Source organism: Microchirus variegatus (assembly GCF_963457635.1).
Source record: "Microchirus variegatus genome assembly, chromosome: 15".
Lineage (NCBI taxonomy): Eukaryota > Metazoa > Chordata > Actinopteri > Pleuronectiformes > Soleidae > Microchirus > Microchirus variegatus.
In genome coordinates this window covers 27015209-27159387 of record NC_139816.1, presented here as the reverse complement: position 1 = coordinate 27159387, position 144179 = coordinate 27015209, and positions in this window count along the sequence as shown.

Here is a 144179-nt window from a genome sequence, read left to right as displayed (position 1 = left end):
CATCTCGAAGGAACACTGAGACACACACACACAGTCAGTTATGGTCCTCACACACACACACAGTCAGTTATGGTCCTCAAGACATTCCAAGATACTTTTGGGGTCTTTTTTGACGAAAAAGTTAAGTCACTGCCTAAGTGCACAGACTTTCCTCAATTCCTCAATTCCTCAAAGAGATATGCAAATATTTTCAATGGATTCTTGTTCAGGGCGTCGTTGACTATGACTGAGTACAATTTCAAGACATTCCAACATACTTGGAATGTCCAAGTGCATGGATCGCTTTCCTGATTTTCAAAAGTTCATTAAAAATATTCTTCAAGAGATATGCAAATATATTCAACGGATTCTTGTTCAGGGCATGCTTGACTATGACTGTGTACAATTTCAAGACATTCCAAGATACTTTTGGGGTCTTTTTTGAATAAAAAGTTAAGTCACTGCCTAAGTGCATGGATCGCTTTCCTGATTTTCAAAAATTCATTAAAAATATTCCTTAAGCGATATGCAAATATTTTCAACGGATTCTTGTTCAGGGCATGCTTGACTATGACTGTGTACAATTTCAAGACATTCCAAGATACTTTTGGGGTCTTTTTTGACGAAAAAGTTAAGTCACTGCCTAAGTGCATGGATCGCTTTCCTGATTTTCAGAAATTCTTTAAAAATATTCCTTAAGAGATATGCAAATATTTTCAATTGATTCTTGTTCAGGGCATCGTTGACTATGACTGAGTACAATTTCAAGACATTCCAACATACTTGGAATGTCCAAGTGCATGGATCGCTTTTCGGATTTTCAAAAATTCATTAAAAATATTCTTCAAGAGATATGCAAATATATTCAACGGATTCTTGTTCAGGGCATGCTTGACTATGACTGTGTACAATTTCAAGACATTCCAAGATACTTTTGGGGTCTTTTTTGAATAAAAAGTTAAGTCACTGCCTAAGTGCATGGATCGCTTTCCTGATTTTCAAAAATTCATTAAAAATATTCCTTAAGCGATATGCAAATATTTTCAACGGATTCTTGTTCAGGGCATGCTTGACTATGACTGTGTACAATTTCAAGACATTCCAAGATACTTTTGGGGTCTTTTTTGACGAAAAAGTTAAGTCACTGCCTAAGTGCATGGATCGCTTTCCTGATTTTCAGAAATTCTTTAAAAATATTCCTTAAACGATATGCAAATATTTTCAACGGATTCTTGTTCAGGGCGTCGTTGACTATGACTGAGTACAATTTCAAGACATTCCAACATACTTGGAATGTCCAAGTGCATGGATCGCTTTTCGGATTTTCAAAAATTCATTAAAAATATTCTTCAAGAGATATGCAAATATATTCAACGGATTCTTGTTCAGGGCATGCTTGACTATGACTGTGTACAATTTCAAGACATTCCAAGATACTTTTGGGGTCTTTTTTGACAAAAAAGTTAAGTCACTGCCTAAGTGCATGGATCGCTTTCCTGATTTTCAAAAATTCATTAAAAATATTCCTTAAGCGATATGCCAATATTTTCAACGGATTCTTGTTCAGGGCGTCGTTGACTATGACTGAGTACAATTTCAAGACATTCCAACATACTTGGAATGTCCAAGTGCATGGATCGCTTTCCTGATTTTCAAAAGTTCATTACAAATATTCTTCAAGAGATATGCAAATATATTCAACAGATTCTTGTTCAGGGCATGCTTGACTATGACTGTGTACAATTTCAAGACATTCCAAGATACTTTTGGGGTCTCTTTTGAATAAAAAGTTAAGTCACTGCCTAAGTGCACAGACTTTCCTCATTTTCAAAAATTCATTAAAAATATTTCTTAAGAGATATGCAAATATTTTCAATGGATTCTTGTTCAGGGCGTTGTTGACTATGACTGAGTACAATTTCAAGACATTCCAAGATACTTTTGGGGTCTTTTTTGACGAAAAAGTTAAGTCACTGCCTAAGTGCATGGATCGCTTTCCTGATTTTCAAAAATTCATTAAAAATATTCCTTAAGAGATATGCAAATATTTTTAACGGATTCTTGTTCAGGGCGTCGTTGACTATGACTGAGTACAATTTCAAGACATTCCAACATACTTGGAATGTCCAAGTGCATGGATCGCTTTCCTGATTTTCAAAAGTTCATTAAAAATATTCTTCAAGAGATATGCAAATATATTCAACGGATTCTTGTTCAGGGCATGCTTGACTATGACTGTGTACAATTTCAAGACATTCCAAGATACTTTTGGGGTCTTTTTTGACGAAAAAGTTAAGTCATTGCCTAAGTGCATGGATCGCTTTCCTGATTTCAAAAATTCATTAAAAATATTCCTTAAGCGATATGCAAATATTTTCAACGGATTCTTGTTCAGGGCGTCGTTGACTATGACCGAGTACAATTTCAAGACATTCCAACATACTTTGAATGTCCAAGTACATGGATCGCTTTCCTGATTTTCAAAAGTTCATTAAAAATATTCTTCAAGAGATATGCAAATATATTCAACGGATTCTTGTTCAGGGCATGCTTGACTATGACTGTGTACAATTTCAAGACATTCCAAGATACTTTTGGGGTCTTTTTTGACAAAAAAGTTAAGTCACTGCCTAAGTGCACAGACTTTCCTCATTTTCAAAAATTAATTAAAAATATTCCTTAAGAGATATGCAAATATTTTCAATTGATTCTTGTTCGGAGCATCGTTGACTATGACTGAGTACAATATCAAGACATTCCAACATACTTGGAATGTCCAAGTGCATGGATCGCTTTCCTGATTTTCAAAAGTTCATTAAAGATATTCTTCAAGAGATATGCAAATATATTCAACGGATTCTTGTTCAGGGCATATTTGACTATGACTGTGTACAATTTCAAGACATTCCAAGATACTTTTGGGGTCTTTTTTGACGAAAAAGTTAAGTCACTGTCTAAGTGCATGGATCGCTTTCCTGATTTTTTAAAAAATTCATTAAAAATATTCCTTAAGCGATATGCAAATATTTTCAACGGATTCTTGTTCAGGGCATCGTTGACTATGACTGAGTACAATTTCAAGACATTCCAACTTACTTGGAATGTCCAAGTGCATGGATCGCTTTCCTGATTTTCAAAAGTTCATTAAAAATATTCTTCAAGAGATATGCAAATATATTCAACGGATTCTTGTTCAGGGCATGCTTGACTATGACTGTGTACAATTTCAAGACATTCCAAGATACTTTTGGGGTCTTTTTTGAATAAAAAGTTAAGTCACTGCCTTAGTGCATGGATCGCTTTCCTGATTTTCAAAAATTCATTAAAAATATTCCTTAAGCGATATGCAAATATTTTCAACGGATTCTTGTTCAGGGCGTCGTTGACTATGACTGAGTACAATTTCAAGACATTCCAACATACTTGGAATGTCCAAGTGCATGGATCGCTTTCCTGATTTTCAAAAATTCATTAAAAATATTCTTCAAGAGATATGCAAATATATTCAACGGATTCTTGTTCAGGGCATGCTTGACTATGACTGTGTACAATTTCAAGACATTCCAAGATACTTTTGGGGTCTTTTTTGACAAAAAAGTTAAGTCACTGCCTAAGTGCATGGATCGCTTTCCTGATTTTCAAAAATTCATTAAAAATATTCCTTAAGCGATATGCAAATATTTTCAATTGATTCTTGTTCAGGGCGTCGTTGACTATGACTGAGTACAATTTCAAGACATTCCAACATACTTGGAATGTCCAAGTGCATGGATCGCTTTCCTGATTTTCAAAAGTTCATTAAAAATATTCTTCAAGAGATATGCAAATATATTCAACGGATTCTTGTTCAGGGCATGCTTGACTATGACTGTGTACAATTTCAAGACATTCCAAGATACCTTTGGGGTCTTTTTTTACGAAAAAGTTAGGTCACTGCCTAAGTGCATGGATCGCTTTCCTGATTTTCAAAAATTCATTAAAAATATTCCTTAAGCGATATGCAAATATTTTCAACGGATTCTTGTTCAGGGAGTCGTTGACTATGACCGAGTACAATTTCAAGACATTCCAACATACTTTGAATGTCCAAGTACATGGATCCCTTTCCTGATTTTCAAAAGTTCATTAAAAATATTCTTCAAGAGATATGCAAATATATTCAACGGATTCTTGTTCAGGGCATGCTTGACTATGACTGTGTACAATTTCAAGACATTCCAAGATACTTTTGGGGTCTTTTTTGAATAAAAAGTTAAGTCACTGCCTAAGTGCACAGACTTTCCTCATTTTCAAAAATTCATTAAAAATATTCCTTAAGAGATATGCAAATATTTTCAATTGATTCTTGTTCAGAGCGTCGTTGACTATGACTGAGTACAATTTCAAGACATTCCAACATACTTGGAATGTCCAAGTGCATGGATCGCTTTTCGGATTTTCAAAAATTCATTAAAAATATTCTTCAAGAGATATGCAAATATATTCAACGGATTCTTGTTCAGGGCATGCTTGACTATGACTGTGTACAATTTCAAGACATTCCAAGATACTTTTGGGGTCTTTTTTGACGAAAAAGTTAAGTCACTGCCTAAGTGCATGGATCGCTTTCCTGATTTTCAAAAATTCATTACAAATATTCCTTAAGAGATATGCAAATATTTTTAACGGATTCTTGTTCAGGGCGTCGTTGACTATGACTGAGTACAATTTCAAGACATTCCAACATACTTGGAATGTCCAAGTGCATGGATCGCTTTCCTGATTTTCAAAAGTTCATTAAAAATATTCTTCAAGAGATATGCAAATATATTCAACGGATTCTTGTTCAGGGCATGCTTGACTATGACTGTGTACAATTTCAAGACATTCCAAGATACTTTTGGGGTCTTTTTTGACGAAAAAGTTAAGTCATTGCCTAAGTGCATGGATCGCTTTCCTGATTTTCAAAAATTCATTAAAAATATTCCTTAAGCGATATGCAAATATTTTCAACGGATTCTTGTTCAGGGCGTCGTTGACTATGACCGAGTACAATTTCAAGACATTCCAACATACTTTGAATGTCCAAGTACATGGATCGCTTTCCTGATTTTCAAAAGTTCATTAAAAATATTCTTCAAGAGATATGCAAATATATTCAACGGATTCTTGTTCAGGGCATGCTTGACTATGACTGTGTACAATTTCAAGACATTCCAAGATACTTTTGGGGTCTTTTTTGACAAAAAAGTTAAGTCACTGCCTAAGTGCACAGACTTTCCTCATTTTCAAAAATTCATTAAAAATATTCCTTAAGAGATATGCAAATATTTTCAATTGATTCTTGTTCGGAGCATCGTTGACTATGACTGAGTACAATATCAAGACATTCCAACATACTTGGAATGTCCAAGTGCATGGATCGCTTTCCTGATTTTCAAAAGTTCATTAAAGATATTCTTCAAGAGATATGCAAATATATTCAACGGATTCTTGTTCAGGGCATATTTGACTATGACTGTGTACAATTTCAAGACATTCCAAGATACTTTTGGGGTCTTTTTTGACGAAAAAGTTAAGTCACTGTCTAAGTGCATGGATCGCTTTCCTGATTTTTTAAAAAATTCATTAAAAATATTCCTTAAGCGATATGCAAATATTTTCAACGGATTCTTGTTCAGGGCATCGTTGACTATGACTGAGTACAATTTCAAGACATTCCAACTTACTTGGAATGTCCAAGTGCATGGATCGCTTTCCTGATTTTCAAAAGTTCATTAAAAATATTCTTCAAGAGATATGCAAATATATTCAACGGATTCTTGTTCAGGGCATGCTTGACTATGACTGTGTACAATTTCAAGACATTCCAAGATACTTTTGGGGTCTTTTTTGAATTAAAAGTTAAGTCACTGCCTAAGTGCACAGACTTTCCTCATTTTCAAAAATTCATTAAAAATATTCCTTAAGAGATATGCAAATATTTTCAATTGATTCTTGTTCAGGGCATCGTTGACTATGACTGAGTACAATTTCAAGACATTCCAACATACTTGGAATGTCCAAGTGCATGGATCGCTTTTTGGATTTTCAAAAATTCATTAAAAATATTCTTCAAGAGATATGCAAATATATTCAACGGATTCTTGTTCAGGGCATGCTTGACTATGACTGTGTACAATTTCAAGACATTCCAAGATACTTTTGGGGTCTTTTTTGACAAAAAAGTTAAGTCACTGCCTAAGTGCATGGACCGCTTTCCTGATTTTCAAAAATTCATTAAAAATATTCCTTAAGCGATATGCAAATATTTTCAACGGATTCTTGTTCAGGGCGTCGTTGACTATGACTGAGTACAATTTCAAGACATTCCAACATACTTGGAATGTCCAAGTGCATGGATCGCTTTCCGGATTTTCAAAAATTCATTAAAAATATTCTTCAAGAGATATGCAAATATATTCAACGGATTCTTGTTCAGGGCATGCTTGACTATGACTGTGTACAATTTCAAGACATTCCAAGATACTTTTGGGGTCTTTTTTGACAAAAAAGTTAAGTCACTGCCTAAGTGCATGGATCGCTTTCCTGATTTTCAAAAATTCATTAAAAATATTCCTTAAGCGATATGCAAATATTTTCAACGGATTCTTGTTCAGGGCGTCGTTGACTATGACTGAGTACAATTTCAAGACATTCCAACATACTTGGAATGTCCAAGTGCATGGATCGCTTTCCTGATTTTCAAAAGTTCATTAAAAATATTCTTCAAGAGATATGCAAATATATTCAACGGATTCTTGTTCAGGGCATGCTTGACTATGACTGTGTACAATTTCAAGACATTCCAAGATACTTTTGGGGTCTTTTTTGAATAAAAAGTTAAGTCACTGCCTAAGTGCACAGACTTTCCTCATTTTAAAAAATTCATTAAAAATATTCCTTAAGAGATATACAAATATTTTCAATTGATTCTTGTTCAGGGCGTCGTTGACTATGACTGAGTACAATTTCAAGACATTCCAACATACTTGGAATGTCCAAGTGCATGGATCGCTTTTTGGATTTTCAAAAATTCATTAAAAATATTCTTCAAGAGATATGCAAATATATTCAACGGATTCTTGTTCAGGGCATGCTTGACTATGACTGTGTACAATTTCAAGACATTCCAAGATACTTTTGGGGTCTTTTTTGACAAAAAAGTTAAGTCACTGCCTAAGTGCATGGACCGCTTTCCTGATTTTCAAAAATTCATTAAAAATATTCCTTAAGCGATATGCAAATATTTTCAACGGATTCTTGTTCAGGGCGTCGTTGACTATGACTGAGTACAATTTCAAGACATTCCAACATACTTGGAATGTCCAAGTGCATGGATCGCTTTCTGGATTTTCAAAAATTCATTAAAAATATTCTTCAAGAGATATGCAAATATATTCAACGGATTCTTGTTCAGGGCATGCTTGACTATGACTGTGTACAATTTCAAGACATTCCAAGATACTTTTGGGGTCTTTTTTGACAAAAAAGTTAAGTCACTGCCTAAGTGCATGGATCGCTTTCCTGATTTTCAAAAATTCATTAAAAATATTCCTTAAGCGATATGCAAATATTTTCAACGGATTCTTGTTCAGGGCGTCGTTGACTATGACTGAGTACAATTTCAAGACATTCCAACATACTTGGAATGTCCAAGTGCATGGATCGCTTTCCTGATTTTCAAAAGTTCATTAAAAATATTCTTCAAGAGATATGCAAATATATTCAACGGATTCTTGTTCAGGGCATGCTTGACGATGACTGTGTACAATTTCAAGACATTCCAAGATACTTTTGGGGTCTTTTTTGAATAAAAAGTTAAGTCACTGCCTAAGTGCACAGACTTTCCTCATTTTCAAAAATTCATTAAAAATATTCCTTAAGAGATATGCAAATATTTTCAATGGATTCTTGTTCAGGGCGTTGTTGACTATGACTGAGTACAATTTCAAGACATTCCAAGATACTTTTGGGGTCTTTTTTGACAAAAAAGTTAAGTCACTGCCTAAGTGCATGGACCGCTTTCCTGATTTTCAAAAATTCATTAAAAATATTCCTTAAGCGATATGCAAATATTTTCAACGGATTCTTGTTCAGGGCGTCGTTGACTATGACTGAGTACAATTTCAAGACATTCCAACATACTTGGAATGTCCAAGTGCATGGATCGCTTTCCGGATTTTCAAAAATTCATTAAAAATATTCTTCAAGAGATATGCAAATATATTCAACGGATTCTTGTTCAGGGCATGCTTGACTATGACTGTGTACAATTTCAAGACATTCCAAGATACTTTTGGGGTCTTTTTTGACAAAAAAGTTAAGTCACTGCCTAAGTGCATGGATCGCTTTCCTGATTTTCAAAAATTCATTAAAAATATTCCTTAAGCGATATGCAAATATTTTCAACGGATTCTTGTTCAGGGCATGCTTGACTATGACTGTGTACAATTTCAAGACATTCCAAGATACTTTTGGGGTCTTTTTTGACGAAAAAGTTAAGTCACTGCCTAAGTGCATGGATCGCTTTCCTGATTTTCAGAAATTCTTTAAAAATATTCCTTAAACGATATGCAAATATTTTCAACGGATTCTTGTTCAGGGCGTCGTTGACTATGACTGAGTACAATTTCAAGACATTCCAACATACTTGGAATGTCCAAGTGCATGGATCGCTTTCCTGATTTTCAAAAGTTCATTAAAAATATTCTTCAAGAGATATGCAAATATATTCAACGGATTCTTGTTCAGGGCATGCTTGACTATGACTGTGTACAATTTCAAGACATTCCAAGATACTTTTGGGGTCTTTTTTGAATAAAAAGTTAAGTCACTGCCGAAGTGCACAGACTTTTCTCATTTTCAAAAATTCATTAAAAATATTCCTTAAGAGATATGCAAACATTTTCAATTGATTCTTGTTCAGGGCGTCGTTGACTATGACTGAGTACAATTTCAAGACATTCCAACATACTTGGAATGTCCAAGTGCATGGATCGCTTTTCGGATTTTCAAAAATTCATTAAAAATATTCTTCAAGAGATATGCAAATATATTCAACGGTTTCTTGTTCAGGGCATATTTGACTATGACTGTGTACAATTTCAAGACATTCCAAGATACTTTTGGGGTCTTTTTTGACGAAAAAGTTAAGTCACTGTCTAAGTGCATGGATCGCTTTCCTGATTTTTTAAAAAATTCTTTAAAAATATTCCTTAAGCGATATGCCAATATTTTCAACGGATTCTTGTTCAGGGCATCGTTGACTATGACTGAGTACAATTTCAAGACATTCCAACTTACTTGGAATGTCCAAGTGCATGGATCGCTTTCCTGATTTTCAAAAGTTCATTAAAAATATTCTTCAAGAGATATGCAAATATATTCAACGGATTCTTGTTCAGGGCATGCTTGACTATGACTGTGTACAATTTCAAGACATTCCAAGATACTTTTGGGGTCTTTTTTGACAAAAAAGTTAAGTCACTGCCTAAGTGCATGGATCGCTTTCCTGATTTTCAAAAATTCATTAAAAATATTCCTTAAGCGATATGCAAATATTTTCAACGGATTCTTGTTCAGGGCGTCGTTGACTATGACTGAGTACAATTTCAAGACATTCCAACATACTTGGAATGTCCAAGTGCATGGATCGCTTTCCTGATTTTCAAAAGTTCATTAAAAATATTCTTCAAGAGATATGCAAATATATTCAACGGATTCTTGTTTAGGGCATGCTTGACTATGACTGTGTACAATTTCAAGACATTCCAAGATACTTTTGGGGTCTTTTTTGAATAAAAAGTTAAGTCACTGCCGAAGTGCACAGACTTTCCTCATTTTCAAAAATTCATTAAAAATATTCCTTAAGAGATATGCAAATATTTTCAATTGATTCTTGTTCAGGGTGTCGTTGACTATGACTGAGTACAATTTCAAGACATTCCAACATACTTGGAATGTCCAAGTGCATGGATCGCTTTTTGGATTTTCAAAAATTCATTAAAAATATTCTTCAAGAGATATGCAAATATATTCAACGGATTCTTGTTCAGGGCATGCTTGACTATGACTGTGTACAATTTCAAGACATTCCAAGATACTTTTGGGGTCTTTTTTGAATAAAAAGTTAAGTCACTGCCTAAGTGCACAGACTTTCCTCATTTTCAAAAATTCATTAAAAATATTCCTTAAGCGATATGCAAATATTTTCAACGGATTCTTGTTCAGGGCGTCGTTGACTATGACTGAGTACAATTTCAAGACATTCCAAGATACTTTTGGGGTCTTTTTTGACGAAAAAGTTAAGTCACTGCCTAAGTGCATGGATCGCTTTCCTGATTTTCAAAAATTCATTAAAAATATTCCTTAAGCGATATGCAAATATTTTCAACGGATTCTTGTTCAGGGCGTCGTTGACTATGACCGAGTTCAATTTCAAGACATTCCAACATACTTTGAATGTCCAAGTACATGGATCGCTTTCCTGATTTTCAAAAGTTCATTAAAAATATTCTTCAAGAGATATGCAAATATATTCAACGGATTCTTGTTCAGGGCATGCTTGACTATGACTGTGTACAATTTCAAGACATTCCAAGATACTTTTGGGGTCTTTTTTGAATAAAAAGTTAAGTCACTGCCTAAGTGCACAGACTTTCCTCATTTTCAAAAATTCATTAAAAATATTCCTTAAGAGATATGCAAATATTTTCAATTGATTCTTGTTCAGATCGTCGTTGACTATGACTGAGTACAATTTCAAGACATTCCAAGATACTTTTGGGGTCTTTTTTGAATAAAAAGTTAAGTCACTGCCTAAGTGCACAGACTTTCCTCATTTTCAAAAATTCATTAAAAATATTCCTTAAGAGATATGCAAATATTTTCAATGGATTCTTGTTCAGGGCGTCGTTGACTATGACCGAGTTCAATTTCAAGACATTCCAACATACTTTGAATGTCCAAGTACATGGATCGCTTTCCTGATTTTCAAAAGTTCATTAAAAATATTCTTCAAGAGATATGCAAATATTTTCAACGGATTCTTGTTCAGGGCGTCGTTGACTATGACTGAGTACAATTTCAAGACATTCCAACATACTTGGAATGTCCAAGTGCATGGATCGCTTTTCGGATTTTCAAAAATTCATTAAAAATATTCTTCAAGAGATATGCAAATATATTCAACGGATTCTTGTTCAGGGCATGCTTGACTATGACTGTGTACAATTTCAAGACATTCCAAGATACTTTTGGGGTCTTTTTTGAATAAAAAGTTAAGTCACTGCCTAAGTGCATGGATCGCTTTCCTGATTTTCAAAAATTCATTAAAAATATTCCTTAAGCGATATGCAAATATTTTCAACGGATTCTTGTTCAGGGCATCGTTGACTATGACTGAGTACAATTTCAAGACATTCCAACATACTTGGAATGTCCAAGTGCATGGATCGCTTTCCTGATTTTCAAAAGTTCATTAAAAATATTCTTCAAGAGATATGCAAATATATTCAACGGATTCTTGTTCAGGGCATGCTTGACTATGACTGTGTACAATTTCAAGACATTCCAAGATACTTTTGGGGTCTTTTTTGAATAAAAAGTTAAGTCACTGCCTAAGTGCACAGACTTTCCTCATTTTCAAAAATTCATTAAAAATATTCGTTAGGAGATATGCAAATATCTTCAATGGATTCTTGTTCAGGGCGTTGTTGACTATGACTGAGTACAATTTCAAGACATTCCAACATACTTGGAATGTCCAAGTGCATGGATCGCTTTCCGGATTTTCAAAAATTCATTAAAAATATTCTTCCAGAGATATGCAAATATATTCAACGGATTCTTGTTCAGGGCATGCTTGACTATGACTGTGTACAATTTCAAGACATTCAAAGATACTTTTGGGGTCTTTTTTGACGAAAAAGTTAAGTCACTGCCTAAGTGCATGGATCGCTTTCCTGATTTTCAGAAATTCTTTAAAAATATTCCTTAAACGATATGCAAATATTTTCAACGGATTCTTGTTCAGGGCGTCGTTGACTATGACTGAGTACAATTTCAAGACATTCCAACATACTTGGAATGTCCAAGTGCATGGATCGCTTTCCTGATTTTCAAAAGTTCATTAAAAATATTCTTCAAGAGATATGCAAATATATTCAACGGATTCTTGTTCAGGGCATGCTTGACTATGACTGTGTACAATTTCAAGACATTCCAAGATACTTTTGGGGTCTTTTTTGACGAAAAAGTTAAGTCACTGCCTAAGTGCATGGATCGCTTTCCTGATTTTCAGAAATTCTTTAAAAATATTCCTTAAACGATATGCAAATATTTTCAACGGATTCTTGTTCAGGGCGTCGTTGACTATGACTGAGTACAATTTCAAGACATTCCAACATACTTGGAATGTCCAAGTGCATGGATCGCTTTCCTGATTTTCAAAAATTCATTAAAAATATTCCTTAAGCGATATGCAAATATTTTCAACGGATTCTTGTTCAGGGCGTCGTTGACTATGACTGAGTACAATTTCAAGACATTCCAACATACTTGGAATGTCCAAGTGCATGGATCGCTTTCCGGATTTTCAAAAATTCATTAAAAATATTCTTCAAGAGATATGCAAATATATTCAACGGATTCTTGTTCAGGGCATGCTTGACTATGACTGTGTACAATTTCAAGACATTCCAAGATACTTTTGGGGTCTTTTTTGACGAAAAAGTTAAGTCACTGCCTAAGTGCATGGATCGCTTTCCTGATTTTCAAAAATTCATTAAAAATATTCCTTAAGCGATATGCAAATATTTTCAACGGATTCTTGTTCAGGGCGTCGTTGACTATGACTGAGTACAATTTCAAGACATTCCAACATACTTGGAATGTCCAAGTGCATGGATCGCTTTCCTGATTTTCAAAAGTTCATTAAAAATATTCTTCAAGAGATATGCAAATATATTCAATGGATTCTTGTTCAGGGCATGTTTGACTATGACTGTGTACAATTTCAAGACATTCCAAGATACTTTTGGGGTCTTTTTTGAATAAAAAGTTAAGTCACTGCCTAAGTGCACAGACTTTCCTCATTTTCAAAAATTCATTAAAAATATTCCTTAAGAGATATGCAAATATTTTCAATGGATTCTTGTTCAGGGCGTTGTTGACTATGACTGAGTACAATTTCAAGACATTCCAACATACTTGGAATGTCCAAGTGCATGGATCGCTTTCCGGATTTTCAAAAATTCATTAAAAATATTCTTCAAGAGATATGCAAATATATTCAACGGATTCTTGTTCAGGGCATGCTTGACTATGACTGTGTACAATTTCAAGACATTCCAAGATACTTTTGGGGTCTTTTTTGACGAAAAAGTTAAGTCACTGCCTAAGTGCATGGATCGCTTTCCTGATTTTCAGAAATTCTTTAAAAATATTCCTTAAACGATATGCAAATATTTTCAACGGATTCTTGTTCAGGGCGTCGTTGACTATGACTGAGTACAATTTCAAGACATTCCAACATACTTGGAATGTCCAAGTGCATGGATCGCTTTCCTGATTTTCAAAAGTTCATTAAAAATATTCTTCAAGAGATATGCAAATATATTCAACGGATTCTTGTTCAGGGCATGCTTGACTATGACTGTGTACAATTTCAAGACATTCCAAGATACCTTTGGGGTCTTTTTTGAATAAAAAGTTAAGTCACTGCCTAAGTGCACAGACTTTCATCATTTTCAAAAATTCATTAAAAATATTCCTTAAGAGATATGCAAATATTTTCAATGGATTCTTGTTCAGGGCGTCGTTGACTATGACCGAGTACAATTTCAAGACATTCCAACATACTTGGAATGTCCAAGTGCATGGATCGCTTTCCGGATTTTCAAAAATTAATTAAAAATATTCTTCAAGAGATATGCAAATATATTCAACGGATTCTTGTTCAGGGCATTCTTGACTATGACTGTGTACAATTTCAAGACATTCCAAGATACTTTTGGGGTCTTTTTTGACGAAAAAGTTAAGTCACTGCTTAAGTGCATGGATCGCTTTCCTGATTTTCAGAAATTCTTTAAAAATATTCCTTAAACGATATGCAAATATTTTCAACGGATTCTTGTTCAGGGCGTCGTTGACTATGACTGAGTACAATTTCAAGACATTCCAACATACTTGGAATGTCCAAGTGCATGGATCGCTTTCCTGATTTTCAAAAGTTCATTAAAAATATTCTTCAAGAGATATGCAAATATATTCAACGGATTCTTGTTCAGGGCATGCTTGACTATGACTGTGTACAATTTCAAGACATTCCAAGATACTTTTGGGGTCTTTTTTGAATAAAAAGTTAAGTCACTGCCTCAGTGCACAGACTTTCCTCATTTTCAAAAATTCATTAAAAATATTCCTTAAGAGATATGCAAATATTTTCAATTGATTCTTGTTCAGGGCGTCGTTGACTATGACTGAGTACAATTTCAAGACATTCCAACATACTTGGAATGTCCAAGTGCATGGATCGCTTTTCGGATTTTCAAAAATTCATTAAAAATATTCTTCAAGAGATATGCAAATATATTCAACGGATTCTTGTTCAGGGCATGCTTGACTATGACTGTGTACAATTTCAAGACATTCCAAGATACTTTTGGGGTCTTTTTTGACAAAAAAGTTAAGTCACTGCCTAAGTGCATGGATCGCTTTCCTGATTTTCAAAAATTCATTAAAAATATTCCTTAAGCGATATGCAAATATTTTCAACGGATTCTTGTTCAGGGCGTCGTTGAATATGACTGAGTACAATTTCAAAACATTCCAACATACTTGGAATGTCCAAGTGCATGGATCGCTTTCCTGATTTTCAAAAGTTCATTAAAAATATTCTTCAAGAGATATGCAAATATATTCAACGGATTCTTGTTCAGGGCATGCTTGACTATGACTGTGTACAATTTCAAGACATTCCAAGATACATTTGGGGTCTTTTTTGAATAAAAAGTTAAGTCACTGCCTAAGTGCACAGACTTTCCTCATTTTCAAAAATTCATTAAAAATATTCCTTAAGAGATATGCAAATATTTTCAATGGATTCTTGTTCAGGGCGTTGTTGACTATGACTGAGTACAATTTCAAGACATTCCAACATACTTGGAATGTCCAAGTGCATGGATCGCTTTTCGGATTTTCAAAAATTCATTAAAAATATTCTTCAAGAGATATGCAAATATATTCAACGGATTCTTGTTCAGGGCATGCTTGACTATGACTGTGTACAATTTCAAGACATTCCAAGATACTTTTGGGGTCTTTTTTGACAAAAAAGTTAAGTCACTGCCTAAGTGCATGGATCGCTTTCCTGATTTTCAAAAATTCATTAAAAATATTCCTTAAGCGATATGCAAATATTTTCAACGGATTCTTGTTCAGGGCGTCGTTGAATATGACTGAGTACAATTTCAAAACATTCCAACATACTTGGAATGTCCAAGTGCATGGATCGCTTTCCTGATTTTCAAAAGTTCATTAAAAATATTCTTCAAGAGATATGCAAATATATTCAACGGATTCTTGTTCAGGGCATGCTTGACTATGACTGTGTACAATTTCAAGACATTCCAAGATACATTTGGGGTCTTTTTTGAATAAAAAGTTAAGTCACTGCCTAAGTGCACAGACTTTCCTCATTTTCAAAAATTCATTAAAAATATTCCTTAAGAGATATGCAAATATTTTCAATGGATTCTTGTTCAGGGCGTTGTTGACTATGACTGAGTACAATTTCAAGACATTCCAACATACTTGGAATGTCCAAGTGCATGGATCGCTTTCCGGATTTTCAAAAATTCATTAAAAATATTCTTCAAGAGATATGCAAATATATTCAACGGATTCTTGTTCAGGGCATGCTTGACTATGACTGTGTACAATTTCAAGACATTCCAAGATACTTTTGGGGTCTTTTTTGACGAAAAAGTTAAGTCACTGCCTAAGTGCATGGATCGCTTTCCTGATTTTCAGAAATTCTTTAAAAATATTCCTTAAACGATATGCAAATATTTTCAACGGATTCTTGTTCAGGGCGTCGTTGACTATGACTGAGTACAATTTCAAGACATTCCAACATACTTGGAATGTCCAAGTGCATGGATCGCTTTCCTGATTTTCAAAAGTTCATTAAAAATATTCTTCAAGAGATATGCAAATATATTCAACGGATTCTTGTTCAGGGCATGCTTGACTATGACTGTGTACAATTTCAAGACATTCCAAGATACTTTTGGGGTCTTTTTTGAATAAAAAGTTAAGTCACTGCCTAAGTGCACAGACTTTCCTCATTTTCAAAAATTCATTTAAAATATTCCTTAAGAGATATGCAAATATTTTCAATGGATTCTTGTTCAGGGCGTTGTTGACTATAACTGAGTACAATTTCAAGACATTCCAACATACTTGGAATGTCCAAGTGCATGGATCGCTTTCCGGATTTTCAAAAATTCATTAAAAATATTCTTCAAGAGATATGCAAATATATTCAACGGATTCTTGTTCAGGGCATGCTTGACTATGACTGTGTACAATTTCAAGACATTCCAAGATACTTTTGGGGTCTTTTTTGAAGAAAAAGTTAAGTCACTGCCTAAGTGCATGGATCGCTTTCCTGATTTTCAGAAATTCTTTAAAAATATTCCTTAAACGATATGCAAATATTTTCAATGGATTCTTGTTCAGGGCGTTGTTGACTATAACTGAGTACAATTTCAAGACATTCCAACATACTTGGAATGTCCAAGTGCATGGATCGCTTTCCGGATTTTCAAAAATTCATTAAAAATATTCTTCAAGAGATATGCAAATATATTCAACGGATTCTTGTTCAGGACATGCTTGACTATGACTGTGTACAATTTCAAGACATTCCAAGATACTTTTGGGGTCTTTTTTGAAGAAAAAGTTAAGTCACTGCCTAAGTGCATGGATCGCTTTCCTGATTTTCAGAAATTCTTTAAAAATATTCCTTAAACGATATGCAAATATTTTCAACGGATTCTTGTTCAGGGCGTCGTTGACTATGACTGAGTACAATTTCAAGACATTCCAACATACTTGGAATGTCCAAGTGCATGGATCGCTTTCCTGATTTTCAAAAGTTCATTAAAAATATTCTTCAAGAGATATGCAAATATATTCAACGGATTCTTGTTCAGGGCATGCTTGACTATGACTGTGTACAATTTCAAGACATTCCAAGATACTTTTGGGGTCTTTTTTGAATAAAAAGTTAAGTCACTGCCTAAGTGCACAGACTTTCCTCATTTTCAAAAATTCATTAAAAATATTCCTTAAGAGATATGCAAATATTTTCAATTGATTCTTGTTCAGGGCGTCGTTGACTATGACTGAGTACAATTTAAAGACATTCCAACATACTTGGAATGTCCAAGTGCATGGATCGCTTTTTGGATTTTCAAAAATTCATTAAAAATATTCTTCAAGAGATATGCAAATATATTCAACAGATTCTTGTTCAGGGCATGCTTGACTATGACTGTGTACAATTTCAAGACATTCCAAGATACTTTTGGGGTCTTTTTTGACAAAAAAGTTAAGTCACTGCCTAAGTGCATGGATCGCTTTCCTGATTTTCAAAAATTCATTAAAAATATTCCTTAAGCGATATGCAAATATTTTCAACGGATTCTTGTTCAGGGCGTTGTTGACTATAACTGAGTACAATTTCAAGACATTCCAACATACTTGGAATGTCCAAGTGCATGGATCGCTTTCCGGATTTTCAAAAATTCATTAAAAATATTCTTCAAGAGATATGCAAATATATTCAACGGATTCTTGTTCAGGGCATGCTTGACTATGACTGTGTACAATTTCAAGACATTCCAAGATACTTTTGGGGTCTTTTTTGAAGAAAAAGTTAAGTCACTGCCTAAGTGCATGGATCGCTTTCCTGATTTTCAGAAATTCTTTAAAAATATTCCTTAAACGATATGCAAAAATTTTTCAACGGATTCTTGTTCAGGGCGTCGTTGACTATGACTGAGTACAATTTCAAGACATTCCAACATACTTGGAATGTCCAAGTGCATGGATCGCTTTCCTGATTTTCAAAAGTTCATTAAAAATATTCTTCAAGAGATATGCAAATATATTCAACGTATTCTTGTTCAGGGCATGCTTGACTATGACTGTGTACAATTTCAAGACATTCCAAGATACCTTTGGGGTCTTTTTTGAATAAAAAGTTAAGTCACTGCCTCAGTGCACAGACTTTCATCATTTTCAAAAATTCATTAAAAATATTCCTTAAGAGATATGCAAATATTTTCAATGGATTCTTGTTCAGGGCGTCGTTGACTATGACCGAGTACAATTTCAAGACATTCCAACATACTTGGAATGTCCAAGTGCATGGATCGCTTTCCGGATTTTCAAAAATTCATTAAAAATATTCTTCAAGAGATATGCGAATATATTTTCAACGGATTCTTGTTCAGGGCATGCTTGACTATGACTGTGTACAATTTCAAGACATTCCAAGATACTTTTGGGGTCTTTTTTGACGAAAAAGTTAAGTCACTGCCTAAGTGCATGGATCGCTTTCCTGATTTTCAAAAATTCATTAAAAATATTCCTTAAGCGATATGCAAATATTTTCAACGGATTCTTGTTCAGGGCGTCGTTGACTATGACTGAGTACAATTTCAAGACATTCCAACATACTTGGAATGTCCAAGTGCATGGATCGCTTTCCTGATTTTCAAAAGTTCATTAAAAATATTCTTCAAGAGATATGCAAATATATTCAACGGATTCTTGTTCAGGGCATGCTTGACTATGACTGTGTACAATTTCAAGACATTCCAAGATACTTTTGGGGTCTTTTTTGAATAAAAAGTTAAGTCACTGCCGAAGTGCACAGACTTTCCTCATTTTCAAAAATTCTTTAAAAATATTCCTTAAACGATATGCAAATATTTTCAACGGATTCTTGTTCAGGGCGTCGTTGACTATGACTGAGTACAATTTCAAGACATTCCAACATACTTGGAATGTCCAAGTGCATGGATCGCTTTCCTGATTTTCAAAAGTTCATTAAAAATATTCTTCAAGAGATATGCAAATATATTCAACGGATTCTTGTTCAGGGCATGCTTGACTATGACTGTGTACAATTTCAAGACATTCCAAGATACTTTTGGGGTCTTTTTTGAATAAAAAGTTAAGTCACTGCCTAAGTGCACAGACTTTCCTCATTTTCAAAAATTCATTAAAAATATTCCTTAAGAGATATGCAAATATTTTCAATTGATTCTTGTTCATGGCGTCGTTGACTATGACTGAGTACAATTTCAAGACATTCCAACATACTTGGAATGTCCAAGTGCATGGATCGCTTTTCTGATTTTCAAAAATTAATTAAAAATATTCTTCAAGAGATATGCAAATATATTCAACGGATTCTTGTTCAGGGCATGCCTGACTATGACTGTGTACAATTTCAAGACATTCCAAGATACTTTTGGGGTGTTTTTTGACAAAAAAGTTAAGTCACTGCCTAAGTGCATGGATCGCTTTCCTGATTTTCAAAAATTCATTAAAAATATTCCTTAAGCGATATGCAAATATTTTCAACGGATTCTTGTTCAGGGCGTCGTTGACTATGACTGAGTACAATTTCAAGGCATTCCAAAATACTTGGAATGTCCAAGTGCATGGATCGCTTTCCTGATTTTCAAAAGTTCATTAAAAATATTCTTCAAGAGATATGCAAATATATTCAACGGATTCTTGTTCAGGGCATGCTTGACTATGACTGTGTACAATTTCAAGACATTCCAAGATACCTTTGGGGTCTTTTTTGAATAAAAAGTTAAGTCACTGCCTAAGTGCATGGATCGCTTTCCTGATTTTCAGAAATTCTTTAAAAATATTCCTTAAACGATATGCAAAAATTTTTCAACGGATTCTTGTTCAGGGCGTCGTTGACTATGACTGAGTACAATTTCAAGACATTCCAACATACTTGGAATGTCCAAGTGCATGGATCGCTTTCCTGATTTTCAAAAGTTCATTAAAAATATTCTTCAAGAGATATGCAAATATATTCAACGTATTCTTGTTCAGGGCATGCTTGACTATGACTGTGTACAATTTCAAGACATTCCAAGATACCTTTGGGGTCTTTTTTGAATAAAAAGTTAAGTCACTGCCTAAGTGCACAGACTTTCATCATTTTCAAAAATTCATTAAAAATATTCCTTAAGAGATATGCAAATATTTTCAATGGATTCTTGTTCAGGGCGTCGTTGACTATGACCGAGTACAATTTCAAGACATTCCAACATACTTGGAATGTCCAAGTGCATGGATCGCTTTCCGGATTTTCAAAAATTCATTAAAAATATTCTTCAAGAGATATGCAAATATATTCAACGGATTCTTGTTCAGGGCATGCTTGACTATGACTGTGTACAATTTCAAGACATTCCAAGATACTTTTGGGGTCTTTTTTGACGAAAAAGTTAAGTCACTGCCTAAGTGCATGGATCGCTTTCATGATTTTCAAAAATTCATTAAAAATATTCCTTAAGCGATATGCAAATATTTTCAACGGATTCTTGTTCAGGGCGTCGTTGACTATGACTGAGTACAATTTCAAGACATTCCAACATACTTGGAATGTCCAAGTGCATGGATCGCTTTCCTGATTTTCAAAAGTTCATTAAAAATATTCTTCAAGAGATATGCAAATATATTCAACGGATTCTTGTTCAGGGCATGCTTGACTATGACTGTGTACAATTTCAAGACATTCCAAGATACTTTTGGGGTCTTTTTTGAATAAAAAGTTAAGTCACTGCCGAAGTGCACAGACTTTCCTCATTTTCAAAAATTCATTAAAAATATTCCTTAAGAGATATGCAAATATTTTCAATTGATTCTTGTTCAGGGCGTCGTTAACTATGACTGAGTACAATTTCAAGACATTCCAACATACTTGGAATGTCCAAGTGCATGGATCGCTTTTCGGATTTTCAAAAATTCATTAAAAATATTCTTCAAGAGATATGCAAATATATTCAACGGATTCTTGTTCAGGGCATGCTTGACTATGACTGTGTACAATTTCAAGACATTCCAAGATACTTTTGGGGTCTTTACTGAATAAAAAGTTAAGTCACTGCCTAAGTGCACAGACTTTCCTCATTTTCAAAAATTCATTAAAAATATTCCTTAAGAGATATGCAAATATTTTCAATTCATTCTTGTTCAGGGCGTCGTTGACTATGACTGAGTACAATTTCAAGACATTCCAACATACTTGGAATGTCCAAGTGCATGGATCGCTTTTCGGATTTTCAAAAATTCATTAAAAATATTCTTCAAGAGATATGCAAATATATTCAACGGATTCTTGTTCAGGGCATGCTTGACTATGACTGTGTACAATTTCAAGACATTCTTAGATACTTTTGGGGTCTTTTTTGACAAAAAAGTTAAGTCACTGCCTAAGTGCATGGATCGCTTTCCTGATTTTCAGAAATTCTTTAAAAATATTCCTTAAACGATATGCAAATATTTTCAACGGATTCTTGTTCAGGGCGTCGTTGACTATGACTGAGTACAATTTCAAGACATTCCAACATACTTGGAATGTCCAAGTGCATGGATCGCTTTCCTGATTTTCAAAAGTTCATTAAAAATATTCTTCAAGAGATATGCAAATATATTCAACGGATTCTTGTTCAGGGCATGCTTGACTATGACTGTGTACAATTTCAAGACATTCCAAGATACTTTTGGGGTCTTTTTTGAATAAAAAGTTAAGTCACTGCCTAAGTGCACAGACTTTCCTCATTTTCAAAAATTCATTAAAAATATTCCTTAAGAGATATGCAAATATTTTCAATTGATTCTTGTTCATGGCGTCGTTGACTATGACTGAGTACAATTTCAAGACATTCCAACATACTTGGAATGTCCAAGTGCATGGATCGCTTTTCTGATTTTCAAAAATTCATTAAAAATATTCTTCAAGAGATATGCAAATATATTCAACGGATTCTTGTTCAGGGCATGCCTGACTATGACTGTGTACAATTTCAAGACATTCCAAGATACTTTTGGGGTGTTTTTTGACAAAAAAGTTAAGTCACTGCCTAAGTGCATGGATCGCTTTCCTGATTTTCAAAAATTCATTAAAAATATTCCTTAAGCGATATGCAAATATTTTCAACGGATTCTTGTTCAGGGCGTCGTTGACTATGACTGAGTACAATTTCAAGGCATTCCAAAATACTTGGAATGTCCAAGTGCATGGATCGCTTTCCTGATTTTCAAAAGTTCATTAAAAATATTCTTCAAGAGATATGCAAATATATTCAACGGATTCTTGTTCAGGGCATGCTTGACTATGACTGTGTACAATTTCAAGACATTCCAAGATACCTTTGGGGTCTTTTTTGAATAAAAAGTTAAGTCACTGCCTAAGTGCACAGACTTTCATCATTTTCAAAAATTCATTAAAAATATTCCTTAAGAGATATGCAAATATTTTCAATGGATTCTTGTTCAGGGCGTCGTTGACTATGACCGAGTACAATTTCAAGACATTCCAACATACTTGGAATGTCCAAGTGCATGGATCGCTTTCAGGATTTTCAAAAATTCATTAAAAATATTCTTCAAGAGATATGCAAATATATTCAACGGATTCTTGTTCAGGGCATTCTTGACTATGACTGTGTACAATTTCAAGACATTCCAAGATACTTTTGGGGTCTTTTTTGACGAAAAAGTTAAGTCACTGCCTAAGTGCATGGATCGCTTTCCTGATTTTCAGAAATTCTTTAAAAATATTCCTTAAACGATATGCAAATATTTTCAACGGATTCTTGTTCAGGGCGTCGTTGACTATGACTGAGTACAATTTCAAGACATTCCAACATACTTGGAATGTCCAAGTGCATGGATCGCTTTCCTGATTTTCAAAAGTTCATTAAAAATATTCTTCAAGAGATATGCAAATATATTCAACGGATTCTTGTTCAGGGCATGCTTGACTATGACTGTGTACAATTTCAAGACATTCCAAGATACTTTTGGGGTCTTTTTTGACGAAAAAGTTAAGTCACTGCCTAAGTGCATGGATCGCTTTCCTGATTTTCAAAAATTCATTAAAAATATTCCTTAAGCGATATGCAAATATTTTCAACGGATTCTTGTTCAGGGCGTCGTTGACTATGACTGAGTACAATTTCAAGACATTCCAACATACTTGGAATGTCCAAGTGCATGGATCGCTTTCCTGATTTTCAAAAGTTCATTAAAAATATTCTTCAAGAGATATGCAAATATATTCAACGGATTCTTGTTCAGGGCATGCTTGACTATGACTGTGTACAATTTCAAGACATTCCAAGATACCTTTGGGGTCTTTTTTGGATAAAAAGTTAAGTCACTGCCTAAGTGCACAGACTTTCATCATTTTCAAAAATTCATTAAAAATATTCCTTTAGAGATATGCAAATATTTTCAATGGATTCTTGTTCAGGGCGTCGTTGACTATGACCGAGTACAATTTCAAGACATTCCAACATACTTGGAATGTCCAAGTGCATGGATCGCTTTCCTGATTTTCAAAAGTTCATTAAAAATATTCTTCAAGAGATATGCAAATATATTCAACGGATTCTTGTTCAGGGCATGCTTGACTATGACTGTGTACAATTTCAAGACATTCCAAGATACCTTTGGGGTCTTTTTTGAATAAAAAGTTAAGTCACTGCCTAAGTGCACAGACTTTCATCATTTTCAAAAATTCATTAAAAATATTCCTTAAGAGATATGCAAATATTTTCAATGGATTCTTGTTCAGGGCGTCGTTGACTATGACCGAGTACAATTTCAAGACATTCCAACATACTTGGAATGTCCAAGTGCATGGATCGCTTTCCGGATTTTCAAAAATTCATTAAAAATATTCTTCAAGAGATATGCAAATATATTCAACGGATTCTTGTTCAGGGAATGCTTGACTATGACTGTGTACAATTTCAAGACATTCCAAGATACTTTTGGGGTCTTTTTTGAATAAAAAGTTAAGTCACTGCCTAAGTGCACAGACTTTCCTCATTTTCAAAAATTCATTAAAAATATTCCTTAAGAGATATGCAAATATTTTCAATTGATTCTTGTTCAGAGCATCGTTGACTATGACTGAGTACAATTTCAAGACATTCCAACATACTTGGAATGTCCAAGTGCATGGATCGCTTTTCGGATTTTCAAAAATTCATTAAAAATATTCTTCAAGAGATATGCAAATATATTCAACGGATTCTTGTTCAGGGCATGCTTGACTATGACTGTGTACAATTTCAAGACATTCCAAGATACTTTTGGGGTCTTTTTTGACGAAAAAGTTAAGTCACTGCCTAAGTGCATGGATCGCTTTCCTGATTTTCAAAAATTCATTAAAAATATTCCTTAAGCGATATGCAAATATTTTCAACGGATTCTTGTTCAGGGCGTCGTTGACTATGACCGAGTACAATTTCAAGACATTCCAACATACTTTGAATGTCCAAGTACATGGATCGCTTTCCTGATTTTCAAAAGTTCATTAAAAATATTCTTCAAGAGATATGCAAATATATTCAACGGATTCTTGTTCAGGGCATGCTTGACTATGACTGTGTACAATTTCAAGACATTCCAAGATACTTTTGGGGTCTTTTTTGAATAAAAAGTTAAGTCACTGCCTAAGTGCACAGACTTTCCTCATTTTCAAAAATTCATTAAAAATATTCCTTAAGAGATATGCAAATATTTTCAATTGATTCTTGTTCAGAGCATCGTTGACTATGACTGAGTACAATTTCAAGACATTCCAACATACTTGGAATGTCCAAGTGCATGGATCGCTTTTCGGATTTTCAAAAATTCATTAAAAATATTCTTCAAGAGATATGCAAATATATTCAACGGATTCTTGTTCAGGGCATGCTTGACTATGACTGTGTACAATTTCAAGACATTCCAACATACTTTTGGGGTCTTTTTTGACAAAAAAGTTAAGTCACTGCCTAAGTGCATGGATCGCTTTCCTGATTTTCAAAAATTCATTAAAAATATTCCTTAAGCGATATGCAAATATTTTCAACGGATTCTTGTTCAGGGCGTCGTTGACTATGACCGAGTACAATTTCAAGACATTCCAACATACTTTGAATGTCCAAGTACATGGATCGCTTTCCTGATTTTCAAAAGTTCATTAAAAATATTCTTCAAGAGATATGCAAATATATTCAACGGATTCTTGTTCAGGGCATGCTTGACTATGACTGTGTACAATTTCAAGACATTCCAAGATACTTTTGGGGTCTTTTTTGAATAAAAAGTTAAGTCACTGCCTAAGTGCACAGACTTTCCTCATTTTCAAAAATTCATTAAAAATATTCCTTAAGAGATATGCAAATATTTTCAATTGATTCTTGTTCAGAGCATCGTTGACTATGACTGAGTACAATTTCAAGACATTCCAACATACTTGGAATGTCCAAGTGCATGGATCGCTTTTCGGATTTTCAAAAATTCATTAAAAATATTCTTCAAGAGATATGCAAATATATTCAACGGATTCTTGTTCAGGGCATGCTTGACTATGACTGTGTACAATTTCAAGACATTCCAACATACTTTTGGGGTCTTTTTTGACAAAAAAGTTAAGTCACTGCCTAAGTGCATGGATCGCTTTCCTGATTTTCAAAAATTCATTAAAAATATTCCTTAAGCGATATGCAAATATTTTCAACGGATTCTTGTTCAGGGCGTCGTTGACTATGACTGAGTACAATTTCAAAACATTCCAACATACTTGGAATGTCCAAGTGCATGGATCGCTTTCCTGATTTTCAAAAGTTCATTAAAAATATTCTTCAAGAGATATGCAAATATATTCAACGGATTCTTGTTCAGGGCATGCTTGACTATGACTGTGTACAATTTCAAGACATTCCAAGATACTTTTGGGGTCTTTTTTGAATAAAAAGTTAAGTCACTGCCTAAGTGCATGGATCGCTTTCCTGATTTTCAAAAATTCATTAAAAATATTCCTTAAGCGATATGCAAATATTTTCAACGGATTCTTGTTCAGGGCGTCGTTGACTATGACTGAGTACAATTTCAAGGCATTCCAAAATACTTGGAATGTCCAAGTGTATGGATCGCTTTCCTGATTTTCAAAAGTTCATTAAAAATATTCTTCAAGAGATATGCAAATATATTCAACGGATTCTTGTTCAGGGCATGCTTGACTATGACTGTGTACGATTTCAAGACATTCCAAGATACCTTTGGGGTCTTTTTTGAATAAAAAGTTAAGTCACTGCCTAAGTGCACAGACTTTCATCATTTTCAAAAATTCATTAAAAATATTCCTTAAGAGATATGCAAATATTTTCAATGGATTCTTGTTCAGGGCGTCGTTGACTATGACCGAGTACAATTTCAAGACATTCCAACATACTTGGAATGTCCAAGTGCATGGATCGCTTTCCGGATTTTCAAAAATTCATTAAAAATATTCTTCAAGAGATATGCAAATATATTCAACGGATTCTTGTTCAGGGCATTCTTGACTATGACTGTGTACAATTTCAAGACATTCCAAGATACTTTTGGGGTCTTTTTTGACGAAAAAGTTAAGTCACTGCCTAAGTGCATGGATCGCTTTCCTGATTTTCAGAAATTCTTTAAAAATATTCCTTAAACGATATGCAAATATTTTCAACGGATTCTTGTTCAGGGCGTCGTTGACTATGACTGAGTACAATTTCAAGACATTCCAACATACTTGGAATGTCCAAGTGCATGGATCGCTTTCCTGATTTTCAAAAGTTCATTAAAAATATTCTTCAAGAGATATGCAAATATATTCAACGGATTCTTGTTCAGGGCATGCTTGACTATGACTGTGTACAATTTCAAGACATTCCAAGATACTTTTGGGGTCTTTTTTGAATAAAAAGTTAAGTCACTGCCTAAGTGCACAGACTTTCCTCATTTTCAAAAATTCATTAAAAATATTCCTTAAGAGATATGCAAATATTTTCAATTGATTCTTGTTCAGGGCGTCGTTGACTATGACTGAGTACAATTTCAAGACATTCCAACATACTTGGAATGTCCAAGTGCATGGATCGCTTTTCGGATTTTCAAAAATTCATTAAAAATATTCTTCAAGAGATATGCAAATATATTCAACATATTCTTGTTCAGGGCATGCTTGACTATGACTGTGTACAATTTCAAGACATTCCAAGATACTTTTGGGGTCTTTTTTGACAAAAAAGTTTAGTCACTGCCTAAGTGCATGGATCGCTTTCCTGATTTTCAGAAATTCTTTAAAAATATTCCTTAAACGATATGCAAATATTTTCAACGGATTCTTGTTCAGGGCGTCGTTGACTATGACTGAGTACAATTTCAAGACATTCCAACATACCTTTGGGGTCTTTTTTGAATAAAAAGTTAAGTCACTGCCTAAGTGCACAGACTTTCATCATTTTCAAAAATTCATTAAAAATATTCCTTAAGAGATATGCAAATATTTTCAATGGATTCTTGTTCAGGGCGTCGTTGACTATGACCGAGTACAATTTCAAGACATTCCAACATACTTGGAATGTCCAAGTGCATGGATCGCTTTCCGGATTTTCAAAAATTCATTAAAAATATTCTTCAAGAGATATGCAAATATATTCAACGGATTCTTGTTCAGGGCATGCTTGACTATGACTGTGTACAATTTCAAGACATTCCAAGATACTTTTGGGGTCTTTTTTGACGAAAAAGTTAAGTCACTGCCTAAGTGCATGGATCGCTTTCCTGATTTTCAAAAATTCATTAAAAATATTCCTTAAGCGATATGCAAATATTTTCAACGGATTCTTGTTCAGGGCGTCGTTGACTATGACCGAGTACAATTTCAAGACATTCCAACATACTTTGAATGTCCAAGTACATGGATCGCTTTCCTGATTTTCAAAAGTTCATTAAAAATATTCTTCAAGAGATATGCAAATATATTCAACGGATTCTTGTTCAGGGCATGCTTGACTATGACTGTGTACAATTTCAAGACATTCCAAGATACTTTTGGGGTCTTTTTTGAATAAAAAGTTAAGTCACTGCCTAAGTGCACAGACTTTCCTCATTTTCAAAAATTCATTAAAAATATTCCTTAAGAGATATGCAAATATTTTCAATTGATTCTTGTTCAGAGCATCGTTGACTATGACTGAGTACAATTTCAAGACATTCCAACATACTTGGAATGTCCAAGTGCATGGATCGCTTTTCGGATTTTCAAAAATTCATTAAAAATATTCTTCAAGAGATATGCAAATATATTCAACGGATTCTTGTTCAGGGCATGCTTGACTATGACTGTGTACAATTTCAAGACATTCCAAGATACTTTTGGGGTCTTTTTTGACGAAAAAGTTAAGTCACTGCCTAAGTGCATGGATCGCTTTCCTGATTTTCAAAAATTCATTAAAAATATTCCTTAAGCGATATGCAAATATTTTCAACGGATTCTTGTTCAGGGCGTCGTTGACTATGACTGAGTACAATTTCAAGACATTCCAACATACTTGGAATGTCCAAGTGCATGGATCGCTTTCCTGATTTTCAAAAGTTCATTAAAAATATTCTTCAAGAGATATGCAAATATATTCAACGGATTCTTGTTCAGGGCATGCTTGACTATGACTGTGTACAATTTCAAGACATTCCAAGATACTTTTGGGGTCTTTTTTGACGAAAAAGTTAAGTCACTGCCTAAGTGCATGGATCGCTTTCCTGATTTTCAAAAATTCATTAAAAATATTCCTTAAGCGATATGCAAATATTTTCAACGGATTCTTGTTCAGGGCGTCGTTGACTATGACCGAGTACAATTTCAAGACATTCCAACATACTTTGAATGTCCAAGTACATGGATCGCTTTCCTGATTTTCAAAAGTTCATTAAAAATATTCTTCAAGAGATATGCAAATATATTCAACGGATTCTTGTTCAGGGCATGCTTGACTATGACTGTGTACAATTTCAAGACATTCCAAGATACTTTTGGGGTCTTTTTTGAATAAAAAGTTAAGTCACTGCCTAAGTGCACAGACTTTCCTCATTTTCAAAAATTCATTAAAAATATTCCTTAAGAGATATGCAAATATTTTCAATTGATTCTTGTTCAGGGCGTCGTTGACTATGACTGAGTACAATTTCAAGACATTCCAACATACTTGGAATGTCCAAGTGCATGGATCGCTTTTCGGATTTTCAAAAATTCATTAAAAATATTCTTCAAGAGATATGCAAATATATTCAACGGATTCTTGTTCAGGGCATGCTTGACTATGACTGTGTACAATTTCAAGACATTCCAAGATACTTTTGGGGTCTTTTTTGACAAAAAAGTTAAGTCACTGCCTAAGTGCATGGATCGCTTTCCTGATTTTCAAAAATTCATTAGAAATATTCCTTAAGCGATATGCAAATACTTTCAATGGATTCTTGTTCAGGGCGTCGTTGACTATGACTGAGTACAATTTCAAGACATTCCAACATACTTGGAATGTCCAAGTGCATGGATCGCTTTCCTGATTTTCAAAAGTTCATTAAAAATATTCTTCAAGAGATATGCAAATATATTCAACGGATTCTTGTTCAGGGCATGCTTGACTATGACTGTGTACAATTTCAAGACATTCCAAGATACTTTTGGGGTCTTTTTTGAATAAAAAGTTAAGTCACTGCCTAAGTGCACAGACTTTCCTCATTTTCAAAAATTCATTAAAAATATTCCTTAAGAGATATGCAAATATTTTCAATTGATTCTTGTTCAGGGCGTCGTTGACTATGACTGAGTACAATTTCAAGACATTCCAACATACTTGGAATGTCCAAGTGCATGGATCGCTTTTCGGATTTTCAAAAATTCATTAAAAATATTCTTCAAGAGATATGCAAATATATTCAACGGATTCTTGTTCAGGGCATGCTTGACTATGACTGTGTACAATTTCAAGACATTCCAAGATACTTTTGGGGTCTTTTTTGACAAAAAAGTTAAGTCACTGCCTAAGTGCATGGATCGCTTTCCTGATTTTCAAAAATTCATTAGAAATATTCCTTAAGCGATATGCAAATACTTTCAATGGATTCTTGTTCAGGGCGTCGTTGACTATGACTGAGTACAATTTCAAGACATTCCAACATACTTGGAATGTCCAAGTGCATGGATCGCTTTCCTGATTTTCAAAAGTTCATTAAAAATATTCTTCAAGAGATATGCAAATATATTCAACGGATTCTTGTTCAGGGCATGCTTGACTATGACTGTGTACAATTTCAAGACATTCCAAGATACCTGGGGTCTTTTTTGAATAAAAAGTTAAGTCACTGTCTAAGTGCACAGACTTTCATCATTTTCAAAAATTCATTAAAAATATTCCTTAAGAGATATGCAAATATTTTCAATGGATTCTTGTTCAGGGCGTCGTTGACTATGACCGAGTACAATTTCAAGACATTCCAACATACTTGGAATGTCCAAGTGCATGGATCGCTTTCCGGATTTTCAAAAATTCATTAAAAATATTCTTCAAGAGATATGCAAATATATTCAACGGATTCTTGTTCAGGTTATTCTTGACTATGACTGTGTACAATTTCAAGACATTCCAAGATACTTTTGGGGTCTTTTTTGAAGAAAAAGTTAAGTCACTGCCTAAGTGCATGGATCGCTTTCCTGATTTTCAGAAATTCTTTAAAAATATTCCTTAAACGATATGCAAATATTTTCAACGGATTCTTGTTCAGGGCGTCGTTGGCTATGACTGAGTACAATTTCAAGACATTCCAACATACTTGGAATGTCCAAGTGCATGGATCGCTTTCCTGATTTTCAAAAGTTCATTAAAAATATTCTTCAAGAGATATGCAAATATATTCAACGGATTCTTGTTCAGGGCATGCTTGACTATGACTGTGTACAATTTCAAGACATTCCAAGATACCTTTGGGGTCTTTTTTGACGAAAAAGTTAAGTCACTGCCTAAGTGCATGGATCGCTTTCCTGATTTTCAGAAATTCTTTAAAAATATTCCTTAAACGATATGCAAATATTTTCAACGGATTCTTGTTCAGGGCGTCGTTGACTATGACTGAGTACAATTTCAAGACATTCCAACATACTTGGAATGTCCAAGTGCATGGATCGCTTTTCGGATTTTCAAAAATTCATTAAAAATATTCTTCAAGAGATATGCAAATATATTCAACGGATTCTTGTTCAGGGCATGCTTGACTATGACTGTGTACAATTTCAAGACATTCCAAGATACCTTTGGGGTCTTTTTTGACGAAAAAGTTAAGTCACTGCCTAAGTGCATGGATCGCTTTCATGATTTTCAGAAATTCTTTAAAAATATTCCTTAAACGATATGCAAATATTTTCAACGGATTCTTGTTCAGGGCGCCGTTGACTATGACTGAGTACAATTTCAAGACATTCCAACATACTTGGAATGTCCAAGTGCATGGATCGCTTTTCGGATTTTCAAAAATTCATTAAAAATATTCTTCAAGAGATATGCAAATATATTCAACGGATTCTTGTTCAGGGCATGCTTGACTATGACTGTGTACAATTTCAAGACATTCCAAGATACTTTTGGGGTCTTTTTTGACAAAAAAGTTAAGTCACTGCCTAAGTGCATGGATCGCTTTCCTGATTTTCAAAAATTCATTAGAAATATTCCTTAAGCGATATGCAAATATTTTCAACGGATTCTTGTTCAGGGCGTCGTTGACTATGACTGAGTACAATTTCAAGACATTCCAACATACTTGGAATGTCCAAGTGCATGGATCGCTTTCCTGATTTTCAAAAGTTCATTAAAAATATTCTTCAAGAGATATGCAAATATATTCAACGGATTCTTGTTCAGGGCATGCTTGACTATGACTGTGTACAATTTCAAGACATTCCAAGATACCTTTGGGGTCTTTTTTGAATAAAAAGTTAAGTCACTGCCTCAGTGCACAGACTTTCATCATTTTCAAAAATTCATTAAAAATATTCCTTAAGAGATATGCAAATATTTTCAATGGATTCTTGTTCAGGGCGTCGTTGACTATGACCGAGTACAATTTCAAGACATTCCAACATACTTGGAATGTCCAAGTGCATGGATCGCTTTCCGGATTTTCAAAAATTCATTAAAAATATTCTTCAAGAGATATGCAAATATATTCAACGGATTCTTGTTCAGGGCATTCTTGACTATGACTGTGTACAATTTCAAGACATTCCAAGATACTTTTGGGGTCTTTTTTGACGAAAAAGTTAAGTCACTGCCTAAGTGCATGGATCGCTTTCCTGATTTTCAGAAATTCTTTAAAAATATTCCTTAAACGATATGCAAATATTTGCAACGGATTCTTGTTCAGGGCGTCGTTGACTATGACTGAGTACAATTCCAAGACATTCCAACATACTTGGAATGTCCAAGTGCATGGATCGCTTTCCTGATTTTCAAAAGTTCATTAAAAATATTCTTCAAGAGATATGCAAATATATTCAACGGATTCTTGTTCAGGGCATGCTTGACTATGACTGTGTACAATTTCAAGACATTCCAAGATACTTTTGGGGTCTTTTTTGAATAAAAAGTTAAGTCACTGCCTAAGTGCACAGACTTTCATCATTTTCAAAAATTCATTAAAAATATTCCTTAAGAGATATGCAAATATTTTCAATGGATTCTTGTTCAGGGCGTCGTTGACTATGACCGAGTACAATTTCAAGACATTCCAACATACTTGGAATGTCCAAGTGCATGGATCGCTTTCCGGATTTTCAAAAATTCATTAAAAATATTCTTCAAGAGATATGCAAATATATTCAACGGATTCTTGTTCAGGGCATTCTTGACTATGACTGTGTACAATTTCAAGACATTCCAAGATACTTTTGGGGTCTTTTTTGACGAAAAAGTTAAGTCACTGCCTAAGTGCATGGATCACTTTCCTGATTTTCAGAAATTCTTTAAAAATATTCCTTAAACGATATGCAAATATTTGCAACGGATTCTTGTTCAGGGCGTCGTTGACTATGACTGAGTACAATTTCAAGACATTCCAACATACTTGGAATGTCCAAGTGCATGGATCGCTTTCCTGATTTTCAAAAGTTCATTAAAAATATTCTTCAAGAGATATGCAAATATATTCAACGGATTCTTGTTCAGGGCATGCTTGACTATGACTGTGTACAATTTCAAGACATTCCAAGATACCTTTGGGGTCTTTTTTGAATAAAAAGTTAAGTCACTGCCTAAGTGCACAGACTTTCATCATTTTCAAAAATTCATTAAAAATATTCCTTAAGAGATATGCAAATATTTTCAATGGATTCTTGTTCAGGGCGTCGTTGACTATGACCGAGTACAATTTCAAGACATTCCAACATACTTGGAATGTCCAAGTGCATGGATCGCTTTTCGGATTTTCAAAAATTCATTAAAAATATTCTTCAAGAGATATGCAAATATATTCAACGGATTCTTGTTCAGGGCATGCTTGACTATGACTGTGTACAATTTCAAGACATTCCAAGATACTTTTGGGGTCTTTTTTGACAAAAAAGTTAAGTCACTGCCTAAGTGCATGGATCGCTTTCCTCATTTTCAAAAATTCATTAAAAATATTCCTTAAGCGATATGCAAATATTTTCAACGGATTCTTGTTCAGGGCGTCGTTGACTATGACTGAGTACAATTTCAAGACATTCCAACATACTTGGAATGTCCAAGTGCATGGATCGCTTTCCTGATTTTCAAAAGTTCATTAAAAATATTCTTCAAGAGATATGCAAATATATTCAACGGATTCTTGTTCAGGGCATGCTTGACTATGACTGTGTACAATTTCAAGACATTCCAAGATACCTTTGGGGTCTTTTTTGAATAAAAAGTTAAGTCACTGCCTAAGTGCACAGACTTTCCTCATTTTCAAAAATTCATTAAAAATATTCCTTAAGAGATATGCAAATATTTTCAATGGATTCTTGTTCAGGGCGTCGTTGACTATGACCGAGTACAATTTCAAGACATTCCAACATACTTGGAATGTCCAAGTGCATGGATCGCTTTCCGGATTTTCAAAAATTCATTAAAAATATTCTTCAAGAGATATGCAAATATATTCAACGGATTCTTGTTCAGGGCATTCTTGACTATGACTGTGTACAATTTCAAGACATTCCAAGATACTTTTGGGGTCTTTTTTGAATAAAAAGTTAAGTCACTGCCTAAGTGCACAGACTTTCCTCATTTTCAAAAATTCATTAAAAATATTCCTTAAGAGATATGCAAATATTTTCAATTGATTCTTGTTCAGGGCGTCGTTGACTATGACTGAGTACAATTTCAAGACATTCCAACATACTTGGAATGTCCAAGTGCATGGATCGCTTTTCGGATTTTCAAAAATTCATTAAAAATATTCTTCAAGAGATATGCAAATATATTCAACGGATTCTTGTTCAGGGCATGCTTGACTATGACTGTGTACAATTTCAAGACATTCCAAGATACTTTTGGGGTCTTTTTTGACAAAAAAGTTAAGTCACTGCCTAAGTGCATGGATCGCTTTCCTGATTTTCAAAAATTCATTAGAAATATTCCTTAAGCGATATGCAAATATTTTCAACGGATTCTTGTTCAGGGCGTCGTTGACTATGACTGAGTACAATTTCAAGACATTCCAACATACTTGGAATGTCCAAGTGCATGGATCGCTTTCCTGATTTTCAAAAGTTCATTAAAAATATTCTTCAAGAGATATGCAAATATATTCAACGGATTCTTGTTCAGGGCATGCTTGACTATGACTGTGTACAATTTCAAGACATTCCAAGATACCTTTGGGGTCTTTTTTGAATAAAAAGTTAAGTCACTGCCTAAGTGCACAGACTTTCATCATTTTCAAAAATTCATTAAAAATATTCCTTAAGAGATATGCAAATATTTTCAATGGATTCTTGTTCAGGGCGTCGTTGACTATGACCGAGTACAATTTCAAGATATTCCAACATACTTGGAATGTCCAAGGGCATGGATCGCTTTCCGGATTTTCAAAAATTCATTAAAAATATTCTTCAAGAGATATGCAAATATATTCAACGGATTCTTGTTCAGGGCATTCTTGACTATGACTGTGTACAATTTCAAGACATTCCAAGATACTTTTGGGGTCTTTTTTGACGAAAAAGTTAAGTCACTGCCTAAGTGCATGGATCGCTTTCCTGATTTTCAGAAATTCTTTAAAAATATTCCTTAAACGATATGCAAATATTTTCAACGGATTCTTGTTCAGGGCGTCGTTGGCTATGACTGAGTACAATTTCAAGACATTCCAACATACTTGGAATGTCCAAGTGCATGGATCGCTTTCCTGATTTTCAAAAGTTCATTAAAAATATTCTTCAAGAGATATGCAAATATATTCAACGGATTCTTGTTCAGGGCATGCTTGACTATGACTGTGTACAATTTCAAGACATTCCAAGATACCTTTGGGGTCTTTTTTGAATAAAAAGTTAAGTCACTGCCTCAGTGCACAGACTTTCATCATTTTCAAAAATTCATTAAAAATATTCCTTAAGAGATATGCAAATATTTTCAATGGATTCTTGTTCAGGGCGTCGTTGACTATGACCGAGTACAATTTCAAGACATTCCAACATACTTGGAATGTCCAAGTGCATGGATCGCTTTCCGGATTTTCAAAAATTCATTAAAAATATTCTTCAAGAGATATGCAAATATATTCAACGGATTCTTGTTCAGGGCATTCTTGACTATGACTGTGTACAATTTCAAGACATTCCAAGATACTTTTGGGGTCTTTTTTGACGAAAAAGTTAAGTCACTGCCTAAGTGCATGGATCGCTCTCCTGATTTTCAGAAATTCTTTAAAAATATTCCTTAAACGATATGCAAATATTTGCAACGGATTCTTGTTCAGGGCGTCGTTGACTATGACTGAGTACAATTCCAAGACATTCCAACATACTTGGAATGTCCAAGTGCATGGATCGCTTTCCTGATTTTCAAAAGTTCATTAAAAATATTCTTCAAGAGATATGCAAATATATTCAACGGATTCTTGTTCAGGGCATGCTTGACTATGACTGTGTACAATTTCAAGACATTCCAAGATACTTTTGGGGTCTTTTTTGAATAAAAAGTTAAGTCACTGCCTAAGTGCACAGACTTTCATCATTTTCAAAAATTCATTAAAAATATTCCTTAAGAGATATGCAAATATTTTCAATGGATTCTTGTTCAGGGCGTCGTTGACTATGACCGAGTACAATTTCAAGACATTCCAACATACTTGGAATGTCCAAGTGCATGGATCGCTTTCCGGATTTTCAAAAATTCATTAAAAATATTCTTCAAGAGATATGCAAATATATTCAACGGATTCTTGTTCAGGGCATTCTTGACTATGACTGTGTACAATTTCAAGACATTCCAAGATACTTTTGGGGTCTTTTTTGACGAAAAAGTTAAGTCACTGCCTAAGTGCATGGATCACTTTCCTGATTTTCAGAAATTCTTTAAAAATATTCCTTAAACGATATGCAAATATTTGCAACGGATTCTTGTTCAGGGCGTCGTTGACTATGACTGAGTACAATTCCAAGACATTCCAACATACTTGGAATGTCCAAGTGCATGGATCGCTTTCCTGATTTTCAAAAGTTCATTAAAAATATTCTTCAAGAGATATGCAAATATATTCAACGGATTCTTGTTCAGGGCATTCTTGACTATGACTGTGTACAATTTCAAGACATTCCAAGATACTTTTGGGGTCTTTTTTGAATAAAAAGTTAAGTCACTGCCTAAGTGCACAGACTTTCCTCATTTTCAAAAATTCATTAAAAATATTCCTTAAGAGATATGCAAATATTTTCAATTGATTCTTGTTCAGGGCGTCGTTGACTATGACTGAGTACAATTTCAAGACATTCCAACATACTTGGAATGTCCAAGTACATGGATCGCTTTCCTGATTTTCAAAAGTTCATTAAAAATATTCTTCAAGAGATATGCAAATATATTCAACGGATTCTTGTTCAGGGCATGCTTGACTATGACTGTGTACAATTTCAAGACATTCCAAGATACTTTTGGGGTCTTTTTTGAATAAAAAGTTAAGTCACTGCCTAAGTGCACAGACTTTCATCATTTTCAAAAATTCATTAAAAATATTCCTTAAGAGATATGCAAATATTTTCAATGGATTCTTGTTCAGGGCGTCGTTGACTATGACCGAGTACAATTTCAAGACATTCCAACATACTTGGAATGTCCAAGTGCATGGATCGCTTTCCGGATTTTCAAAAATTCATTAAAAATATTCTTCAAGAGATATGCAAATATATTCAACGGATTCTTGTTCAGGGCATTCTTGACTATGACTGTGTACAATTTCAAGACATTCCAAGATACTTTTGGGGTCTTTTTTGACGAAAAAGTTAAGTCACTGCCTAAGTGCATGGATCACTTTCCTGATTTTCAGAAATTCTTTAAAAATATTCCTTAAACGATATGCAAATATTTGCAACGGATTCTTGTTCAGGGCGTCGTTGACTATGACTGAGTACAATTCCAAGACATTCCAACATACTTGGAATGTCCAAGTGCATGGATCGCTTTCCTGATTTTCAAAAGTTCATTAAAAATATTCTTCAAGAGATATGCAAATATATTCAACGGATTCTTGTTCAGGGCATTCTTGACTATGACTGTGTACAATTTCAAGACATTCCAAGATACTTTTGGGGTCTTTTTTGAATAAAAAGTTAAGTCACTGCCTAAGTGCACAGACTTTCCTCATTTTCAAAAATTCATTAAAAATATTCCTTAAGAGATATGCAAATATTTTCAATTGATTCTTGTTCAGGGCGTCGTTGACTATGACTGAGTACAATTTCAAGACATTCCAACATACTTGGAATGTCCAAGTGCATGGATCGCTTTTCGGATTTTCAAAAATTAATTAAAAATATTCTTCAAGAGATATGCAAATATATTCAACATATTCTTGTTCAGGGCATGCTTGACTATGACTGTGTACAATTTCAAGACATTCCAAGATACTTTTGGGGTCTTTTTTGACAAAAAAGTTTAGTCACTGCCTAAGTGCATGGATCGCTTTCCTGATTTTCAGAAATTCATTAAAAATATTCCTTAAACGATATGCAAATATTTTCAACGGATTCTTGTTCAGGGCGTCGTTGACTATGACTGAGTACAATTTCAAGACATTCCAACATACTTGGAATGTCCAAGTGCATGGATCGCTTTCCTGATTTTCAAAAGTTCATTAAAAATATTCTTCAAGAGATATGCAAATATATTCAACGGATTCTTGTTCAGGGCATGCTTGACTATGACTGTGTACAATTTCAAGACATTCCAAGATACTTTTGGGGTCTTTTTTGACGAAAAAGTTAAGTCACTGCCTAAGTGCATGGATCGCTTTCCTGATTTTCAAAAATTCATTAAAAATATTCCTTAAGCGATATGCAAATATTTTCAACGGATTCTTGTTCAGGGCGTCGTTGACTATGACCGAGTACAATTTCAAGACATTCCAACATACTTTGAATGTCCAAGTACATGGATCGCTTTCCTGATTTTCAAAAGTTCATTAAAAATATTCTTCAAGAGATATGCAAATATATTCAACGGATTCTTGTTCAGGGCATGCTTGACTATGACTGTGTACAATTTCAAGACATTCCAAGATACTTTTGGGGTCTTTTTTGAATAAAAAGTTAAGTCACTGCCTAAGTGCACAGACTTTCATCATTTTCAAAAATTCATTAAAAATATTCCTTAAGAGATATGCAAATATTTTCAATTGATTCTTGTTCAGAGCGTCGTTGACTATGACTGAGTACAATTTCAAGACATTCCAACATACTTGGAATGTCCAAGTGCATGGATCGCTTTTCGGATTTTCAAAAATTCATTAAAAATATTCTTCAAGAGATATGCAAATATATTCAACGGATTCTTGTTCAGGGCATGCTTGACTATGACTGTGTACAATTTCAAGACATTCCAAGATACTTTTGGGGTCTTTTTTGACGAAAAAGTTAAGTCACTGCCTAAGTGCATGGATCGCTTTCCTGATTTTCAAAAATTCATTAAAAATATTCCTTAAGCGATATGCAAATATTTTCAACGGATTCTTGTTCAGGGCGTCGTTGACTATGACTGAGTACAATTTCAAGACATTCCAACATACTTGGAATGTCCAAGTGCATGGATCGCTTTCCTGATTTTCAAAAGTTCATTAAAAATATTCTTCAAGAGATATGCAAATATATTCAACGGATTCTTGTTCAGGGCATGCTTGACTATGACTGTGTACAATTTCAAGACATTCCAAGATACTTTTGGGGTCTTTTTTGACGAAAAAGTTAAGTCACTGCCTAAGTGCATGGATCGCTTTCCTGATTTTCAAAAATTCATTAAAAATATTCCTTAAGCGATATGCAAATATTTTCAACGGATTCTTGTTCAGGGCGTCGTTGACTATGACCGAGTACAATTTCAAGACATTCCAACATACTTTGAATGTCCAAGTACATGGATCCCTTTCCTGATTTTCAAAAGTTCATTAAAAATATTCTTCAAGAGATATGCAAATATATTCAATGGATTCTTGTTCAGGGCATGCTTGACTATGACTGTGTACAATTTCAAGACATTCCAAGATACCTTTGGGGTCTTTTTTGAAAAAAAAGTTAAGTCACTGCCTCAGTGCACAGACTTTCATCATTTTCAAAAATTCATTAAAAATATTCCTTAAGAGATATGCAAATATTTTCAATGGATTCTTGTTCAGGGCGTCGTTGACTATGACCGAGTACAATTTCAAGACATTCCAACATACTTGGAATGTCCAAGTGCATGGATCGCTTTCCGGATTTTCAAAAATTCATTAAAAATATTCTTCAAGAGATATGCAAATATATTCAACGGATTCTTGTTCAGGGCATTCTTGACTATGACTGTGTACAATTTCAAGACATTCCAAGATACTTTTGGGGTCTTTTTTGACGAAAAAGTTAAGTCACTGCCTAAGTGCATGGATCGCTTTCCTGATTTTCAGAAATTCTTTAAAAATATTCCTTAAACGATATGCAAATATTTTCAACGGATTCTTGTTCAGGGCGTCGTTGACTATGACTGAGTACAATTTCAAGACATTCCAACATACTTGGAATGTCCAAGTGCATGGATCGCTTTCCTGATTTTCAAAAGTTCATTAAAAATATTCTTCAAGAGATATGCAAATATATTCAACGGATTCTTGTTCAGGGCATGCTTGACTATGACTGTGTACAATTTCAAGACATTCCAAGATACTTTTGGGGTCTTTTTTGAATAAAAAGTTAAGTCACTGCCTAAGTGCACAGACTTTCCTCATTTTCAAAAATTCATTAAAAATATTCCTTAAGAGATATGCAAATATTTTCAATTGATTCTTGTTCAGGGCGTCGTTGACTATGACTGAGTACAATTTCAAGACATTCCAACATACTTGGAATGTCCAAGTGCATGGATCGCTTTTCGGATTTTCAAAAATTAATTAAAAATATTCTTCAAGAGATATGCAAATATATTCAACATATTCTTGTTCAGGGCATGCTTGACTATGACTGTGTACAATTTCAAGACATTCCAAGATACTTTTGGGGTCTTTTTTGACAAAAAAGTTTAGTCACTGCCTAAGTGCATGGATCGCTTTCCTGATTTTCAGAAATTCTTTAAAAATATTCCTTAAACGATATGCAAATATTTTCAACGGATTCTTGTTCAGGGCGTCGTTGACTATGACTGAGTACAATTTCAAGACATTCCAACATACTTGGAATGTCCAAGTGCATGGATCGCTTTCCTGATTTTCAAAAGTTCATTAAAAATATTCTTCAAGAGATATGCAAATATATTCAACAGATTCTTGTTCAGGGCATGCTTGACTATGACTGTGTACAATTTCAAGACATTCCAAGATACTTTTGGGGTCTTATTTGACGAAAAAGTTAAGTCACTGCCTAAGTGCACAGACTTTCCTCATTTTCAAAAATTCATTAAAAATATTCCTTAAGAGATATGCAAATATTTTCAATTGATTCTTGTTCAGGGCGTCGTTGACTATGACCGAGTACAATTTCAAGACATTCCAACATACTTGGAATGTCCAAGTGCATGGATCGCTTTCCGGATTTTCAAAAATTCATTAAAAATATTCTTCAAGAGATATGCAAATATATTCAACGGATTCTTGTTCAGGGCATTCTTGACTATGACTGTGTACAATTTCAAGACATTCCAAGATACTTTTGGGGTTTTTTTTGACGAAAAAGTTAAGTCACTGCCTAAGTGCATGGATCGCTTTCCTGATTTTCAGAAATTCTTTAAAAATATTCCTTAAACGATATGCAAATATTTTCAACGGATTCTTGTTCAGGGCGTCGTTGACTATGACTGAGTACAATTTCAAGACATTCCAACATACTTGGAATGTCCAAGTGCATGGATCGCTTTCCTGATTTTCAAAAGTTCATTAAAAATATTCTTCAAGAGATATGCAAATATATTCAACGGATTCTTGTTCAGGGCATGCTTGACTATGACTGTGTACAATTTCAAGACATTCCAAGATACTTTTGGGGTCTTTTTTGAATAAAAAGTTTAGTCACTGCCTAAGTGCACAGACTTTCCTCATTTTCAAAAATTCATTAAAAATATTCCTTAAGAGATATGCAAATATTTTCAATTGATTCTTGTTCAGGGCGTCGTTGACTATGACTGAGTACAATTTCAAGACATTCCAACATACTTGGAATGTCCAAGTGCATGGATCGCTTTTCGGATTTTCAAAAATTAATTAAAAATATTCTTCAAGAGATATGCAAATATATTCAACATATTCTTGTTCAGGGCATGCTTGACTATGACTGTGTACAATTTCAAGACATTCCAAGATACTTTTGGGGTCTTTTTTGACAAAAAAGTTTAGTCACTGCCTAAGTGCATGGATCGCTTTCCTGATTTTCAGAAATTCTTTAAAAATATTCCTTAAACGATATGCAAATATTTTCAACGGATTCTTGTTCAGGGCGTCGTTGACTATGACTGAGTACAATTTCAAGACATTCCAACATACTTGGAATGTCCAAGTGCATGGATCGCTTTCCTGATTTTCAAAATTTCATTAAAAATATTCTTCAAGAGATATGCAAATATATTCAACGGATTCTTGTTCAGGGCATGCTTGACTATGACTGTGTACAATTTCAAGACATTCCAAGATACCTTTGGGGTCTTTTTTTGAATAAAAAGTTAAGTCACTGCCTAAGTGCATGGATCGCTTTCCTGATTTTCAGAAATTCTTTAAAAATATTCCTTAAACGATATGCAAATATTTTCAACGGATTCTTGTTCAGGGCGTCGTTGACTATGACTGAGTACAATTTCAAGACATTCCAACATACTTGGAATGTCCAAGTGCATGGATCGCTTTCCTGATTTTCAAAAGTTCATTAAAAATATTCTTCAAGAGATATGCAAATATATTCAACGGATTATTGTTCAGGGCATGCTTGACTATGACTGTGTACAATTTCAAGACATTCCAAGATACTTTTGGGGTCTTTTTTGAATAAAAAGTTTAGTCACTGCCTAAGTGCACAGACTTTCCTCATTTTCAAAAATTCATTAAAAATATTCCTTAAGAGATATGCAAATATTTTCAATTGATTCTTGTTCAGGGCGTCGTTGACTATGACTGAGTACAATTTCAAGACATTCCAACATACTTGGAATGTCCAAGTGCATGGATCGCTTTCCTGATTTTCAAAAGTTCATTAAAAATATTCTTCAAGAGATATGCAAATATATTCAACGGATTCTTGTTCAGGGCATGCTTGACTATGACTGTGTACAATTTCAAGACATTCCAAGATACTTTTGGGGTCTTTTTTGAATAAAAAGTTTAGTCACTGCCTAAGTGCACAGACTTTCCTCATTTTCAAAAATTCATTAAAAATATTCCTTAAGAGATATGCAAATATTTTCAATTGATTCTTGTTCAGGGCGTCGTTGACTATGACTGAGTACAATTTCAAGACATTCCAACATACTTGGAATGTCCAAGTGCATGGATCGCTTTCCTGATTTTCAAAAGTTCATTAAAAATATTCTTCAAGAGATATGCAAATATATTCAACGGATTCTTGTTCAGGGCATGCTTGACTATGACTGTGTACAATTTCAAGACATTCCAAGATACTTTTGGGGTCTTTTTTGAATAAAAAGTTTAGTCACTGCCTAAGTGCACAGACTTTCCTCATTTTCAAAAATTCATTAAAAATATTCCTTAAGAGATATGCAAATATTTTCAATTGATTCTTGTTCAGGGCGTCGTTGACTATGACTGAGTACAATTTCAAGACATTCCAACATACTTGGAATGTCCAAGTGCATGGATCGCTTTTCGGATTTTCAAAAATTAATTAAAAATATTCTTCAAGAGATATGCAAATATATTCAACATATTCTTGTTCAGGGCATGCTTGACTATGACTGTGTACAATTTCAAGACATTCCAAGATACTTTTGGGGTCTTTTTTGACAAAAAAGTTTAGTCACTGCCTAAGTGCATGGATCGCTTTCCTGATTTTCAGAAATTCTTTAAAAATATTCCTTAAACGATATGCAAATATTTTCAACGGATTCTTGTTCAGGGCGTCGTTGACTATGACTGAGTACAATTTCAAGACATTCCAACATACTTGGAATGTCCAAGTGCATGGATCGCTTTCCTGATTTTCAAAATTTCATTAAAAATATTCTTCAAGAGATATGCAAATATATTCAACGGATTCTTGTTCAGGGCATGCTTGACTATGACTGTGTACAATTTCAAGACATTCCAAGATACCTTTGGGGTCTTTTTTGAATAAAAAGTTAAGTCACTGCCTAAGTGCACAGACTTTCATCATTTTCAAAAATTCATTAAAAATATTCCTTAAGAGATATGCAAATATTTTCAATGGATTCTTGTTCAGGGCGTCGTTGACTATGACCGAGTACAATTTCAAGACATTCCAACATACTTGGAATGTCCAAGTGCATGGATCGCTTTCCGGATTTTCAAAAATTCATTAAAAATATTCTTCAAGAGATATGCAAATATATTCAACGGATTCTTGTGTAGGGCATGCTTGACTATGACTGTGTACAATTTCAAGACATTCCAAGATACTTTTGGGGTCTTTTTTGACGAAAAAGTTAAGTCACTGCCTAAGTGCATGGATCACTTTCATGATTTCCAAAAATTCATTAAAAATATTCCTTAAGCGATATGCAAATATTTTCAACGGATTCTTGTTCAGGGCGTCGTTGACTATGACCGAGTACAATTTCAAGACATTCCAACATACTTTGAATGTCCAAGTACATGGATCGCTTTCCGGATTTTCAAAAGTTCATTAAAAATATTCTTCAAGAGATATGCAAATATATTCAACGGATTCTTGTTCAGGGCATGCTTGACTATGACTGTGTACAATTTCAAGACATTCCAAGATACTTTTGGGGTCTTTTTTGAATAAAAAGTTAAGTCACTGCCTAAGTGCACAGACTTTCCTCATTTTCAAAAATTCATTAAAAATATTCCTTAAGAGATATGCAAATATTTTCAATTGATTCTTGTTCAGAGCGTCGTTGACTATGACTGAGTACAATTTCAAGACATTCCAACATACTTGGAATGTCCAAGTGCATGGTGCTTTTCGGATTTTCAAAAATTCATTAAAAATATTCTTCAAGAGATATGCAAATATATTCAACGGATTCTTGTTCAGGGCATGCTTGACTATGACTGTGTACAATTTCAAGACATTCCAAGATACTTTTGGGGTCTTTTTTGACGAAAAAGTTAAGTCACTGCCTAAGTGCATGGATCGCTTTCCTGATTTTCAAAAATTCATTAAAAATATTCCTTAAGCGATATGCAAATATTTTCAACGGATTCTTGTTCAGGGCGTCGTTGACTATGACTGAGTACAATTTCAAGACATTCCAACATACTTGGAATGTCCAAGTGCATGGATCGCTTTCCTGATTTTCAAAAGTTCATTAAAAATATTCTTCAAGAGATATGCAAATATATTCAACGGATTCTTGTTCAGGGCATGCTTGACTATGACTGTGTACAATTTCAAGACATTCCAAGATACTTTTGGGGTCTTTTTTGACGAAAAAGTTAAGTCACTGCCTAAGTGCATGGATGGCTTTCCTGATTTTCAAAAATTCATTAAAAATATTCCTTAAGCGATATGCAAATATTTTCAACGGATTCTTGTTCAGGGCGTCGTTGACTATGACCGAGTACAATTTCAAGACATTCCAACATACTTTGAATGTCCAAGTACATGGATCGCTTTCCTGATTTTCAAAAGTTCATTAAAAATATTCTTCAAGAGATATGCAAATATATTCAACGGATTCTTGTTCAGGGCATGCTTGACTATGACTGTGTACAATTTCAAGACATTCCAAGATACTTTTGGGGTCTTTTTTGAATAAAAAGTTAAGTCACTGCCTAAGTGCACAGACTTTCCTCATTTTCAAAAATTCATTAAAAATATTCCTTAAGAGATATGCAAATATTTTCAATTGATTCTTGTTCAGGGCGTCGTTGACTATGACCGAGTACAATTTCAAGACATTCCAACATACTTGGAATGTCCAAGTGCATGGATCGCTTTCCGGATTTTCAAAAATTCATTAAAAATATTCTTCAAGAGATATGCAAATATATTCAACGGATTCTTGTTCAGGGCATTCTTGACTATGACTGTGTACAATTTCAAGACATTCCAAGATACTTTTGGGGTCTTTTTTGACGAAAAAGTTAAGTCACTGCCTAAGTGCATGGATCGCTTTCCTGATTTTCAGAAATTCTTTAAAAATATTCCTTAAACGATATGCAAATATTTTCAACGGATTCTTGTTCAGGGCGTCGTTGACTATGACTGAGTACAATTTCAAGACATTCCAACATACTTGGAATGTCCAAGTGCATGGATCGCTTTCCTGATTTTCAAAAGTTCATTAAAAATATTCTTCAAGAGATATGCAAATATATTCAACGGATTCTTGTTCAGGGCATGCTTGACTATGACTGTGTACAATTTCAAGACATTCCAAGATACTTTTGGGGTCTTTTTTGAATAAAAAGTTAAGTCACTGCCTAAGTGCACAGACTTTCCTCATTTTCAAAAATTCATTAAAAATATTCCTTAAGAGATATGCAAATATTTTCAATTGATTCTTGTTCAGGGCGTCGTTGACTATGACTGAGTACAATTTCAAGACATTCCAACATACTTGGAATGTCCAAGTGCATGGATCGCTTTTCGGATTTTCAAAAATTAATTAAAAATATTCTTCAAGAGATATGCAAATATATTCAACATATTCTTGTTCAGGGCATGCTTGACTATGACTGTGTACAATTTCAAGACATTCCAAGATACTTTTGGGGTCTTTTTTGACAAAAAAGTTTAGTCACTGCCTAAGTGCATGGATCGCTTTCCTGATTTTCAGAAATTCTTTAAAAATATTCCTTAAACGATATGCAAATATTTTCAACGGATTCTTGTTCAGGGCGTCGTTGACTATGACTGAGTACAATTTCAAGACATTCCAACATACTTGGAATGTCCAAGTGCATGGATCGCTTTCCTGATTTTCAAAATTTCATTAAAAATATTCTTCAAGAGATATGCAAATATATTCAACGGATTCTTGTTCAGGGCATGCTTGACTATGACTGTGTACAATTTCAAGACATTCCAAGATACCTTTGGGGTCTTTTTTGAATAAAAAGTTAAGTCACTGCCTAAGTGCACAGACTTTCATCATTTTCAAAAATTCATTAAAAATATTCCTTAAGCGATATGCAAATATTTTCAACGGATTCTTGTTCAGGGCGTCGTTGACTATGACCGAGTACAATTTCAAGACATTCCAACATACTTTGAATGTCCAAGTACATGGATCGCTTTTCGGATTTTCAAAAGTTCATTAAAAATATTCTTCAAGAGATATGCAAATATATTCAACGGATTCTTGTTCAGGGCATGCTTGACTATGACTGTGTACAATTTCAAGACATTCCAAGATACTTTTGGGGTCTTTTTTGAATAAAAAGTTAAGTCACTGCCTAAGTGCACAGACTTTCCTCATTTTCAAAAATTCATTAAAAATATTCCTTAAGAGATATGCAAATATTTTCAATTGATTCTTGTTCAGAGCGTCGTTGACTATGACTGAGTACAATTTCAAGACATTCCAACATACTTGGAATGTCCAAGTGCATGGTGCTTTTCGGATTTTCAAAAATTCATTAAAAATATTCTTCAAGAGATATGCAAATATATTCAACGGATTCTTGTTCAGGGCATGCTTGACTATGACTGTGTACAATTTCAAGACATTCCAAGATACTTTTGGGGTCTTTTTTGACGAAAAAGTTAAGTCACTGCCTAAGTGCATGGATCGCTTTCCTGATTTTCAAAAATTCATTAAAAATATTCCTTAAGCGATATGCAAATATTTTCAACGGATTCTTGTTCAGGGCGTCGTTGACTATGACTGAGTACAATTTCAAGACATTCCAACATACTTGGAATGTCCAAGTGCATGGATCGCTTTCCTGATTTTCAAAAGTTCATTAAAAATATTCTTCAAGAGATATGCAAATATATTCAACGGATTCTTGTTCAGGGCATGCTTGACTATGACTGTGTACAATTTCAAGACATTCCAAGATACTTTTGGGGTCTTTTTTGACGAAAAAGTTAAGTCACTGCCTAAGTGCATGGATGGCTTTCCTGATTTTCAAAAATTCATTAAAAATATTCCTTAAGCGATATGCAAATATTTTCAACGGATTCTTGTTCAGGGCGTCGTTGACTATGACCGAGTACAATTTCAAGACATTCCAACATACTTTGAATGTCCAAGTACATGGATCGCTTTCCTGATTTTCAAAAGTTCATTAAAAATATTCTTCAAGAGATATGCAAATATATTCAACGGATTCTTGTTCAGGGCATGCTTGACTATGACTGTGTACAATTTCAAGACATTCCAAGATACTTTTGGGGTCTTTTTTGACGAAAAAGTTAAGTCACTGCCTAAGTGCATGGATCGCTTTCCTGATTTTCAAAAATTCATTAAAAATATTCCTTAAGCGATATGCAAATATTTTCAACGGATTCTTGTTCAGGGCGTTGTTGACTATGACTGAGTACAATTTCAAGACATTCCAACATACTTGGAATGTCCAAGTGCATGGATCGCTTTCCTGATTTTCAAAAGTTCATTAAAAATATTCTTCAAGAGATATGCAAATATATTCAACGGATTCTTGTTCAGGGCATGCTTGACTATGACTGTGTACAATTTCAAGACATTCCAAGATACTTTTGTGGTCTTTTTTGAATAAAAAGTTAAGTCACTGCCTAAGTGCACAGACTTTCCTCATTTTCAAAAATTCATTAAAAATATTCCTTAAGAGATATGCAAATATTTTCAATTGATTCTTGTTCAGGGCGTCGTTGACTATGACTGAGTACAATTTCAAGACATTCCAACATACTTGGAATGTCCAAGTGCATGGATCGCTTTTCGGATTTTCAAAAGTTCATTAAAAATATTCTTCAAGAGATATGCAAATATATTCAACGGTTTCTTGTTCAGGGCATGCTTGACTATGACTGTGTACAATTTCAAGACATTCCAAGATACTTTTGGGGTCTTTTTTGACAAAAAAGTTAAGTCACTGCCTAAGTGCATGGATTGCTTTCCTGATTTTCAAAAATTCATTAAAAATATTCCTTAAGCGATATGCAAATATTTTCAACGGATTCTTGTTCAGGGCGTCGTTGACTATGACTGAGTACAATTTCAAGACATTCCAACATACTTGGAATATCCAAGTGCATGGATCGCTTTCCGGATTTTCAAAAATTCATTAAAAATATTCTTCAAGAGATATGCAAATATATTCAACGGATTCTTGTTCAGGGCATGCTTGACTATGACTGTGTACAATTTCAAGACATTCCAATTTACTTTTGGGTTTTTTTTTGAAAAAAAAGTCAAGTCACTAAGTGCATCAGGGCAAATGGATCGTTTCATTCGTCTCACCTGATATCCTGCTGTGTGATCCACGGTGTCCAAACGTTTGTTTCCAGCGACTGGACGACATGGATGAACTCCTGCAGCTTTAATTCTTTAAAAACAACCCAAAAACATCAAAAGTTAAGTCACTGCCTAAGTGCATGGATCGCTTTCCTGATTTTCAAAAATTCATTAAAAATATTCCTCAAGAGATATGCAAATATATTCAACGGATTCTTGTTCAGGGCATGCTTGACTATGACTGTGTACAATTTCAAGACATTCCAAGATACTTTTGGGGTCTTTTTTGAAAAAAAAGTCAAGTCACTAAGTGCATCAGGGCAAATGGATCGTTTCCTCCGTCTCACCTTATTTCCTGCTGTGTGATCCATGGTGTCCAAACGTTTGTTTCCAGCGACTGGGCGACATGGATGAACTCCTGCAGCTTTAATGCTTTAAAAACAAACCAAAAACATCAAAAGTTAAGTCACTGCCTAAGTGCATGGATCGCTTTCCTAATTTTCAAAAATTCATTAAAAATATTCCTTAAGAGATATGCAAATATTTTCAATTGATTCTTGTTCAGGGCGTCGTTGACTATGACTGAGTACAATTTCAAGACATTCCAACATACTTGGAATGTCCAAGTGCATGGATCGCTTTTCGGATTTTCAAAAATTCATTAAAAATATTCTTCAAGAGATATGCAAATATATTCAACGGATTCTTGTTCAGGGCATGCTTGACTATGACTGTGTACAATTTCAAGACATTCCAAGATACTTTTGGGGTCTTTTTTGAATAAAAAGTTAAGTCACTGCCTAAGTGCACAGAAATTCCTCATTTTCAAAAATTCATTAAAAATATTCCTTAAGAGATATGCAAATATTTTCAATAGATTCTTGTTCAGGGCGTCGTTGACTATGACTGAGTACAATTTCAAGACATTCCAACTTACTTGGAATGTCCAAGTGCATGGATAGCTTTCCGGATTTTCAAAAATTCATTCAAAATATTCTTCAAGAGATATGCAAATATATTCAACGGATTCTTGTTCAGGGCACTCTTGACTATGACTGTGTACAATTTCAAGACATTCCAAGATACTTTTGGGGTCTTTTTTGACGAAAAAGTTAAGTCACTGCCTAAGTGCATGGATCGCTTTCCTGATTTTCAGAAATTCTTTAAAAATATTCCTTAAACGATATGCAAATATTTTCAACGGATTCTTGTTCAGGGCGTCGTTGACTATGACTGAGTACAATTTCAAGACATTCCAACATACTTGGAATGTCCAAGTGCATGGATCGCTTTCCTGATTTTCAAAAGTTCATTAAAAATATTCTTCAAGAGATATGCAAATATATTCAACGGATTCTTGTTCAGGGCATGCTTGACTATGACTGTGTACAATTTCAAGACATTCCAAGATACTTTTGGGGTCTTTTTTGAATAAAAAGTTAAGTCACTGCCTGAGTGCACAGACTTTCCTCATTTTCAAAAATTCATTAAAAATATTCCTTAAGAGATATGCAAATATTTTCAATTGATTCTTGTTCAGGGCGTCGTTGACTATGACTGAGTACAATTTCAAGACATTCCAACATACTTGGAATGTCCAAGTGCATGGATCGCTTTCCTGATTTTCAAAAGTTCATTAAAAATATTCTTCAAGAGATATGCAAATATATTCAACGGATTCTTGTTCAGGGCATGCTTGACTATGACTGTGTACAATTTCAAGACATTCCAAGATACTTTTGGGGTCTTTTTTGACAAAAAAGTTAAGTCACTGCCTCAGTGCATGGATCGCTTTCCTGATTTTCAAAAATTCATTTAAAATATTCCTGAAGCGATATGCAAATATTTTCAACGGATTCTTGTTCAGGGCGTCGTTGACTATGACTGAGTACAATTTCAAGACATTCCAACATACTTGGAATGTCCAAGTGCATGGATCGCTTTCCTGATTTTCAAAAATTCATTAAAAATATTCCTTAAGCGATATGCAAATATATTCAACGGATTCTTGTTCAGGGCATGCTTGACTATGACTGTGTACAATTTCAAGACATTCCAAGATACTTTTGGGGTCTTTTTTGAATAAAAAGTTAAGTCACTGCCTAAGTGCACAGAAATTCCTCATTTTCAAAAATTCATTAAAAATATTCCTTAAGAGATATGCAAATATTTTCAATAGATTCTTGTTCAGGGCGTCGTTGACTATGACTGAGTACAATTTCAAGACATTCCAACATACTTGGAATGTCCAAGTGCATGGATCGCTTTTCGGATTTTCAAAAATTCATTAAAAATATTCTTCAAGAGATATGCAAATATATTCAACGGATTCTTGTTCAGGGCATGCTTGACTATGACTGTGTACAACTTCAAGACATTCCAAGATACTTTTGGGGTCTTTTTTGACGAAAAAGTTAAGTCACTGCCTAAGTGCATGGATCGCTTTCCTGATTTTCAAAAATTCATTAAAAATATTCCTTAAGCGATATGCAAATATTTTCAACGGATTCTTGTTCAGGGCGTCCTTGACTATGACTGAGTACAATTTCAAGACATTCCAACATACTTGGAATGTCCAAGTGCATGGATCAATTTCCTGATTTTCAAAAGTTCATTAAAAATATTCTTCAAGAGATATGCAAATATATTCAACGGATTCTTGTTCAGGGCATTCTTGACTATGACTGTGTACAATTTCAAGACATTCCAAGATACTTTTGGGGTCTTTTTTGAATAAAAAGTTAAGTCACTGCCTACGTGCATGGATCGCTTTCCTGATTTTCAGAAATTCTTTAAAAATATTCCTTAAACGATATGCAAATATTTTCAACGGATTCTTGTTCAGGGCATCGTTGACTATGACTGAGTACAATTTCAAGACATTCCAACATACTTGGAATGTCCAAGTGCATGGATCGCTTTCCTGATTTTCAAAAGTTCATTAAAAATATTCTTCAAGAGATATGCAAATATATTCAACGGATTCTTGTTCAGGGCATGCTTGACTATGACTGTGTACAATTTCAAGACATTCCAAGATACCTTTGGGGTCTTTTTTGGATAAAAAGTTAAGTCACTGCCTAAGTGCACAGACTTTCATCATTTTCAAAAATTCATTAAAAATATTCCTTAAGAGATATGCAAATATTTTCAATGGATTCTTGTTCAGGGCGTCGTTGACTATGACCGAGTACAATTTCAAGACATTCCAACATACTTGGAATGTCCAAGTGCATGGATCGCTTTCCGGATTTTCAAAAATTCATTAAAAATATTCTTCAAGAGATATGCAAATATATTCAACGGATTCTTGTTCAGGGCACTCTTGACTATGACTGTGTACAATTTCAAGACATTCCAAGATACTTTTGGGGTCTTTTTTGAAGAAAAAGTTAAGTCACTGCCTAAGTGCATGGATCGCTTTCCTGATTTTCAGAAATTCTTTAAAAATATTCCTTAAACGATATGCAAATATTTTCAACGGATTCTTGTTCAGGGCGTCGTTGGCTATGACTGAGTACAATTTCAAGACATTCCAACATACTTGGAATGTCCAAGTGCATGGATCGCTTTCCTGATTTTCAAAAGTTCATTAAAAATATTCTTCAAGAGATATGCAAATATATTCAACGGATTCTTGTTCAGGGCATGCTTGACTATGACTGTGTACAATTTCAAGACATTCCAAGATACCTTTGGGGTCTTTTTTGGATAAAAAGTTAAGTCACTGCCTAAGTGCACAGACTTTCATCATTTTCAAAAATTCATTAAAAATATTCCTTAAGAGATATGCAAATATTTTCAATGGATTCTTGTTCAGGGCGTCGTTGACTATGACCGAGTACAATTTCAAGACATTCCAACATACTTGGAATGTCCAAGTGCATGGATCGCTTTCCGGATTTTCAAAAATTCATTAAAAATATTCTTCAAGAGATATGCAAATATATTCAACGGATTCTTGTTCAGGGCACTCTTGACTATGACTGTGTACAATTTCAAGACATTCCAAGATACTTTTGGGGTCTTTTTTGACGAAAAAGTTAAGTCACTGCCTAAGTGCATGGATCGCTTTCCTGATTTTCAGAAATTCTTTAAAAATATTCCTTAAACGATATGCAAATATTTTCAACGGATTCTTGTTCAGGGCGTCGTTGACTATGACTGAGTACAATTTCAAGACATTCCAACATACTTGGAATGTCCAAGTGCATGGATCGCTTTCCTGATTTTCAAAAGTTCATTAAAAATATTCTTCAAGAGATATGCAAATATATTCAACGGATTCTTGTTCAGGGCATGCTTGACTATGACTGTGTACAATTTCAAGACATTCCAAGATACTTTTGGGGTCTTTTTTGAATAAAAAGTTAAGTCACTGCCTAAGTGCACAGACTTTCCTCATTTTCAAAAATTCATTAAAAATATTCCTTAAGAGATATGCAAATATTTTCAATTGATTCTTGTTCAGGGCGTCGTTGACTATGACTGAGTACAATTTCAAGACATTCCAACATACTTGGAATGTCCAAGTGCATGGATCGCTTTTCGGATTTTCAAAAATTCATTAAAAATATTCTTCAAGAGATATGCAAATATATTCAACGGATTCTTGTTCAGGGCATGCTTGACTATGACTGTGTACAATTTCAAGACATTCCAAGATACTTTTGGGGTCTTTTTTGAATAAAAAGTTAAGTAACTGCCTAAGTGCATGAATCGCTTTCCTGATTTTCAAAAATTCATTAAAAATATTCCTTAAGCGATATGCAAATATTTTCAACGGATTCTTGTTCAGGGCGTCGTTGACTATGACTGAGTACAATTTCAAAACATTCCAACATACTTGGAATGTCCAAGTGCATGGATCGCTTTCCTGATTTTCAAAAGTTCATTAAAAATATTCTTCAAGAGATATGCAAATATATTCAACGGATTCTTGTTCAGGGCATGCTTGACTATGACTGTGTACAATTTCAAGACATTCCAAGATACTTTTGGGGTCTTTTTTGAATAAAAAGTTAAGTCACTGCCTAAGTGCACAGACTTTCCTCATTTTCAAAAATTCATTAAAAATATTCCTTAAGAGATATGCAAATATTTTCAATGGATTCTTGTTCAGGGCGTTGTTGACTATGACTGAGTACAATTTCAAGACATTCCAACATACTTGGAATGTCCAAGTGCATGGATCGCTTTCCGGATTTTCAAAAATTCATTAAAAATATTCTTTAAGAGATATGCAAATATATTCAACGGATTCTTGTTCAGGGCATGCTTGACTATGACTGTGTACAATTTCAAGACATTCCAAGATACTTTTGGGGTCTTTTTTGACGAAAAAGTTAAGTCACTGCCTAAGTGCATGGATCGCTTTCCTGATTTTCAGAAATTCTTTAAAAAATATTCCTTAAACGATATGCAAATATTTTCAACGGATTCTTGTTCAGGGCGTCGTTGACTATGACTGAGTACAATTTCAAGACATTCCAACATACTTGGAATGTCCAAGTGCATGGATCGCTTTCCTGATTTTCAAAAGTTCATTAAAAATATTCTTCAAGAGATATGCAAATATATTCAACGGATTCTTGTTCAGGGCATGCTTGACTATGACTGTGTACAATTTCGAGACATTCCAAGATACCTTTGGGGTCTTTTTTGAATAAAAAGTTAAGTCACTGCCTAAGTGCACAGACTTTCATCATTTTCAAAAATTCATTAAAAATATTCCTTAAGAGATATGCAAATATTTTCAATTGATTCTTGTTCAGGGCGTCGTTGACTATGACTGAGTACAATTTCAAGACATTCCAACATACTTGGAATGTCCAAGTGCATGGATCGCTTTCCTGATTTTCAAAAGTTCATTAAAAATATTCTTCAAGAGATATGCAAATATATTCAACAGATTCTTGTTCAGGGCATGCTTGACTATGACTGTGTACAATTTCAAGACATTCCAAGATACTTTTGGGGTCTTTTTTGACGAAAAAGTTAAGTCACTGCCTAAGTGCATGGATCGCTTTCCTGATTTTCAGAAATTCTTTAAAAATATTCCTTAAACGATATGCAAATATTTTCAACGGATTCTTGTTCAGGGCGTCGTTGACTATGACTGAGTAAAATTTCAAGACATTCCAACATACTTGGAATGTCCAAGTGCATGGATCGCTTTCCTGATTTTCAAAAGTTCATTAAAAATATTCTTCAAGAGATATGCAAATATATTCAACGGATTCTTGTTCAGGGCATGCTTGACTATGACTGTGTACAATTTCAAGACATTCCAAGATACTTTTGGGGTCTTTTTTGAATAAAAAGTTAAGTCACTGCCTAAGTGCACAGACTTTCCTCATTTTCAAAAATTCATTAAAAATATTCCTTAAGAGATATGCAAATATTTTCAATTGATTCTTGTTCAGGGCGTCGTTGACTATGACTGAGTACAATTTCAAGACATTCCAACATACTTGGAATGTCCAAGTGCATGGATCGCTTTTCGGATTTTCAAAAATTCATTAAAAATATTCTTCAAGAGATATGCAAATATATTCAACGGATTCTTGTTCAGGGCATGCTTGACTATGACTGTGTACAATTTCAAGACATTCCAAGATACTTTTGGGGTCTTTTTTGACGAAAAAGTTAAGTCACTGCCTAAGTGCATGGATCGCTTTCCTGATTTTCAAAAATTCATTAAAAATATTCCTTAAGCGATATGCAAATATTTTCAACGGATTCTTGTTCAGGGCGTCGTTGACTATGACTGAGTACAATTTCAAGACATTCCAACATACTTGGAATGTCCAAGTGCATGGATCGCTTTCCTGATTTTCAAAAGTTCATTAAAAATATTCTTCAAGAGATATGCAAATATATTCAACGGATTCTTGTTCAGGGCATGCTTGACTATGACTGTGTACAATTTCGAGACATTCCAAGATACCTTTGGGGTCTTTTTTGAATAAAAAGTTAAGTCACTGCCTAAGTGCACAGACTTTCATCATTTTCAAAAATTCATTAAAAATATTCCTTAAGAGATATGCAAATATTTTCAATGGATTCTTGTTCAGGGCGTCGTTGACTATGACCGAGTACAATTTCAAGACATTCCAACATACTTGGAATGTCCAAGTGCATGGATCGCTTTCCGGATTTTCAAAAATTCATTAAAAATATTCTTCAAGAGATATGCAAATATATTCAACGGATTCTTGTTCAGGGCATGCTTGACTATGACTGTGTACAATTTCAAGACATTCCAAGATACTTTTGGGGTCTTTTTTGACGAAAAAGTTAAGTCACTGCCTAAGTGCATGGATCGCTTTCCTGATTTTCAGAAATTCTTTAAAAATATTCCTTAAACGATATGCAAATATTTTCAACGGATTCTTGTTCAGGGCGTCGTTGACTATGACTGAGTAAAATTTCAAGACATTCCAACATACTTGGAATGTCCAAGTGCATGGATCGCTTTCCTGATTTTCAAAAGTTCATTAAAAATATTCTTCAAGAGATATGCAAATATATTCAACGGATTCTTGTTCAGGGCATGCTTGACTATGACTGTGTACAATTTCAAGACATTCCAAGATACTTTTGGGGTCTTTTTTGAATAAAAAGTTAAGTCACTGCCTAAGTGCACAGACTTTCCTCATTTTCAAAAATTCATTAAAAATATTCCTTAAGAGATATGCAAATATTTTCAATTGATTCTTGTTCAGGGCGTCGTTGACTATGACTGAGTACAATTTCAAGACATTCCAACATACTTGGAATGTCCAAGTGCATGGATCGCTTTTCGGATTTTCAAAAATTCATTAAAAATATTCTTCAAGAGATATGCAAATATATTCAACGGATTCTTGTTCAGGGCATGCTTGACTATGACTGTGTACAATTTCAAGACATTCCAAGATACTTTTGGGGTCTTTTTTGACGAAAAAGTTAAGTCACTGCCTAAGTGCATGGATCGCTTTCCTGATTTTCAAAAATTCATTAAAAATATTCCTTAAGCGATATGCAAATATTTTCAACGGATTCTTGTTCAGGGCGTCGTTGACTATGACTGAGTACAATTTCAAGACATTCCAACATACTTGGAATGTCCAAGTGCATGGATCGCTTTCCTGATTTTCAAAAGTTCATTAAAAATATTCTTCAAGAGATATGCAAATATATTCAACGGATTCTTGTTCAGGGCATGCTTGACTATGACTGTGTACAATTTCGAGACATTCCAAGATACCTTTGGGGTCTTTTTTGAATAAAAAGTTAAGTCACTGCCTAAGTGCACAGACTTTCATCATTTTCAAAAATTCATTAAAAATATTCCTTAAGAGATATGCAAATATTTTCAATGGATTCTTGTTCAGGGCGTCGTTGACTATGACCGAGTACAATTTCAAGACATTCCAACATACTTGGAATGTCCAAGTGCATGGATCGCTTTCCGGATTTTCAAAAATTCATTAAAAATATTCTTCAAGAGATATGCAAATATATTCAACGGATTCTTGTTCAGGGCATGCTTGACTATGACTGTGTACAATTTCAAGACATTCCAAGATACTTTTGGGGTCTTTTTTGACGAAAAAGTTAAGTCACTGCCTAAGTGCATGGATCGCTTTCCTGATTTTCAGAAATTCTTTAAAAATATTCCTTAAACGATATGCAAATATTTTCAACGGATTCTAGTTCAGGGCGTCGTTGACTATGACTGAGTACAATTTCAAGACATTCCAACATACTTGGAATGTCCAAGTGCATGGATCGCTTTCCTGATTTTCAAAAGTTCATTAAAAATATTCTTCAAGAGATATGCAAATATATTCAACGGATTCTTGTTCAGGGCATGCTTGACTATGACTGTGTACAATTTCAAGACATTCCAAGATACTTTTGGGGTCTTTTTTGAATAAAAAGTTAAGTCACTGCCTAAGTGCACAGACTTTCCTCATTTTCAAAAATTCATTAAAAATATTCCTTAAGAGATATGCAAATATTTTCAATTGATTCTTGTTCAGGGCGTCGTTGACTATGACTGAGTACAATTTCAAGACATTCCAACATACTTGGAATGTCCAAGTGCATGGATCGCTTTTCGGATTTTCAAAAATTCATTAAAAATATTCTTCAAGAGATATGCAAATATATTCAACGGATTCTTGTTCAGGGCATGCTTGACTATGACTGTGTACAATTTCAAGACATTCCAAGATACTTTTGGGGTCTTTTTTGACAAAAAAGTTAAGTCACTGCCTAAGTGCATGGATCACTTTCCTGATTTTCAAAAATTCATTAAAAATATTCCTTAAGCGATATGCAAATATTTTCAACGGATTCTTGTTCAGGGCGTCGTTGACTATGACTGAGTACAATTTCAAGACATTCCAACATACTTGGAATGTCCAAGTGCATGGATCGCTTTCCTGATTTTCAAAAGTTCATTAAAAATATTCTTCAAGAGATATGCAAATATATTCAACGGATTCTTGTTCAGGGCATGCTTGACTATGACTGTGTACAATTTCGAGACATTCCAAGATACTTTTGGGGTCTTTTTTGAATAAAAAGTTAAGTCACTGCCTAAGTGCACAGACTTTCCTCATTTTCAAAAATTCATTAAAAATATTCCTTAAGAGATATGCAAATATTTTCAATTGATTCTTGTTCAGGGCGTCGTTGACTATGACTGAGTACAATTTCAAGACATTCCAACATACTTGGAATGTCCAAGTGCATGGATCGCTTTTCGGATTTTCAAAAATTCATTAAAAATATTCTTCAAGAGATATGCAAATATATTCAACGGATTCTTGTTCAGGGCATGCTTGACTATGACTGTGTACAATTTCAAGACATTCCAAGATACTTTTGGGGTCTTTTTTGACGAAAAAGTTAAGTCACTGCCTAAGTGCATGGATCGCTTTCCTGATTTTCAAAAATTCATTAAAAATATTCCTTAAGCGATATGCAAATATTTTCAACGGATTCTTGTTCAGGGCGTCGTTGACTATGACTGAGTACAATTTCAAGACATTCCAACATACTTGGAATGTCCAAGTGCATGGATCGCTTTCCTGATTTTCAAAAGTTCATTAAAAATATTCTTCAAGAGATATGCAAATATATTCAACGGATTCTTGTTCAGGGCATGCTTGACTATGACTGTGTACAATTTCGAGACATTCCAAGATACCTTTGGGGTCTTTTTTGAATAAAAAGTTAAGTCACTGCCTAAGTGCACAGACTTTCATCATTTTCAAAAATTCATTAAAAATATTCCTTAAGAGATATGCAAATATTTTCAATGGATTCTTGTTCAGGGCGTCGTTGACTATGACCGAGTACAATTTCAAGACATTCCAACATACTTGGAATGTCCAAGTGCATGGATCGCTTTCCGGATTTTCAAAAATTCATTAAAAATATTTTTCAAGAGATATGCAAATATATTCAACGGATTCTTGTTCAGGGCATGCTTGACTATGACTGTGTACAATTTCAAGACATTCCAAGATACTTTTGGGGTCTTTTTTGACGAAAAAGTTAAGTCACTGCCTAAGTGCATGGATCGCTTTCCTGATTTTCAGAAATTCTTTAAAAATATTCCTTAAACGATATGCAAATATTTTCAACGGATTCTAGTTCAGGGCGTCGTTGACTATGACTGAGTACAATTTCAAGACATTCCAACATACTTGGAATGTCCAAGTGCATGGATCGCTTTCCTGATTTTCAAAAGTTCATTAAAAATATTCTTCAAGAGATATGCAAATATATTCAACGGATTCTTGTTCAGGGCATGCTTGACTATGACTGTGTACAATTTCAAGACATTCCAAGATACTTTTGGTGTCTTTTTTGAATAAAAAGTTAAGTCACTGCCTAAGTGCACAGACTTTCCTCATTTTCAAAAATTCATTAAAAATATTCCTTAAGAGATATGCAAATATTTTCAATTGATTCTTGTTCAGGGCGTCGTTGACTATGACTGAGTACAATTTCAAGACATTCCAACATACTTGGAATGTCCAAGTGCATGGATTGCTTTTCGGATTTTCAAAAATTCATTAAAAATATTCTTCAAGAGATATGCAAATATATTCAACGGATTCTTGTTCAGGGCATGCTTGACTATGACTGTGTACAATTTCAAGACATTCCAAGATACTTTTGGGGTCTTTTTTGACAAAAAAGTTAAGTCACTGCCTAAGTGCATGGATCGCTTTCCTGATTTTCAGAAATTCTTTAAAAATATTCCTTAAACGATATGCAAATATTTTCAACGGATTCTTGTTCAGGGCGTCGTTGACTATGACTGAGTACAATTTCAAGACATTCCAACATACTTGGAATGTCCAAGTGCATGGATCGCTTTCCTGATTTTCAAAAGTTCATTAAAAATATTCTTCAAGAGATATGCAAATATATTCAACGGATTCTTGTTCAGGGCATGCTTGACTATGACTGTGTACAATTTCAAGACATTCCAAGATACTTTTGGGGTCTTTTTTGACGAAAAAGTTAAGTCACTGCCTAAGTGCATGGATCGCTTTCCTGATTTTCAGAAATTCTTTAAAAATATTCCTTAAACGATATGCAAATATTTTCAACGGATTCTAGTTCAGGGCGTCGTTGACTATGACTGAGTACAATTTCAAGACATTCCAACATACTTGGAATGTCCAAGTGCATGGATCGCTTTCCTGATTTTCAAAAGTTCATTAAAAATATTCTTCAAGAGATATGCAAATATATTCAACGGATTCTTGTTCAGGGCATGCTTGACTATGACTGTGTACAATTTCAAGACATTCCAAGATACTTTTGGGGTCTTTTTTGAATAAAAAGTTAAGTCACTGCCTAAGTGCACAGACTTTCCTCATTTTCAAAAATTCATTAAAAATATTCCTTAAGAGATATGCAAATATTTTCAATTGATTCTTGTTCAGGGCGTCGTTGACTATGACTGAGTACAATTTCAAGACATTCCAACATACTTGGAATGTCCAAGTGCATGGATCGCTTTTCGGATTTTCAAAAATTCATTAAAAATATTCTTCAAGAGATATGCAAATATATTCAACGGATTCTTGTTCAGGGCATGCTTGACTATGACTGTGTACAATTTCAAGACATTCCAAGATACTTTTGGGGTCTTTTTTGACAAAAAAGTTAAGTCACTGCCTAAGTGCATGGATCACTTTCCTGATTTTCAAAAATTCATTAAAAATATTCCTTAAGCGATATGCAAATATTTTCAACGGATTCTTGTTCAGGGCGTCGTTGACTATGACTGAGTACAATTTCAAGACATTCCAACATACTTGGAATGTCCAAGTGCATGGATCGCTTTCCTGATTTTCAAAAGTTCATTAAAAATATTCTTCAAGAGATATGCAAATATATTCAACGGATTCTTGTTCAGGGCATGCTTGACTATGACTGTGTACAATTTCGAGACATTCCAAGATACTTTTGGGGTCTTTTTTGAATAAAAAGTTAAGTCACTGCCTAAGTGCACAGACTTTCCTCATTTTCAAAAATTCATTAAAAATATTCCTTAAGAGATATGCAAATATTTTCAATTGATTCTTGTTCAGGGCGTCGTTGACTATGACTGAGTACAATTTCAAGACATTCCAACATACTTGGAATGTCCAAGTGCATGGATCGCTTTTCGGATTTTCAAAAATTCATTAAAAATATTCTTCAAGAGATATGCAAATATATTCAACGGATTCTTGTTCAGGGCATGCTTGACTATGACTGTGTACAATTTCAAGACATTCCAAGATACTTTTGGGGTCTTTTTTGACGAAAAAGTTAAGTCACTGCCTAAGTGCATGGATCGCTTTCCTGATTTTCAAAAATTCATTAAAAATATTCCTTAAGCGATATGCAAATATTTTCAACGGATTCTTGTTCAGGGCGTCGTTGACTATGACTGAGTACAATTTCAAGACATTCCAACATACTTGGAATGTCCAAGTGCATGGATCGCTTTCCTGATTTTCAAAAGTTCATTAAAAATATTCTTCAAGAGATATGCAAATATATTCAACGGATTCTTGTTCAGGGCATGCTTGACTATGACTGTGTACAATTTCGAGACATTCCAAGATACCTTTGGGGTCTTTTTTGAATAAAAAGTTAAGTCACTGCCTAAGTGCACAGACTTTCATCATTTTCAAAAATTCATTAAAAATATTCCTTAAGAGATATGCAAATATTTTCAATGGATTCTTGTTCAGGGCGTCGTTGACTATGACCGAGTACAATTTCAAGACATTCCAACATACTTGGAATGTCCAAGTGCATGGATCGCTTTCCGGATTTTCAAAAATTCATTAAAAATATTTTTCAAGAGATATGCAAATATATTCAACGGATTCTTGTTCAGGGCATGCTTGACTATGACTGTGTACAATTTCAAGACATTCCAAGATACTTTTGGGGTCTTTTTTGACGAAAAAGTTAAGTCACTGCCTAAGTGCATGGATCGCTTTCCTGATTTTCAGAAATTCTTTAAAAATATTCCTTAAACGATATGCAAATATTTTCAACGGATTCTAGTTCAGGGCGTCGTTGACTATGACTGAGTACAATTTCAAGACATTCCAACATACTTGGAATGTCCAAGTGCATGGATCGCTTTCCTGATTTTCAAAAGTTCATTAAAAATATTCTTCAAGAGATATGCAAATATATTCAACGGATTCTTGTTCAGGGCATGCTTGACTATGACTGTGTACAATTTCAAGACATTCCAAGATACTTTTGGTGTCTTTTTTGAATAAAAAGTTAAGTCACTGCCTAAGTGCACAGACTTTCCTCATTTTCAAAAATTCATTAAAAATATTCCTTAAGAGATATGCAAATATTTTCAATTGATTCTTGTTCAGGGCGTCGTTGACTATGACTGAGTACAATTTCAAGACATTCCAACATACTTGGAATGTCCAAGTGCATGGATTGCTTTTCGGATTTTCAAAAATTCATTAAAAATATTCTTCAAGAGATATGCAAATATATTCAACGGATTCTTGTTCAGGGCATGCTTGACTATGACTGTGTACAATTTCAAGACATTCCAAGATACTTTTGGGGTCTTTTTTGACAAAAAAGTTAAGTCACTGCCTAAGTGCATGGATCGCTTTCCTGATTTTCAGAAATTCTTTAAAAATATTCCTTAAACGATATGCAAATATTTTCAACGGATTCTTGTTCAGGGCGTCGTTGACTATGACTGAGTACAATTTCAAGACATTCCAACATACTTGGAATGTCCAAGTGCATGGATCGCTTTCCTGATTTTCAAAAGTTCATTAAAAATATTCTTCAAGAGATATGCAAATATATTCAACGGATTCTTGTTCAGGGCATGCTTGACTATGACTGTGTACAATTTCAAGACATTCCAAGATACTTTTGGGGTCTTTTTTGAATAAAAAGTTAAGTCACTGCCTAAGTGCACAGACTTTCAAAAATTCATTTAAAATATTCCTTAAGAGATATGCAAATATTTTCAATGGATTCTTGTTCAGGGCGTCGTTGACTATGACCGAGTACAATTTCAAGACATTCCAACATACTTGGAATGTCCAAGTGCATGGATCGCTTTCCGGATTTTCAAAAATTCATTAAAAATATTCTTCAAGAGATATGCAAATATATTCAACGGATTCTTGTTCAGGGCATGCTTGACTATGACTGTGTACAATTTCAAGACATTCCAAGATACCTTTGGGGTCTTTTTTGAATAAAAAGTTAAGTCACTGCCAAAGTGCACAGACTTTCATCATTTTCAAAAATTCATTAAAAATATTCCTTAAGAGATATGCAAATATTTTCAATGGATTCTTGTTCAGGGCGTCGTTGACTATGACCGAGTACAATTTCAAGACATTCCAACATACTTGGAATGTCCAAGTGCATGGATCACTTTCCGGATTTTCAAAAATTCATTAAAAATATTCTTCAAGAGATATGCAAATATATTCAACGGATTCTTGTTCAGGGCATTCTTGACTATGACTGTGTACAATTTCAAGACATTCCAAGATACTTTTGGGGTCTTTTTTGACGAAAAAGTTAAGTCACTGCCTAAGTGCATGGATCGCTTTCCTGATTTTCAGAAATTCTTTAAAAATATTCCTTAAACGATACGCAAATATTTTCAACGGATTCTTGTTCAGGGCGTCGTTGACTATGACTGAGTACAATTTCAAGACATTCCAACATACTTGGAATGTCCAAGTGCATGGATCGCTTTCCTGATTTTCAAAAGTTCATTAAAAATATTCTTCAAGAGATATGCAAATATATTCAACGGATTCTTGTTCAGGGCATGCTTGACTATGCCTGTGTACAATTTCAAGACATTCCAAGATACGTTTGGGGTCTTTTTTGACAAAAAAGTTAAGTCACTGCCTAAGTGCATGGATCGCTTTCCTGATTTTCAAAAATTCATTAGAAATATTCCTTAAGCGATATGCAAATATTTTCAACGGATTCTTGTTCAGGGCGTCGTTGACTATGACTGAGTACAATTTCAAGACATTCCAACATACTTGGAATGTCCAAGTGCATGGATCGCTTTCCTGATTTTCAAAAGTTCATTAAAAATATTCTTCAAGAGATATGCAAATATATTCAACGGATTCTTGTTCAGGGCATGCTTGACTATGACTGTGTACAATTTCAAGACATTCCAAGATACCTTTGGGGTCTTTTTTGAATAAAAAGTTAAGTCACTGCCTAAATGCACAGACTTTCATCATTTTCAAAAATTCATTAAAAATATTCCTTAAACGATATGCAAATATTTTCAACGGATTCTTGTTCAGGGCGTCGTTGACTATGACTGAGTACAATTTCAAGACATTCCAACATACTTGGAATGTCCAAGTGCATGGATCGCTTTCCTGATTTTCAAAAGTTCATTAAAAATATTCTTCAAGAGATATGCAAATATATTCAACGGATTCTTGTTCAGGGCATGCTTGACTATGACTGTGTACAATTTCAAGACATTCCAAGATACTTTTGGGGTCTTTTTTGAATAAAAAGTTAAGTCACTGCCTAAGTGCACAGACTTTCCTCATTTTCAAAAATTCATTAAAAATATTCCTTAAGAGATATGCAAATATTTTCAATGGATTCTTGTTCAGGGCGTCGTTGACTATGACCGAGTACAATTTCAAGACATTCCAACATACTTGGAATGTCCAAGTGCATGGATCGCTTTCCGGATTTTCAAAAATTCATTAAAAATATTCTTCAAGAGATATGCAAATATATTCAACGGATTCTTGTTCAGGGCATTCTTGACTATGACTGTGTACAATTTCAAGACATTCCAAGATACTTTTGGGGTCTTTTTTGACGAAAAAGTTAAGTCACTGCCTAAGTGCATGGATCGCTTTCCTGATTTTCAAAAATTCATTAGAAATATTCATTAAGCGATATGCAAATATTTTCAACGGATTCTTGTTCAGGGCGTCGTTGACTATGACTGAGTACAATTTCAAGACATTCCAACATACTTGGAATGTCCAAGTGCATGGATCGCTTTCCTGATTTTCAAAAGTTCATTAAAAATATTCTTCAAGAGATATGCAAATATATTCAACGGATTCTTGTTCAGGGCATGCTTGACTATGACTGTGTACAATTTCAAGACATTCCAAGATACTTTTGGGGTCTTTTTTGAATAAAAAGTTAAGTCACTGCCTAAGTGCACAGACTTTCCTCATTTTCAAAAATTCATTAAAAATATTCCTTAAGAGATATGCAAATATTTTCAATTGATTCTTGTTCAGGGCGTCGTTGACTATGACTGAGTACAATTTCAAGACATTCCAACATACTTTGAATGTCCAAGTGCATGGATCGCTTTTCGGATTTTCAAAAATTCATTAAAAATATTCTTCAAGAGATATGCAAATATATTCAACGGATTCTTGTTCAGGGCATGCTTGACTATGACTGTGTACAATTTCAAGACATTCCAACATACTTTGAATGTCCAGGTACATGGATCGCTTTCCTGATTTTCAAAAGTTCATTAAAAATATTCTTCAAGAGATATGCAAATATATTCAACGGATTCTTGTTCAGGGCATGCTTGACTATGACTGTGTACAATTTCAAGACATTCCAAGATACTTTTGGGGTCTTTTTTGAATAAAAAGTTAAGTCACTGCCTAAGTGCACAGAAATTCCTCATTTTCAAAAATTCATTAAAAATATTCCTTAAGAGATATGCAAATATTTTCAATTGATTCTTGTTCAGAGCGTCGTTGACTATGACTGAGTACAATTTCAAGACATTCCAACATACTTGGAATGTCCAAGTGCATGGATCGCTTTTCGGATTTTCAAAAATTCATTAAAAATATTCTTCAAGAGATATGCAAATATATTCAACGGATTCTTGTTCAGGGCATGCTTGACTATGACTGTGTACAATTTCAAGACATTCCAAGATACTTTTGGGGTCTTTTTTGACGAAAAAGTTAAGTCACTGCCTAAGTGCATGGATCGCTTTCCTGATTTTCAAAAATTCATTAAAAATATTCCTTAAGCGATATGCAAATATTTTCAACGGATTCTTGTTCAGGGCGTCGTTGACTATGACTGAGTACAATTTCAAGACATTCCAACATACTTGGAATGTCCAAGTGCATGGATCGCTTTCCTGATTTTCAAAAGTTCATTAAAAATATTCTTCAAGAGATATGCAAATATATTCAACGGATTCTTGTTCAGGGCATGCTTGACTATGACTGTGTACAATTTCAAGACATTCCAAGATACTTTTGGGGTCTTTTTTGACGAAAAAGTTAAGTCACTGCCTAAGTGCATGGATCGCTTTCCTGATTTTCAGAAATTCTTTAAAAATATTCCTTAAACGATATGCAAATATTTTCAACGGATTCTTGTTCAGGGCGTCGTTGACTATGACTGAGTACAATTTCAAGACATTCCAACATACTTGGAATGTCCAAGTGCATGGATCGCTTTCCTGATTTTCAAAAGTTCATTAAAAATATTCTTCAAGAGATATGCAAATATATTCAACGGATTCTTGTTCAGGGCATGCTTGACTATGACTGTGTACAATTTCAAGACATATCAAGATACTTTTGGGGTCTTTTTTGAATAAAAAGTTAAGTCACTGCCTAAGTGCACAGACTTTCCTCATTTTCAAAAATTCATTAAAAATATTCCTTAAGAGATATGCAAATATTTTCAATTGATTCTTGTTCAGGGCGTCGTTGACTATGACTGAGTACAATTTCAAGACATTCCAACATACTTGGAATGTCCAAGTGCATGGATCGCTTTTCGGATTTTCAAAAATTCATTAAAAATATTCTTCAAGAGATATGCAAATATATTCAACGGTTTCTTGTTCAGGGCATGCTTGACTATGACTGTGTACAATTTCAAGACATTCCAAGATACTTTTGGGGTCTTTTTTGACAAAAAAGTTAAGTCACTGCCTAAGTGCATGGATTGCTTTCCTGATTTTCAAAAATTCATTAAAAATATTCCTTAAGCGATATGCAAATATTTTCAACGGATTCTTGTTTAGGGCGTCGTTGACTATGACTGAGTACAATTTCAAGACATTCCAACATACTTGGAATGTCCAAGTGCATGGATCGCTTTCCGGATTTTCAAAAATTCATTTAAAATATTCTTCAAGAGATATGCAAATATATTCAACGGATTCTTGTTCAGGGCATGCTTGACTATGACTGTGTACGCTTTCAAGACATTCCAAGATACTTTTGGGGTCTTTTTTGAATAAAAAGTTAAGTCACTGCCTAAGTGCACAGACTTTCCTCATTTCCAAAAATTCATTAAAAATATTCCTTAAGAGATATGCAAATATTTTCAATGGATTCTTGTTCAGGGCGTCGTTGACTATGACCGAGTACAATTTCAAGACATTCCAACATACTTGGAATGTCCAAGTGCATGGATCGCTTTCCGGATTTTCAAAAATTCATTAAAAATATTCTTCAAGAGATATGCAAATATATTCAACGGATTCTTGTTCAGGGCATGCTTGACTATGACTGTGTACTATTTCAAGACATTCCAAGATACTTTTGGGGTCTTTTTTGACGAAAAAGTTAAGTCACTGCCTAAGTGCATGGATCGCTTTCCTGATTTTCAAAAATTCATTAAAAATATTCCTTAAGCGATATGCAAATATTTTCAACGGATTCTTGTTCAGGGCGTCGTTGACTATGACTGAGTACAATTTCAAGACATTCCAACATACTTGGAATGTCCAAGTGCATGGATCGCTTTCCGGATTTTCAAAAATTCATTAAAAATATTCTTCAAGAGATATGCAAATATATTCAACGGATTCTTATTCAGGGCATGCTTGACTATGACTGTGTACAGTTTCAAGACATTCCAATTTACTTTTGGGGTTTTTTTTGAAAAAAAAGTCAAGTCACTAAGTGCATCAGGGCAAATGGATCGTTTCCTTCGTCTCACCTGATATCCTGCTGTGTGATCCACGGTGTCCAAACGTTTGTTTCCAGCGACTGGACGACATGGATGAACTCCTGCAGCTTTAATTCTTTAAAAACAACCCAAAAACATCAAAAGTTAAGTCACTGCCTAAGTGCATGGATCGCTTTCCTGATTTTCAAAAATTCATTAAAAATATTCCTCAAGAGATATGCAAATATATTCAACGGATTCTTGTTCAGGGCATGCTTGACTATGACTGTGTACAATTTCAAGACATTCCAACATACTTGGAATGTCCAAGTGCATGGATTGCTTTTCGGATTTTCAAAAATTCATTAAAAATATTCTTCAAGAGATATGCAAATATATTCAACGGATTCTTGTTCAGGGCATGCTTGACTATGACTGTGTACAATTTCAAGACATTCCAAGATACTTTTGGGGTCTTTTTTGAAAAAAAAGTTAAGTCACTGCCTAAGTGCATGGATCGCTTTCCTGATTTTCAAAAATTCATTAAAAATATTCCTTAAGCGATATGCAAATATTTTCAACGGATTCTTGTTCAGGGCGTCGTTGAATATGACTGAGTACAATTTCAAGACATTCCAACATACTTGGAATGTCCAAGTGCATGGATCGCTTTCCTGATTTTCAAAAGTTCATTAAAAATATTCTTCAAGAGATATGCAAATATATTCAACGGATTCTTGTTCAGGGCATGCTTGACTATGACTGTGTACAATTTCAAGACATTCCAAGATACTTTTGGGGTCTTTTTTGAATAAAAAGTTAAGTCACTGCCTAAGTGCACAGACTTTCCTCATTTTCAAAAATTCATTAAAAATATTCCTTAAGAGATATGCAAATATTTTCAATTGATTCTTGTTCAGGGCGTCGTTGACTATGACTGAGTACAATTTAAAGACATTCCAACATACTTGGAATGTCCAAGTGCATGGATCGCTTTTCGGATTTTCAAAAATTCATTAAAAATATTCTTCAAGAGATATGCAAATATATTCAACGGATTCTTGTTCAGGGCATGCTTGACTATGACTGTGTACAATTTCAAGACATTCCAAGATACTTTTGGGGTCTTTTTTGACAAAAAAGTTAAGTCACTGCCTAAGTGCATGGATCGCTTTCCTGATTTTCAAAAATTCATTAAAAATATTCCTTAAGCGATATGCAAATATTTTCAACGGATTCTTGTTCAGGGCGTCGTTGACTATGACTGAGTACAATTTCAAGACATTCCAACATACTTGGAATGTCCAAGTGCATGGATCGCTTTCCTGATTTTCAAAAGTTCATTAAAAATATTCTTCAAGAGATATGCAAATATATTCAACGGATTCTTGTTCAGGGCATGCTTGACTATGACTGTGTACAATTTCAAGACATTCCAAGATACCTTTGGGGTCTTTTTTGGATAAAAAGTTAAGTCACTGCCTAAGTGCACAGACTTTCATCATTTTCAAAAATTCATTAAAAATATTCCTTAAGAGATATGCAAATATTTTCAATGGATTCTTGTTCAGGGCGTCGTTGACTATGACCGAGTACAATTTCAAGACATTCCAACATACTTGGAATGTCCAAGTGCATGGATCGCTTTCCGGATTTTCAAAAATTCATTAAAAATATTCTTCAAGAGATATGCAAATATATTCAACGGATTCTTGTTCAGGGCATGCTTGACTATGACTGTGTACAATTTCAAGACATTCCAAGATACTTTTGGGGTCTTTTTTGAATAAAAAGTTAAGTCACTGCCTAAGTGCATGGATCGCTTTCCTGATTTTCAAAAATTCATTAAAAATATTCCTTAAGCGATATGCAAATATTTTCAACGGATTCTTGTTCAGGGCGTCGTTGACTATGACTGAGTACAATTTCAAGACATTCCAACATACTTGGAATGTCCAAGTGCATGGATCGCTTTCCTGATTTTCAAAAGTTCATTAAAAATATTCTTCAAGAGATATGCAAATATATTCAACGGATTCTTGTTCAGGGCATGCTTGACTATGACTGTGTACAATTTCAAGACATTCCAAGATACTTTTGGGGTCTTTTTTGAATAAAAAGTTAAGTCACTGCCTAAGTGCATGGATCGCTTTCCTGATTTTCAAAAATTCATTAAAAATATTCCTCAAGAGATATGCAAATATATTCAACGGATTCTTGTTCAGGGCATGCTTGACTATGACTGTGTACAATTTCAAGACATTCCAACATACTTGGAATGTCCAAGTGCATGGATCGCTTTTCGGATTTTCAAAAATTCATTAAAAATATTCTTCAAGAGATATGCAAATATATTCAACGGATTCTTGTTCAGGGCATGCTTGACTATGACTGTGTACAATTTCAAGACATTCCAAGATACTTTTGGGGTCTTTTTTGAATAAAAAGTTAAGTCACTGCCTAAGTGCATGGATCGCTTTCCTGATTTTCAAAAATTCATTAAAAATATTCCTTAAGCGATATGCAAATATTTTCAACGGATTCTTGTTCAGGGCGTCGTTGAATATGACTGAGTACAATTTCAAGACATTCCAACATACTTGGAATGTCCAAGTGCATGGATCGCTTTCCTGATTTTCAAAAGTTCATTAAAAATATTCTTTAAGAGATATGCAAATATATTCAACGGATTCTTGTTCAGGGCATGCTTGACTATGACTGTGTACAATTTCAAGACATTCCAAGATACTTTTGGGGTCTTTTTTGAATAAAAAGTTAAGTCACTGCCTAAGTGCACAGACTTTCCTCATTTTCAAAAATTCATTAAAAATATTCCTTAAGAGATATGCAAATATTTTCAATTGATTCTTGTTCAGGGCGTCGTTGACTATGACTGAGTACAATTTAAAGACATTCCAACATACTTGGAATTTCCAAGTGCATGGATCGCTTTTCGGATTTTCAAAAATTCATTAAAAATATTCTTCAAGAGATATGCAAATATATTCAACGGATTCTTGTTCAGGGCATGCTTGACTATGACTGTGTACAATTTCAAGACATTCCAAGATACTTTTGGGGTCTTTTTTGACAAAAAAGTTAAGTCACTGCCTAAGTGCATGGATCGCTTTCCTGATTTTCAAAAATTCATTAAAAATATTCCTTAAGCGATATGCAAATATTTTCAACGGATTCTTGTTCAGGGCGTCGTTGACTATGACTGAGTACAATTTCAAGACATTCCAACATACTTGGAATGTCCAAGTGCATGGATCGCTTTCCTGATTTTCAAAAGTTCATTAAAAATATTCTTCAAGAGATATGCAAATATATTCAACGGATTCTTGTTCAGGGCATGCTTGACTATGACTGTGTACAATTTCAAGACATTCCAAGATACCTTTGGGGTCTTTTTTGGATAAAAAGTTAAGTCACTGCCTAAGTGCACAGACTTTCATCATTTTCAAAAATTCATTAAAAATATTCCTTAAGAGATATGCAAATATTTTCAATGGATTCTTGTTCAGGGCGTCGTTGACTATGACCGAGTACAATTTCAAGACATTCCAACATACTTGGAATGTCCAAGTGCATGGATCGCTTTCCGGATTTTCAAAAATTCATTAAAAATATTCTTCAAGAGATATGCAAATATATTCAACGGATTCTTGTTCAGGGCATGCTTGACTATGACTGTGTACAATTTCAAGACATTCCAAGATACTTTTGGGGTCTTTTTTGACGAAAAAGTTAAGTCACTGCCTAAGTGCATGGATCGCTTTCCTGATTTTCAGAAATTCTTTAAAAATATTCCTTAAACGATATGCAAATATTTTCAACGGATTCTTGTTCAGGGCGTCGTTGACTATGACTGAGTACAATTTCAAGACATTCCAACATACTTGGAATGTCCAAGTGCATGGATCGCTTTCCTGATTTTCAAAAGTTCATTAAAAATATTCTTCAAGAGATATGCAAATATATTCAACGGATTCTTGTTCAGGGCATGCTTGACTATGACTGTGTACAATTTCAAGACATTCCAGGATACTTTTGGGGTCTTTTTTGAATAAAAAGTTAAGTCACTGCCTAAGTGCACAGACTTTCCTCATTTTCAAAAATTCATTAAAAATATTCCTTAAACGATATGCAAATATTTTCAATTGATTCTTGTTCAGGGCGTCGTTGACTATGACTGAGTACAATTTCAAGACATTCCAACATACTTGGAATGTCCAAGTGCATGGATCGCTTTTCGGATTTTCAAAAATTCATTAAAAATATTCTTCAAGAGATATGCAAATATATTCAACGGATTCTTGTTCAGGGCATGCTTGACTATGACTGTGTACAATTTCAAGACATTCCAAGATACTTTTGGGGTCTTTTTTGACAAAAAAGTTAAGTCACTGCCTAAGTGCATGGATCGCTTTCCTGATTTTCAAACATTCATTAAAAATATTCCTTAAGCGATATGCAAATATTTTCAATGGATTCTTGTTCAGGGCGTCGTTGACTATGACCGAGTACAATTTCAAGACATTCCAACATACTTGGAATGTCCAAGTGCATGGATCGCTTTCCGGATTTTCAAAAATTCATTTAAAATATTCTTCAAGAGATATGCAAATATATTCAACGGATTCTTGTTCAGGGCATGCTTGACTATGACTGTGTACAATTTCAAGACATTCCAAGATACTTTTGGGGTCTTTTTTGACGAAAAAGTTAAGTCACTGCCTAAGTGCATGGATCGCTTTCCTGATTTTCAGAAATTCTTTAAAAATATTCCTTAAACGATATGCAAATATTTTCAATTGATTCTTGTTCAGGGCGTCGTTGACTATGACTGAGTACAATTTCAAGACATTCCAACATACTTGGAATGTCCAAGTGCATGGATCGCTTTCCTGATTTTCAAAAGTTCATTAAAAATATTCTTCAAGAGATATGCAAATATATTCAACGGATTCTTGTTCAGGGCATGCTTGACTATGACTGTGTACAATTTCAAGACATTCCAAGATACTTTTGGGGTCTTTTTTGAATAAAAAGTTAAGTCACTGCCTAAGTGCACAGACTTTCCTCATTTTCAAAAATTCATTAAAAATATTCCTTAAGAGATATGCAAATATTTTCAATTGATTCTTGTTCAGGGCGTCGTTGACTATGACTGAGTACAATTTCAAGACATTCCAACATACTTGGAATGTCCAAGTGCATGGATCGCTTTTCGGATTTTCAAAAATTCATTAAAAATATTCTTCAAGAGATATGCAAATATATTCAACGGATTCTTGTTCAGGGCATGCTTGACTATGACTGTGTACAATTTCAAGACATTCCAAGATACTTTTGGGGTCTTTTTTGACGAAAAAGTTAAGTCACTGCCTAAGTGCATGGATCGCTTTCCTGATTTTCAGAAATTCTTTAAAAATATTCCTTAAACGATATGCAAATATTTTCAATTGATTCTTGTTCAGGGCGTCGTTGACTATGACTGAGTACAATTTCAAGACATTCCAACATACTTGGAATGTCCAAGTGCATGGATCGCTTTCCTGATTTTCAAAAGTTCATTAAAAATATTCTTCAAGAGATATGCAAATATATTCAACGGATTCTTGTTCAGGGCATGCTTGACTATGACTGTGTACAATTTCAAGACATTCCAAGATACTTTTGGGGTCTTTTTTGAATAAAAAGTTAAGTCACTGCCTAAGTGCACAGACTTTCCTCATTTTCAAAAATTCATTAAAAATATTCCTTAAGAGATATGCAAATATTTTCAATTGATTCTTGTTCAGGGCGTCGTTGACTATGACTGAGTACAATTTCAAGACATTCCAACATACTTGGAATGTCCAAGTGCATGGATCGCTTTTCGGATTTTCAAAAATTCATTAAAAATATTCTTCAAGAGATATGCAAATATATTCAACGGATTCTTGTTCAGGGCATGCTTGACTATGACTGTGTACAATTTCAAGACATTCCAAGATACTTTTGGGGTCTTTTTTGACAAAAAAGTTAAGTCACTGCCTAAGTGCATGGATCGCTTTCCTGATTTTCAGAAATTCTTTAAAAATATTCCTTAAACGATATGCAAATATTTTCAACGGATTCTTGTTCAGGGCGTCGTTGACTATGACTGAGTACAATTTCAAGACATTCCAACATACTTGGAATGTCCACGTGCATGGATCGCTTTCCTGATTTTCAAAAGTTCATTAAAAATATTCTTCAAGAGATATGCAAATATATTCAACGGATTCTTGTTCAGGGCATGCTTGACTATGACTGTGTACAATTTCAAGACATTCCAAGATACCTTTGGGGTCTTTTTTGAATAAAAAGTTAAGTCACTGCCTAAGTGCACAGACTTTCATCATTTTCAGAAATTCATTAAAAATATTCCTTAAGAGATATGCAAATATTTTCAATGGATTCTTGTTCAGGGCGTCGTTGACTATGACCGAGTACAATTTCAAGACATTACAACATACTTGGAATGTCCAAGTGCATGGATCGCTTTCCGGATTTTCAAAAATTCATTAAAAATATTCTTCAAGAGATATGCAAATATATTCAACGGATTCTTGTTCAGGGCATGCTTGACTATGACTGTGTACAATTTCAAGACATTCCAAGATACTTTTGGGGTCTTTTTTGACGAAAAAGTTAAGTCACTGCCTAAGTGCATGGATCGCTTTCCTGATTTTCAGAAATTCTTTAAAAATATTCCTTAAACGATATGCAAATATTTTCAATTGATTCTTGTTCAGGGCGTCGTTGACTATGACTGAGTACAATTTCAAGACATTCCAACATACTTGGAATGTCCAAGTGCATGGATCGCTTTCCTGATTTTCAAAAGTTCATTAAAAATATTCTTCAAGAGATATGCAAATATATTCAACGGATTCTTGTTCAGGGCATGCTTGACTATGACTGTGTACAATTTCAAGACATTCCAAGATACTTTTGGGGTCTTTTTTGAATAAAAAGTTAAGTCACTGCCTAAGTGCACAGACTTTCCTCATTTTCAAAAATTCATTAAAAATATTCCTTAAGAGATATGCAAATATTTTCAATTGATTCTTGTTCAGGGCGTCGTTGACTATGACTGAGTACAATTTCAAGACATTCCAACATACTTGGAATGTCCAAGTGCATGGATCGCTTTTCGGATTTTCAAAAATTCATTAAAAATATTCTTCAAGAGATATGCAAATATATTCAACGGATTCTTGTTCAGGGCATGCTTGACTATGACTGTGTACAATTTCAAGACATTCCAAGATACTTTTGGGGTCTTTTTTGACAAAAAAGTTAAGTCACTGCCTAAGTGCATGGATCGCTTTCCTGATTTTCAAAAATTCATAAAAAATATTCCTTAAGCGATATGCAAATATTTTCAACGGATTCTTGTTCAGGGCGTCGTTGACTATGACTGAGTACAATTTCAAGACATTCCAACATACTTGGAATGTCCAAGTGCATGGTTCGCTTTCCTGATTTTCAAAAGTTCATTAAAAATATTCTTCAAGAGATATGCAAATATATTCAACGGATTCTTGTTCAGGGCATGCTTGACTATGACTGCGTACAATTTCAAGACATTCCAAGATACTTTTGGGGTCTTTTTTGAATAAAAAGTTAAGTCACTGCCTAAGTGCACAGACTTTCCTCATTTTCAAAAATTCATTAAAAATATTCCTTAAGAGATATGCAAATATTTTCAATTGATTCTTGTTCAGGGCGTCGTTGACTATGACTGAGTACAATTTCAAGACATTCCAACATACTTGGAATGTCCAAGTGCATGGATCGCTTTTCGGATTTTCAAAAATTCATTAAAAATATTCTTCAAGAGATATGCAAATATATTCAACGGATTCTTGTTCAGGGCATGCTTGACTATGACTGTGTACAATTTCAAGACATTCCAAGATACTTTTGGGGTCTTTTTTGACAAAAAAGTTAAGTCACTGCCTAAGTGCATGGATCGCTTTCCTGATTTTCAGAAATTCTTTAAAAATATTCCTTAAACGCTATGCAAATATTTTCAACGGATTCTTGTTCAGGGCGTCGTTGACTATGACTGAGTACAATTTCAAGACATTCCAACATACTTGGAATGTCCAAGTGCATGGATCGCTTTCCTGATTTTCAAAAGTTCATTAAAAATATTCTTCAAGAGATATGCAAATATATTCAACGGATTCTTGTTCAGGGCATGCTTGACTATGACTGTGTACAATTTCAAGACATTCCAAGATACTTTTGGGGTCTTTTTTGACGAAAAAGTTAAGTCACTGCCTAAGTGCATGGATCACTTTCCTGATTTTCAGAAATTCTTTAAAAATATTCCTTAAACGATATGCAAATATTTTCAACGGATTCTTGTTCAGGGCGTCGTTGACTATGACTGAGTACAATTTCAAGACATTCCAACATACTTGGAATGTCCAAGTGCATGGATCGCTTTCCTGATTTTCAAAAGTTCATTAAAAATATTCTTCAAGAGATATGCAAATATATTCAACGGATTCTTGTTCAGGGCATGCTTGACTATGACTGCGTACAATTTCAAGACATTCCAAGATACTTTTGGGGTCTTTTTTGAATAAAAGTTAAGTCACTGCCTAAGTGCACAGACTTTCCTCATTTTCAAAAATTCATTAAAAATATTCCTTAAGAGATATGCAAATATTTTCAATTGATTCTTGTTCAGGGCGTCGTTGACTATGACTGAGTACAATTTCAAGACATTCCAACATACTTGGAATGTCCAAGTGCATGGATCGCTTTTCGGATTTTCAAAAATTCATTTAAAATATTCTTCAAGAGATATGCAAATATATTCAACGGATTCTTGTTCAGGGCATGCTTGACTATGACTGTGTACAATTTCAAGACATTCCAAGATACTTTTGGGGTCTTTTTGACAAAAAAGTTAAGTCACTGCCTAAGTGCATGGATCGCTTTCCTGATTTTCAGAAATTCTTTAAAAATATTCCTTAAACGATATGCAAATATTTTCAATTGATTCTTGTTCAGGGCGTCGTTGACTATGACTGAGTACAATTTCAAGACATTCCAACATACTTGGAATGTCCAAGTGCATGGATCGCTTTCCTGATTTTCAAAAGTTCATTAAAAATATTCTTCAAGAGATATGCAAATATATTCAACGGATTCTTGTTCAGGGCATGCTTGACTATGACTGTGTACAATTTCAAGACATTCCAAGATACTTTTGGGGTCTTTTTTGACAAAAAAGTTTAGTCACTGCCTAAGTGCATGGATCGCTTTCCTGATTTTCAGAAATTCTTTAAAAATATTCCTTAAACGATATGCAAATATTTTCAACGGATTCTTGTTCAGGGCGTCGTTGACTATGACTGAGTACAATTTCAAGACATTCCAACATACTTGCAATGTCCAAGTGCATGGATCGCTTTCCTGATTTTCAAAAGTTCATTAAAAATATTCTTCAAGAGATATGCAAATATATTCAACGGATTCTTGTTCAGGGCATGCTTGACTATGACTGTGTACAATTTCAAGACATTCCAAGATACCTTTGGGGTCTTTTTTGAATAAAAAGTTAAGTCACTGCCTAAGTGCACAGACTTTCATCATTTTCAAAAATTCATTAAAAATATTCCTTAAGAGATATGCAAATATTTTCAATGGATTCTTGTTCAGGGCGTCGTTGACTATGACCGAGTACAATTTCAAGACATTCCAACATACTTGGAATGTCCAAGTGCATGGATCGCTTTCCGGATTTTCAAAAATTCATTAAAAATATTCTTCAAGAGATATGCAAATATATTCAACGGATTCTTGTTCAGGGCATGCTTGACTATGACTGTGTACAATTTCAAGACATTCCAAGATACTTTTGGGGTCTTTTTCGACGAAAAAGTTAAGTCACTGCCTAAGTGCATGGATCGCTTTCCTGATTTTCAAAAATTCATTAAAAATATTCCTTAAGCGATATGCAAATATTTTCAACGGATTCTTGTTCAGGGCGTCGTTGACTATGACCGAGTACAATTTCAAGACATTCCAACATACTTTGAATGTCCAAGTACATGGATCGCTTTCCTGATTTTCAAAAGTTCATTAAAAATATTCTTCAAGAGATATGCAAATATATTCAACGGATTCTTGTTCAGGGCATGCTTGACTATGACTGTGTACAATTTCAAGACATTCCAAGATACTTTTGGGGTCTTTTTTGAATAAAAAGTTAAGTCACTGCCTAAGTGCACAGACTTTCATCATTTTCAAAAATTCATTAAAAATATTCCTTAAGAGATATGCAAATATTTTCAATTGATTCTTGTTCAGAGCGTCGTTGACTATGACTGAGTACAATTTCAAGACATTCCAACATACTTGGAATGTCCAAGTGCATGGATCGCTTTTCGGATTTTCAAAAATTCATTAAAAATATTCTTCAAGAGATATGCAAATATATTCAACGGATTCTTGTTCAGGGCATGCTTGACTATGACTGTGTACAATTTCAAGACATTCCAAGATACTTTTGGGGTCTTTTTTGACGAAAAAGTTAAGTCACTGCCTAAGTGCATGGATCGCTTTCCTGATTTTCAAAAATTCATTAAAAATATTCCTTAAGCGATATGCAAATATTTTCAACGGATTCTTGTTCAGGGCGTCGTTGACTATGACTGAGTACAATTTCAAGACATTCCAACATACTTGGAATGTCCAAGTGCATGGATCGCTTTCCTGATTTTCAAAAGTTCATTAAAAATATTCTTCAAGAGATATGCAAATATATTCAACGGATTCTTGTTCAGGGCATGCTTGACTATGACTGTGTACAATTTCAAGACATTCCAAGATACATTTGGGGTCTTTTTTGACGAAAAAGTTAAGTCACTGCCTAAGTGCATGGATCGCTTTCCTGATTTTCAGAAATTCTTTAAAAATATTCCTTAAACGATATGCAAATATTTTCAACGGATTCTTGTTCAGGGCGTCGTTGACTATGACTGAGTACAATTTCAAGACATTCCAACATACTTGGAATGTCCAAGTGCATGGATCGCTTTCCTGATTTTCAAAAGTTCATTAAAAATATTCTTCAAGAGATATGCAAATATATTCAACGGATTCTTGTTCAGGGCATGCTTGACTATGACTGTGTACAATTTCAAGACATTCCAAGATACTTTTGGGGTCTTTTTTGAATAAAAAGTTAAGTCACTGCCTAAGTGCACAGACTTTCATCATTTTCAAAAATTCATTAAAAATATTCCTTAAGAGATATGCAAATATTTTCAATGGATTCTTGTTCAGGGCGTCGTTGACTATGACCGAGTACAATTTCAAGACATTCCAACATACTTGGAATGTCCAAGTGCATGGATTGCTTTCCGGATTTTCAAAAATTCATTAAAAATATTCTTCAAGAGATATGCAAATATATTCAACGGATTCTTGTTCAGGGCATGCTTGACTATGACTGTGTACAATTTCAAGACATTCCAAGATACTTTTGGGGTCTTTTTCGACGAAAAAGTTAAGTCACTGCCTAAGTGCATGGATCGCTTTCCTGATTTTCAAAAATTCATTAAAAATATTCCTTAAGCGATATGCAAATATTTTCAACGGATTCTTGTTCAGGGCGTCGTTGACTATGACCGAGTACAATTTCAAGACATTCCAACATACTTTGAATGTCCAAGTACATGGATCGCTTTCCTGATTTTCAAAAGTTCATTAAAAATATTCTTCAAGAGATATGCAAATATATTCAACGGATTCTTGTTCAGGGCATGCTTGACTATGACTGTGTACAATTTCAAGACATTCCAAGATACTTTTGGGGTCTTTTTTGAATGAAAAGTTAAGTCACTGGCTTAGTGCACAGACTTTCCTCATTTTCAAAAATTCATTAAAAATATTCCTTAAGAGATATGCAAATATTTTCAATTGATTCTTGTTCAGAGCGTCGTTGACTATGACTGAGTACAATTTCAAGACATTCCAACATACTTGGAATGTCCAAGTGCATGGATCGCTTTTCGGATTTTCAAAAATTCATTAAAAATATTCTTCAAGAGATATGCAAATATATTCAACGGATTCTTGTTCAGGGCATGCTTGACTATGACTGTGTACAATTTCAAGACATTCCAAGATACTTTTGGGGTCTTTTTTGACGAAAAAGTTAAGTCACTGCCTAAGTGCATGGATCGCTTTCCTGATTTTCAAAAATTCATTAAAAATATTCCTTAAGCGATATGCAAATATTTTCAACGGATTCTTGTTCAGGGCGTCGTTGACTATGACTGAGTACAATTTCAAGACATTCCAACATACTTGGAATGTCCAAGTGCATGGATCGCTTTCCTGATTTTCAAAAGTTCATTAAAAATATTCTTCAAGAGATATGCAAATATATTCAACGGATTCTTGTTCAGGGCATGCTTGACTATGACTGTGTACAATTTCAAGACATTCCAAGATACATTTGGGGTCTTTTTTGACGAAAAAGTTAAGTCACTGCCTAAGTGCATGGATCGCTTTCCTGATTTTCAGAAATTCTTTAAAAATATTCCTTAAACGATATGCAAATATTTTCAACGGATTCTTGTTCAGGGCGTCGTTGACTATGACTGAGTACAATTTCAAGACATTCCAACATACTTGGAATGTCCAAGTGCATGGATCGCTTTCCTGATTTTCAAAAGTTCATTAAAAATATTCTTCAAGAGATATGCAAATATATTCAACGGATTCTTGTTCAGGGCATGCTTGACTATGACTGTGTACAATTTCAAGACATTCCAAGATACTTTTGGGGTCTTTTTTGAATAAAAAGTTAAGTCACTGCCTAAGTGCACAGACTTTCCTCATTTTCAAAAATTCATTAAAAATATTCCTTAAGAGATATGCAAATATTTTCAATTGATTCTTGTTCAGGGCGTCGTTGACTATGACTGAGTACAATTTCAAGACATTCCAACATACTTGGAATGTCCAAGTGCATGGATCGCTTTTCGGATTTTCAAAAATTCATTAAAAATATTCTTCAAGAGATATGCAAATATATTCAACGGTTTCTTGTTCAGGGCATGCTTGACTATGACTGTGTACAATTTCAAGACATTCCAAGATACTTTTGGGGTCTTTTTTGACAAAAAAGTTAAGTCACTGCCAAAGTGCATGGATTGCTTTCCTGATTTTCAAAAATTCATTAAAAATATTCCTTAAGCGATATGCAAATATTTTCAACGGATTCTTGTTCAGGGCGTCGTTGACTATGACTGAGTACAATTTCAAGACATTCCAACATACTTGGAATGTCCAAGTGCATGGATCGCTTTCCGGATTTTCAAAAATTCATTAAAAATATTCTTCAAGAGATATGCAAATATATTCAACGGATTCTTGTTCAGGGCATGCTTGACTATGACTGTGTACAATTTCAAGACATTCCAAGATACTTTTGGGGTCTTTTTTGAATAAAAAGTTAAGTCACTGCCTAAGTGCACAGACTTTACTCATTTCCAAAAATTCATTAAAAATATTCCTTAAGAGATATGCAAATATTTTCAATGGTTTCTGTTCAGGGCGTCGTTGACTATGACCGAGTACAATTTCAAGACATTCCAACATACTTGGAATGTCCAAGTGCATGGATCGCTTTCCGGATTTTCAAAAATTCATTAAAAATATTCTTCAAGAGATATGCAAATATATTCAACGGATTCTTGTTCAGGGCATGCTTGACTATGACTGTGTACAATTTCAAGACATTCCAAGATACTTTTGGGGTCTTTTTTGACGAAAAAGTTAAGTCACTGCCTAAGTGCATGGATCGCTTTCCTGATTTTCAAAAATTCATTAAAAATATTCCTTAAGCGATATGCAAATATTTTCAACGGATTCTTGTTCAGGGCGTCGTTGACTATGACTGAGTACAATTTCAACACATTCCAACATACTTGGAATGTCCAAGTGCATGGATCGCTTTCCGGATTTTCAAAAATTAATTTAAAATATTCTTCAAGAGATATGCAAATATATTCAACGGATTCTTATTCAGGGCATGCTTGACTATGACTGTGTACAATTTCAAGACATTCCAATTTACTTTTGGGGTTTTTTTTGAAAAAAAAGTCAAGTCACTAAGTGCATCAGGGCAAATGGATCGTTTCCTTCGTCTCACCTGATATCCTGCTGTGTGATCCACGGTGTCCAAACGTTTGTTTCCAGCGACTGGACGACATGGATGAACTCCTGCAGCTTTAATTCTTTAAAAACAACCCAAAAACATCAAAAGTTAAGTCACTGCCTAAGTGCATGGATCGCTTTCCTGATTTTCAAAAATTCATTAAAAATATTCCTCAAGAGATATGCAAATATATTCAACGGATTCTTGTTCAGGGCATGCTTGACTATGACTGTGTACAATTTCAAGACATTCCAAGATACTTTTGGGGTCTTTTTTGACGAAAAAGTTAAGTCACTGCCTAAGTGCATGGATCGCTTTCCTGATTTTCAAAAATTCATTAAAAATATTCCTTAAGCGATATGCAAATATTTTCAACGGATTCTTGTTCAGGGCGTCGTTGACTATGACTGAGTACAATTTCAAGACATTCCAACATACTTGGAATGTCCAAGTGCATGGATCGCTTTCCGGATTTTCAAAAATTCATTAAAAATATTCTTCAAGAGATATGCAAATATATTCAACGGATTCTTATTCAGGGCATGCTTGACTATGACTGTGTACAATTTCAAGACATTCCAATTTACTTTTGGGGTTTTTTTTGAAAAAAAAGTCAAGTCACTAAGTGCATCAGGGCAAATGGATCGTTTCCTTCGTCTCACCTGATATCCTGCTGTGTGATCCACGGTGTCCAAACGTTTGTTTCCATCGACTGGGCGACATGGATGAACTCCTGCAGCTTTAATGCTTTAAAAACAAACCAAAAACATCAAAAGTTAAGTCACTGCCTAAGTGCATGGATCGCTTTCCTAATTTTCAAAAATTCATTAAAAATATTCCTTAAGAGATATGCAAATATTTTCAATTGATTCTTGTTCAGGGCGTCGTTGACTATGACTGAGTACAATTTCAAGACATTCCAACATACTTGGAATGTCCAAGTGCATGGATCGCTTTCCTGATTTTCAAAAGTTCATTAAAAATATTCTTCAAGAGATATGCAAATATATTCAACGGATTCTTGTTCAGGGCATGCTTGACTATGACTGTGTACAATTTCAAGACATTCCAAGATACTTTTGGGGTCTTTTTTGAATAAAAAGTTAAGTCACTGCCTAAGTGCATGGATCGCTTTCCTGATTTTCAGAAATTCTTTAAAAATATTCCTTAAACGATATGCAAATATTTTCAACGGATTCTTGTTCAGGGCGTCGTTGACTATGACTGAGTACAATTTCAAGACATTCCAACATACTTGGAATGTCCAAGTGCATGGATCGCTTTCCTGATTTTCGAAAGTTCATTAAAAATATTCTTCAAGAGATATGCAAATATATTCAACGGATTCTTGTTCAGGGCATGCTTGACTATGACTGTGTACAATTTCAAGACATTCCAAGATACTTTTGGGGTCTTTTTTGAATAAAAAGTTAAGTCACTGCCTAAGTGCACAGACTTTCCTCATTTTCAAAAATTCATTAAAAATATTCCTTAAGAGATATGCAAATATTTTCAATTGATTCTTGTTCAGGGCGTCGTTGACTATGACTGAGTACAATTTCAAGACATTCCAACATACTTGGAATGTCCAAGTGCATGGATCGTTTTTCGGATTTTCAAAAATTCATTAAAAATATTCTTCAAGAGATATGCAAATATATTCAACGGATTCTTGTTCAGGGCAGGCTTGACTATGACTGTGTACAATTTCAAGACATTCCAAGATACTTTTGGGGTCTTTTTTGACAAAAAAGTTAAGTCACTGCCTAAGTGCATGGATCGCTTTCCTGATTTTCAGAAATTCTTTAAAAATATTCCTTAAGCGATATGCAAATATTTTCAACGGATTCTTGTTCAGGGCGTCGTTGACTATGACTGAGTACAATTTCAAGACATTCCAACATACTTGGAATGTCCAAGTGCATGGATCGCTTTCCTGATTTTCAAAAATTCATTAAAAATATTCTTCAAGAGATATGCAAATATATTCAACGGATTCTTGTTCAGGGCATGCTTGACTATGACTGTGTACAATTTCAAGACATTCCAAGATACTTTTGGGGTCTTTTTTGACAAAAAAGTTAAGTCACTGCCTAAGTGCATGGATCGCTTTCCTCATTTTCAGAAATTCATTAAAAATATTCCTTAAGCGATATGCAAATATTTTCAACGGATTCTTGTTCAGGGCGTCGTTGACTATGACTGAGTACAATTTCAAGACATTCCAACATACTTGGAATGTCCAAGTGCATGGATCGCTTTCCTGATATTCAAAAGTCCATTAAAAATATTCTTCAAGAGATATGCAAATATATTCAACGGATTCTTGTTCAGGGCATGCTTGACTATGACTGTGTACAATTTCAAGACATTCCAAGATACCTTTGGGGTCTTTTTTGAATAAAAAGTTAAGTCACTGCCTAAGTGCACAGACTTTCATCATTTTCAAAAATTCATTAAAAATATTCCTTAAGAGATATGCAAATATTTTCAATGGATTCTTGTTCAGGGCGTCGTTGACTATGACCGAGTACAATTTCAAGACATTCCAACATACTTGGAATGTCCAAGTGCATGGATCGCTTTCCGGATTTTCAAAAATTCATTAAAAATATTCTTCAAGAGATATGCAAATATATTCAACAGATTCTTGTTCAGGGCATTCTTGACTATGACTGTGTACAATTTCAAGACATTCCAAGATACTTTTGGGGTCTTTTTTGACGAAAAAGTTAAGTCACTGCCTAAGTGCATGGATCGCTTTCCTGATTTTCAGAAATTCTTTAAAAATATTCCTTAAACGATATGCAAATATTTTCAATGGATTCTTGTTCAGGGCGTCGTTGACTATGACTGAGTACAATTTCAAGACATTCCAACATACTTGGAATGTCCAAGTGCATGGATCGCTTTCCTGATTTTCAAAAGTTCATTAAAAATATTCTTCAAGAGATATGCAAATATATTCAACGGATTCTTGTTCAGGGCATGCTTGACTATGACTGTGTACAATTTCAAGACATTCCAAGATACTTTTGGGGTCTTTTTTGAATAAAAAGTTAAGTCACTGCCTAAGTGCACAGACTTTCCTCATTTTCAAAAATTCATTAAAAATATTCCTTAAGAGATATGCAAATATTTTCAATTGATTCTTGTTCAGGGCGTCGTTGACTATGACTGAGTACAATTTCAAGACATTCCAACATACTTGGAATGTCCAAGTGCATGGATCGCTTTTCGGATTTTCAAAAATTCATTAAAAATATTCTTCAAGAGATATGCAAATATATTCAACGGATTCTTGTTCAGGGCATGCTTGACTATGACTGTGTACAATTTCAAGACATTCCAAGATACTTTTGGGGTCTTTTTTGACAAAAAAGTTAAGTCACTGCCTAAGTGCATGGATCGCTTTCCTGATTTTCAAAAATTCATTTAAAATATTCCTTAAGCGATATGCAAATATTTTCAACGGATTCTTGTTCAGGGCGTCGTTGACTATGACTGAGTACAATTTCAAGACATTCCAACATACTTGGAATGTCCAAGTGCATGGATCGCTTTCCTGATTTACAAAAGTTCATTAAAAATATTCTTCAAGAGATATGCAAATATATTCAACGGATTCTTGTTCAGGGCATGCTTGACTATGACTGTGTACAATTTCAAGACATTCCAAGATACCTTTGGGGTCTTTTTTGAATAAAAAGTTAAGTCACTGCCTAAGTGCACAGACTTTCATCATTTTCAAAAATTCATTAAAAATATTCCTTGAGAGATATGCAAATATTTTCAATGGATTCTTGTTCAGGGCGTCGTTGACTATGACCGAGTACAATTTCAAGACATTCCAACATACTTGGAATGTCCAAGTGCATGGATCGCTTTCCGGATTTTCAAAAATTCATTAAAAATATTCTTCAAGAGATATGCAAATATATTCAACGGATTCTTGTTCAGGGCATGCTTGACTATGACTGTGTACAATTTCAAGACATTCCAAGATACTTTTGGGGTCTTTTTTGACGAAAAAGTTAAGTCACTGCCTAAGTGCATGGATCGCTTTCCTGATTTTCAGAAATTCTTTAAAAATATTCCTTAAACGATATGCAAATATTTTCAACGGATTCTTGTTCAGGGCGTCGTTGACTATGACTGAGTACAATTTCAAGACATTCCAACATACTTGGAATGTCCAAGTGCATGGATCGCTTTCCTGATTTTCAAAAGTTCATTAAAAATATTCTTCAAGAGATATGCAAATATATTCAACGGATTCTTGTTCAGGGCATGCTTGACTATGACTGTGTACAATTTCAAGACATTCCAAGATACTTTTGGGGTCTTTTTTGAATAAAAAGTTAAGTCACTGCCTAAGTGCACAGACTTTCCTCATTTTCAAAAATTCATTAAAAATATTCCTTAAGAGATATGCAAATATTTTCAATTGATTCTTGTTCAGGGCGTCGTTGACTATGACTGAGTACAATTTCAAGACATTCCAACATACTTGGAATGTCCAAGTGCATGGATCGCTTTTCGGATTTTCAAAAATTCATTAAAAATATTCTTCAAGAGATATGCAAATATATTCAACGGATTCTTGTTCAGGGCATGCTTGACTATGACTGTGTACAATTTCAAGACATTCCAAGATACTTTTGGGGTCTTTTTTGACAAAAAAGTTAAGTCACTGCCTAAGTGCATGGATCGCTTTCCTGATTTTCAAAAATTCATTAAAAATATTCCTTAAGCGATATGCAAATATTTTCAACGGATTCTTGTTCAGGGCGTCGTTGACTATGACTGAGTACAATTTCAAGACATTCCAACATACTTGGAATGTCCAAGTGCATGGATCGCTTTCCTGATTTTCAAAAGTTCATTAAAAATATTCTTCAAGAGATATGCAAATATATTCAACGGATTCTTGTTCAGGGCATGCTTGACTATGACTGTGTACAATTTCAAGACATTCCAAGATACCTTTGGGGTCTTTTTTGAATAAAAAGTTAAGTCACTGCCTAAGTGCACAGACTTTCATCATTTTCAAAAATTCATTAAAAATATTCCTTAAGAGATATGCAAATATTTTCAATGGATTCTTGTTCAGGGCGTCGTTGACTATGACCGAGTACAATTTCAAGACATTCCAACATACTTGGAATGTCCAAGTGCATGGATCGCTTTCCGGATTTTCAAAAATTCATTAAAAATATTCTTCAAGAGATATGCAAATATATTCAACGGATTCTTGTTCAGGGCATGCTTGACTATGACTGTGTACAATTTCAAGACATTCCAAGATACTTTTGGGGTCTTTTTTGACGAAAAAGTTAAGTCACTGCCTAAGTGCATGGATCGCTTTCCTGATTTTCAGAAATTCTTTAAAAATATTCCTTAAACGATATGCAAATATTTTCAACGGATTCTTGTTCAGGGCGTCGTTGACTATGACTGAGTACAATTTCAAGACATTCCAACATACTTGGAATGTCCAAGTGCATGGATCGCTTTCCGGATTTTCAAAAATTCATTAAAAATATTCTTCAAGAGATATGCAAATATATTCAACGGATTCTTGTTCAGGGCATGCTTGACTATGACTGTGTACAATTTCAAGACATTCCAAGATACTTTTGGGGTCTTTTTTGACGAAAAAGTTAAGTCACTGCCTAAGTGCATGGATCGCTTTCCTGATTTTCAGAAATTCTTTAAAAATATTCCTTAAACGATATGCAAATATTTTCAACGGATTCTTGTTCAGGGCGTCGTTGACTATGACTGAGTACAATTTCAAGACATTCCAACATACTTGGAATGTCCAAGTGCATGGATCGCTTTCCTGATTTTCAAAAGTTCATTAAAAATATTCTTCAAGAGATATGCAAATATATTCAACGGATTCTTGTTCAGGGCATGCTTGACTATGACTGTGTACAATTTCAAGACATTCCAAGATACTTTTGGGGTCTTTTTTGAATAAAAAGTTAAGTCACTGCCTAAGTGCACAGACTTTCCTCATTTTCAAAAATTCATTAAAAATATTCCTTAAGAGATATGCAAATATTTTCAATTGATTCTTGTTCAGGGCGTCGTTGACTATGACTGAGTACAATTTCAAGACATTCCAACATACTTGGAATGTCCAAGTGCATGGATCGCTTTTCGGATTTTCAAAAATTCATTAAAAATATTCTTCAAGAGATATGCAAATATATTCAACGGATTCTTGTTCAGGGCATGCTTGACTATGACTGTGTACAATTTCAAGACATTCCAAGATACTTTTGGGGTCTTTTTTGACGAAAAAGTTAAGTCACTGCCTAAGTGCATGGATCGCTTTCCTGATTTTCAGAAATTCTTTAAAAATATTCCTTAAACGATATGCAAATATTTTCAACGGATTCTTGTTCAGGGTGTCGTTGACTATGACTGAGTACAATTTCAAGACATTCCAACATACTTGGAATGTCCAAGTGCATGGATCGCTTTCCTGATTTTCAAAAGTTCATTAAAAATATTCTTCAAGAGATATGCAAATATATTCAACGGATTCTTGTTCAGGGCATGCTTGACTATGACTGTGTACAATTTCAAGACATTCCAAGATACTTTTGGGGTCTTTTTTGAATAAAAAGTTAAGTCACTGCCTAAGTGCACAGACTTTCCTCATTTTCAAAAATTCATTAAAAATATTCCTTAAGAGATATGCAAATATTTTCAATTGATTCTTGTTCAGGGCGTCGTTGACTATGACTGAGTACAATTTCAAGACATTCCAACATACTTGGAATGTCCAAGTGCATGGATCGCTTTTCGGATTTTCAAAAATTCATTAAAAATATTCTTCAAGAGATATGCAAATATATTCAACGGATTCTTGTTCAGGGCATGCTTGACTATGACTGTGTACAATTTCAAGACATTCCAAGATACTTTTGGGGTCTTTTTTGACGAAAAAGTTAAGTCACTGCCTAAGTGCATGGATCGCTTTCCTGATTTTCAAAAATTCATTAAAAATATTCCTTAAGCGATATGCAAATATTTTCAACGGATTCTTGTTCAGGGCGTCGTTGACTATGACTGAGTACAATTTCAAGACATTCCAACATACTTGGAATGTCCAAGTGCATGGATCGCTTTCCCGATTTTCAAAAGTTCATTAAAAATATTCTTCAAGAGATATGCAAATATATTCAACGGATTCTTGTTCAGGGCATGCTTGACTATGACTGTGTACAATTTCAAGACATTCCAAGATACTTTTGGGGTCTTTTTTGAATAAAAAGTTAAGTCACTGCCTAAGTGCACAGACTTTCATCATTTTCAAAAATTCATTAAAAATATTCCTTAAGAGATATGCAAATATTTTCAATTGATTCTTGTTCAAGGCGTCGTTGACTATGACTGAGTACAATTTCAAGACATTCCAACATACTTGGAATGTCCAAGTGCATGGATCGCTTTTCGGATTTTCAAAAATTCATTAAAAATATTCTTCAAGAGATATGCAAATATATTCAACGGATTCTTGTTCAGGGCATTCTTGACTATGACTGTGTACAATTTCAAGACATTCCAAGATACTTTTGGGGTCTTTTTTGACGAAAAAGTTAAGTCACTGCCTAAGTGCATGGATCGCTTTCCTGATTTTCAAAAATTCATTAAAAATATTCCTTAAGCGATATGCAAATATTTTCAACGGATTCTTGTTCAGGGCGTCGTTGACTATGACTGAGTACAATTTCAAGACATTCCAACATACTTGGAATGTCCAAGTGCATGGATCGCTTTTCGGATTTTCAAAAATTCATTAAAAATATTCTTCAAGAGATATGCAAATATATTCAACGGATTCTTGTTCAGGGCATGCTTGACTATGACTGTGTACAATTTCAAGACATTCCAAGATACTTTTGGGGTCTTTTTTGACGAAAAAGTTAAGTCACTGCCTAAGTGCATGGATCGCTTTCCTGATTTTCAAAAATTCATTAAAAATATTCCTTAAGCGATATGCAAATATTTTCAACGGATTCTTGTTCAGGGCGTCGTTGACTATGACTGAGTACAATTTCAAGACATTCCAACATACTTGGAATGTCCAAGTGCATGGATCGCTTTCCTGATTTTCAAAAGTTCATTAAAAATATTCTTCAAGAGATATGCAAATATATTCAACGGATTCTTGTTCAGGGCATGCTTGACTATGACTGTGTACAATTTCAAGACATTCCAAGATACTTTTGGGGTCTTTTTTGAATAAAAAGTTAAGTCACTGCCTAAGTGCACAGACTTTCATCATTTTCAAAAATTCATTAAAAATATTCCTTAAGAGATATGCAAATATTTTCAATTGATTCTTGTTCAGGGCGTCGTTGACTATGACTGAGTACAATTTCAAGACATTCCAACATACTTGGAATGTCCAAGTGCATGGATCGCTTTTCGGATTTTCAAAAATTCATTAAAAATATTCTTCAAGAGATATGCAAATATATTCAACGGATTCTTGTTCAGGGCATGCTTGACTATGACTGTGTACAATTTCAAGACATTCCAAGATACTTTTGGGGTCTTTTTTGACAAAAAAGTTAAGTCACTGCCTAAGTGCATGGATCGCTTTCCTGATTTTCAAAAATTCATTAAAAATATTCCTTAAGCGATATGCAAATATTTTCAACGGATTCTTGTTCAGGGCGTCGTTGACTATGACTGAGTACAATTTCAAGACATTCCAACATACTTGGAATGTCCAAGTGCATGGATCGCTTTCCTGATTTTCAAAAGTTCATTAAAAATATTCTTCAAGAGATATGCAAATATATTCAACGGATTCTTGTTCAGGGCATGCTTGACTATGACTGTGTACAATTTCAAGACATTCCAAGATACTTTTGGGGTCTTTTTTGAATAAAAAGTTAAGTCACTGCCTAAGTGCACAGACTTTACTCATTTTCAAAAATTCATTAAAAATATTCCTTAAGAGATATGCAAATATTTTCAATTGATTCTTGTTCAGGGCGTCGTTGACTATGACTGAGTACAATTTCAAGACATTCCAACATACTTGGAATGTCCAAGTGCATGGATTGCTTTTCGGATTTTCAAAAATTCATTAAAAATATTCTTCAAGAGATATGCAAATATATTCAACGGATTCTTGTTCAGGGCATGCTTGACTATGACTGTGTACAATTTCAAGACATTCCAAGATACTTTTGGGGTCTTTTTTGACAAAAAAGTTAAGTCACTGCCTAAGTGCATGGATCGCTTTCCTGATTTTCAAAAATTCATTAAAAATATTCCTTAAGCGATATGCAAATATTTTCAACGGATTCTTGTTCAGGGCGTCGTTGACTATGACTGAGTACAATTTCAAGACATTCCAACATACTTGGAATGTCCAAGTGCATGGATCGCTTTCCTGATTTTCAAAAGTTCATTAAAAATATTCTTCAAGAGATATGCAAATATATTCAACGGATTCTTGTTCAGGGCATGCTTGACTATGACTGTGTACAATTTCAAGACATTCCAAGATACTTTTGGGGTCTTTTTTGAATAAAAAGTTAAGTCACTGCCTAAGTGCACAGACTTTCCTCATTTTCAAAAATTCATTAAAAATATTCCTTAAGAGATATGCAAATATTTTCAATTGATTCTTGTTCAGGGCGTCGTTGACTATGACTGAGTACAATTTCAAGACATTCCAACATACTTGGAATGTCCAAGTGCATGGATCGCTTTTCGGATTTTCAAAAATTCATTAAAAATATTCTTCAAGAGATATGCAAATATATTCAACGGATTCTTGTTCAGGGCATGCTTGACTATGACTGTGTACAATTTCAAGACATTCCAATTTACTTTTGGGGTTTTTTTTGAAAAAAAAGTCAAGTCACTAAGTGCATCAGGGCAAATGGATCGTTTCCTTCGTCTCACCTGATATCCTGCTGTGTGATCCACGGTGTCCAAATGTTTGTTTCCAGCGACTGGACGACATGGATGAACTCCTGCAGCTTTAATTCTTTAAAAACAACCCAAAAACATCAAAAGTTAAGTCACTGCCTAAGTGCATGGATCGCTTTCCTGATTTTCAAAAATTCATTAAAAATATTCCTCAAGAGATATGCAAATATATTCAACGGATTCTTGTTCAGGGCATGCTTGACTATGACTGTGTACAATTTCAAGACATTCCAAGATACTTTTGGGGTCTTTTTTGACGAAAAAGTTAAGTCACTGCCTAAGTGCATGGATCGCTTTCCTGATTTTCAAAAATTCATTAAAAATATTCCTTAAGCGATATGCAAATATTTTCAACGGATTCTTGTTCAGGGCGTCGTTGACTATGACTGAGTACAATTTCAAGACATTCCAACATACTTGGAATGTCCAAGTGCATGGATCGCTTTCCGGATTTTCAAAAATTCATTAAAAATATTCTTCAAGAGATATGCAAATATATTCAACGGATTCTTATTCAGGGCATGCTTGACTATGACTGTGTACAATTTCAAGACATTCCAATTTACTTTTGGGGTTTTTTTTGAAAAAAAAGTCAAGTCACTAAGTGCATCAGGGCAAATGGATCGTTTCCTTCGTCTCACCTGATATCCTGCTGTGTGATCCACGGTGTCCAAACGTTTGTTTCCAGCGACTGGGCGACATGGATGAACTCCTGCAGCTTTAATGCTTTAAAAACAAACCAAAAACATCAAAAGTTAAGTCACTGCCTAAGTGCATGGATCGCTTTCCTAATTTTCAAAAATTCATTAAAAATATTCCTTAAGAGATATGCAAATATTTTCAATTGATTCTTGTTCAGGGCGTCGTTGACTATGACTGAGTACAATTTCAAGACATTCCAACATACTTGGAATGTCCAAGTGCATGGATCGCTTTTCGGATTTTCAAAAATTCATTAAAAATATTCTTCAAGAGATATGCACATATATTCAACGGATTCTTGTTCAGGGCATGCTTGACTATGACTGTGTACAATTTCAAGACATTCCAGGATACTTTTGGGGTCTTTTTTGAATAAAAAGTTAAGTCACTGCCTAAGTGCATGGATCGCTTTCCTGATTTTCAAAAATTCATTAAAAATATTCCTTAAGCGATATGCAAATATTTTCAACGGATTCTTGTTCAGGGCGTCGTTGACTATGACTGAGTACAATTTCAAGACATTCCAACATACTTGGAATGTCCAAGTGCATGGATCGCTTTCCGGATTTTCAAAAATTCATTAAAAATATTCTTCAAGAGATATGCAAATATATTCAACGGATTCTTATTCAGGGCATGCTTGACTATGACTGTGTACAATTTCAAGACATTCCAATTTACTTTTGGGGTTTTTTTTGAAAAAAAAGTCAAGTCACTAAGTGCATCAGGGCAAATGGATCGTTTCCTTCGTCTCACCTGATATCCTGCTGTGTGATCCACGGTGTCCAAACGTTTGTTTCCAGCGACTGGGCGACATGGATGAACTCCTGCAGCTTTAATGCTTTAAAAACAAACCAAAAACATCAAAAGTTAAGTCACTGCCTAAGTGCATGGATCGCTTTCCTAATTTTCAAAAATTCATTAAAAATATTCCTTAAGAGATATGCAAATATTTTCAATTGATTCTTGTTCAGGGCGTCGTTGACTATGACTGAGTACAATTTCAAGACATTCCAACATACTTGGAATGTCCAAGTGCATGGATCGCTTTTCGGATTTTCAAAAATTCATTAAAAATATTCTTCAAGAGATATGCAAATATATTCAACGGATTCTTGTTCAGGGCATGCTTGACTATGACTGTGTACAATTTCAAGACATTCCAAGATACTTTTGGGGTCTTTTTTGAATAAAAAGTTAAGTCACTGCCTAAGTGCATGGATCGCTTTCCTGATTTTCAGAAATTCTTTAAAAATATTCCTTAAACGATATGCAAATATTTTCAACGGATTCTTGTTCAGGGCGTCGTTGACTATGACTGAGTACAATTTCAAGACATTCCAACATACTTGGAATGTCCAAGTGCATGGATCGCTTTCCTGATTTTCAAAAGTTCATTAAAAATATTCTTCAAGAGATATGCAAATATATTCAACGGATTCTTGTTCAGGGCATGCTTGACTATGACTGTGTACAATTTCAAGACATTCCAAGATACTTTTGGGGTCTTTTTTGAATAAAAAGTTAAGTCACTGCCTAAGTGCACAGACTTTCCTCATTTTCAAAAATTCATTAAAAATATTCCTTAAGAGATATGCAAATATTTTCAATTGATTCTTGTTCAGGGCGTCGTTGACTATGACTGAGTACAATTTCAAGACATTCCAACATACTTGGAATGTCCAAGTGCATGGATCGCTTTTCGGATTTTCAAAAATTCATTAAAAATATTCTTCAAGAGATATGCAAATATATTCAACGGATTCTTGTTCAGGGCAGGCTTGACTATGACTGTGTACAATTTCAAGACATTCCAAGATACTTTTGGGGTCTTTTTTGACAAAAAAGTTAAGTCACTGCCTAAGTGCATGGATCGCTTTCCTGATTTTCAGAAATTCTTTAAAAATATTTCTTAAGCGATATGCAAATATTTTCAACGGATTCTTGTTCAGGGCGTCGTTGACTATGACTGAGTACAATTTCAAGACATTCCAACATACTTGGAATGTCCAAGTGCATGGATCGCTTTCCTGATTTTCAAAAATTCATTAAAAATATTCTTCAAGAGATATGCAAATATATTCAACGGATTCTTGTTCAGGGCATGCTTGACTATGACTGTGTACAATTTCAAGACATTCCAAGATACCTTTGGGGTCTTTTTTGAATAAAAAGTTAAGTCACTGCCTAAGTGCACAGACTTTCATCATTTTCAAAAATTCATTAAAAATATTCCTTAAGAGATATGCAAATATTTTCAATGGATTCTTGTTCAGGGCGTCGTTGACTATGACCGAGTACAATTTCAAGACATTCCAACATACTTGGAATGTCCAAGTGCATGGATCGCTTTCCGGATTTTCAAAAATTCATTAAAAATATTCTTCAAGAGATATGCAAATATATTCAACGGATTCTTGTTCAGGGCATGCTTGACTATGACTGTGTACAATTTCAAGACATTCCAAGATACTTTTGGGGTCTTTTTTGACAAAAAAGTTAAGTCACTGCCTAAGTGCATGGATCGCTTTCCTCATTTTCAGAAATTCATTAAAAATATTCCTTAAGCGATATGCAAATATTTTCAACGGATTCTTGTTCAGGGCGTCGTTGACTATGACTGAGTACAATTTCAAGACATTCCAACATACTTGGAATGTCCAAGTGCATGGATCGCTTTCCTGATATTCAAAAGTTCATTAAAAATATTCTTCAAGAGATATGCAAATATATTCAACGGATTCTTGTTCAGGGCATGCTTGACTATGACTGTGTACAATTTCAAGTCATTCCAAGATACCTTTGGGGTCTTTTTTGAATAAAAAGTTAAGTCACTGCCTAAGTGCACAGACTTTCATCATTTTCAAAAATTCATTAAAAATATTCCTTAAGAGATATGCAAATATTTTCAATGGATTCTTGTTCAGGGCGTCGTTGACTATGACCGAGTACAATTTCAAGACATTCCAACATACTTGGAATGTCCAAGTGCATGGATCGCTTTCCGGATTTTCAAAAATTCATTAAAAATATTCTTCAAGAGATATGCAAATATATTCAACGGATTCTTGTTCAGGGCATGCTTGACTATGACTGTGTACAATTTCAAGACATTCCAAGATACTTTTGGGGTCTTTTTTGACGAAAAAGTTAAGTCACTGCCTAAGTGCATGGATCGCTTTCCTGATTTTCAGAAATTCTTTAAAAATATTCCTTAAACGATATGCAAATATTTTCAACGGATTCTTGTTCAGGGCGTCGTTGACTATGACTGAGTACAATTTCAAGACATTCCAACATACTTGGAATGTCCAAGTGCATGGATCGCTTTCCTGATTTTCAAAAGTTCATTAAAAATATTCTTCAAGAGATATGCAAATATATTCAACGGATTCTTGTTCAGGGCATGCTTAACTATGACTGTGTACAATTTCAAGACATTCCAAGATACTTTTGGGGTCTTTTTTGAATAAAAAGTTAAGTCACTGCCTAAGTGCACAGACTTTCCTCATTTTCAAAAATTCATTAAAAATATTCCTTAAGAGATATGCAAATATTTTCAATTGATTCTTGTTCAGGGCGTCGTTGACTATGACTGAGTACAATTTCAAGACATTCCAACATACTTGGAATGTCCAAGTGCATGGATCGCTTTTCGGATTTTCAAAAATTCATTAAAAATATTCTTCAAGAGATATGCAAATATATTCAACGGATTCTTGTTCAGGGCATGCTTGACTATGACTGTGTACAATTTCAAGACATTCCAAGATACTTTTGGGGTCTTTTTTGAATAAAAAGTTAAGTCACTGCCTAAGTGCATGGATCGCTTTCCTGATTTTCAGAAATTCTTTAAAAATATTCCTTAAACGATATGCAAATATTTTCAACGGATTCTTGTTCAGGGCGTCGTTGACTATGACTGAGTACAATTTCAAGACATTCCAATATACTTGGAATGTCCAAGTGCATGGATCGCTTTCCTGATTTTCAAAAGTTCATTAAAAATATTCTTCAAGAGATATGCAAATATATTCAACGGATTCTTGTTCAGGGCATGCTTGACTATGACTGTGTACAATTTCAAGACATTCCAAGATACTTTTGGGGTCTTTTTTGAATAAAAAGTTAAGTCACTGCCTAAGTGCACAGACTTTCCTCATTTTCAAAAATTCATTAAAAATATTCCTTAAGAGATATGCAAATATTTTCAATTGATTCTTGTTCAGGGCGTCGTTGACTATGACTGAGTACAATTTCAAGACATTCCAACATACTTGGAATGTCCAAGTGCATGGATCGCTTTTCGGATTTTCAAAAATTCATTAAAAATATTCTTCAAGAGATATGCAAATATATTCAACGGATTCTTGTTCAGGGCAGGCTTGACTATGACTGTGTACAATTTCAAGACATTCCAAGATACTTTTGGGGTCTTTTTTGACAAAAAAGTTAAGTCACTGCCTAAGTGCATGGATCGCTTTCCTGATTTTCAGAAATTCTTTAAAAATATTCCTTAAGCGATATGCAAATATTTTCAACGGATTCTTGTTCAGGGCGTCGTTGACTATGACTGAGTACAATTTCAAGACATTCCAACATACTTGGAATGTCCAAGTGCATGGATCGCTTTCCTGATTTTCAAAAATTCATTAAAAATATTCTTCAAGAGATATGCAAATATATTCAACGGATTCTTGTTCAGGGCATGCTTGACTATGACTGTGTACAATTTCAAGACATTCCAAGATACCTTTGGGGTCTTTTTTGAATAAAAAGTTAAGTCACTGCCTAAGTGCACAGACTTTCATCATTTTCAAAAATTCATTAAAAATATTCCTTAAGAGATATGCAAATATTTTCAATGGATTCTTGTTCAGGGCGTCGTTGACTATGACCGAGTACAATTTCAAGACATTCCAACATACTTGGAATGTCCAAGTGCATGGATCGCTTTCCGGATTTTCAAAAATTCATTAAAAATATTCTTCAAGAGATATGCAAATATATTCAACGGATTCTTGTTCAGGGCATGCTTGACTATGACTGTGTACAATTTCAAGACATTCCAAGATACTTTTGGGGTCTTTTTTGACAAAAAAGTTAAGTCACTGCCTAAGTGCATGGATCGCTTTCCTCATTTTCAGAAATTCATTAAAAATATTCCTTAAGCGATATGCAAATATTTTCAACGGATTCTTGTTCAGGGCGTCGTTGACTATGACTGAGTACAATTTCAAGACATTCCAACATACTTGGAATGTCCAAGTGCATGGATCGCTTTCCTGATATTCAAAAGTTCATTAAAAATATTCTTCAAGAGATATGCAAATATATTCAACGGATTCTTGTTCAGGGCATGCTTGACTATGACTGTGTACAATTTCAAGTCATTCCAAGATACCTTTGGGGTCTTTTTTGAATAAAAAGTTAAGTCACTGCCTAAGTGCACAGACTTTCATCATTTTCAAAAATTCATTAAAAATATTCCTTAAGAGATATGCAAATATTTTCAATGGATTCTTGTTCAGGGCGTCGTTGACTATGACCGAGTACAATTTCAAGACATTCCAACATACTTGGAATGTCCAAGTGCATGGATCGCTTTCCGGATTTTCAAAAATTCATTAAAAATATTCTTCAAGAGATATGCAAATATATTCAACGGATTCTTGTTCAGGGCATTCTTGACTATGACTGTGTACAATTTCAAGACATTCCAAGATACTTTTGGGGTCTTTTTTGACGAAAAAGTTAAGTCACTGCCTAAGTGCATGGATCGCTTTCCTGATTTTCAGAAATTCTTTAAAAATATTCCTTAAACGATATGCAAATATTTTCAACGGATTCTTGTTCAGGGCGTCGTTGACTATGACTGAGTACAATTTCAAGACATTCCAACATACTTGGAATGTCCAAGTGCATGGATCGCTTTCCTGATTTTCAAAAGTTCATTAAAAATATTCTTCAAGAGATATGCAAATATATTCAACGGATTCTTGTTCAGGGCATGCTTGACTATGACTGTGTACAATTTCAAGACATTCCAAGATACTTTTGGGGTCTTTTTTGAATAAAAAGTTAAGTCACTGCCTAAGTGCACAGACTTTCCTCATTTTCAAAAATTCATTAAAAATATTCCTTAAGAGATATGCAAATATTTTCAATTGATTCTTGTTCAGGGCGTCGTTGACTATGACTGAGTACAATTTCAAGACATTCCAACATACTTGGAATGTCCAAGTGCATGGATCGCTTTTCGGATTTTCAAAAATTCATTAAAAATATTCTTCAAGAGATATGCAAATATATTCAACGGATTCTTGTTCAGGGCATGCTTGACTATGACTGTGTACAATTTCAAGACATTCCAAGATACTTTTGGGGTCTTTTTTGACAAAAAAGTTAAGTCACTGCCTAAGTGCATGGATCGCTTTCCTGATTTTCAAAAATTCATTAAAAATATTCCTTAAGCGATATGCAAATATTTTCAACGGATTCTTGTTCAGGGCGTCGTTGACTATGACTGAGTACAATTTCAAGACATTCCAACATACTTGGAATGTCCAAGTGCATGGATCGCTTTCCTGATTTTCAAAAGTTCATTAAAAATATTCTTCAAGAGATATGCAAATATATTCAACGGATTCTTGTTCAGGGCATGCTTGACTATGACTGTGTACAATTTCAAGACATTCCAAGATACCTTTGGGGTCTTTTTTGAATAAAAAGTTAAGTCACTGCCTAAGTGCACAGACTTTCATCATTTTCAAAAATTCATTAAAAATATTCCTTAAGAGATATGCAAATATTTTCAATGGATTCTTGTTCAGGGCGTCGTTGACTATGACCGAGTACAATTTCAAGACATTCCAACATACTTGGAATGTCCAAGTGCATGGATCGCTTTCCGGATTTTCAAAAATTCATTAAAAATATTCTTCAAGAGATATGCAAATATATTCAACGGATTCTTGTTCAGGGCATGCTTGACTATGACTGTGTACAATTTCAAGACATTCCAAGATACTTTTGGGGTCTTTTTTGACGAAAAAGTTAAGTCACTGCCTAAGTGCATGGATCGCTTTCCTGATTTTCAGAAATTCTTTAAAAATATTCCTTAAACGATATGCAAATATTTTCAACGGATTCTTGTTCAGGGCGTCGTTGACTATGACTGAGTACAATTTCAAGACATTCCAACATACTTGGAATGTCCAAGTGCATGGATCGCTTTCCTGATTTTCAAAAGTTCATTAAAAATATTCTTCAAGAGATATGCAAATATATTCAACGGATTCTTGTTCAGGGCATGCTTGACTATGACTGTGTACAATTTCAAGACATTCCAAGATACTTTTGGGGTCTTTTTTGAATAAAAAGTTAAGTCACTGCCTAAGTGCACAGACTTTCCTCATTTTCAAAAATTCATTAAAAATATTCCTTAAGAGATATGCAAATATTTTCAATTGATTCTTGTTCAGGGCGTCGTTGACTATGACTGAGTACAATTTCAAGACATTCCAACATACTTGGAATGTCCAAGTGCATGGATCGCTTTTCGGATTTTCAAAAATTCATTAAAAATATTCTTCAAGAGATATGCAAATATATTCAACGGATTCTTGTTCAGGGCATGCTTGACTATGACTGTGTACAATTTCAAGACATTCCAAGATACTTTTGGGGTCTTTTTTGACAAAAAAGTTAAGTCACTGCCTAAGTGCATGGATCGCTTTCCTGATTTTCAAAAATTCATTAAAAATATTCCTTAAGCGATATGCAAATATTTTCAACGGATTCTTGTTCAGGGCGTCGTTGACTATGACTGAGTACAATTTCAAGACATTCCAACATACTTGGAATGTCCAAGTGCATGGATCGCTTTCCTGATTTTCAAAAGTTCATTAAAAATATTCTTCAAGAGATATGCAAATATATTCAACGGATTCTTGTTCAGGGCATGCTTGACTATGACTGTGTACAATTTCAAGACATTCCAAGATACCTTTGGGGTCTTTTTTGAATAAAAAGTTAAGTCACTGCCTAAGTGCACAGACTTTCATCATTTTCAAAAATTCATTAAAAATATTCCTTAAGAGATATGCAAATATTTTCAATGGATTCTTGTTCAGGGCGTCGTTGACTATGACCGAGTACAATTTCAAGACATTCCAACATACTTGGAATGTCCAAGTGCATGGATCGCTTTCCGGATTTTCAAAAATTCATTAAAAATATTCTTCAAGAGATATGCAAATATATTCAACGGATTCTTGTTCAGGGCATGCTTGACTATGACTGTGTACAATTTCAAGACATTCCAAGATACTTTTGGGGTCTTTTTTGACGAAAAAGTTAAGTCACTGCCTAAGTGCATGGATCGCTTTCCTGATTTTCAGAAATTCTTTAAAAATATTCCTTAAACGATATGCAAATATTTTCAACGGATTCTTGTTCAGGGCGTCGTTGACTATGACTGAGTACAATTTCAAGACATTCCAACATACTTGGAATGTCCAAGTGCATGGATCGCTTTCCTGATTTTCAAAAGTTCATTAAAAATATTCTTCAAGAGATATGCAAATATATTCAACGGATTCTTGTTCAGGGCATGCTTGACTATGACTGTGTACAATTTCAAGACATTCCAAGATACTTTTGGGGTCTTTTTTGAATAAAAAGTTAAGTCACTGCCTAAGTGCACAGACTTTCCTCATTTTCAAAAATTCATTAAAAATATTCCTTAAGAGATATGCAAATATTTTCAATTGATTCTTGTTCAGGGCGTCGTTGACTATGACTGAGTACAATTTCAAGACATTCCAACATACTTGGAATGTCCAAGTGCATGGATCGCTATTCGGATTTTCAAAAATTCATTAAAAATATTCTTCAAGAGATATGCAAATATATTCAACGGATTCTTGTTCAGGGCATGCTTGACTATGACTGTGTACAATTTCAAGACATTCCAAGATACTTTTGGGGTCTTTTTTGACAAAAAAGTTAAGTCACTGCCTAAGTGCATGGATCGCTTTCCTGATTTTCAAAAATTCATTAAAAATATTCCTTAAGCGATATGCAAATATTTTCAACGGATTCTTGTTCAGGGCGTCGTTGACTATGACTGAGTACAATTTCAAGACATTCCAACATACTTGGAATGTCCAAGTGCATGGATCGCTTTCCTGATTTTCAAAAGTTCATTAAAAATATTCTTCAAGAGATATGCAAATATATTCAACGGATTCTTGTTCAGGGCATGCTTGACTATGACTGTGTACAATTTCAAGACATTCCAAGATACCTTTGGGGTCTTTTTTGAATAAAAAGTTAAGTCACTGCCTAAGTGCACAGACTTTCATCATTTTCAAAAATTCATTAAAAATATTCCTTAAGAGATATGCAAATATTTTCAATGGATTCTTGTTCAGGGCGTCGTTGACTATGACCGAGTACAATTTCAAGATATTCCAACATACTTGGAATGTCCAAGGGCATGGATCGCTTTCCGGATTTTCAAAAATTCATTAAAAATATTCTTCAAGAGATATGCAAATATATTCAACGGATTCTTGTTCAGGGCATTCTTGACTATGACTGTGTACAATTTCAAGACATTCCAAGATACTTTTGGGGTCTTTTTTGACGAAAAAGTTAAGTCACTGCCTAAGTGCATGGATCGCTTTCCTGATTTTCAGAAATTCTTTAAAAATATTCCTTAAACGATATGCAAATATTTTCAACGGATTCTTGTTCAGGGCGTCGTTGACTATGACTGAGTACAATTTCAAGACATTCCAACATACTTGGAATGTCCAAGTGCATGGATCGCTTTCCTGATTTTCAAAAGTTCATTAAAAATATTCTTCAAGAGATATGCAAATATATTCAACGGATTCTTGTTCAGGGCATGCTTGACTATGACTGTGTACAATTTCAAGACATTCCAAGATACTTTTGGGGTCTTTTTTGAATAAAAAGTTAAGTCACTGCCTAAGTGCACAGACTTTCCTCATTTTCAAAAATTCATTAAAAATATTCCTTAAGAGATATGCAAATATTTTCAATTGATTCTTGTTCAGGGCGTCGTTGACTATGACTGAGTACAATTTCAAGACATTCCAACATACTTGGAATGTCCAAGTGCATGGATCGCTTTTCGGATTTTCAAAAATTCATTAAAAATATTCTTCAAGAGATATGCAAATATATTCAACGGATTCTTGTTCAGGGCATGCTTGACTATGACTGTGTACAATTTCAAGACATTCCAAGATACTTTTGGGGTCTTTTTTGACAAAAAAGTTAAGTCACTGCCTAAGTGCATGGATCGCTTTCCTGATTTTCAGAAATTCTTTAAAAATATTCCTTAAACGATATGCAAATATTTTCAACGGATTCTTGTTCAGGGCGTCGTTGACTATGACTGAGTACAATTTCAAGACATTCCAACATACTTGGAATGTCCAAGTGCATGGATCGCTTTCCTGATTTTCAAAAGTTCATTAAAAATATTCTTCAAGAGATATGCAAATATATTCAACGGATTCTTGTTCAGGGCATGCTTGACTATGACTGTGTACAATTTCAAGACATTCCAAGATACTTTTGGGGTCTTTTTTGACAAAAAAGTTAAGTCACTGCCTAAGTGCATGGATCGCTTTCCTGATTTTCAAAAATTCTTTAAAAATATTCCTTAAACGATATGCAAATATTTTCAACGGATTCTTGTTCAGGGCGTCGTTGACTATGACTGAGTACAATTTCAAGACATTCCAACATACTTGGAATGTCCAAGTGCATGGATCGCTTTCCTGATTTTCAAAAGTTCATTAAAAATATTCTTCAAGAGATATGCAAATATATTCAACGGATTCTTGTTCAGGGCATGCTTGACTATGACTGTGTACAATTTCAAGACATTCCAAGATACTTTTGGGGTCTTTTTTGAATAAAAAGTTAAGTCACTGCCTAAGTGCACAGACTTTCCTCATTTTCAAAAATTCATTAAAAATATTCCTTAAGAGATATGCAAATATTTTCAATTGATTCTTGTTCAGGGCGTCGTTGACTATGACTGAGTACAATTTCAAGACATTCCAACATACTTGGAATGTCCAAGTGCATGGATCGCTTTTCGGATTTTCAAAAATTCATTAAAAATATTCTTCAAGAGATATGCAAATATATTCAACGGATTCTTGTTCAGGGCATGCTTGACTATGACTGTGTACAATTTCAAGACATTCCAAGATACTTTTGGGGTCTTTTTTGACAAAAAAGTTAAGTCACTGCCTAAGTGCATGGATCGCTTTCCTGATTTTCAAAAATTCATTAAAAATATTCCTTAAGCGATATGCAAATATTTTCAACGGATTCTTGTTCAGGGCGTCGTTGACTATGACTGAGTACAATTTCAAGACATTCCAACATACTTGGAATGTCCAAGTGCATGGATCGCTTTCCTGATTTTCAAAAGTTCATTAAAAATATTCTTCAAGAGATATGCAAATATATTCAACGGATTCTTGTTCAGGGCATGCTTGACTATGACTGTGTACAATTTCAAGACATTCCAAGATACCTTTGGGGTCTTTTTTGAATAAAAAGTTAAGTCACTGCCTAAGTGCACAGACTTTACTCATTTTCAAAAATTCATTAAAAATATTCCTTAAGAGATATGCAAATATTTTCAATTGATTCTTGTTCAGGGCGTCGTTGACTATGACTGAGTACAATTTCAAGACATTCCAACATACTTGGAATGTCCAAGTGCATGGATTGCTTTTCGGATTTTCAAAAATTCATTAAAAATATTCTTCAAGAGATATGCAAATATATTCAACGGATTCTTGTTCAGGGCATGCTTGACTATGACTGTGTACAATTTCAAGACATTCCAAGATACTTTTGGGGTCTTTTTTGACAAAAAAGTTAAGTCACTGCCTAAGTGCATGGATCGCTTTCCTGATTTTCAAAAATTCATTAAAAATATTCCTTAAGCGATATGCAAATATTTTCAACGGATTCTTGTTCAGGGCGTCGTTGACTATGACTGAGTACAATTTCAAGACATTCCAACATACTTGGAATGTCCAAGTGCTTGGATCGCTTTCCTGATTTTCAAAAGTTCATTAAAAATATTCTTCAAGAGATATGCAAATATATTCAACGGATTCTTGTTCAGGGCATGCTTGACTATGACTGTGTACAATTTCAAGACATTCCAAGATACTTTTGGGGTCTTTTTTGAATAAAAAGTTAAGTCACTGCCTAAGTGCACAGACTTTCCTCATTTTCAAAAATTCATTAAAAATATTCTTCAAGAGATATGCAAATATATTCAACGGATTCTTGTTCAGGGCATGCTTGACTATGACTGTGTACAATTTCAAGACATTCCAAGATACTTTTGGGGTCTTTTTTGACAAAAAAGTTAAGTCACTGCCTAAGTGCATGGATCGCTTTCCTGATTTTCAAAAATTCATTAAAAATATTCCTTAAGCGATATGCAAATATTTTCAACGGATTCTTGTTCAGGGCGTCGTTGACTATGACTGAGTACAATTTCAAGACATTCCAACATACTTGGAATGTCCAAGTGCATGGATCGCTTTCCTGATTTTCAAAAGTTCATTAAAAATATTCTTCAAGAGATATGCAAATATATTCAACGGATTCTTGTTCAGGGCATGCTTGACTATGACTGTGTACAATTTCAAGACATTCCAAGATACTTTTGGGGTCTTTTTTGACAAAAAAGTTAAGTCACTGCCTAAGTGCATGGATCGCTTTTCTGATTTTCAAAAATTCATTAAAAATATTCCTTAAGCGATATGCAAATATTTTCAACGGATTCTTGTTCAGGGCGTCGTTGACTATGACTGAGTACAATTTCAAAACATTCCAACATACTTGGAATGTCCAAGTGCATGGATCGCTTTTCGGATTTTCAAAAATTCATTAAAAATATTCTTCAAGAGATATGCAAATATATTCAACGGATTCTTGTTCAGGGCATGCTTGACTATGACTGTGTACAATTTCAAGACATTCCAAGATACTTTTGGGGTCTTTTTTGAATAAAAAGTTAAGTCACTGCCTAAGTGCACAGACTTTCCTCATTTTCAAAAATTCATTAAAAATATTCCTTAAGAGATATGCAAATATTTTCAATGGGTTCTTGTTCAGGGCGTTGTTGACTATGACTGAGTACAATTTCAAGACATTCCAACATACTTGGAATGTCCAAGTGCATGGATCGCTTTCCGGATTTTCAAAAATTCATTAAAAATATTCTTCAAGAGATATGCAAATATATTCAACGGATTCTTGTTCAGGGCATGCTTGACTATGACTGTGTACAATTTCAAGACATTCCAAGATACTTTTGGGGTCTTTTTTGACAAAAAAGTTAAGTCACTGCCTAAGTGCATGGATCGCTTTTCTGATTTTCAAAAATTCATTAAAAATATTCCTTAAGCGATATGCAAATATTTTCAATGGATTCTTGTTCAGGGCGTCGTTGACTATGACCGAGTACAATTTCAAGACATTCCAACATACTTGGAATGTCCAAGTGCATGGATCGCTTTCCGGATTTTCAAAAATTCATTAAAAATATTCTTCAAGAGATATGCAAATATATTCAACGGATTCTTGTTCAGGGCATGCTTGACTATGACTGTGTACAATTTCAAGACATTCCAAGATACTTTTGGGGTCTTTTTTGACGAAAAAGTTAAGTCACTGCCTAAGTGCATGGATCGCTTTCCTGATTTTCAGAAATTCTTTAAAAATATTCCTTAAACGATATGCATATATTTTCAACGGATTCTTGTTCAGGGCGTCGTTGACTATGACTGAGTACAATTTCAAAACATTCCAACATACTTGGAATGTCCAAGTGCATGGATCGCTTTCCTGATTTTCAAAAGTTCATTAAAAATATTCTTCAAGAGATATGCAAATATATTCAACGGATTCTTGTTCAGGGCATGCTTGACTATGACTGTGTACAATTTCAAGACATTCCAAGATACTTTTGGGGTCTTTTTTGAATAAAAAGTTAAGTCACTGCCTAAGTGCACAGACTTTCCTCATTTTCAAAAATTCATTAAAAATATTCCTTAAGAGATATGCAAATATTTTCAATGGATTCTTGTTCAGGGCGTTGTTGACTATGACTGAGTACAATTTCAAGACATTCCAACATACTTGGAATGTCCAAGTGCATGGATCGCTTTCCGGATTTTCAAAAATTCATTAAAAATATTCTTCAAGAGATATGCAAATATATTCAACGGATTCTTGTTCAGGGCATGCTTGACTATGACTGTGTACAATTTCAAGACATTCCAAGATACTTTTGGGGTCTTTTTTGACAAAAAAGTTGAGTCACTGCCTAAGTGCATGGATCGCTTTTCTGATTTTCAAAAATTCATTAAAAATATTCCTTAAGCGATATGCAAATATTTTCAATGGATTCTTGTTCAGGGCGTCGTTGACTATGACCGAGTACAATTTCAAGACATTCCAACATACTTGGAATGTCCAAGTGCATGGATCGCTTTCCGGATTTTCAAAAATTCATTAAAAATATTCTTCAAGAGATATGCAAATATATTCAACGGATTCTTGTTCAGGGCATGCTTGACTATGACTGTGTACAATTTCAAGACATTCCAAGATACTTTTGGGGTCTTTTTTGACGAAAAAGTTAAGTCACTGCCTAAGTGCATGGATCGCTTTCCTGATTTTCAGAAATTCTTTAAAAATATTCCTTAAACGATATACAAATATTTTCAACGGATTCTTGTTCAGGGCATGCTTGACTATGACTGTGTACAATTTCAAGACATTCCAAGATACTTTTGGGGTCTTTTTTGACAAAAAAGTTAAGTCACTGCCTAAGTGCACAGACTTTCCTCATTTTCAAAAATTCATTAAAAATATTCCTTAAGAGATATGCAAATATTTTCAATGGATTCTTGTTCAGGGCGTTGTTGACTATGACTGAGTACAATTTCAAGACATTCCAACATACTTGGAATGTCCAAGTGCATGGATCGCTTTCCTGATTTTCAAAAATTCATTAAAAATATTCTTCAAGAGATATGCAAATATATTCAACGGATTCTTGTTCAGGGCATGCTTGACTATGACTGTGTACAATTTCAAGACATTCCAAGATACTTTTGGGGTCTTTTTTGACAAAAAAGTTAAGTCACTGCCTAAGTGCATGGATCGCTTTTCTGATTTTCAAAAATTCATTAAAAATATTCCTTAAGCGATATGCAAATATTTTCAATGGATTCTTGTTCAGGGCGTCGTTGACTATGACCGAGTACAATTTCAAGACATTCCAACATACTTGGAATGTCCAAGTGCATGGATCGCTTTCCGGATTTTCAAAAATTCATTAAAAATATTCTTCAAGAGATATGCAAATATATTCAACGGATTCTTGTTCAGGGCATGCTTGACTATGACTGTGTACAATTTCAAGACATTCCAAGATACTTTTGGGGTCTTTTTTGACGAAAAAGTTAAGTCACTGCCTAAGTGCATGGATCGCTTTCCTGATTTTCAGAAATTCTTTAAAAATATTCCTTAAACGATATGCAAATATTTTCAACGGATTCTTGTTCAGGGCATGCTTGACTATGACTGTGTACAATTTCAAGACATTCCAAGATACTTTTGGGGTCTTTTTTGACAAAAAAGTTAAGTCACTGCCTAAGTGCATGGATCGCTTTTCTGATTTTCAAAAATTCATTAAAAATATTCCTTAAGCGATATGCAAATATTTTCAATGGATTCTTGTTCAGGGCGTCGTTGACTATGACCGAGTACAATTTCAAGACATTCCAACATACTTGGAATGTCCAAGTGCATGGATCGCTTTCCGGATTTTCAAAAATTCATTAAAAATATTCTTCAAGAGATATGCAAATATATTCAACGGATTCTTGTTCAGGGCATGCTTGACTATGACTGTGTACAATTTCAAGACATTCCAAGATACTTTTGGGGTCTTTTTTGACGAAAAAGTTAAGTCACTGCCTAAGTGCATGGATCGCTTTCCTGATTTTCAGAAATTCTTTAAAAATATTCCTTAAACGATATGCATATATTTTCAACGGATTCTTGTTCAGGGCGTCGTTGACTATGACTGAGTACAATTTCAAAACATTCCAACATACTTGGAATGTCCAAGTGCATGGATCGCTTTCCTGATTTTCAAAAGTTCATTAAAAATATTCTTCAAGAGATATGCAAATATATTCAACGGATTCTTGTTCAGGGCATGCTTGACTATGACTGTGTACAATTTCAAGACATTCCAAGATACTTTTGGGGTCTTTTTTGAATAAAAAGTTAAGTCACTGCCTCAGTGCACAGACTTTGCTCATTTTCAAAAATTCATTAAAAATATTCCTTAAGCGATATGCAAATATTTTCAATGGATTCTTGTTCAGGGCGTCGTTGACTATGACCGAGTTCAATTTCAAGACATTCCAACATACTTGGAATGTCCAAGTGCATGGATCGCTTTCCGGATTTTCAAAAATTCATTAAAAATATTCTTCAAGAGATATGCAAATATATTCAACGGATTCTTGTTCAGGGCATGCTTGACTATGACTGTGTACAATTTCAAGACATTCCAAGATACTTTTGGGGTCTTTTTTGACGAAAAAGTTAAGTCACTGCCTAAGTGCATGGATCGCTTTCCTGATTTTCAAAAATTCTTTAAAAATATTCCTTAAACGATATGCAAATATTTTCAACGGATTCTTGTTCAGGGCGTCGTTGACTATGACTGAGTACAATTTCAAGACATTCCAACATACTTGGAATGTCCAAGTGCATGGATCGCTTTCCTGATTTTCAATAGTTCATTAAAAATATTCTTCAAGAGATATGCAAATATATTCAACGGATTCTTGTTCAGGGCATGCTTGACTATGACTGTGTACAATTTCAAGACATTCCAAGATACTTTTGGGGTCTTTTTTGACAAAAAAGTTAAGTCACTGCCAAAGTGCATGGATCGCTTTTCTGATTTTCAAAAATTCATTAAAAATATTCCTTAAGCGATATGCAAATATTTTCAACGGATTCTTGTTCAGGGCGTCGTTGACTATGACTGAGTACAATTTCAAAACATTCCAACATACTTGGAATGTCCAAGTGCATGGATCGCTTTCCTGATTTTCAAAAGTTCATTAAAAATATTCTTCAAGAGATATGCAAATATATTCAACGGATTCTTGTTCAGGGCATGCTTGACTATGACTGTGTACAATTTCAAGACATTCCAAGATACTTTTGGGGTCTTTTTTGAATAAAAAGTTAAGTCACTGCCTAAGTGCACAGACTTTCCTCATTTTCAAAAATTCATTAAAAATATTCCTTAAGAGATATGCAAATATTTTCAATGGATTCTTGTTCAGGGCGTTGTTGACTATGACTGAGTACAATTTCAAGACATTCCAACATACTTGGAATGTCCAAGTGCATGGATCGCTTTCCGGATTTTCAAAAATTCATTAAAAATATTCTTCAAGAGATATGCAAATATATTCAACGGATTCTTGTTCAGGGCATGCTTGACTATGACTGTGTACAATTTCAAGACATTCCAAGATACTTTTGGGGTCTTTTTTGACAAAAAAGTTAAGTCACTGCCTAAGTGCATGGATCGATTTTCTGATTTTCAAAAATTCATTAAAAATATTCCTTAAGCGATATGCAAATATTTTCAATGGATTCTTGTTCAGGGCGTCGTTGACTATGACCGAGTACAATTTCAAGACATTCCAACATACTTGGAATGTCCAAGTGCATGGATCGCTTTCCGAATTTTCAAAAATTCATTAAAAATATTCTTCAAGAGATATGCAAATATATTCAACGGATTCTTGTTCAGGGCATGCTTGACTATGACTGTGTACAATTTCAAGACATTCCAAGATACTTTTGGGGTCTTTTTTGACGAAAAAGTTAAGTCACTGCCTAAGTGCATGGATCGCTTTCCTGATTTTCAGAAATTCTTTAAAAATATTCCTTAAACGATATGCATATATTTTCAACGGATTCTTGTTCAGGGCGTCGTTGACTATGACTGAGTACAATTTCAAAACATTCCAACATACTTGGAATGTCCAAGTGCATGGATCGCTTTCCTGATTTTCAAAAGTTCATTAAAAATATTCTTCAAGAGATATGCAAATATATTCAACGGATTCTTGTTCAGGGCATGCTTGACTATGACTGTGTACAATTTCAAGACATTCCAAGATACTTTTGGGGTCTTTTTTGAATAAAAAGTTAAGTCACTGCCTAAGTGCACAGACTTTCCTCATTTTCAAAAATTCATTAAAAATATTCCTTAAGAGATATGCAAATATTTTCAATGGATTCTTGTTCAGGGCGTTGTTGACTATGACTGAGTACAATTTCAAGACATTCCAACATACTTGGAATGTCCAAGTGCATGGATCGCTTTCCGGATTTTCAAAAATTCATTAAAAATATTCTTCAAGAGATATGCAAATATATTCAACGGATTCTTGTTCAGGGCATGCTTGACTATGACTGTGTACAATTTCAAGACATTCCAAGATACTTTTGGGGTCTTTTTTGACAAAAAAGTTAAGTCACTGCCTAAGTGCATGGATCGCTTTTCTGATTTTCAAAAATTCATTAAAAATATTCCTTAAGCGATATGCAAATATTTTCAATGGATTCTTGTTCAGGGCGTCGTTGACTATGACCGAGTACAATTTCAAGACATTCCAACATACTTGGAATGTCCAAGTGCATGGATCGCTTTCCGGATTTTCAAAAATTCATTAAAAATATTCTTCAAGAGATATGCAAATATATTCAACGGATTCTTGTTCAGGGCATGCTTGACTATGACTGTGTACAATTTCAAGACATTCCAAGATACTTTTGGGGTCTTTTTTGACGAAAAAGTTAAGTCACTGCCTAAGTGCATGGATCGCTTTCCTGATTTTCAGAAATTCTTTAAAAATATTCCTTAAACGATATGCAAATATTTTCAACGGATTCTTGTTCAGGGCATGCTTGACTTTGACTGTGTACAATTTCAAGACATTCCAAGATACTTTTGGGGTCTTTTTTGACAAAAAAGTTAAGTCACTGCCTAAGTGCATGGATCGCTTTTCTGATTTTCAAAAATTCATTAAAAATATTCCTTAAGCGATATGCAAATATTTTCAATGGATTCTTGTTCAGGGCGTCGTTGACTATGACCGAGTTCAATTTCAAGACATTCCAACATACTTGGAATGTCCAAGTGCATGGATCGCTTTCCGGATTTTCAAAAATTCATTAAAAATATTCTTCAAGAGATATGCAAATATATTCAACGGATTCTTGTTCAGGGCATGCTTGACTATGACTGTGTACAATTTCAAGACATTCCAAGATACTTTTGGGGTCTTTTTTGACGAAAAAGTTAAGTCACTGCCTAAGTGCATGGATCGCTTTCCTGATTTTCAGAAATTCTTTAAAAATATTCCTTAAACGATATGCAAATATTTTCAACGGATTCTTGTTCAGGGCGTCGTTGACTATGACTGAGTACAATTTCAAGACATTCCAACATACTTGGAATGTCCAAGTGCATGGATCGCTTTCCTGATTTTCAAAAGTTCATTAAAAATATTCTTCAAGAGATATGCAAATATATTCAACGGATTCTTGTTCAGGGCATGCTTGACTATGACTGTGTACAATTTCAAGACATTCCAAGATACTTTTGGGGTCTTTTTTGACAAAAAAGTTAAGTCACTGCCTAAGTGCATGGATCGCTTTTCTGATTTTCAAAAATTCATTAAAAATATTCCTTAAGCGATATGCAAATATTTTCAACGGATTCTTGTTCAGGGCGTCGTTGACTATGACTGAGTACAATTTCAAAACATTCCAACATACTTGGAATGTCCAAGTGCATGGATCGCTTTCCTGATTTTCAAAAGTTCATTAAAAATATTCTTCAAGAGATATGCAAATATATTCAACGGATTCTTGTTCAGGGCATGCTTGACTATGACTGTGTACAATTTCAAGACATTCCAAGATACTTTTGGGGTCTTTTTTGAATAAAAAGTTAAGTCACTGCCTAAGTGCACAGACTTTCCTCATTTTCAAAAATTCATTAAAAATATTCCTTAAGAGATATGCAAATATTTTCAATGGATTCTTGTTCAGGGCGTTGTTGACTATGACTGAGTACAATTTCAAGACATTCCAACATACTTGGAATGTCCAAGTGCATGGATCGCTTTCCGGATTTTCAAAAATTCATTAAAAATATTCTTCAAGAGATATGCAAATATATTCAACGGATTCTTGTTCAGGGCATGCTTGACTATGACTGTGTACAATTTCAAGACATTCCAAGATACTTTTGGGGTCTTTTTTGACAAAAAAGTTAAGTCACTGCCTAAGTGCATGGATCGCTTTTCTGATTTTCAAAAATTCATTAAAAATATTCCTTAAGCGATATGCAAATATTTTCAATGGATTCTTGTTCAGGGCGTCGTTGACTATGACCGAGTACAATTTCAAGACATTCCAACATACTTGGAATGTCCAAGTGCATGGATCGCTTTCCGGATTTTCAAAAATTCATTAAAAATATTCTTCAAGAGATATGCAAATATATTCAACGGATTCTTGTTCAGGGCATGCTTGACTATGACTGTGTACAATTTCAAGACATTCCAAGATACTTTTGGGGTCTTTTTTGACGAAAAAGTTAAGTCACTGCCTAAGTGCATGGATCGCTTTCCTGATTTTCAGAAATTCTTTAAAAATATTCCTTAAACGATATGCATATATTTTCAACGGATTCTTGTTCAGGGCGTCGTTGACTATGACTGAGTACAATTTCAAAACATTCCAACATACTTGGAATGTCCAAGTGCATGGATCGCTTTCCTGATTTTCAAAAGTTCATTAAAAATATTCTTCAAGAGATATGCAAATATATTCAACGGATTCTTGTTCAGGGCATGCTTGACTATGACTGTGTACAATTTCAAGACATTCCAAGATACTTTTGGGGTCTTTTTTGAATAAAAAGTTAAGTCACTGCCTAAGTGCACAGACTTTCCTCAATTTCAGAAATTCATTAAAAATATTCCTTAAGAGATATGCAAATATTTTCAATGGATTCTTGTTCAGGGCGTTGTTGACTATGACTGAGTACAATTTCAAGACATTCCAACATACTTGGAATGTCCAAGTGCATGGATCGCTTTCCGGATTTTCAAAAATTCATTAAAAATATTCTTCAAGAGATATGCAAATATATTCAACGGATTCTTGTTCAGGGCATGCTTGACTATGACTGTGTACAATTTCAAGACATTCCAAGATACTTTTGGGGTCTTTTTTGACAAAAAAGTTAAGTCACTGCCTAAGTGCATGGATCGCTTTTCTGATTTTCAAAAATTCATTAAAAATATTCCTTAAGCGATATGCAAATATTTTCAATGGATTCTTGTTCAGGGCGTCGTTGACTATGACCGAGTACAATTTCAAGACATTCCAACATACTTGGAATGTCCAAGTGCATGGATCGCTTTCCGGATTTTCAAAAATTCATTAAAAATATTCTTCAAGAGATATGCAAATATATTCAACGGATTCTTGTTCAGGGCATGCTTGACTATGACTGTGTACAATTTCAAGACATTCCAAGATACTTTTGGGGTCTTTTTTGACGAAAAAGTTAAGTCACTGCCTAAGTGCATGGATCGCTTTCCTGATTTTCAGAAATTCTTTAAAAATATTCCTTAAACGATATGCAAATATTTTCAACGGATTCTTGTTCAGGGCATGCTTGACTTTGACTGTGTACAATTTCAAGACATTCCAAGATACTTTTGGGGTCTTTTTTGACAAAAAAGTTAAGTCACTGCCTAAGTGCATGGATCGCTTTTCTGATTTTCAAAAATTCATTAAAAATATTCCTTAAGCGATATGCAAATATTTTCAATGGATTCTTGTTCAGGGCGTCGTTGACTATGACCGAGTTCAATTTCAAGACATTCCAACATACTTGGAATGTCCAAGTGCATGGATCGCTTTCCGGATTTTCAAAAATTCATTAAAAATATTCTTCAAGAGATATGCAAATATATTCAACGGATTCTTGTTCAGGGCATGCTTGACTATGACTGTGTACAATTTCAAGACATTCCAAGATACTTTTGGGGTCTTTTTTGACGAAAAAGTTAAGTCACTGCCTAAGTGCATGGATCGCTTTCCTGATTTTCAGAAATTCTTTAAAAATATTCCTTAAACGATATGCAAATATTTTCAACGGATTCTTGTTCAGGGCGTCGTTGACTATGACTGAGTACAATTTCAAGACATTCCAACATACTTGGAATGTCCAAGTGCATGGATCGCTTTCCTGATTTTCAAAAGTTCATTAAAAATATTCTCCAAGAGATATGCAAATATATTCAACGGATTCTTGTTCAGGGCATGCTTGACTATGACTGTGTACAATTTCAAGACATTCCAAGATACTTTTGGGGTCTTTTTTGACAAAAAAGTTAAGTCACTGCCTAAGTGCATGGATCGCTTTTCTGATTTTCAAAAATTCATTAAAAATATTCCTTAAGCGATATGCAAATATTTTCAATGGATTCTTGTTCAGGGCGTCGTTGACTATGACCGAGTACAATTTCAAGACATTCCAACATACTTGGAATGTCCAAGTGCATGGATCGCTTTCCGGATTTTCAAAAATTCATTAAAAATATTCTTCAAGAGATATGCAAATATATTCAACGGATTCTTGTTCAGGGCGTCGTTGACTATGACTGAGTACAATTTCAAGACATTCCAACATACTTGGAATGTCCAAGTGCATGGATCGCTTTTCGGATTTTCAAAAATTCATTAAAAATATTCTTCAAGAGATGTGCAAATATATTCAACGGATTCTTGTTCAGGGCATGCTTGACTATGACTGTGTACAATTTCAAGAAATTCCAAGATACCTTTGGGGTCTTTTTTGAATAAAAAGTTAAGTCACTGCCTAAGTGCACAGACTTTCATCATTTTCAAAAATTCATTAAAAATATTCCTTAAGAGATATGCAAATATTTTCAATGGATTCTTGTTCAGGGCGTCGTTGACTATGACCGAGTACAATTTCAAGACATTCCAACATACTTGGAATGTCCAAGTGCATGGATCGCCTTCCGGATTTTCAAAAATTCATTAAAAATATTCTTCAAGAGATATGCAAATATATTCAACGGATTCTTGTTCAGGGCATGCTTGACTATGACTGTGTACAATTTCAAGACATTCCAAGATACTTTTGGGGTCTTTTTTGACGAAAAAGTTAAGTCACTGCCTAAGTGCATGGATCGCTTTCCTGATTTTCAAAAATTCATTAAAAATATTCCTTAAGCGATATGCAAATATTTTCAAAGGATTCTTGTTCAGGGCGTCGTTGACTATGACTGAGTACAATTTCAAGACATTCCAACATACTTGGAATGTCCAAGTGCATGGATCGCTTTCCTGATTTTCAAAAGTTCATTAAAAATATTCTTCAAGAGATATGCAAATATATTCAACGGATTCTTGTTCAGGGCATGCTTGACTATGACTGTGTACAATTTCAAGACATTCCAAGATACCTTTGGGGTCTTTTTTGAATAAAAAGTTAAGTCACTGCCTAAGTGCACAGACTTTCATCATTTTCAAAAATTCATTAAAAATATTCCTTAAGAGATATGCAAATATTTTCAATGGATTCTTGTTCAGGGCGTCGTTGACTATGACCGAGTACAATTTCAAGACATTCCAACATACTTGGAATGTCCAAGTGCATGGATCGCTTTCCTGATTTTCAAAAGTTCATTAAAAATATTCTTCAAGAGATATGCAAATATATTCAACGGATTCTTGTTCAGGGCATGCTTGACTATGACTGTGTACAATTTCAAGACATTCCAAGATACTTTTGGGGTCTTTTTTGAATAAAAAGTTAAGTCACTGCCTAAGTGCACAGACTTTCCTCATTTTCAAAAATTCATTAAAAATATTCCTTAAGAGATATGCAAATATTTTCAATTGATTCTTGTTCAGGGCGTCGTTGACTATGACTGAGTACAATTTCAAGACATTCCAACATACTTGGAATGTCCAAGTGCATGGATCGCTTTTCGGATTTTCAAAAATTCATTAAAAATATTCTTCAAGAGATGTGCAAATATATTCAACGGATTCTTGTTCAGGGCATGCTTGACTATGACTGTGTACAATTTCAAGACATTCCAAGATACCTTTGGGGTCTTTTTTGAATAAAAAGTTAAGTCACTGCCTAAGTGCACAGACTTTCATCATTTTCAAAAATTCATTAAAAATATTCCTTAAGAGATATGCAAATATTTTCAATGGATTCTTGTTCAGGGCGTCGTTGACTATGACCGAGTACAATTTCAAGACATTCCAACATACTTGGAATGTCCAAGTGCATGGATCGCTTTCAGGATTTTCAAAAATTCATTAAAAATATTCTTCAAGAGATATGCAAATATATTCAACGGATTCTTGTTCAGGGCATGCTTGACTATGACTGTGTACAATTTCAAGACATTCCAAGATACTTTTGGGGTCTTTTTTGACGAAAAAGTTAAGTCACTGCCTAAGTGCATGGATCGCTTTCCTGATTTTCAGAAATTCTTTAAAAATATTCCTTAAACGATATGCAAATATTTTCAACGGATTCTTGTTCAGGGCGTCGTTGACTATGACTGAGTACAATTTCAAGACATTCCAACATACTTGGAATGTCCAAGTGCATGGATCGCTTTCCTGATTTTCAAAAGTTCATTAAAAATATTCTTCAAGAGATATGCAAATATATTCAACGGATTCTTGTTCAGGGCATGCTTGACTATGACTGTGTACAATTTCAAGACATTCCAAGATACTTTTGGGGTATTTTTTGAATAAAAAGTTAAGTCACTGCCTAAGTGCACAGACTTTCCTCATTTTCAAAAATTCATTAAAAATATTCCTTAAGAGATATGCAAATATTTTCAAGTGATTCTTGTTCAGGGCGTCGTTGACTATGACTGAGTACAATTTCAAGACATTCCAACATACTTGGAATGTCCAAGTGCATGGATCGCTTTTCGGATTTTCAAAAATTCATTCAAAATATTCTTCAAGAGATATGCAAATATATTCAACGGATTCTTGTTCAGGGCATGCTTGACTATGACTGTGTACAATTTCAAGACATTCCAAGATACTTTTGGGGTCTTTTTTGACAAAAAAGTTAAGTCACTGCCTAAGTGCATGGATCGCTTTCCTGATTTTCAAAAATTCATTAAAAATATTCCTTAAGCGATATGCAAATATTTTCAACGGATTCTTGTTCAGGGCGTCGTTGACTATGACTGAGTACAATTTCAAGACATTCCAACATACTTGGAATGTCCAAGTGCATGGATCGCTTTCCTGATTTTCAAAAGTTCATTTAAAATATTCTTCAAGAGATATGCAAATATATTCAACGGATTCTTGTTCAGGGCATGCTTGACTATGACTGTGTACAATTTCAAGACATTCCAAGATACCTTTGGGGTCTTTTTTGAATAAATAGTTAAGTCACTGCCTAAGTGCACAGACTTTCCTCATTTTCAAAAATTCATTAAAAATATTCCTTAAGAGATATGCGAATATTTTCAATTGATTCTTGTTCAGGGCGTCGTTGACTATGACTGAGTACAATTTCAAGACATTCCAACATACTTGGAATGTCCAAGTTCATGGATCGCTTTCCTGATTTTCAAAAGTTCATTAAAAATATTCTTCAAGAGATATGCAAATATATTCAACGGATTCTTGTTCAGGGCATGCTTGACTATGACTGTGTACAATTTCAAGACATTCCAAGATACCTTTGGGTTCTTTTTTGAATAAAAAGTTAAGTCACTGCCTAAGTGCACAGACTTTCATCATTTTCAAAAATTCATTAAAAATATTCCTTAAGAGATATGCAAATATTTTCAATGGATTCTTGTTCAGGGCGTCGTTGACTATGACCGAGTACAATTTCAAGACATTCCAACATACTTGGAATGCCCAAGTGCATGGATCGCTTTCCGGATTTTCAAAAATTCATTTAAAATATTCTTCAAGAGATATGCAAATATATTCAACGGATTCTTGTTCAGGGCATTCTTGACTATGACTGTGTACAATTTCAAGACATTCCAAGATACTTTTGGGGTCTTTTTTGACGAAAAAGTTAAGTCACTGCCTAAGTGCATGGATCGCTTTCCTGATTTTCAGAAATTCTTTAAAAATATTCCTTAAACGATATGCAAATATTTTCAACGGATTCTTGTTCAGGGCGTCGTTGACTATGACTGAGTACAATTTCAAGACATTCCAACATACTTGGAATGTCCAAGTGCATGGATCGCTTTCCTGATTTTCAAAAGTTCATTAAAAATATTCTTCAAGAGATATGCAAATATATTCAACGGATTCTTGTTCAGGGCATGCTTGACTATGACTGTGTACAATTTCAAGACATTCCAAGATACTTTTGGGGTCTTTTTTGAATAAAAAGTTAAGTCACTGCCTAAGTGCACAGACTTTCCTCATTTTCAAAAATTCATTAAAAATATTCCTTAAGAGATATGCAAATATTTTCAATTGATTCTTGTTCAGGGCGTCGTTGACTATGACTGAGTACAATTTCAAGACATTCCAACATACTTGGAATGTCCAAGTGCATGGATCGCTTTTCGGATTTTCAAAAATTCATTAAAAATATTCTTCAAGAGATATGCAAATATATTCAACGGATTCTTGTTCAGGGCATGCTTGACTATGACTGTGTACAATTTCAAGACATTCCAAGATACTTTTGGGGTCTTTTTTGACAAAAAAGTTAAGTCACTGCCTAAGTGCATGGATCGCTTTCCTGATTTTCAAAAATTCATTAAAAATATTCCTTAAGCGATATGCAAATATTTTCAACGGATTCTTGTTCAGGGCGTCGTTGACTATGACTGAGTACAATTTCAAGACATTCCAACATACTTGGAATGTCCAAGTGCATGGATCGCTTTCCTGATTTTCAAAAGTTCATTAAAAATATTCTTCAAGAGATATGCAAATATATTCAACGGATTCTTGTTCAGGGCATGCTTGACTATGACTGTGTACAATTTCAAGACATTCCAAGATACCTTTGGGGTCTTTTTTGAATAAAAAGTTAAGTCACTGCCTAAGTGCACAGACTTTCCTCATTTTCAAAAATTCATTAAAAATATTCCTTAAGAGATATGCAAATATTTTCAATGGATTCTTGTTCAGGGCGTCGTTGACTATGACCAAGTACAATTTCAAGACATTCCAACATACTTGGAATGTCCAAGTGCATGGATCGCTTTCCGGATTTTCAAAAATTCATTAAAAATATTCTTCAAGAGATATGCAAATATATTCAACGGATTCTTGTTCAGGGCATGCTTGACTATGACTGTGTACAATTTCAAGACATTCCAAGATACTTTTGGGGTCTTTTTTGACGAAAAAGTTAAGTCACTGCCTAAGTGCATGGATCGCTTTCCTGATTTTCAGAAATTCTTTAAAAATATTCCTTAAGCGATATGCAAATATTTTCAACGGATTCTTGTTCAGGGCGTCGTTGACTATGACCGAGTACAATTTCAAGACATTCCAACATACTTGGAATGTCCAAGTGCATGGATCGCTTTCATGATTTTCAAAAGTTCATTAAAAATATTCTTCAAGAGATATGCAAATATATTCAACGGATTCTTGTTCAGGGCATGCTTGACTATGACTGTGTACAATTTCAAGACATTCCAAGATACTTTTGGGGTCTTTTTTGAATAAAAAGTTAAGTCACTGCCTAAGTGCACAGACTTTCATCATTTTCAAAAATTCATTAAAAATATTCCTTAAGAGATATGCAAATATTTTCAATTGATTCTTGTTCAGGGCGTCGTTGACTATGACTGAGTACAATTTCAAGACATTCCAACATACTTGGAATGTCCAAGTGCATGGATCGCTTTTCGGATTTTCAAAAATTCATTAAAAATATTCTTCAAGAGATATGCAAATATATTCAACGGATTCTTGTTCAGGGCATGCTTGACTATGACTGTGTACAATTTCAAGACATTCCAAGATACTTTTGGGGTCTTTTTTGACAAAAAAGTTAAGTCACTGCCTAAGTGCATGGATCGCTTTCCTGATTTTCAAAAATTCATTAAAAATATTCCTTAAGCGATATGCAAATATTTTCAACGGATTCTTGTTCAGGGCGTCGTTGACTATGACTGAGTACAATTTCAAGACATTCCAACATACTTGGAATGTCCAAGTGCATGGATCGCTTTCCTGATTTTCAAAAGTTCATTTAAAATATTCTTCAAGAGATATGCAAATATATTCAACGGATTCTTGTTCAGGGCATGCTTGACTATGACTGTGTACAATTTCAAGACATTCCAAGATACCTTTGGGGTCTTTTTTGAATAAAAAGTTAAGTCACTGCCTAAGTGCACAGACTTTCCTCATTTTCAAAAATTCATTAAAAATATTCCTTAAGAGATATGCGAATATTTTCAATTGATTCTTGTTCAGGGCGTCGTTGACTATGACTGAGTACAATTTCAAGACATTCCAACATACTTGGAATGTCCAAGTTCATGGATCGCTTTCCTGATTTTCAAAAGTTCATTAAAAATATTCTTCAAGAGATATGCAAATATATTCAACGGATTCTTGTTCAGGGCATGCTTGACTATGACTGTGTACAATTTCAAGACATTCCAAGATACCTTTGGGGTCTTTTTTGAATAAAAAGTTAAGTCACTGCCTAAGTGCACAGACTTTCATCATTTTCAAAAATTCATTAAAAATATTCCTTAAGAGATATGCAAATATTTTCAATGGATTCTTGTTCAGGGCGTCGTTGACTATGACCGAGTACAATTTCAAGACATTCCAACATACTTGGAATGCCCAAGTGCATGGATCGCTTTCCGGATTTTCAAAAATTCATTAAAAATATTCTTCAAGAGATATGCAAATATATTCAACGGATTCTTGTTCAGGGCATTCTTGACTATGACTGTGTACAATTTCAAGACATTCCAAGATACTTTTGGGGTCTTTTTTGACGAAAAAGTTAAGTCACTGCCTAAGTGCATGGATCGCTTTCCTGATTTTCAGAAATTCTTTAAAAATATTCCTTAAACTATATGCAAATATTTTCAACGGATTCTTGTTCAGGGCGTCGTTGACTATGACTGAGTACAATTTCAAGACATTCCAACATACTTGGAATGTCCAAGTGCATGGATCGCTTTCCTGATTTTCAAAAGTTCATTAAAAATATTCTTCAAGAGATATGCAAATATATTCAACGGATTCTTGTTCAGGGCATGCTTGACTATGACTGTGTACAATTTCAAGACATTCCAAGATACTTTTGGGGTCTTTTTTGAATAAAAAGTTAAGTCACTGCCTAAGTGCACAGACTTTCCTCATTTTCAAAAATTCATTAAAAATATTCCTTAAGAGATATGCAAATATTTTCAATTGATTCTTGTTCAGGGCGTCGTTGACTATGACTGAGTACAATTTCAAGACATTCCAACATACTTGGAATGTCCAAGTGCATGGATCGCTTTTCGGATTTTCAAAAATTCATTAAAAATATTCTTCAAGAGATATGCAAATATATTCAACGGATTCTTGTTCAGGGCATGCTTGACTATGACTGTGTACAATTTCAAGACATTCCAAGATACTTTTGGGGTCTTTTTTGACAAAAAAGTTAAGTCACTGCCTAAGTGCACAGACTTTCCTCATTTTCAAAAATTCATTAAAAATATTCCTTAAGAGATATGCAAATATTTTCAATTGATTCTTGTTCAGGGCGTCGTTGACTATGACCAAGTACAATTTCAAGACATTCCAACATACTTGGAATGTCCAAGTGCATGGATCGCTTTCCGGATTTTCAAAAATTCATTAAAAATATTCTTCAAGAGATATGCAAATATATTCAACGGATTCTTGTTCAGGGCATGCTTGACTATGACTGTGTACAATTTCAAGACATTCCAAGATACTTTTGGGGTCTTTTTTGACGAAAAAGTTAAGTCACTGCCTAAGTGCATGGATCGCTTTCCTGATTTTCAGAAATTCTTTAAAAATATTCCTTAAGCGATATGCAAATATTTTCAACGGATTCTTGTTCAGGGCGTCGTTGACTATGACCGAGTACAATTTCAAGACATTCCAACATACTTGGAATGTCCAAGTGCATGGATCGCTTTCATGATTTTCAAAAGTTCATTAAAAATATTCTTCAAGAGATATGCAAATATATTCAACGGATTCTTGTTCAGGGCATGCTTGACTATGACTGTGTACAATTTCAAGACATTCCAAGATACTTTTGGGGTCTTTTTTGAATAAAAAGTTAAGTCACTGCCTAAGTGCACAGACTTTCATCATTTTCAAAAATTCATTAAAAATATTCCTTAAGAGATATGCAAATATTTTCAATTGATTCTTGTTCAGGGCGTCGTTGACTATGACTGAGTACAATTTCAAGACATTCCAACATACTTGGAATGTCCAAGTGCATGGATCGCTTTTCGGATTTTCAAAAATTCATTAAAAATATTCTTCAAGAGATATGCAAATATATTCAACGGATTCTTGTTCAGGGCATGCTTGACTATGACTGTGTACAATTTCAAGACATTCCAAGATACTTTTGGGGTCTTTTTTGACAAAAAAGTTAAGTCACTGCCTAAGTGCATGGATCGCTTTCCTGATTTTCAAAAATTCATTAAAAATATTCCTTAAGCGATATGCAAATATTTTCAACGGATTCTTGTTCAGGGCGTCGTTGACTATGACTGAGTACAATTTCAAGACATTCCAACATACTTGGAATGTCCAAGTGCATGGATCGCTTTCCTGATTTTCAAAAGTTCATTTAAAATATTCTTCAAGAGATATGCAAATATATTCAACGGATTCTTGTTCAGGGCATGCTTGACTATGACTGTGTACAATTTCAAGACATTCCAAGATACCTTTGGGGTCTTTTTTGAATAAAAAGTTAAGTCACTGCCTAAGTGCACAGACTTTCCTCATTTTCAAAAATTCATTAAAAATATTCCTTAAGAGATATGCGAATATTTTCAATTGATTCTTGTTCAGGGCGTCGTTGACTATGACTGAGTACAATTTCAAGACATTCCAACATACTTGGAATGTCCAAGTTCATGGATCGCTTTCCTGATTTTCAAAAGTTCATTAAAAATATTCTTCAAGAGATATGCAAATATATTCAACGGATTCTTGTTCAGGGCATGCTTGACTATGACTGTGTACAATTTCAAGACATTCCAAGATACCTTTGGGGTCTTTTTTGAATAAAAAGTTAAGTCACTGCCTAAGTGCACAGACTTTCATCATTTTCAAAAATTCATTAAAAATATTCCTTAAGAGATATGCAAATATTTTCAATGGATTCTTGTTCAGGGCGTCGTTGACTATGACCGAGTACAATTTCAAGACATTCCAACATACTTGGAATGCCCAAGTGCATGGATCGCTTTCCGGATTTTCAAAAATTCATTAAAAATATTCTTCAAGAGATATGCAAATATATTCAACGGATTCTTGTTCAGGGCATTCTTGACTATGACTGTGTACAATTTCAAGACATTCCAAGATACTTTTGGGGTCTTTTTTGACGAAAAAGTTAAGTCACTGCCTAAGTGCATGGATCGCTTTCCTGATTTTCAGAAATTCTTTAAAAATATTCCTTAAACTATATGCAAATATTTTCAACGGATTCTTGTTCAGGGCGTCGTTGACTATGACTGAGTACAATTTCAAGACATTCCAACATACTTGGAATGTCCAAGTGCATGGATCGCTTTCCTGATTTTCAAAAGTTCATTAAAAATATTCTTCAAGAGATATGCAAATATATTCAACGGATTCTTGTTCAGGGCATGCTTGACTATGACTGTGTACAATTTCAAGACATTCCAAGATACTTTTGGGGTCTTTTTTGAATAAAAAGTTAAGTCACTGCCTAAGTGCACAGACTTTCCTCATTTTCAAAAATTCATTAAAAATATTCCTTAAGAGATATGCAAATATTTTCAATTGATTCTTGTTCAGGGCGTCGTTGACTATGACTGAGTACAATTTCAAGACATTCCAACATACTTGGAATGTCCAAGTGCATGGATCGCTTTTCGGATTTTCAAAAATTCATTAAAAATATTCTTCAAGAGATATGCAAATATATTCAACGGATTCTTGTTCAGGGCATGCTTGACTATGACTGTGTACAATTTCAAGACATTCCAAGATACTTTTGGGGTCTTTTTTGACAAAAAAGTTAAGTCACTGCCTAAGTGCATGGATCGCTTTCCTGATTTTCAAAAATTCATTAAAAATATTCCTTAAGCGATATGCAAATATTTTCAACGGATTCTTGTTCAGGGCGTCGTTGACTATGACTGAGTACAATTTCAAGACATTCCAACATACTTGGAATGTCCAAGTGCATGGATCGCTTTCCTGATTTTCAAAAGTTCATTAAAAATATTCTTCAAGAGATATGCAAATATATTCAACGGATTCTTGTTCAGGGCATGCTTGACTATGACTGTGTACAATTTCAAGACATTCCAAGATACTTTTGGGGTCTTTTTTGAATAAAAAGTTAAGTCACTGCCTAAGTGCACAGACTTTCCTCATTTTCAAAAATTCATTAAAAATATTCCTTAAGAGATATGCAAATATTTTCAATTGATTCTTGTTCAGGGCGTCGTTGACTATGACTGAGTACAATTTCAAGACATTCCAACATACTTGGAATGTCCAAGTGCATGGATCGCTTTTCGGATTTTCAAAAATTCATTAAAAATATTCTTCAAGAGATATGCAAATATATTCAACGGATTCTTGTTCAGGGCATGCTTGACTATGACTGTGTACAATTTCAAGACATTCCAAGATACTTTTGGGGTCTTTTTTGACAAAAAAGTTAAGTCACTGCCTAAGTGCATGGATCGCTTTCCTGATTTTCAAAAATTCATTAAAAATATTCCTTAAGCGATATGCAAATATTTTCAACGGATTCTTGTTCAGGGCGTCGTTGACTATGACTGAGTACAATTTCAAGACATTCCAACATACTTGGAATGTCCAAGTGCATGGATCGCTTTCCTGATTTTCAAAAGTTCATTAAAAATATTCTTCAAGAGATATGCAAATATATTCAACGGATTCTTGTTCAGGGCATGCTTGACTATGACTGTGTACAATTTCAAGACATTCCAAGATACCTTTGGGGTCTTTTTTGAATAAAAAGTTAAGTCACTGCCTAAGTGCACAGACTTTCATCATTTTCAAAAATTCATTAAAAATATTCCTTAAGAGATATGCAAATGTTTTCAATGGATTCTTGTTCAGGGCGTCGTTGACTATGACCAAGTACAATTTCAAGACATTCCAACATACTTGGAATGTCCAAGTACATGGATCGCTTTCCGGATTTTCAAAAATTCATTAAAAATATTCTTCAAGAGATATGCAAATATATTCAACGGATTCTTGTTCAGGGCATGCTTGACTATGACTGTGTACAATTTCAAGACATTCCAAGATACTTTTGGGGTCTTTTTTGACGAAAAAGTTAAGTCACTGCCTAAGTGCATGGATCGCTTTCCTGATTTTCAGAAATTCTTTAAAAATATTCCTTAAGCGATATGCAAATATTTTCAACGGATTCTTGTTCAGGGCGTCGTTGACTATGACCGAGTACAATTTCAAGACATTCCAACATACTTGGAATGTCCAAGTGCATGGATCGCTTTCATGATTTTCAAAAGTTCATTAAAAATATTCTTCAAGAGATATGCAAATATATTCAACGGATTCTTGTTCAGGGCATGCTTGACTATGACTGTGTACAATTTCAAGACATTCCAAGATACTTTTGGAGTCTTTTTTGAATAAAAAGTTAAGTCACTGCCTAAGTGCACAGACTTTCATCATTTTCAAAAATTCATTTAAAATATTCCTTAAGAGATATGCAAATATTTTCAATTGATTCTTGTTCAGGGCGTCGTTGACTATGACTGAGTACAATTTCAAGACATTCCAACATACTTGGAATGTCCAAGTGCATGGATCGCTTTTCGGATTTTCAAAAATTCATTAAAAATATTCTTCAAGAGATATGCAAATATATTCAACGGATTCTTGTTCAGGGCATGCTTGACTATGACTGTGTACAATTTCAAGACATTCCAAGATACTTTTGGGGTCTTTTTTGACGAAAAAGTTAAGTCACTGCCTAAGTGCATGGATCGCTTTCCTGATTTTCAAAAATTCATTCAAAATATTCCTTAAGCGATATGCAAATATTTTCAACGGATTCTTGTTCAGGGCGTCGTTGACTATGACTGAGTACAATTTCAAGACATTCCAACATACTTGGAATGTCCAAGTGCATGGATCGCTTTCCTGATTTTCAAAAGTTCATTAAAAATATTCTTCAAGAGATATGCAAATATATTCAACGGATTCTTGTTCAGGGCATGCTTGACTATGACTGTGTACAATTTCAAGACATTCCAAGATACTTTTGGGGTCTTTTTTGAATAAAAAGTTAAGTCACTGCCTAAGTGCACAGACTTTCATCATTTTCAAAAATTCATTAAAAATATTCCTTAAGAGATATGCAAATATTTTCAATTGATTCTTGTTCAGGGCGTCGTTGACTATGACTGAGTACAATTTCAAGACATTCCAACATACTTGGAATGTCCAAGTGCATGGATCGCTTTCCGGATTTTCAAAAATTCATTAAAAATATTCTTCAAGAGATATGCAAATATATTCAACGGATTCTTGTTCAGGGCATTCTTGACTATGACTGTGTACAATTTCAAGACATTCCAAGATACTTTTGGGGTCTTTTTTGACAAAAAAGTTAAGTCACTGCCTAAGTGCATGGATCGCTTTCCTGATTTTCAAAAATTCATTAAAAATATTCCTTAAGCGATATGCAAATATTTTCAACGGATTCTTGTTCAGGGCGTCGTTGACTATGACTGAGTACAATTTCAAGACATTCCAACATACTTGGAATGTCCAAGTGCATGGATCGCTTTCCTGATTTTCAAAAGTTCATTAAAAATATTCTTCAAGAGATATGCAAATATATTCAACGGATTCTTGTTCAGGGCATGCTTGACTATGACTGTGTACAATTTCAAGACATTCCAAGATACCTTTGGGGTCTTTTTTGAATAAAAAGTTAAGTCACTGCCTAAGTGCACAGACTTTCATCATTTTCAAAAATTCATTAAAAATATTCCTTAAGAGATATGCAAATATTTTCAATGGATTCTTGTTCAGGGCGTCGTTGACTATGACCGAGTACAATTTCAAGACATTCCAACATACTTGGAATGTCCAAGTGCATGGATCGCTTTTCGGATTTTCAAAAATTCATTAAAAATATTCTTCAAGAGATATGCAAATATATTCAACGGATTCTTGTTCAGGGCATTCTTGACTATAACTGTGTACAATTTCAAGACATTCCAAGATACTTTTGGGGTCTTTTTTGACGAAAAAGTTAAGTCACTGCCTAAGTGCATGGATCGCTTTCCTGATTTTCAGAAATTCTTTAAAAATATTCCTTAAACGATATGCAAATATTTTCAACGGATTCTTGTTCAGGGCGTCGTTGACTATAACTGAGTACAATTTCAAGACATTCCAACATACTTGGAATGTCCAAGTGCATGGATCGCTTTCCTGATTTTCAAAAGTTCATTAAAAATATTCTTCAAGAGATATGCAAATATATTCAACGGATTCTTGTTCAGGGCATGCTTGACTATGACTGTGTACAATTTCAAGACATTCCAAGATACTTTTGGGGTCTTTTTTGAATAAAAAGTTAAGTCACTGCCTAAGTGCATGGATCGCTTTCCTGATTTTCAGAAATTCTTTAAAAATATTCCTTAAGCGATACGCAAATATTTTCAACGGATTCTTGTTCAGGGCGTCGTTGACTATGACTGAGTACAATTTCAAAACATTCCAACATACTTGGAATGTCCAAGTGCATGGATCGCTTTCCTGATTTTCAAAAGTTCATTAAAAATATTCTTCAAGAGATATGCAAATATATTCAACGGATTCTTGTTCAGGGCATGCTTGACTATGACTGTGTACAATTTCAAGACATTCCAAGATACTTTTGGGGTCTTTTTTGACAAAAAAGTTAAGTCACTGCCTAAGTGCATGGATCGCTTTCCTGATTTTCAAAAATTCATTAGAAATATTCCTTAAGCGATATGCAAATATTTTCAACGGATTCTTGTTCAGGGCGTCGTTGACTATGACTGAGTACAATTCAAGACATTCCAAGATACCTTTGGGGTCTTTTTTGAATAAAAAGTTAAGTCACTGCCTAAGTGCACAGACTTTCATCATTTTCAAAAATTCATTAGAAATATTCCTTAAGAGATATGCAAATATATTCAACGGATTCTTGTTCAGGGCATGCTTGACTATGACTGTGTACAATTTCAAGACATTCCAAGATACTTTTGGGGTCTTTTTTGACGAAAAAGTTAAGTCACTGCCTAAGTGCATGGATCGCTTTCCTGATTTTCAGAAATTCTTTAAAAATATTCCTTAAACGATATGCAAATATTTTCAACGGATTCTTGTTCAGGGCGTCGTTGACTATGACTGAGTACAATTTCAAGACATTCCAACATACTTGGAATGTCCAAGTGCATGGATCGCTTTCCTGATTTTCAAAAGTTCATTAAAAATATTCTTCAAGAGATATGCAAATATATTCAACGGATTCTTGTTCAGGGCATGCTTGACTATGACTGTGTACAATTTCAAGACATATCAAGATACTTTTGGGGTCTTTTTTGAATAAAAAGTTAAGTCACTGCCTAAGTGCACAGACTTTCCTCATTTTCAAAAATTCATTAAAAATATTCCTTAAGAGATATGCAAATATTTTCAATTGATTCTTGTTCAGGGCGTCGTTGACTATGACTGAGTACAATTTCAAGACATTCCAACAAACTTGGAATGTCCAAGTGCATGGATCGCTTTTCGGATTTTCAAAAATTCATTAAAAATATTCTTCAAGAGATATGCAAATATATTCAACGGTTTCTTGTTCAGGGCATGCTTGACTATGACTGTGTACAATTTCAAGACATTCCAATTTACTTTTGGGGTTTTTTTTGAAAAAAAAGTCAAGTCACTAAGTGCATCAGGGCAAATGGATCGTTTCCTTCGTCTCACCTGATATCCTGCTGTGTGATCCACGGTGTCCAAACGTTTGTTTCCAGCGACTGGACGACATGGATGAACTCCTGCAGCTTTAATTCTTTAAAAACAACCCAAAAACATCAAAAGTTAAGTCACTGCCTAAGTGCATGGATCGCTTTCCAGATTTTCAAAAATTCATTAAAAATATTCCTCAAGAGATATGCAAATATATTCAACGGATTCTTGTTCAGGGCATGCTTGACTATGACTGTGTACAATTTCAAGACATTCCAAGATACTTTTGGGGTCTTTTTTGACGAAAAAGTTAAGTCACTGCCTAAGTGCATGGATCGCTTTCCTGATTTTCAAAAATTCATTAAAAATATTCCTTAAGCGATATGCAAATATTTTCAACGGATTCTTGTTCAGGGCGTCGTTGACTATGACTGAGTACAATTTCAAGACATTCCAACATACTTGGAATGTCCAAGTGCATGGATCGCTTTCCGGATTTTCAAAAATTCATTAAAAATATTCTTCAAGAGATATGCAAATATATTCAACGGATTCTTATTCAGGGCATGCTTGACTATGACTGTGTACAATTTCAAGACATTCCAATTTACTTTTGGGTTTTTTTTTGAAAAAAAAGTCAAGTCACTAAGTGCATCAGGGCAAATGGATCGTTTCCTTCGTCTCACCTGATATCCTGCTGTGTGATCCACGGTGTCCAAACGTTTGTTTCCAGCGACTGGGCGACATGGATGAACTCCTGCAGCTTTAATGCTTTAAAAACAAACCAAAAACATCAAAAGTTAAGTCACTGCCTAAGTGCATGGATCGCTTTCCTAATATTCAAAAATTCATTAAAAATATTCCTTAAGAGATATGCAAATATTTTCAATTGATTCTTGTTCAGGGCGTCGTTGACTATGACTGAGTACAATTTCAAGACATTCCAACATACTTGGAATGTCCAAGTGCATGGATCGCTTTTCGGATTTTCAAAAATTCATTAAAAATATTCTTCAAGAGATATGCAAATATATTCAACGGATTCTTGTTCAGGGCATGCTTGACTATGACTGTGTACAATTTCAAGACATTCCAAGATACTTTTGGGGTCTTTTTTGACAAAAAAGTTAAGTCACTGCCTAAGTGCATGGATCGCTTTCCTGATTTTCAAAAATTCATTAAAAATATTCCTTAAGCGATATGCAAATATTTTCAACGGATTCTTGTTCAGGGCGTCGTTGACTATGACTGAGTACAATTTCAAAACATTCCAACATACTTGGAATGTCCAAGTGCATGGATCGCTTTCCTGATTTTCAAAAGTTCATTAAAAATATTCTTCAAGAGATATGCAAATATATTCAACGGATTCTTGTTCAGGGCATGCTTGACTATGACTGTGTACAATTTCAAGACATTCCAAGATACTTTTGGGGTCTTTTTTGAATAAAAAGTTAAGTCACTGCCTAAGTGCACAGACTTTCCTCATTTTCAAAAATTCATTAAAAATATTCCTTAAGAGATATGCAAATATTTTCAATTGATTCTTGTTCAGGGCGTCGATGACTATGACTGAGTACAATTTAAAGACATTCCAACATACTTGGAATGTCCAAGTGCATGGATCGCTTTTCGGATTTTCAAAAATTCATTAAAAATATTCTTCAAGAGATATGCAAATATATTCAACGGATTCTTGTTCAGGGCATGCTTGACTATGACTGTGTACAATTTCAAGACATTCCAAGATACTTTTGGGGTCTTTTTTGACAAAAAAGTTAAGTCACTGCCTAAGTGCATGGATCGCTTTCCTGATTTTCAGAAATTCTTTAAAAATATTCCTTAAACGATATGCAAATATTTTCAACGGATTCTTGTTCAGGGCGTCGTTGACTATGACTGAGTACAATTTCAAGACATTCCAACATACTTGGAATGTCCAAGTGCATGGATCGCTTTCCTGATTTTCAAAAGTTCATTAAAAATATTCTTCAAGAGATATGCAAATATATTCAACGGATTCTTGTTCAGGGCATGCTTGACTATGACTGTGTACAATTTCAAGACATTCCAAGATACCTTTGGGGTCTTTTTTGAATAAAAAGTTAAGTCACTGCCTAAGTGCACAGACTTTCATCATTTTCAAAAATTCATTAAAAATATTCCTTAAGAGATATGCAAATATTTTCAATTGATTCTTGTTCAGGGCGTCGTTGACTATGACTGAGTACAATTTCAAGACATTCCAACATACTTGGAATGTCCAAGTGCATGGATCACTTTTCGGATTTTCAAAAATTCATTAAAAATATTCTTCAAGAGATTTGCAAATATATTCAACGGATTCTTGTTCAGGGCATGCTTGACTATGACTGTGTACAATTTCAAGACATTCCAAGATACTTTTGGGGTCTTTTTTGACGAAAAAGTTAAGTCACTGCCTAAGTGCATGGATCGCTTTCCTGATTTTCAGAAATTCTTTAAAAATATTCCTTAAGCGATATGCAAATATTTTCAACGGATTCTTGTTCAGGGCGTCGTTGACTATGACTGAGTACAATTTCAAGACATTCCAACATACTTGGAATGTCCAAGTGCATGGATCGCTTTCCTGATTTTCAAAAGTTCATTAAAAATATTCTTCAAGAGATATGCAAATATATTCAACGGATTCTTGTTCAGGGCATGCTTGACTATGACTGTGTACAATTTCAAGACATTCCAAGATACCTTTGGGGTCTTTTTTGAATAAAAAGTTAAGTCACTGCCTAAGTGCACAGACTTTCATCATTTTCAAAAATTCATTAAAAATATTCCTTAAGAGATATGCAAATATTTTCAATGGATTCTTGTTCAGGGCGTCGTTGACTATGACCGAGTACAATTTCAAGACATTCCAACATACTTGGAATGTCCAAGTGCATGGATCGCTTTCCGGATTTTCAAAAATTCATTAAAAATATTCTTCAAGAGATATGCAAATATATTCAACGGATTCTTGTTCAGGGCATTCTTGACTATGACTGTGTACAATTTCAAGACATTCCAAGATACTTTTGGGGTCTTTTTTGACGAAAAAGTTAAGTCACTGCCTAAGTGCATGGATCGCTTTCCTGATTTTCAGAAATTCTTTAAAAATATTCCTTAAACGATATGCAAATATTTTCAACGGATTCTTGTTCAGGGCGTCGTTGACTATGACTGAGTACAATTTCAAGACATTCCAACATACTTGGAATGTCCAAGTGCATGGATCGCTTTTCGGATTTTCAAAAATTCATTAAAAATATTCTTCAAGAGATATGCAAATATATTCAACGGATTCTTGTTCAGGGCATGCTTGACTATGACTGTGTACAATTTCAAGACATTCCAAGATACTTTTGGGGTCTTTTTTGACAAAAAAGTTAAGTCACTGCCTAAGTGCATGGATCGCTTTCCTCATTTTCAGAAATTCATTAAAAATATTCCTTAAGCGATATGCAAATATTTTCAACGGATTCTTGTTCAGGGCGTCGTTGACTATGACTGAGTACAATTTCAAGACATTCCAACATACTTGGAATGTCCAAGTGCATGGATCGCTTTCCTGATTTTCAAAAGTTCATTAAAAATATTCTTCAAGAGATATGCAAATATATTCAACGGATTCTTGTTCAGGGCATGCTTGACTATGACTGTGTACAATTTCAAGACATTCCAAGATACCTTTGGGGTCTTTTTTGAATAAAAAGTTAAGTCACTGCCTAAGTGCACAGACTTTCATCATTTTCAAAAATTCATTAAAAATATTCCTTAAGAGATATGCAAATATTTTCAATTGATTCTTGTTCAGGGCGTCGTTGACTATGACTGAGTACAATTTCAAGACATTCCAACATACTTGGAATGTCCAAGTGCATGGATCGCTTTCCTGATTTTCAAAAGTTCATTTAAAATATTCTTCAAGAGATATGCAAATATATTCAACGGATTCTTGTTCAGGGCATGCTTGACTATGACTGTGTACAATTTCAAGACATTCCAAGATACCTTTGGGGTCTTTTTTGAATAAAAAGTTAAGTCACTGCCTAAGTGCACAGACTTTCATCATTTTCAAAAATTCATTAAAAATATTCCTTAAGAGATATGCAAATATTTTCATTGGATTCTTGTTCAGGGCGTCGTTGACTATGACCGAGTACAATTTCAAGACATTCCAACATACTTGGAATGTCCAAGTGCATGGATCGCTTTCAGGATTTTCAAAAATTCATTAAAAATATTCTTCAAGAGATACGCAAATATATTCAACGGATTCTTGTTCAGGGCATTCTTGACTATGACTGTGTACAATTTCAAGACATTCCAAGATACTTTTGGGGTCTTTTTTGAATAAAAAGTTAAGTCACTGCCTAAGTGCATGGATCGTTTTACTGATTTTCAGAAATTCTTTAAAAATATTCCTTAAACGATATGCAAATATTTTCAACGGATTCTTGTTCAGGGCGTCGTTGACTATGACTGAGTACAATTTCAAGACATTCCAACATACTTGGAATGTCCAAGTGCATGGATCGCTTTCCTGATTTTCAAAAGTTCATTAAAAATATTCTTCAAGAGATATGCAAACATATTCAACGGATTCTTGTTCAGGGCATGCTTGACTATGACTGTGTACAATTTCAAGACATTCCAAGATACTTTTGGGGTCTTTTTTGAATAAAAAGTTAAGTCACTGCCTAAGTGCACAGACTTTCCTCATTTTCAAAAATTCATTAAAAATATTCCTTAAGAGATATGCAAATATTTTCAATTGATTCTTGTTCAGGGCGTCGTTGACTATGACTGAGTACAATTTCAAAACATTCCAACATACTTGGAATGTCCAAGTGCATGGATCGCTTTCCTGATTTTCAAAAGTTCATTAAAAATATTCTTCAAGAGATATGCAAATATATTCAACGGATTCTTGTTCAGGGCATGCTTGACTATGACTGTGTACAATTTCAAGACATTCCAAGATACTTTTGGGGTCTTTTTTGAATAAAAAGTTAAGTCACTGCCTAAGTGCACAGACTTTCCTCATTTTCAAAAATTCATTAAAAATATTCCTTAAGAGATATGCAAATATTTTCAATTGATTCTTGTTCAGGGCGTCGTTGACTATGACTGAGTACAATTTAAAGACATTCCAACATACTTGGAATGTCCAAGTGCATGGATCGCTTTTCGGATTTTCAAAAATTCATTAAAAATATTCTTCAAGAGATATGCAAATATATTCAACGGATTCTTGTTCAGGGCATGCTTGACTATGACTGTGTACAATTTCAAGACATTCCAAGATACTTTTGGGGTCTTTTTTGACAAAAAAGTTAAGTCACTGCCTAAGTGCATGGATCGCTTTCCTGATTTTCAAAAATTCATTAAAAATATTCCTTAAGCGATATGCAAACATTTTCAACGGATTCTTGTTCAGGGCGTCGTTGACTATGACTGAGTACAATTTCAAGACATTCCAACATACTTGGAATGTCCAAGTGCATGGATCGCTTTCCTGATTTTCAAAAGTTCATTAAAAATATTCTTCAAGAGATATGCAAATATATTCAACGGATTCTTGTTCAGGGCATGCTTGACTATGACTGTGTACAATTTCAAGACATTCCAAGATACTTTTGGGGTCTTTTTTGACGAAAAAGTTAAGTCACTGCCTAAGTGCATGGATCGCTTTCCTGATTTTCAGAAATTCTTTAAAAATATTCCTTAAACGATATGCAAATATTTTCAACGGATTCTTGTTCAGGGCGTCGTTGACTATGACTGAGTACAATTTCAAGACATTCCAACATACTTGGAATGTCCAAGTGCATGGATCGCTTTCCTGATTTTCAAAAGTTCATTAAAAATATTCTTCAAGAGATATGCAAATATATTCAACGGATTCTTGTTCAGGGCATGCTTGACTATGACTGTGTACAATTTCAAGACATTCCAAGATACCTTTGGGGTCTTTTTTGAATAAAAAGTTAAGTCACTGCCTAAGTGCACAGACTTTCATCATTTTCAAAAATTCATTAAAAATATTCCTTAAGAGATATGCAAATATTTTCAATTGATTCTTGTTCAGGGCGTCGTTGACTATGACTGAGTACAATTTCAAGACATTCCAACATACTTGGAATGTCCAAGTGCATGGATCGCTTTCCTGATTTTCAAAAGTTCATTTAAAATATTCTTCAAGAGATATGCAAATATATTCAACGGATTCTTGTTCAGGGCATGCTTGACTATGACTGTGTACAATTTCAAGACATTCCAAGATACTTTTGGGGTCTTTTTTGACGAAAAAGTTAAGTCACTGCCTAAGTGCATGGATCGCTTTCCTGATTTTCAGAAATTCTTTAAAAATATTCCTTAAACGATATGCAAATATTTTCAACGGATTCTTGTTCAGGGCGTCGTTGACTATGACTGAGTACAATTTCAAGACATTCCAACATACTTGGAATGTCCAAGTGCATGGATCGCTTTCCTGATTTTCAAAAGTTCATTAAAAATATTCTTCAAGAGATATGCAAATATATTCAACGGATTCTTGTTCAGGGCATGCTTGACTATGACTGTGTACAATTTCAAGACATTCCAAGATACTTTTGGGGTCTTTTTTGAATAAAAAGTTAAGTCACTGCCTAAGTGCACAGACTTTCCTCATTTTCAAAAATTCATTAAAAACATTCCTTAAGAGATATGCAAATATTTTCAATTGATTCTTGTTCAGGGCGTTGTTGACTATGACTGAGTACAATTTCAAGACATTCCAACATACTTGGAATGTCCAAGTGCATGGATCGCTTTTCGGATATTCAAAAATTCATTAAAAATATTCTTCAAGAGATATGCAAATATATTCAACGGATTCTTGTTCAGGGCATGCTTGACTATGACTGTGTACAATTTCAAGACATTCCAAGATACTTTTGGGGTCTTTTTTGACGAAAAAGTTAAGTCACTGCCTAAGTGCATGGATCGCTTTCCTGATTTTCAAAAATTCATTAAAAATATTCCTTAAGCGATATGCAAATATTTTCAACGGATTCTTGTTCAGGGCGTCGTTGACTATGACTGAGTACAATTTCAAGACATTCCAACATACTTGGAATGTCCAAGTGCATGGATCGCTTTCCTGATTTTCAAAAGTTCATTAAAAATATTCTTCAAGAGATATGCAAATATATTCAACGGATTCTTGTTCAGGGCATGCTTGACTATGACTGTGTACAATTTCAAGACATTCCAAGATACTTTTGGGGTCTTTTTTGAATAAAAAGTTAAGTCACTGCCTAAGTGCACAGACTTTCATCATTTTCAAAAATTCATTAAAAATATTCCTTAAGAGATATGCAAATATTTTCAATTGATTCTTGTTCAGGGCGTCGTTGACTATGACTGAGTACAATTTCAAGACATTCCAACATACTTGGAATGTCCAAGTGCATGGATCGCTTTTCGGATTTTCAAAAATTCATTAAAAATATTCTTCAAGAGATATGCAAATATATTCAACGGATTCTTGTTCAGGGCATGCTTGACTATGACTGTGTACAATTTCAAGACATTCCAAGATACTTTTGGGGTCTTTTTTGAATAAAAAGTTAAGTCACTGCCTAAGTGCACAGACTTTCCTCATTTTCAAAAATTCATTAAAAATATTCCTTAAGAGATATGCAAATATTTTCAATTGATTCTTGTTCAGGGCGTCGTTGACTATGACTGAGTACAATTTCAAGACATTCCAACATACTTGGAATGTCCAAGTGCATGGATCGCTTTTCGGATTTTCAAAAATTCATTAAAAATATTCTTCAAGAGATATGCAAATATATTCAACGGATTCTTGTTCAGGGCATGCTTGACTATGACTGTGTACAATTTCAAGACATTCCAAGATACTTTTGGGGTCTTTTTTGACGAAAAAGTTAAGTCACTGCCTAAGTGCATGGATCGCTTTCCTGATTTTCAAAAATTCATAAAAAATATTCCTTAAGCGATATGCAAATATTTTCAACGGATTCTTGTTCAGGGCGTCGTTGACTATGACTGAGTACAATTTCAAGACATTCCAACATACTTGGAATGTCCAAGTGCATGGATCGCTTTCCTGATTTTCAAAAGTTCATTAAAAATATTCTTCAAGAGATATGCAAATATATTCAACGGATTCTTGTTCAGGGCATGCTTGACTATGACTGTGTACAATTTCAAGACATTCCAAGATACCTTTGGGGTCTTTTTTGAATAAAAAGTTAAGTCACTGCCTAAGTGCACAGACTTTCATCATTTTCAAAAATTCATTAAAAATATTCCTTAAGAGATATGCAAATATTTTCAATTGATTCTTGTTCAGGGCGTCGTTGACTATGACTGAGTACAATTTCAAGACATTCCAACATACTTGGAATGTCCAAGTGCATGGATCGCTTTTCGGATTTTCAAAAATTCATTAAAAATATTCTTCAAGAGATATGCAAATATATTCAACGGATTCTTGTTCAGGGCATGCTTGACTATGACTGTGTACAATTTCAAGACATTCCAAGATACTTTTGGGGTCTTTTTTGAATAAAAAGTTAAGTCACTGCCTAAGTGCACAGACTTTCCTCATTTTCAAAAATTCATTAAAAATATTCCTTAAGAGATATGCAAATATTTTCAATTGATTCTTGTTCAGGGCGTCGTTGACTATGACTGAGTACAATTTCAAGACATTCCAACATACTTGGAATGTCCAAGTGCATGGATCGCTTTTCGGATTTTCAAAAATTCATTAAAAATATTCTTCAAGAGATATGCAAATATATTCAACGGATTCTTGTTCAGGGCATGCTTGACTATGACTGTGTACAATTTCAAGACATTCCAAGATACTTTTGGGGTCTTTTTTGACGAAAAAGTTAAGTCACTGCCTAAGTGCATGGATCGCTTTCCTGATTTTCAAAAATTCATTAAAAATATTCCTTAAGCGATATGCAAATATTTTCAACGGATTCTTGTTCAGGGCGTCGTTGACTATGACTGAGTACAATTTCAAGACATTCCAACATACTTGGAATGTCCAAGTGCATGGATCGCTTTCCTGATTTTCAAAAGTTCATTAAAAATATTCTTCAAGAGATATGCAAATATATTCAACGGATTCTTGTTCAGGGCATGCTTGACTATGACTGTGTACAATTTCAAGACATTCCAAGATACCTTTGGGGTCTTTTTTGAATAAAAAGTTAAGTCACTGCCTAAGTGCACAGACTTTCATCATTTTCAAAAATTCATTAAAAATATTCCTTAAGAGATATGCAAATATTTTCAATGGATTCTTGTTCAGGGCGTCGTTGACTATGACCGAGTACAATTTCAAGACATTCCAACATACTTGGAATGTCCAAGTGCATGGATCGCTTTCCGGATTTTCAAAAATTCATTAAAAATATTCTTCAAGAGATATGCAAATATATTCAACGGATTCTTGTTCAGGGCATGCTTGACTATGACTGTGTACAATTTCAAGACATTCCAAGATACTTTTGGGGTCTTTTTTGACGAAAAAGTTAAGTCACTGCCTAAGTGCATGGATCGCTTTCCTGATTTTTTAAAAAATTCATTAAAAATATTCCTTAAGCGATATGCAAATATATTCAACGGATTCTTGTTCAGGGCATGCTTGACTATGACTGTGTACAATTTCAAGACATTCCAAGATACTTTTGGGGTCTTTTTTGACGAAAAAGTTAAGTCACTGCCTAAGTGCACAGACTTTCCTCATTTTCAAAAATTCATTAAAAATATTCCTTAAGAGATATGCAAATATTTTCAATAGATTCTTGTTCAGGGCGTCGTTGACTATGACTGAGTACAATTTCAAGACATTCCAACTTACTTGGAATGTCCAAGTGCATGGATAGCTTTCCAGAATTTTAAAAATTCATTAAAAATATTCTTCAAGAGATATGCAAATATATTCAACGGATTCTTGTTCAGGGCATGCTTGACTATGACTGTGTACAATTTCAAGACATTCCAAGATACTTTTGGGGTCTTTTTTGACGAAAAAGTTAAGTCACTGCCTAAGTGCATGGATCGCTTTCCGGATTTTCAAAAATTCATTAAAAATATTATTCAAGAGATATGCAAATATATTCAACAGGTTCTTGTTCAGGGCATGCTTGACTATGACTGTGTACAATTTCAAGACATTCCAAGATACTTTTGGGGTCTTTTTTGACGAAAAAGTTAAGTCACTGCCTAAGTGCATGGATCGCTTTCCTGATTTTTTAAAAAATTCATTAAAAATATTCCTTAAGCGATATGCAAATATATTCAACGGATTCTTGTTCAGGGCATGCTTGACTATGACTGTGTACAATTTCAAGACATTCCAAGATACTTTTGGGGTCTTTTTTGAATAAAAAGTTAAGTCACTGCCTAAGTGCACAGACTTTCATCATTTTCAAAAATTCATTAAAAATATTCCTTAAGAGATATGCAAATATTTTCAATTGATTCTTGTTCAGGGCGTCGTTGACTATGACTGAGTACAATTTCAAGACATTCCAACATACTTGGAATGTCCAAGTGCATGGATCGCTTTCCTGATTTTCAAAAGTTCATTAAAAATATTCTTCAAGAGATATGCAAATATATTCAACGGATTCTTGTTCAGGGCATGCTTGACTATGACTGTGTACAATTTCAAGACATTCCAAGATACTTTTGGGGTCTTTTTTGAATAAAAAGTTAAGTCACTGCCTAAGTGCACAGACTTTCCTCATTTTCAAAAATTCATTAAAAATATTCCTTAAGAGATATGCAAATATTTTCAATTGATTCTTGTTCAGGGCGTCGTTGACTATGACTGAGTACAATTTCAAGACATTCCAACATACTTGGAATGTCCAAGTGCATGGATCGCTTTTCGGATTTTCAAAAATTCATTAAAAATATTCTTCAAGAGATATGCAAATATATTCAACGGATTCTTGTTCAGGGCATGCTTGACTATGACTGTGTACAATTTCAAGACATTCCAAGATACTTTTGGGGTCTTTTTTGACGAAAAAGTTAAGTCACTGCCTAAGTGCATGGATCGCTTTCCTGATTTTCAAAAATTCATAAAAAATATTCCTTAAGCGATATGCAAATATTTTCAACGGATTCTTGTTCAGGGCGTCGTTGACTATGACTGAGTACAATTTCAAGACATTCCAACATACTTGGAATGTCCAAGTGCATGGATCGCTTTCCTGATTTTCAAAAGTTCATTAAAAATATTCTTCAAGAGATATGCAAATATATTCAACGGATTCTTGTTCAGGGCATGCTTGACTATGACTGTGTACAATTTCAAGACATTCCAAGATACCTTTGGGGTCTTTTTTGAATAAAAAGTTAAGTCACTGCCTAAGTGCACAGACTTTCATCATTTTCAAAAATTCATTAAAAATATTCCTTAAGAGATATGCAAATATTTTCAATTGATTCTTGTTCAGGGCGTCGTTGACTATGACTGAGTACAATTTCAAGACATTCCAACATACTTGGAATGTCCAAGTGCATGGATCGCTTTTCGGATTTTCAAAAATTCATTAAAAATATTCTTCAAGAGATATGCAAATATATTCAACGGATTCTTGTTCAGGGCATGCTTGACTATGACTGTGTACAATTTCAAGACATTCCAAGATACTTTTGGGGTCTTTTTTGAATAAAAAGTTAAGTCACTGCCTAAGTGCACAGACTTTCCTCATTTTCAAAAATTCATTAAAAATATTCCTTAAGAGATATGCAAATATTTTCAATTGATTCTTGTTCAGGGCGTCGTTGACTATGACTGAGTACAATTTCAAGACATTCCAACATACTTGGAATGTCCAAGTGCATGGATCGCTTTTCGGATTTTCAAAAATTCATTAAAAATATTCTTCAAGAGATATGCAAATATATTCAACGGATTCTTGTTCAGGGCATGCTTGACTATGACTGTGTACAATTTCAAGACATTCCAAGATACTTTTGGGGTCTTTTTTGACGAAAAAGTTAAGTCACTGCCTAAGTGCATGGATCGCTTTCCTGATTTTCAAAAATTCATTAAAAATATTCCTTAAGCGATATGCAAATATTTTCAACGGATTCTTGTTCAGGGCGTCGTTGACTATGACTGAGTACAATTTCAAGACATTCCAACATACTTGGAATGTCCAAGTGCATGGATCGCTTTCCTGATTTTCAAAAGTTCATTAAAAATATTCTTCAAGAGATATGCAAATATATTCAACGGATTCTTGTTCAGGGCATGCTTGACTATGACTGTGTACAATTTCAAGACATTCCAAGATACCTTTGGGGTCTTTTTTGAATAAAAAGTTAAGTCACTGCCTAAGTGCACAGACTTTCATCATTTTCAAAAATTCATTAAAAATATTCCTTAAGAGATATGCAAATATTTTCAATGGATTCTTGTTCAGGGCGTCGTTGACTATGACCGAGTACAATTTCAAGACATTCCAACATACTTGGAATGTCCAAGTGCATGGATCGCTTTCCGGATTTTCAAAAATTCATTAAAAATATTCTTCAAGAGATATGCAAATATATTCAACGGATTCTTGTTCAGGGCATGCTTGACTATGACTGTGTACAATTTCAAGACATTCCAAGATACTTTTGGGGTCTTTTTTGACGAAAAAGTTAAGTCACTGCCTAAGTGCATGGATCGCTTTCCTGATTTTTTAAAAAATTCATTAAAAATATTCCTTAAGCGATATGCAAATATATTCAACGGATTCTTGTTCAGGGCATGCTTGACTATGACTGTGTACAATTTCAAGACATTCCAAGATACTTTTGGGGTCTTTTTTGACGAAAAAGTTAAGTCACTGCCT